Consider the following 120,843-nt stretch of genomic DNA (forward strand, 5'->3'; position numbering starts at 1 on the left):
GCTTGTTGTCAACGATAAATGTAAACGCACGGAAAAATAATTGGAATAAAAATGACAAGTAGAAAATACTAAATACTGACAAGAAAAGGAAATATAATTTATGTCAAAGTTAAAAGCATCAGTCCATAGCCTATTTAAATGGTTCCACTTTATATATTTTTCTTTATATTAAAATCTCTTAGCCGTGAGAAGACAAATTTATTTATCACTTTGTTTTTTATCCTGTAATGAGTGAGAATATTGTAGTTAATTTTTGCATACTACCGGCACAAAATCTTTGACCATACCGGATGGTGTTAACTATAATCCGGTATGGTCTGTTGATTTTAATCGTACATGGTTTTAAAATTTGGTCAATAGAGAAGCTCTATTGAGCAGATAGTTTTTTGACAGGTGAAATATGGTAAAGTGTATATTCTGGATAAAAAGGGTTCATAATTATTATAAAAAGCTTTTTCTTAAAAAGGTGTTTTTATAGTGTGACTGATTAAAAATGTATGCATTGTACGTATTAGGAAAACATGTAAACAAACAGAAATTTAATCTTGAGAGAGAGAAAGAGAGAGTTGGCCACAAAACTCCCTACTTAGTGAAGTGTCACTTGAATATGATCACATGACATAACATTGACGACATTAATAGTAGGATATTTTTACTACACTTGACATCCTGTGTACATAAAACTTCTTATGACGCACGTTTTACTGTTAGAGTTTTAGTTACTATAAAAATACAAACACAGGAGTGAAGGCTTTTATGAATTTTGTTGTAAATGTTTTTATGCTGCAGGATAGATGTATGTGAATATTTATGGTGTGCAAACTCTCTGGCTTGTCTTCCATATTTTCTGCAATAAGTTGAGTTTATTCAGCAATGAGTTCTTCGGTATATTCGCAACTAAAAAAGAGAATACGAGCCTGCATGAATTAGAAAAGTTCAAGGCCCCTATTGAATTTACCACTTCTATCACTTTCGTCTATTGGTTTTTCTTTTCCTTATATTAAAAGGTAAAAGACCTAGGGACGAAGGTGCTATTCCTATGTTTAATAAATTTTTTAAAATATATTTTGTCTCCCTGTAAAAGTATGAGCATATATCTGAACATGTGCATGAAGGTGTGCATAATTTGACAAATCAGGTGTTGTAATATATTGTATTCTTTAACAGAAATCTTTTCTTATTCTCGCTAAGCTGGTTAGAGAAATTGCCAAATGTTTCTTTATTCCTAAAGAAAGAATTAAAATCCTAACTAATATTTTAAATATGTTTTACAAAAAAGGGTTGGCCATATGTCTTTTCTTTCTTTTATGACACGTTTATCAAATCTTTTATTTTTTATTGATAGAAATATTTAATAAAGAATTCAGTGAATTCATGTTGCCGTTGGAGAAAGAAAAATTGGATTTAAATCTCACGTAATCAGTAATCCCCTAGTCACTATCAAATCAAAGATCTAGGTTCACGACAAAACGTATTGTATCCGTCACATGTTTATACTGACGACGAGTGTTGACATTAGAATGACGACACGTGCACCATGCCATCAATAACAACAAGAAGCTTTCCTTATATCGACTATCACAACAAAAAATCACAATCTAAGTTTAACGTCTTTGAATAAACAGAAGAAGTTACTTATTACTTGCGTGGTTAAAGTTTTAACAGTTATAAGAATAAAACTCTTAGATTGGTGTGTCTGTCACACAAAGTAAATATGGCTGTGGTGTCAGCTAATCATGATAAAGAATCTTTCTTGGACGAGTACACTCCATTATGTGAAGAAAAGAAAAAATCAAAAATGGAACAGATCAGACTGCGTTGTTTCTCAGGTAAATTTTGTTTTTAACATGACAGAAGTTGAGCTTCTAAGTGTATTGGAGAGCGGAGTTTTGCAACTTTCATGTACATTCACTAGAAATTACTGAGAATAAAAAAAGTCACTCTATATCGTTCTACAGTTTGTAAGAAAAACGCTTTTTGTCTTTAGCCTAGATCCGTATTTTTAACTTCAAAATACTTTAAACCAAGATTCTTGCGAATTAATAAATTATTTTTTTTTTAATTGGCTTGGTATTTTGCGAGTTAGCAATGGATGTACTTACCCATATTCTGTCTCAGCGTCATGTTTCTTATAATCTTGTTTCTTATATAAAAATGAAAAAAATGTATCTTCTTTGTTTGGGAGAGTATACATTTCTAAAAAATAAGTCTTGTTTTATACTACCACACAACGTGTTTTTAAGAAGATCGTTTATATAACATATTGATCACGACGCCAGATTTACTTTAAGGCGTCGCTTAATAGCCTACTTACAGCATGTCTTGTCATGAAAACCAATGTTTGTCGGAATAATTAGCGGTCTACTGATTTTCCATTAACAAAATCCAGAAAGAGTTTGGTTCATTGGTAGTTTGTTATGTTGTAGTAATTTGATACTATGTTGAAAATCAATGAATCAATGAATATGTAAATTGTAATTCTTATATTGTTTATTTTTATTTGATCGTGTATTTTATATTTATCTCTTTTTGTTTCAGAGTTAACAAATAATCCTGTTTCCAAATTTCGTCGTCGCAATCACGCTGGCACGAAAAAAGAAAAACGAAAAAGTATGCTACATGAGGCCAAAAATGTATCCGATAGTTCATTAGAGTATGATAACCACACCGAGAGACGCGATAGTGGGTACTTTTCAATTGAGCCAGAGGGAGAAAAAATATTTTTCATTTCTGAAGACGGAAACTGCATCAGGTACTCATTGGTTAATTACTATGTACTAGACCTCTTTATGCCTTGTCCAGTTTAAATTCATTATTATACTAATGTCATCCAACGCTGGTAGGAGGACTTAATCTAGTCCAATCAAAATCGCAAGAACAGAAAATTTATATTTTCTTCAGGAGCTGATACCAATCAGCTGAAAACGTGTTACAAAATTTTTGTGATAAAGTGTAAAATTGATGTTACATTTAAAACACAGCCTCTATTAAAGTAAATATGTCAAGTAAAAGTGACAAAATTTTTGTCAAATAACGATAAACATTCCCTAATGAAAATTTACCCCGATGGATAATTACTCCCACGAATGTGCTGATGAACTCTGAAAGCTCTGTGAAATTGTTTCAACCTCGTTCCCAGGTCTATATCATAACATCAGTGTTGAAAAATTGTTTACCTTTTTTTCCCGTGTTTTTTTCTGACAGAAAGTAAATTTTATAAGTGAAAGTGAAAACAGCGCGAGGAAAACCATCAATAGACAAAATTTTGTTTCTATTCTCAAAAGAACGAAAAATTAAAAAGAAAAATTGTAATCTTCGTTCAGGGAAAAGTGACGAAATAGCTTACTAGTGGCAAAAATACTTTCCCCAACGATTTTTGCCCTGATATAAAAGGCGACATGTATTATATTTTTTGTCTTTTATATTGTAGTACCAGCACAACTGATATGGAACCAATCATTGCCGATGAGAAAGATAGTTTAAATCAGACACCGAACAAAAAAGCATCGAGTTTTGTTAAACAGCGTACGAAATTTCTTTTATATAAACACAATATGAAATTTACGGTACCGAAATCTAAAGAAAGTAAAAAGACACCTCAAAAAGAGAAAGAAAAATGTCCAGAAAACGAAGACATGAAAACACGATCGAAAAAGTTGTCTTGGAAAAAAGCGAAAAAACAAGCGACAAATATCGTTCGATTTATTCGTCGCGATGGCAAGAAAGACGATGAAGTGTCTCTTATTAACTCCGAAGAAAACAACAATTCTAAATCGTCACTTATTACATCAACTATAAGAGACCAAAGTTCTATTAAAAATAGAAAAAATTTGAACGATTCAACTATAGAAAATAATTTAGAAGATACCGAGGATGACGATGACTATATTATACCTATCAGGAGGCAGGAATTCAAAAGAAGTAGACCAGTTTCACGGCGCCGACCAAGATCGTTATTTAGTCATTCTTACCTCCCAAAAATGACAGCAGAAACGAGTTTGGAAGACGGCAATGTCGACTTTGTTGAGAAGTATTTAAACAGAAGCAAATCCTTAGATGATATTTTAGACTCGAATCATTTACACAATACTGAGAACCAGTCTATATTTTATGACTTGGATCATTCAACGTCTATGTATGATATTACGGATGATTTGTTTGAACAGTCGAGCAAAGAACGTGTAATTGAAGAAGAGAATGAGGAATTTACGGGTAAGAGACTTGAACGCATTATTGAAGAAGAAGTTGATAATTATATTTTGACTGGTCAATCAAGTAAAAATGAGACAAATAGCCTCGCTAACATCAGACGTTCAGGCACCTTGTCTTACAGTGTGAATAACTTATACGATTTAATCAATAGTGAAAGTTTGTTTAGTGTAGATAGTACTTACGATACATTGGTTGTGTAATGTTAGCAGTTCTGTTTATTTATTAATCTACATTTCCACAAGGCCAAAGATATGTTGCGTACGATATCGGTACAACACAATATTCTGCCATCATTGAAAATGCAAGTCTGTGGTTTGTTGTATTTATGTTACATACAAAAATAGAATTTATTATGAAAATAAATAAATAATAAAGTATATCTTTATAGCAATCCTGATCCCCGGGCTTTGATGCCTGATGTCAGAGCCGTTATCACCTGACGGTTTCTGGCACATAGCAGAGAAGCAAAAAACCCTGGGAGTGAGGTTGTTTTAACTACCGTAAAACAAGTTACGTTTGTTGTGCTTTAATTCTGCAGCGATTTTTTTTTGAAAAACCTTTGACCCAGTATAATTTTTCTTACACCGAGAAATCAGAATTATGCTGAGTCTCAAACGATTTTTTTGCGGTTCGAATACTGACCGCGCTTTTTGATTGGTTAGTTTTATTCTTCTTTGCTCACGTGGTCAATATCGAGAATTTTTTGCTAATGACCTAACTGACTTGAACATATATAGTTTACATTATGGATCAACTTCGTCCCCAACATATCTTATACCTTCCTAAACGAGGTTAGCTGTGAATAGCAATTAATTTTGTGACAAATCTTAAAAATTGACAAAGAAACACTTAATAAAATCAAGCACCTTTTTCACCGAAGATACAATAAACGTGTTAGCTGACATCGTGGCGGATAAATTTTCGTTTAGAAAACATGGTTACTGACGTATATCGCAAATGCTGAGTCCAAAATCACTTTTAAGTGGTTGAATGATCTCCTCCCTCGGTGTCACGTGCATGGCATCAACAATAGCAGGGTTGTCATTATTTTAAATCCAAACAGGAGGAGAATTGGAGGCTTTTACACAGCTTTCTCCTTTTTTTCAGGGACATGGAAACATGTTTTTTTGGTATATTAATACAGAATTTTTTTCTGATTAATAGACACCTTCAAAAACATGTTGCAACTTCTCTTAAATATTCTTTTTAGGTTGAGAAATAGCAAACAGACTGTGTTGTCGTTCGAAATAGTAGCTACAATATAGCTGTTCAGTTTTTTACTAACAAGTTTATGGCTACTGAACTAAATTTTAAATCCAAATCCCCCTTCGCGGTTCACCCTTCTTTGCCGAAATTTTCTATTTCAATTCATTTTATATCGAGGGTCAATAGATAGCAATGAACATCAACAAAGCTTTTGATATAGGTATAGGTACGCATGATCTCTTTTTGTCTGGAACAATCCACAAAAAGACAAAATATGCTCGATTTATCCATGGATAGTATATCTATGATTTATCGAATTTATGGTGTCCAAGTAGAGAAATTACTGTTGTATCCAAAAAATTATGTAGAAAATATTTAAGAATTTTCAGAATGGGACAACCTGTTTTTTATTTATGTATTTGAAAGAAGTGAAAAGACAAACAGGTGAAAATCAGGTTATAACACCAGTGAATATCTTCCACATTTTGTATGAAGATGAATAACCACGGGAAAACGCAGAAGTTCTAAAGTCTAAAAAGTTGATTAAAAGTTTTTAAGTTTACATATATGCTGCCGAAATTATGTTATGTTTAGGAAATAACAAATTTTGCATTGTCTGTCATATGTAACCAAATTACTCCAAGCTTTATCAAGCTAGCTTAAATTCCGTTGCAAACGGTCCTAAAATAATTGAGTCATCATAAAAACGTGAGGTCTGGAACGACTTAACAAATGTCTTTTTGACATTATATTTTATGCTAACAACTTACCTTTATATTGTCGACACTTTGTCTACAGTTTTTTTTATAAACAATGCCCAGTTTAAACTATCTCCCAAAAAATTTGCGAAAATTTCAAACAATTGCCAGACAATTTTTTTGGAGGAGAATAAGTGATAAATAATAATATAAATATAATAAATACTTTAAAAATAAACAATTTATTTAATAAACTTCCCTACTTAAACAATGGCTAAGCAATTTTTTAGGGCGTTGTTACCTAAGTAACTAAACAATGTTAAGGCTGGAGTTCAAAAAATCAATTGTTTATAAAAAAGTGTAGTAATTGATTAAGTTTTAAATGCACATTCCAGATGCACATAACAAGATCTAAAATGACAGATGACAGAAAACGCGATTACGTTTCCTTAAATATGACATCATAATTAATTTCGGAAGCGTTTTATTATTTATTTATTATTATTATTTGCAATTGTTTACCCAGGATAGCCTCTTTAGTTTCTATTGGTACTGCTATCAACTAGGACCCTGCAAAGGGGTCCTAGTGCATTTAAAGCTCTCAATTAAGCTAGAAAAGTCGTGTAGGTACAGCAACCGCTCAACTAGACAACCACCTAGGATATTAATCCTATTCTCATGGTGAACGCCAAGCAGAAAGGATAGATTCATACTTTTATAGTCTCTAGTATGACTCAGCCGGGGTTTGAACCCGAGACCTCCCGCACAGGAAGCGAACGTTCTACCATAGTATAAGGCTACCAAAAAATTAAAGTTAAAAGGCTTGTTAAAACCCGCGTTGTAGCAAGTTTAATATCATTATTTACCTCAGGATTTTTTCAACAACACAACTAACAAATGAACAGTTGATTTTTTGTATTTTTACATGAAAAAAGTTATGTGCAGTATTATAATTAAAATAATTTTACTAAATTACTATCTGCAAGTAAGTATGAAAAACTAGAAACCAATTTGTAAATTTAATGTAGGCTCACACCTCGATCCCAACACCTTATTTTGTGTGCTCATGAAAAAGGTGGAACACCGGAATCAATGTTGAAGCTTACGTTAATGCGTTGATGTTCAAGTCAATTTTTACCATATATGCCAGCGTCGATCCCAGTATTTTTCGTTTTCTGCACAAAAATAGGGCATTGGGATGGAAGTTGCAGCTTACACGATTGCCTTGATGTCTCAGCTAATTTTCACCACATGAAAGACAATTAAAAAAGCCGAGGAGAAAATTCGAGGCAAAAAAAGTAAACATCTATTTCTAATGATTTTTAAAGTGAATTCTCTCCCCACTACTTAATTTTGTTCTACAAATATTAACATTTCAGAAAAAGCTGTTAAATCTTGTATTAAGAGATTTTTAGGTATAAACAATACTTTTTCTCACATAAGTGAATTTTTTTTAAAAAAAATGGTCGTCATTATATTTCAGTGAATTTTTGGCTGTACAAAAATACTTGGCTTAATTTATAATCTTAAATCTTTTGAACTGTATACGGATAGACGGTTTTTAATCGGAAAATCGGATTTGTTTTAGCAACCCTCTTGTTATTTCCCACAACACTTATCAAACATTAAATTTACACATTTGAATTTTTCGGGATTTTTTGTTTATCCTCGTGTGAAAATTTTATTTTCATTCCAAAAATGGATGAATGGGGACATCAGGGTCAAAAATGATATACCTATTAAAAATCGAGTCTACATAATTAAAAAAAGTTCGCGTCTGCGCATTAATCGCAGCTCTTCCAGTTTTTACGAATTTTCTCAATCTTCTTAAAAATATATCCCAAAATCGTGTGTAAAACGCTATCATTCTCGTCAATGAAATATTTCCGTGGAGACCACTCAATACAGTGACGCAGGGTTCGATGAGGACGACATGTTGGAAGGCGTTGGCGAGACCGGTACTGACTTCGAAGCAGGAGATCTTGGGGAGACGTCATGAGCGGAGGTGTGACAATAAAATTCTCTTTGTTCTTCTTCCTGCCGATAGAATTCTGCTTCGAGTGCCTGTAAGAAAAAATGATAGTTAAAACATTACACTGGGATTAGATGTGATGTAAAAATCCAACGAGCTTGTCCAGCTTAGTGCGGTACAAAAAACGCATCTATTTATAAACTCTTTTTAAGAAGATATGTGTTATTAACTTTGTGCGGAACAGCTATTCATCATTTTTGTTCGTGGTACTTCATAACGGCCGTGTGCCGCTATTATTCCAGGTTACCTGCAGTGTAAGTAATTTTCTAACGGGCAAACCTGTGGTATTTTCCACGGGATAACGACTAGTCTATTTATAAACCCTATTTAAAGAAGATATTTTATTAACTTCCACATTGTATGGACAAATTATTCACCTTTTTTCTTGGTGCTAGGCTTTCCTTCCATTCTGTGAGTTCCGAGTTATGTTTGATTTCTCTCTCTTTTAGCTTCTCACTTTCACTTTGCACCAACATATGTCTCTTCTCGTTCTGAAAGACAAAATAAAATCGATGTCAGAAATAAAAATCTAGCGCAAATTTTCATAACCAAATTTATTTACAATAAGCACATACTTGTAACTGCTTGACTTCTGTAGCCTCATTTTCCGCACTTTGTTTTAAATCGGCTTCTTCTTGTTGATGTCGAGCAAGCAACCTGTTCATATCATCTGCGTGTTGTTTTCGCACACCATCTTCAAACTATACAGTAAAAAATTTAAGGCACAGAGAACGAAAGATGAAGCAAACGATGTATAAACAGAATTATATATAAATTTCACTAAGCCTCTCTAAGTTTTGAATTAAATAGGTGCTGTTTTTCTTCAGTGTGGTTTTGAATGCATATTTAAATTTATGATATATTCTTCAAATGTAAAATCTAAGAAACTGAAAAAACTACAAGTCGGAGAGAAACAACATGCAAAATACAGCTAAAATTTAATGATACAACTTTTTACACCATATCGGTATAGATTTACTGCAGTGAATTCTATGAAATGTTGTTAAAAAAAAGTTTTAGAAAAAAAAAGAATTTTTTTCTGTTTCGTGAGTTTCTTATTTTTATCTTCAGAGTTTTCACAGTTTTCCAGGTTTTCTTTTTGTAGCAATTTCTGGTCTGTAAAATGTATTTTATAACGTAAACACATAAAAATTTTGAAATGTGGTGGAAAGCAACTTTTACCTCCTTCAGTTTTTCTTTTTCAATCGCAGACAGTCCTCCGATACTTATCGATTCTCTTTTGTTTCTCTCCGTGCGTAACTGTTTTCGTTTCGCTTGAACTTTTTGTCGTAAATCGTTTCTTTGTATTTTCGGCAGTCGCTTGCGCTCTAAATCTTGTCGATGTTTCATATCATCATCTTTCATTTTGTACAAACGAGAATGTTGTTCCAACTCCTGCAAATAAATTGTTACAGGCAAAATAAAAAAGAAGAACATATACTGATTTGTTGATGATATGATCAAGGTATCAGAGCTGAGCTAACCTTAGGGGTCAATATTTTCGAATCCAGTTTGCGAATTCATCAAGTTTAATTCTATAGTACACTTATTTGATTTAATTTGTCGAATTCGAGATTTTAAAAATTAGACATGTTCAACTTTTTAGATTGTTAAAAGAAATGTCGACCAATCAGTTTTAAAATTGTATAAAAAATCAAACAATAACTTCTTTGAAATAAAATTCAAATTCGACAAGTTGAATCAAAAAGGGCGAATCCTTATTAATTTAGAAACTGAATTTGACAAAATTGATCCGGTTTTAGACACTTTTTATCAATCCAGATTAGATTTTAATCTAATGTCTTATCAACCTTGGATATCTATCCCACCCGTTATACATTGTCGCAACACAGTTCAACATCTACCTTAGTATGACGATTAGACATTTGAGTTCTTTGAAGAAAAAAGGTTTCTTTAAGCTGGCTTTTCGTCAACTGATGTTTCTTAAAAATACGACGTTGTTCCATTTCCCACTCATCTGATTTCCATGCTACAAGAAAAAAAAAGTAAGATCTCAGGATATATTATATCAGAAATTCACCAAAAGTGGCTAGTATTTAAGATATACACGTGCTTTCTTTCCTTTTATAAAAGCACTGGAAAATGATCACACAAAAGTTGCAACGTTTTACCTCGAATTAAGTCATGTTTCATATTCAGGAAATTCATCTCTTTCTCAAAAATATTCGCTCCATGTTGCTCGAGTTTCTTCTTATGAAAGTCTTCACACTCGCAGGCTTGTTTGGAAAGAAACTCGCGTTCCTAAAAAAAAGAATACATGAAGATTCTACCTTTAGGACAAAACACGCAAAAACTGGTGAATATTCCTTAACAAGAGAAGGGCTTATAGAAGCTTACGACTAGTTCATAAACTCCATGTGCATGTACTATGAATTTATTTAAGTTGAAAAGAGACAGGTTGAGACAACTTTATTGAAGTTTCAAACGATCATCAGAACATGTAGAACACACACCATTGTGCTTATAAGAGGGAACGCAAGAGGAAGGCATACCTGATTCTGCTGACGTACATCAAGCAACTCTTTCCTTCGTCTCATTTCATCCTTTCTATTTGCTTTAGGTAATTTATCCACTTCTTTCTTCATCTGTTTTTGGTCATCTTTTAGCATCTCTCGGAATTTCTTTAGAGTTTTTTCCTGCAAAGGTAAACTTTAATACACTATCTCCATTCACAAACATTGTCTAACAAATTTCCAAAAAGTACTAGTTGTTTTAAAAAAAAATATCTTGTTATAAATATCTTATTATAACAGCCCACCTGATCAACTTTCAATCTCTTCATTTCTTGTTTCAAGTCATTCGTCTGACTCAGCTCAAGTTTTTCGAGTTCACGTTTCTGCTGCCTACTCATGGTTTCAATATCTGTTTCATACTTCCGTTTTATCTCTTCTTCTTCCTGGCGGAACTTCTCATCGATTTGATCCCATTGTAGGCGTATTCGAGCCATGAGCTCAGCGCCTTGCTTTTGCTCTTCACGACGAAGAGCCTTCATTTCTTGTAAAGCAAGTTTGCTATAATGTTTCAAATAATAAGAAAACATTGAAAAATCACAATAATGTACAATGTATATGACATGTAGTCTTTCGGATCTTTCTTTTCCGAAAAGCAGGTTCTTGACGGACACTTTGCAGTCGATTTCACTATACCCTGGTACTCAAAAAACAGGTTTTGTACGCAATATGAACCACTTTAAGAGAACCTCTACATAACGAGTACGTCTTTACAATTGAAAGTTATTTTGAGGTCTCGATAATGTCCGCTAGAGAGGTTTCACTATATTGTTTCATCTTGCATTGCATAAAAAAGAAAAAGAATCTAACCGAAGTTGTTGTTCTTTCTTAGCTGCAGCGCGGAAATCCTCACTGGTCACCTCAACTATTCTTTGGACCGTTTCAGTCACCATTTCACCATCTTTCTCATATTTCCTTACACGTGTCAACGTTTTGTATTGACGTTTCTCAGTACCCTGAAAGTAAAATTACTCCATATAAATAATAAGAATGGCATCTGATTGAAGCATTGCACGCAGTGTTTACTCAAAGTTATGCACGAACAGAAGCAGTGTTAACAGTAAAACAACAGTTTCAAATTACACAACTAAAAAAAATGCATACATCATTCTTTGACATCTCTTCTTTAACTTCATCTTCCACAGCTTTCAAATCATCTGTGAGAGATGCAAGCTGTCCACCTGTTTTTTTATTATCAATAGATTTTCTGGAAGAGGTTCCACTTGATGCAGACATACTGTCGGCAGATTCTCCAAAAGCACTCTGATCCTGCAGATCATGAACTTCACCTTTTCTTTCCTTTTCTTCATATGCTTTCTTCACTTTTTCAAGTTCGCGATTTTTGATTTCTTCCTTCGTGAGAATAGGATCACCATCAATTTCGCGCTTTTCACCAGTTGATTTGTAACCAACAAGTTCTGGCTTAACCTCACTCGTCTCTTTATGTTCACCACTATTTTGAAATTTTAATTTTTCATCAGGAATTGGATCGGTCAAATCTTTCATCTTCCTGATAGGCATAGGTGGTATTCCACTTCCTCCCTCTGCTGTGGAGGAGTCTTTATTACTAGATGAACTGTCTTCTGTTGCCGTACTATCAAGGGTGTCACTCGATGTAGACTTCTTAATGCTCGGAGTATTAGGTAAGTTGTCAATCTGGAAAAAAATCCACATATATTTTCTGCACTCAATACAAACAGTGCTATAAACTCGAATAAAAAATGAAAGCAAATGAAAGTGAAAGAAAATAAACTTTTGTAATTAAACGTGGGATTGACATTATAGTAACTTGTTAGGATAGTAAACGAATCACAAAAGCTGTAGCTGAAAAAAGATAAGATAGCGAAAAAATAATTTTATGTGTAGTATGAAAAAAAATTGTAAAATCTGTTCACCTCTCTATCTTCTGGCAAATCTTCAAGAGTTTCAACCACTTCAGCTTTCACTTCACGGTACAAATCTATACACGGCTGGATATCTTTTACTTCGCGAATAAAAGGATGCTAAAATAATGGTATGCTAACTTTGATTGACAACATATTTCTTTTACAACAAAATAATTGATACAACAACAACAACAACAACAACAACGACAAGAGACACAATAAAAACAACAACAACAACAACAACAACAACAACAACAACAACAACAACTACAAGCTAATAAATAGAAACATTAAACTTACATCCAAGAGATCAGTCATTGTTGGTCTTGCATTGGGATCTTTGTTTAAACAGATGTTCACAAAGTCATGAAAATCTTTTGACCTTTGGAACAAAATTTAAATTAAACTTTTCGATACAGGAAAAAGCTATATTTGTAAACGAAAAATACAAAATAAAATACCATTTTCTTTTGTTAGCCAAAGCTGGTGGATCTGCTTTTGTTATCTTAAAAAGAACTCTCATGGGGTGCATCTCATGGTTTGGAGGTTGCATCTCTGCAAGTTCTATTAATGTTATACCTAAGCTCCAAACATCAGACTAAAAATAAAGAAGTTTGGATGTGGTTAGAATCAGAGTGAAATGTGTTTCAACTGACGTAAATGTAACAATAAAGTCTAACCTTGCTGTCGTAATACTCGTCTCGCATTGTTTCTGTTATAACAACTTCTGGTGCCATCCTGGATAAAAATTATAAGAAAAAATCAAATAAGCTAGCAAAAATTTATGACATTTGTAATATTAGTTTTAATCAAAAATAATATAAAATGACCAACCAATATGGTGTTCCAATAAATGTATTGCGTTTGATGTTGGGACCTTTGTTTTTGGCAGAAACACCAAAATCAGCTGCAAAAAACAACACAGTGTCACATTATATAATTTTCTAAACACCTTACAAAATAGTGGGAAAATTAGTAAGTTATCACCAAAATAATTTAAAACTTGGTAATGTTTTGTAATATCTTTGATACCTTTGTTGTACCAAGTTTTAATGAGATGAATATAAATACAGTTGATGCTCACTATCTTGTTATCGCTATCTTAAACACTAACTATTTCAAACCAATTAATTGGTCCCTTAAATTGTTTTTTGCTTGTTATCTCGAACTTTCATTCAAAGTTTCATAAGTTGGAAATGTTAAACTCTATTTTTTTGTTATCTTTGTTCTTTCAACATGGCAGCCAAAAGAAAGCTAGGTGTGAAAACCATAGCTGAAAAATGTCAGGATTTTGTGAAAGCCAAATTAGATGCTAAAAAGCAGATTAGTATTTTAGATTTGTTTTTGAAAAAAATTATGTAAACAAGGATTTATAAAAAATAACCATGTATCTAATTTACTATGACTTCGATAAATGTGAATGCTTCAAATAAACTTCGTTTTCCTTGTTTGATGCAAAATGATCTCTCTGGGCTATGAATAAAGTAACCTTATAAATGGGTTTTAATTGTTTTACCCAATGTCAAAACTTCCACTATCTTAAACACTTGCTTCTGTTATCTTGAACACTCACTATCTCGAACATTAGCTTTCTCAAACTGACAGTTCCTTGAGAGTTTAAGATAATGAGCATCAACTGTACATTATAAATTACTAATTAAGTTTAGAAAAATTTAGTTAACAATGTATGGTGAAAATATTAATTCCCAATATTGTAAGAAAAAGGAAAATATATGTCGAAGTCGGGTATTAAGGATTGTGTGAAAGAATTATGTGACAAGGTTTTCATTTTTTTTTGAATGTTTAAATGAACAATTTGTAACAAAGGAAAATATATAATGGATACAAAAACAATCTGTGAATATATAAAATAGATAGCAATATAACGAAATAATAAAGTCTACCCAATTTCATTTCTCCTTTTTCAGTCAACAAAACATTTCCAGCTTTTAAATCTCGATGTATCACACCGCAAGCATGCAAAAATGCAAGTCCCTAAAATAAGAAAGAATATATTAGACACAGATATAGGTTTGAAAGCATAAACAACAATCAGCTTTAAATACTCCAATCACCTCAGTCATTTGGCGTGTAATTGCCTTTATAGTTGTTTCATCTAATCCACGTTCAAGGTCTGAAATTAAAAACACCAACTTTTTTATTTACTTTTATTTTTACTACCATAAACTTTCTAGAAGCTATGTCAAAAGATGATTCATAACATATAACGCAACAACAACAAAAAGAAGTAAATACGTATTTTTTAGAGCACTTATTAGCTAGTGTGGGTAAATCAATGTTAAGGCATGTGCGAAGTCAATGTTGGTGTAAAACTGTGTAAAATAATGTATACCTAACATGACATCATCCATAGCTCCACCACCACAAAATTCCAACATCATCTAAAAAACATTTTAAAATGTATAAGGGGTTTTAAAACTAGTATGTCCTTCTTGCGTACCCCTTACAGTAATGATGCATACAACATGTCTTTAGAAGAGAGGGACAAAAAAGGTAATGAAATTACTTTAAAGGCAAAAAATTCATTTTTGTGAATCATTCAAATTTATAATTTTTTGTATTCCTTTTTGCAAATATGGCTTTTCCATAGCCATATCTGCATTTTTTAATTTTTAATTTTTTTAATTTTCTGGAAAAACCTTGCACCAAGAGGCGCAAAATTAAAATGAAAATGAGTAATGCATTGGCACCAAAGTTCACCTTACACAAATTTAAAGGAAGATATAAATTAACAAAACGTGACTATAATTTTAAATGCAATTATTAAATTTAGATTTTATTTGAATGTGATTTTTTTGCCCAATTGCTGCTGATTTTTTGCAATCATATAAAAATCATATATATACTTAGTGAAACTTAAAATGGTCACACTGATAAGGATCATTTCTCAAAATTAACAAAAATAATATGCTATTTTAATAACATTTATTAACAAATTTATTTACAAACATTAACAAATAACAATTATTATTTTACCCATAATTGGCTTTCATGATAGTAAGTTTCGTAAAGATTGACAACATATTTGTGTTTACAATCTGACAAAATGTCAATTTCAACCATGAAATCATCAAGCTCACTTTCCTCTTTGATCTCAACAATCTTAGCTGCAGCAAGCAATCCAGTGGTTTTGTTTTTCGCCTAAAAACAATCCACAACAACTAATGAATCAGTGACTACTGCAAACACGTAGTTACTATTCAACATTACTTTTAGACAACCAACAACTAAGTTTCTGTTACTATGTAATCGCCATAAGACTTAGAAATATACACACCTTGTAAACCTTTCCAAAGGTACCATCTCCTAGTTCGCCACAGATTTCCCATATTTCATTAGGGTCAACTCCCTTGGTTAAGTTTTTATATTCACGTTTCTTTTGAGCAGGTTTAAAGATCTTACTCCAAAAAGAGGACATATTGTGCTGAACTAGTGATTTTCATACTATGTACTAAATGTTATAATATTTATATGCAGTAAAGTAATGGTACTATACACTATCTACTCACCAAACCTGAAAAAAAAAACGCAAGCAAAAACTAATGTGCAACGGAAATATGACAGTTATATGCATGAGAAAAGAAAAATACTATGCTAGACACACAACACATCATCAATCACAGAACATCAAATCTTTTTATTATAACCTTATTACAATACACTTCAATTCTCTAGTGTTACTGAAGCTACAACCTTGATTTTTAATCAACTAATGGTTTCACACAAGAGAGACTTAATATATCATTGAGATCAATAATAACAACATATCTCAGCCCCGTAAATCTACCTCCGCATTAGTTAAGAACCACATGGCTGGATTTCTTGTGGAAGACCTGGTTATCAAAAACAAAGGGGCCAGGCAATAGAGATTTATGTCTACGTAAGTTCATTTAACTAAGTCAGGAGTCGGTGAATTAGGTAGGATGGTCAAAATATATGCGTATACCCAGTCCAGTGAAGTCAAGACCGGGAAGAAACCTAAGAGATAAGTACAGTTTTAAACTGCTTCATGTGCAAAGAAAGACCCAAAGTCAAAAATTTACCAAACAACTGAACGACTCAAGTTAATTAGAGAAAAACTTAGTGAAGTACTATCAGCAGAACATAGTGAATATTGTAGATAATGTTACAAACAAACCTGCAGATAAGACTTTTGAAAGTTGGAAAACACAAATAAAAGCGAAATTTGAAAAAGTTGCGGAAAATGTTCAACATCAAACACAAAACCTCCGACCTATAACTTTAGAACCTGAACGCTTAACCTTTCGCCGACCAAGACACCAAGACATCTTAAAGAACTGCTAAATCTTGGTTCAAAATTTGTTGCAATAAAGCCAATGATTCTGTACATGGACATCATTTTAAGAACGGAATTTGCAGCCTTGAAGTTAACGCATGAAAAGAAAGACGAGACTCAAGCTATGAAACTCAGACAGAACGTTTTGAGAGATCTAAAAATGGCAAAACCATCATTAAGAAACCTCAGCTCAGACCAAAGGAAGGCGTTAAAAAAATTGCGATTGGACGAAAATATTTATATTCACCCGTACAATAAAGGAGCTGGAATGGCGAGAATTGAGAAAAAAGAAGTGATCAAGAAAATAGAAGGGCAAATCAGCGTAACCAAAATCATAACAGATGATCTGACGCCATCCCTTGCTTGAAAATTTCGTTCTATTCTCTTAAAACTTAAAAAAAAAACAAGTTGACCAAAAAAGAGTAAGAATATCTCTACCCGAGCGACCCCATTCCGCCAAGGATGTATGGTGCAGTAAAGCCTCACAAGCCAGAAAAAAACTACCCAATGAGAGTTGTGGTATCAACGATCAGTACACCAAGCTATAGGACACAGGCCATTTCTTGAATAAAACTATGTTGGAGCTACAAAAAGCACCCGCTAAAAAAATTACGAGTGTTATGGTGTGCGTAAAATCGCACTCATTAGCAAAATTTACAAGTGCGATGTGAATATTTACAAGTGTTTTCTCTTTCCCCTTTTAAAAAGATTTTTTAAACTTTATTCAACAAGTTTTTTCTTTGGTATTATACATCGCGAAAACACTCGTCCAAAAGGTATAAAATGATGTTGGACTTTTATTATAGATCTTAGAAAGTTAGCTAACAAGTCTTTTTAAATTTTTAAAAAGCTTCTTTCGTTCTCAAGATATTCACATTTAAAGAATTTCAGATTTAATTATGCTGCAAGAATTATGATGTCATAATTCAGTAATACCAAATTTGGACATTTTCTTTCATCAATAAATTTAGACCTGTTAAGGGGTATGCATTCAAACTTTACCAATGCGTAGATATTATAAAGGTTAATTGATTAACATAATATTTTTTTGCCAAAATGACACTCGCTTGCTCGTTCGAGTCTCAGTGTATTGCACCACCCAAGCATAAAAGTGTCAGCATGAAGGAACTTTAATGTTCTTTATACTTTTTTAAACAAATCAATTACAAAGAAATGAATGTTAATCAGCGTAATAGCATTTCATCAGTCTGTAATATTTTAGAAAATAAATAAATTTACGAGTGCGATAAAAAGCACCTGTAAATTTTTTTACGAGTGTGCGGGCGAGTGCGATCGCACTCGTCTCAAGGAATGGCCTGAGGACATCAGAATATCTTGTCAATATCATACAACTAACTCTGAATAAAAATGAAACAAGGTTGAAGAATTCAAGAATGTTTGTGGAAACTTTAAAATGTTGGACAATCATGCCATACGAAGTTCAAGTTTCGTATGATTTTGTAAACCTATATCCATTTGTACCAGTGAAAGAAGCAATATATGTAATTATCGAAATTTTAGCCACTGATGATGAAATATACGTACAAGAACGAACTTGACTCTGAAAGATATATGCTCACTAATTGAACTATGCCTGTCCAAATGTTACTTTCTATGGGAGGATAAGATCTACCTTCTTAAAAACTCGGGTCCGATCGGCCTAGCTCTTATGGTTGTTGAGGCATTTCTTCAATATCACAAAAGAAATGCGATTAACTCTCCAATGTAACCCACCTGTTGCGCCAAAATTGTTTGAAAGATATGTCGACGACAGCGATGCCAGGTTTGGAAAACTTGAAAAGGCCAAATCGTTCCAAAACATTTTGAACATAAGAAGATGTTCAAAATGTTTTGGAACATCTTCTTATGAATAAGAACATTAGATACATGATGGAAGTTGAAGACCCAACAAAATCACTACAGTTCGTAGACCCAAACATTCAAAATTGTGATGGATGCTACAAATTCAAGATCCACAGAAAAAACGCTATTATACCAATGTGCGGGTGAAACCGCACTCTGGGCATGACCCTAAAATCTTGGGTCTGAACCCGAACTAACACCACTAAGTCAATCCAGCATATACATTATTCATACAAATGCATTAAAAAATATGTCTGGGAAACAAAGTTGAAAATCACCACTTGCTTTGAACAACACAAAGACACCATCATTAAAGAAAAGTGGAACGCATCAGAAGTTTCATTTCACTCCAGTTCCTGTAATGCTGGTTATGATTGGGACACTGCAAAAATGCTAAAACAAGAGTGTATTAAATTTGATTGTAAGGTACGTGAAGCACTGTAAATCCAGTTCCAGGATACATCGCTGCATAGTGAACATGGTCTTAATCTAGACGATGGTCGGTATGTGACGAAGAAATTCTGGAGACCAACATTTGCGTACCTTGGACAGAAGTCGTTGCTGTGATGTCAATTTGATCTCAATGTAATGATAACCTTTAGTAACAACAAATTTTTATATAGTCTGATGAAGACCTCCAATAAGGAGGTCGAAATATTACTAACAGAAAAACAAAAATGCTGAACGACCATGTATAATGTGTAATTATTAACATAAGTTTACATAAATATGTCATTTAAAGAAATGAAATGATGGCATGTGTCAGCCACCATGTGGTCAGTTTTGTGCTGTGATTACAATAGTGTGAATCATACCATGGATTTTCAGGATGTTTTCTAATGTGTATCTTTTATTTTTTTACAATAAAATAGGGACCTCAAAATTTTTTACTCAATGCTCAAGTGTTTTTAATTCAAATTTATTTGATGTCAATAAATTTTGTTGATATAAAATGCTAGTTGCCTGCTTCACTTTGACAAACTCACTTTTTAGTTTGCACAGAGTTCTCTAAAAGGCTATTATTTGATATAATTTCTGTGATAAATGTATAGCTAGTTAGCAAAGTCACAGTACTGTATTTTCATCAAGGCTTGCCTTTTTTGTGGTCAGGTCAACAGAAAAATCAGAAAAGCTGTTTTGCATTTAGGAAATCATTAGGGCAACCAAAAAACCCTTTTTGAATTTCTTGTGTCAATTCCAGCATATATAGCTATATATATATACTAGATTATGATAACTGTTTGTGGGCAATTTTGCAGCTTCTGCACCACTCTCCTTCCTTATAGCTAGCTAGGTAATTTTAGTTAGGGAAATAGAGTTATAAGCAAACTTTTAAAGTTGGAACTCACTGGACTTATCTTTATATATGCTGCATTTTTGGCATATCAGGCCCATGCATGTGCTGCTAGCTAAGAAACTCTGTTTCATTTTAAACTTTCTTGGCGTAGCTAGCAGAATTGAGTAGAAGCGCCATACTTACTGACCCAGAGATTGTAGCTTTGTAGAGCTATAAACAATATATATCTTATCCTTATCCAGACTGGTAAGTTAATTTATAACTAGTTATTACTCACGCCCTGAGAAAACAGTAGTAGCTTTTTACCTCAAGGTAGAGAGAGGCTAGGTAGCTAGCTAGCTAGCTATACACGTTTTCGTGTTTATCATTAAAATCGTATAGTACGTTTTAAGATAGAAAAAGTGGTAATACAAAGGAAGATACAAAAAGAAGAAATATTCCGGAAAAAGCCAAGCAACAATTCAATAATTGTTTCCTTCCATTTAACTGATCATTTTCCCACATTTTGTTTACTCCCCTGGAACTTTTCTGTTCTGCAATTTTAAGGCACGAAACTACGTGTAAAACAACACTGGAATGTTCTCCATCTCAGTGGCTTTCCGGGGTATATTTTCCCACGTTTTTAGCACGACCCCCCCAGACACACGGATTCAACATCCAGCGTATGTTTTTAAATTTTCAGGTAGCAATTTGACCTCCCCGTTCCTATCACGTCATGATTTTTGGCGACATTTATGAATGCAAGGCTGTTTTGAGAAGCAAATAGACCAGGTGATGAAGTTGTGTTATGCAGGAGAATCCTCTAAAACCTTGATTCCCATCAATGGAAATGAGCTCGCTTTCCTTTTTCGTCCCGGCTTATAGTTTAGCAGCCCCCCCCCCCCCTTTTTGAAAAGTACACTGTATTTTTGAAAATACAGTATACTCTCGATAAGTGGGACACTCAAGGGACCGAACAAAAGTGTACTACTTAGTGGGCGTCCTACTTATCCGAATTTGCTTGTAAGTAGGGTTTTCATACAAAGGCTTAATTTGTCCTAGTTATCGAGAGATTTTTTGTAAAACTTAGCGAACTTTGAGGCTAAATTCGTAAATAAGAAATGGTGATAATTGCATTTACTTTTCTATTCCATTCAATATAACATAAGATTACACTACATTAAACGGAAAAAAATTATGTCAATTTGCTTTGCCTGGAACCAGCTATTACTTCATTTTCGACAATTCTAGAAACTTTGATCGTAAGTGCTTTCAGTTCGGTCGTGTCAATCATCATGAAGTAGTTCATCAAGGTATCAATGGCATCGTGTAATTGAGACGTGGTTGGTTTCTCCATCTTGACCATTATCCTCCTCGTCTTGCATTTGCCCAGTTTGAAACAGTTTGTTTGGACATTCCATGTTTAAGAGCAGCAGATGTAAGACTTTTGCCTTTATCAATTTCCTTGAGTATAACATACTTTTTGGTTATCGGTGTAGAATTCAGCTTCGTTTTTTGACCTAGCTGAGGCATGACTGCACACGTGAAGAAACAACCAATGTGTAGAATAGATTTGTTGACAAGTTTTTGATTAAAATCAATGCGATGTCTTCTGTTTCAAGAAAAAAATATGAAGTCATTCCATTGCATGTTCCACTTATCCGAAGTTTTTGCCTCAAGGGACCGATAAAAAGTGTACTACATAGCGGGCGTGCTAGTTATCCGGTGTATCACTTATCGAGAGTATACTGTAGAATCAATTTTAACAACTTAGAACAGAGCGCAACTTGTAACTTTATATTACAAAGTAAAATGCGAAATTGATAAAACTGATGATATAGGAAAATATAACAAAGAAATTGTCTTTAGCATATTTTGGATGTTTCTTCGTAACAAGAAATTGGTTCGACGATGATGGTAGTAGTAGTGTGTATTTTTTTCGTCAAAGGATACAAGTTCATTTATATATACAAGTTCGTATCGTTTAAAAGTAAATAGAAAATATATACATACATCAGCTAGTATAATAAAGATCTTAAACCATACGAAAAAGTTTAAAAGAGTGACTGAAGCAATTTTGCCTTATCACCAAGGCTCATCATAAGTTTCGTTGGAGTAGAGAGTTATTATTCCTAATTAATAATTTTCGTATTCTTTTAAGTATAATTTTGCTTCGATACAACCTTGTCCCCAGTCCTCTTCTACACCTCGTCCAGTCTAAATATCTAGGCGTATAGGAGAAGAGGTTGGATTTAATTTAAATATTTATCTTTCCTCCTGCAATAGAGCTCTTTCACTTCCTTGGAGATATGTAAACTTTCGGTTTGGCGAATCGTGCATCTTGATCAAATACACTTTTAAATTTTTAAAAGGAACAAAAATAATTTAATGTTTCATTCACTTCCAAAGTGTTGTTTTAAAGTAAAAATATCAAAAGAAATTGGGCAATGGTCGCGACAAGTTAAAAATATTATAGTCTTTCTACTTTCGCTCAAACGACGAACCCGTCATTGCGCGACGAGGAAACTAGGAATCAGTGAAAAGCAGGCTTAAAGAAGAGATCCCCTAAACACGAAACCTCTAACTCGTCACTAGGGTTTTTTCTCTTTCTGTCAAAAGGTGAGAAAAACATTTGAAACTAAAAAAACTAAGAACGATGTTGTAGGACACCATTATGTAAGACGGACGATTTTTAATTGTCCCTGAAGAAACTCTAATTCTTACAGCGCGACAATTTCAAAGCAAACATTTTCCCGCGTAAATACCAAGCCTCCATATAGTACACATTATCAACCAATTTTTGTTTATTTTAGCAAGTTTTCGCGTTAGGAAGGTTCCACTCACAAATTTCTTATCTTCGCCATTCTTTTGTTTCCACCACGTAATTAAATCTTTTAGGTTACAATCAAAAATAGTTCTTACAGTGGTCCAGATACGATGTGTATGTCTAATATCACGACATATCCCGTGGAAAGATCCACTTATGCAGTGGAACAATGAAAAGAATTCCTTTATTTAGATTTTGATGACGTCAGCAATGATAAAAAATTAAAAAAATTACTTGATGCTTGTATTGTATAGAGCCCTGGAATGCTAATCAAAATAATGTGATTTCAAAGAACGGTTGAGGAGATAGGGGTTTAAAAATTTTAACATACAAAAAAATTATTTTTAGAAATTTGTATGCCTTCAACGTAATCATGAAACACTGATTTTTCGTCAGACCTGTCAATAAGCGCAGCGCTGGTTAGAGACAAAAGGACCTGGAAACGAGGTTGAATGTGAGCAGTCTACGCTTTTGTTCTTTCAAAATACAGCAGCAGTCCTCTCATTTTGACAACAAGGGACAGGTTCTAACCCCAGCTATGATCGCTTCACTATGATTATCGTTGTTAAAAATTGTAACTAAGTTGTATTTGCTAGAAGTAAACCAATTTTCAGCAAGCACAAATAATAACCAGCAATCATAAATCGAAAGTCGGTTATTATGTCATATTCATTCAGCACATCTTTATCCTGAGATTAGGCAAGAACTGATCATTACCGGAGGTAAATAAGTCATGAAATTTCATTGGAATTAAAAACTCTACGATGGAGAGGAGGACAGGATAAAAGTACAGCCAACTAATATTATTAATGTATTGAACTAATTAATATACAGACTATAAAAAATCTTGGATCACTGCAGGATGCTTGGAGCTGAAATGAAAATAAAACACGAATTTATAAAGATGACGTGTTGTTGATACGGTATAAACACTTTACAATCTAATGTGTTTCAATATACAAAAATTTTCTTTATAAAATCCTTAAAGAATCCTTGTAAATTCTTTATCGGATTTTTTATATTCAGTTACTTAATTTTTAATTTTTTCCAGCAACACACACTGGACATAAGTTTGTAGTGAATTACATGTAGTCTATTCAGTTTTTAAGACCGGTAACAAAAATAACATTTTGCTTTATAATAAAAAATCGTAAAATATTGAGTTTCACAAGAACTGACAAAATTTTTAAGATCATGTTAAAAAACGTCGTCGCAAAGCAACAACACCAACGTTTAAAATGCAAGGCTTTTTTCACGAACATTAATAGTTGTGATAAAATGTAAATATTTAAGATGTAAACAAAAGAAATCAATCGTATTCATCGCTGATTTGCAATAAAAACGTTTGAAACATAGAGTCATTGATATTCCTTAGCCAAGCCGGTGTTACGCAAGTTAGCTCTGATAAGGGGGCGGAATCTATGATAAAAGGTTTCAATGCAGAAGAAACGCCCAGCATTTCATGGTACATCAAAGTTAAATCCTAGCAACAGTTTAGTGGTACCTTCGCAACTTCACAGCTTTTAAACTTAAAATGCTCTGTCACGAAATACTTCTCTGTAACACTTTAAAGGCTTTCAAGGTTTTTCCCCTTCTTTGGCTGTATCTGTTTTTTGTCATATTTCAGAGTCTTTTTTTACACAGGCATGAGAAAAATTCCCAGGACAATTAAGACAAACGGACTTTGGTCACCCATCCGTCCCGCAAAATGGTTAAGCCGCATGTAACACTTCCATTTTTCTTCTGTATAACGATTCATATTTTCTTTTCTATTTTGTTATTTCGATATACAATTTCCAATATATCATGTGTCACTCAAAAAACCCAAATTTGACCTTAAAAGCTGATGGGTTGTTCAGTTTATCATCAATTGTTCTAACTTTTATAATCAAATACTATACGCAACACAATTTAAATGATACACAAGTGACGGTGTAGCATTCAAAAGTAATAGGGTATATAGGGTGGTGGTGCGAACGAAAAATTTGACCAAGGGGATATGTATGGCTTCACAGAAGATGATTATTGTGATATTACGTACAGTTTACCATTTTTCAGGACAGATTGGTGACCGATGTCCATAAATAACGAGACAATGTATACAATAATTATAAAAAATATTTTTGAATATCCAAAGAAATTGATAAACATTTCAAATAAACCCAAACACCTACCAGCTTCTTCAGCTGCTTTTTGAGCAGCCTTTAGCTGTGCTATTTCCTCAGCTTTCTTTTCATTAATAGCAACTTCTTTTCTGCGTCGTTTACCAATGGTTCCTGCACAAAGTTTAATATATAGATAACAAAGGAAAATGTAAAAATCTTATTGGAATAAAACATCAGTACATAACCTTGAATATTGCCTTTTAAGAACTATTAAACGGGCTTTTCGGTACAGTAGAATAACACAGACAGAATTAATAGCCACGTTAAATTATTACCACTTGTATGTGATTCGTATCTTTTATGAAATTTTAACATGTTAAGTCATCCATGTACAAAAAAAATCACATCGATCATTACTCGCCTTAAAAAACAGACTTTTTCAGATTATCAGTCATTTGATTTAATTATTCTACAGCATTCTTTGTATGGCATTACCAACATTGTATTGAAAAATAAACTCACATCAAGGTTGATTATTGGTTTGCTTAACAGGCGTTTATAAATGAAATGAAGAAAACTACTTACTGTTATGTACCGCTCCGTAAGTAACACCTACAAACAATGCTGACCATCTGGCACCCTTAAAAACACAATTATATACCTGTTACACACTAATATTAATTTCATTTGATTATCAAATTTATGACAAAAATGCGCAAGTCGCAGTCATAGAATATAATTAAACTATGAGTGTCGGTAAGACATAAACAACAATTTTTAAAAAGATTTTGCAGATTTCCTTCAATAACTACACCATTGAATGTACAGCGAGACCTGTCTAAGAACTTAATTCAGTTGAGTAATTTAGTTCACAGCTAAAACAATGAACATGTCCATGCATGCATAAAGGGAGCATCTATAAACAACAACAAAAATTGAAAATTACAAAAACAGGGTTCCCACAAGATTTAAATTCTCAAAATTGAGGAGATTTGAGTAGAATTGAGGGGAAATTTTCACTTTTTGAGGAGATTGAGGAATCAAAATTGAGGAGTTTTTCACAAATTTTCAGGAAATTTGAGGAGATTTTTTTAGATAAAGTTATGACTAACGTAAAAAATCTATTGGGTAAAGTCTCTAATATAAATATAATTTCCAACATGGACGGGTACGAACAAAATAAAATGTCTTTTTTCATATCTAGATAAAATATAAAAATATAAAACATAAACAAAATTTAGAAACAGTGCATGATAAAACATGACTAAGTAAATAACTGAAGATAGTAATCTATACAAAAGATCCTTTTTAGAAATATTAGTATTTTTAAAACATAGGCATATGAGCATTATTTACATGTAAATAAATATGTAGATGGCGGAACTTTTTCCCTGGACAAAAACAAAACAAAGGGATAAATACTAAAAATACTAAATAACGTTTTCTTTCTCCTTCATTAGCTTTTGGAGAAGTTCTGAATACTCCATAATTTCCTTTTCCTTCTCGCTTACTGTTTTTCTCAGTGAGTTGGACTTTGTTATCAAAGTTTTCATTTCCAAGACAGCCGTTTTCTCCTCAGCATCTTTAGAGCATTTGTCGGCATCTTTTGATAACAAAACTACAGTTTTCTCAAGCATTTTTTTCTTGGATCGGATAACATCTATTTCTTCTTGGATTGATTTCCTTTTTGAAATTTTTGCTGATTCAGCTTTCTCTTTTCGTTGATTAACCAAATATTCATTGTATTTGCCTCTTGCAGCTCGTACACTCTTACGCAATTTTCCACATACTTCATATTCCTCAGAACTAAGATTGTTTGATGTCAAATGATCGTGAACTATTCGTTGCGAAATCAAGCTCACAGTGGAGAGGTTTTCGACAAGCAATGAGCTATTGATACTGAATCCTCTCTATCTTCTAAAAAACAGCCTTTAATTTGCTGTCCATAGAACAAGTTTCACGAAACAAATGTATGAGAAAAATAAATATACAATTAATATTGGCGATATAAAATTCTGCTACATGAGATTCTTGACATAATTCAAAAAAAAATTTTATCAACTAAAATAAATCCATTTGAGGAGATTTGAGGGGAAAATTGGACAAATTGAAGAACAATAAGGAGATTTAAGGATATTTGAGGAGCAAAACCAAAATTGAGGAGATTTGAGGATATTTGAGGAGGCGTGGGAACCCTGAAAAAGCAGCATTACACTGAAATATCTAAAACCTGCTCGAAAAAAGAAAAGATGACAGTCAGGAGACAAATTGTTTCTTAAACTTGGTACACTTATGTCATATGATGCTCAAGTGAATATTGCCAACCTTGTTCTCAACAATCCTTGGGGACGATGTTGCCTAAGTTACTCAGTAGATGCATATATTTTTTATTAAAAAACATTAAACAATTAATAGAAAAGAATACTACTTTAATTCATCCCCCGATATAGAAGGAGCCAGAAATTACTGTCCAATTAAAGTTTGTTTTCATGATATTCTTCCAGTATGTATAGCCCAAACATCAACGTAATCTAGTAAACTAAACTCATCATTTTTCTCGAAGCGCGAGAGCAGAAAAGAGAGACAGCTATCCTGTCTAACATCAGCGCTGCTCTGCACCTCCATGATTAGACCTTTTAAAAGCACACATCATATATTAATGTCCAACAAAACCCTCATAATTCGCCATTTTAAGTGTCAACAAATAACTGTTGTGGCTATATTCGCACTTATTAAAATACTGTTGCAGCTTCTAAATTTTCAAACTTAACAAAACACAAAAAAATGTTTTAGCTACCTCCTACATAAAAAATATTATTTTACTGGAGAAAATGAAAGAAAAATAAGAAATAAAATAATAGTTAATTGCCTGAATATTAAAGTTCAACGCAGAAAAAATGGCATTTTATTAAATATATTCAAGCGTTTTCTGCAATGATTTAATCAAACTACATGGTGACAAACTGTTTTAAATGGTGCAGTTGAAGCGCAAAACTAACTGTTTTTGCAAAAAATTGCTGACTGTATGGAAGAAAACCTCTTTGTAATTGTGGTCTAGAAGCATTGTGGGCCATTTGCATTGAGTCCTGGATAATGGTTACTTTGTTGCTGCAACCATTATGAAATAGGTGAAAGAAACAGATGATGAAGATATGTGATTCGCAATTTTACCATTTCCTTTGTAAAATGATTTTACCTTTGTAGAATGACAGCAATTCAATTTGGAAATTGCATCTGCAATTGCAACAACCCTTTGGCTGTTCCAGCACATAACTTAGACAAATATCATAACATTAGATTTACTATGAATAGTACCACAAACAAACTTTGTCAAAAGTTTGTTGGAAGAGAGTTGTCCAAAAAGCTGCATTCATATTCGAATTCAATACATTTTCTATAAAACCTACTTCTCATAATAAAAAAATAGAAAATATAGAAGAACAAATAAACTTTAAGCTAATCTCATGATGAGTAAATATTGGAATGCTTTGTGTGAAATAATTTTTTCAGGTTTAATTTTGAGGAAATGAGTACAAAAAGATTGAAAAAGAGAACATTCTCCCCTTTAATTTCCTTTTTTCAGTTGATATCCTTAGCCTTATGTCTATGGTGAGCATATGAGCATTTTCAGCAGCACATCTATAAACTGGTGTATTTTACAGAACAGACAGCCTAAATAACGCAGGGGTAAGATCACAGATGTCAAAATTTTTGTGTGGTGGGGGTATGACATTTAATCTATTGTTATCTTTGTAATCATTGATTAAATACCAAACAAACCTTTATTAATATGAAACTAGACAGGCTGGAGAATATTTTTCAGAAAAAAATTATTACCACATGTGCTCTCCCCCACAGATCCACTTTTGTAATTTGTTTTTACCAAGTTTTCCCAATGTCATGTCTGTTTTTTGAGCTTTAAAAAAAGGTATATGACAATGCCTGAAGCAGCAACAGTACCGCTTGAATGTAACTTTACATGTACGCAAGTTTTAAGGCCTCGTGTAACGATCTCATGTCTACATAAAGAACGTTCCCATATCTTATGTTTATACACGAACTTAATTGCTTTCTATTGTTATCGTTGTGCGCGAGTCAGAACAAAAAGATTTGATGAATCCTTTTGTTGTCACATGTAACATGCATGTTATTGTTTGAAAGTGTTAAAGATCATGAAGGCTATTGAAATATATTTTTTTAGAAAAATACACGAACATAAGACGTTAAAAGGATTTTTATCGCCGACATTGTTATTACATATTTAAAACACGATCTAATGCAGCGATTTTTATCGCCGTTTTTCGTTTTAAAACTTTTAAAATGCGATCTAAAAAAACATTTTATTTTGAAACTCATATACGAATTTAATACAATGTCAAACGATTTTCTTTTTTTTAAAACCATACACATCTAATTAAAATCTCATACAAATTTTTTGTTAAACTCGTACGAATTTAACTCATACGAATTTAATTTAAAACTTATACAAATTTAATTTAAAACTTATACGAATTTTTTTAAACTCATACGAATTTAATTTAAAACTCATACGAATTTAATTAAAAACTCATACGAATTTTATACGATTTTAGAAAAATTTCATACGAATTTAATTAGTGTATGGCAAAAGAAAATTCGTATAGCATATACGAATTTTTTTGATACGAATTTTGTAGATGACCCCTAACTAATTAAATTTATTGGGAAGACTGGATCGCAGCTCGTTTCGAACTTTCGTTGGACAAACTGTCTGATAGATTTCCGTCTTGGTCGGACACCCCTTTGAGATCTTAGAATTATTGAATAGTCCTGGTCCTTTTAATCCACAAGCAAGCTAATTAACCGACTCCTGAATTAGTTAAAAGAACTACGTAGACATGAATCACTTTTGCCTGGCCCCTTCGCCGTTGGTAACCAGGTCTTACACAAGAATTCTAGCCATGCGGTTCTTAACTAATGCGGAGGTGAACGGCGATGGAGCACGGATGAAGCAAGTCCGTAAAACTGCACTTGCAGGTGCAACAGACATTTTATCATGGATTTAATTGTAGGTAATTTTTTCATTTGACAAAACAATTGGAAACAATAGCAGGTACAAATTTAATGGATTTTTTTTCTTTATGCCACAAGTGTTATTCAAACAATTAAAAAAAAGGCAGTATAGTCATGCATACTATTTCGGACATGTCAAAAAGGAAGTTAAGATTGAGAGAGTCACTATATGTAGACGCTCGATCATCGTGTTCAGGGTTCACGATTCAAAACGTCCCCTACTTGTCTACTGCAAAATGAAAATGCAACATCGCACGTGTAACATCCTTTGTATGTGCGTTTTATATCGCACGTGTTACTTGATTCAAATATTTCTGAAAAAGACTGATGCGTGGTATGATCTAACAAAGACTTGTTTGACGAAATAAATAAGTAGCTAGCTAGATTAGTAAGTTGGAAAGAGTACTTTTATCCATATAGGTGAATATTTATTTATCAATAGTACTTTTTTTTTTGTGCAATCTATAAATCACAACGAAAAAATTTTGCCATTGTAAAGGTCGACTAGGACGGCAAAAGCTGAATGCTGTTGTGGATTCAGAAGGCTGATTTGAGACAAGTCGTCAAGTATAATGGATTGTATCAAAATGTTCGTATGTTTTTTTCGTATAATTTTATGAACGCTACGAAGTGCTTCGTTTCAAATAAAAAAAGTAAACGAAGTTTATACGAACTTTTTTAATATATGATACAAACTTAAACAAAGTTTTTTATCGTACAAAATGAAATGATACAAACTTTGAACAAAGTAAATTGCTATACGATCTTGAAAGGAACTTCAAAAGTACTGGCACAATTGCGTATAATTATTTCAATACGAAACCAGAAACAAAAGAATTAAACGATTTTTTTAAAAGACGAAGAGAAATGATACACACTTTAAACGAAACCAGAAATAAAAAAAGTAAAATATACGAGTTGACTAGTAAAATTGCATATTCATAGGTTTGATCTACACAATCTACGGCGATCTTTTCGCTTTATACGATCCCGTTTTCATGATTTTTAAATGATCTACGACGATCTTTTGGTTTTATATTATCCTGTTTTCATGGATTTTAAACGTTCCACAGCGATCTTTTCGCTTTCTACGATCCTGTTTTCATGATTTTTAAACGATCTACGCAGATGTTTTTGCTTTCTACGATGCCGTTGAGATGATCCCTAAAGACCTTAGATAATAAATCCAATTAAAATAAACGAAGTTCGTATAACAAAACGAACTTTATAATTGTTGAAATAATTTCAATATAAAACTATAGATAATAGTCCAATTATAATAAACGAACTTCGTATAAGCAAATTTTTATACGAACTTCTTTAAAAATGATACGAACTAGGGAAGAACTTTATTTTAGATGAAACGAACTTTATACGAACTTGTAATTTTGATAATACGAAAAAGTTTTTAATAAAAATAAAATGATACGAAAGATTTAATAAATCGATACGAAGTTTTTTATACGAATTATACGAACTACGTACAAACATTTTGAGACGGTCCGTAACCATAAAATAGACTTCAGAAATAATTCCAGTGGATCTCACATTGCAGAAACACCTCACAGGATTAGAACGTAAATCACGAAAATAAGACATTTAAGTCAATTTCTTTTTCACTTGGCCTGCCACAAACAGCCACCTTTGTTCACTACCATTTTTGCAAAGTTGTTTCTAGGGATGGGTTATAGTTAAAACTATGAAGTTATGTGGCAAGCAGAGTTGCTAGATTATTGCTAGATCTGTTTGTTTACATAATCACGTAATTAGGCCGGTATACGCTAGGTAACAAAAAAATGTTTGCAAACCCTTTTCTGACAAAAAAAGAAGAAAAAAGTTCTTTTCCCTAGCTTTTCAGCCAGAGTAATTAAATAGGATATGCTTTGTTTAACAAGGCTATGAAAAATTTGCTAACTAAGCTACTATCCTACTTTGACATGATAGGCTAATTTGTAGTTACCCCTTTGACAACAAGGGGAGTGCATGCTTAACCAATAGGTTTTTTTGTTCAGAAACTGTTTAAAACTAGCATATTTAGCTACTTAGCTAAGCATATATTAGCAGACTATAAAAAAACAATACTTACTCTGATTAACGGTGATACTTGGACTGGCATAGTGGCTTTGGCTGGCTAAGTACCTTGTTGTCCAATCCAACTTAGCTAAACAAAAAATTTCCAAAACCTTGCAAGAGAGCTTTACTTCATGTGAATTTAGCAATGAGTCTTACTGCTAAAAGGGATACTGTGAAACGGTGCACTCCATCGTGCATCCATTTATTGTATTAACACGGCCTTAACAACAACAATAACTAATAATAAGAAATACATTAATTAAAAAGTTAATAACTTTCATACTGACTTTTATGTCTCTTTCTGGTTATCAAAGGTTCAACGGAGAAGAAAGTATTTTGCTAAATTCATTTTTTTCAAGTCCTAATCAAGATGGCGGAGAAAGTAGTGTTAAACTTTCGCTATACTTCTAAAATTTGCTAAAAAGTAATGAAAGAAGCTGTGCATGTAGTTTTCAAGTTATATAGTTTACGCAGGCTAAGCTAGACTCTTAAAAAAACCTCATGTACCTATTATTACAAAACTACAGTAACATACATGCAGTAATACCCTAACTCTCTTTCTATTTTTGCACGCAAATAATGACAGAATTATTACTTTTGTTTCTTATTTTATTTTTTATTATTATTTTTTGTACGGTGTGCTGGGCTTTTTTTCTTCTATTCTTTGTTTCTTTTTTATATGTCTCTCTTGACATATCCTTCTAACTTAGGTAGCCACATTTTTTAACCTATCTATTATTAATAGATAGGTTAAAAAAATGTGGCTATATTAATGGTTAACCTCCTGTTACCTCGTGTATTTATTGTACATTTTATGATGTTTTTTTTGTAAGAGTTATTAGCATGAGATATACTTAATTGATTGATTAATTGATTGATTGACTAAAACACAAGTATATCCTTAATAATAATGTCTTAAAATTTCTCCCTGTACTCATTCCAGAAATGTCACATGTCATCACACTTTTTGGGTTGAAAGAAAGCATGGATATTCCGCTGTCAAACTCAGAAGAAGCCTTTATTAAAAAGAACATAAGTAGTATATTAAAGCTTACTGTCCTGTGACAAAAAGAAAGAGTTCAGAGTAGAGTAGATAAGAGTAGATAATAATATATTTTTACCAACAATCTACAGTTACGAGTATCCAGTAAATATAAAAAACCTAGAACTATAAATTTATTTTTATTTATTCTATTATATCTTAACTATATCCGAATATGTTGGAGGAAGGCTATCAAAATAGCTAGAAGATAGGGTTATGATAGTCACCGTGGACAAGAACAAACAGGAACAGGCTTAGGGAAACGCTTGGTTACACAAGACAAACAAAGACAAAAAAACAAAAAATCTAGAACCATTTAATGGCTTTGGGTTCCAGAATAATAACACAAATTGATAGAAACAATGTATTTCTGTTGGAATGAGTAGATACAACACATTCTGTATGCGTAGACTATTTATGGAAATTTTTGGGGAATGGGTAGGAATGAAGGTGCCTCCTTCGTGCTCCTTCATATGCACAAATATATAATGCATAACCTGAGCGTCAGGTTATGCGTTATAGGCGTTTTCATGCCCTGAGCGTCAGGTGCATGAGACAGATGAGATGCACTGAGCGTCCATCGACATGTCCTGAGCGTCCATCGACATGTCCTGAGCGTCAGGCACATGCTAATTATGGTGTTCTCTTCCATACCCTGAGCGTCAGGTGTATGAGAGATGCCCTGAGCGTCAGGGGCTTCAACATGCCCTGAGCGTAAGGCGCATGTTTCCTATACACATAATGACTACACTAGAGATGCCCTGAGCGTCAGGCGCATCGACATGTCCTGAGCGCCAGGCACATGCTAATTACTGGTGTTTTTATTCATACCCTGAGCGTCAGGTGTATGAGAGATGCCCTAAGTGTCAGGGGCTTCATCATGCCCTGAGCATCAGGCGCATGTTTCTTATTCACATGATGACTACACTAGAGATGCCCTGAGCGTCAGGCGCATCGACATGTCCTGAGTGTCAGGCACATGCTAATTACTTGTGTTCTTATTCTACAATGACTTTTATCAACACATTACTTGCCTAAACAGCTGATGAAGGAGGCCCAACACACCCACCAATTAAATTAGAGGCTCCCTACAGACTTGTTGTTTCTACCTCTGGACTAAAACCCTGACATAACATGAGCCAAAAGAAATGTCAGGGAAACCTTGAGGCAGAAGCAATTTGTCTGGTTATGTTGTGCTGCGTGCTCACATAACAGTTGTGATGTGGTTGTCTTTAGTTGCATTGGAGACGTTCATGATATTTCCATTTCGACTCAAGTCCATTGCACCACAATGATTGAATTGGTATCTCATCCACCATTAGTAGGCGTGTTGATGACATAAAATAAAAAAACAAATAGGTGAAGAAAATCAATCTATAAAAGGGTGGGAGGGTGGGTAACTGTAAGCTGTAAGGTACATCTGAAGAACTTGTGCAGTGTGGGATGTTGGGTTCTTATATGCAACCATTAATAATCAAGACCTGGGTAGGGTCCGGTTCCTTTACAGGCAAGTGAGACTAATAACCCTGGCAATTTTAAGATTAGGTCTATAGGTAGAAACCACCCCCACTGTGTCAGGCTCTACATGACATGTTCAATGACTAAGGTAAACCTAATGTATATTAACCACAATACTAAAGAACTGTAATTCTGTCACCACAATTAACATGAGCAAAACTTGCAGTTTAGCTCCATTTAATTGCTTTGGGTTCCAGAATAATAACACAAATTGATAGAAACAATGTATTTCTGTTGGAATGAGTAGATACAACACATTCAGTATGCGTAGACTATTTATGGAAATTTTTGGGGAATGGGTAGGAATGAAGGTGCCTCCTTCGTGCTCCTTCATATGCACAAATATATAATGCATAACCTGAGCGTCAGGTTATGCGTTATAGGCGTTTTCATGCCCTGAGCATCAGGTGCATGAGACAGATGAGATGCACTGAGCGTCAGATGCATCGACATGTCCTGAGCGTCAGGCACATGCTAATTATGGTGTTCTCTTCCATACCCTGAGCGTCAGGTGTATGAGAGATGCCCTGAGCGTCAGGGGCTTCATCATGCCCTGAGCGTCAGGCGCATGTTTCTTATTCACATGATGACTACACTAGAGATGCCCTGAGCGTCAGGCGCATCGACATGTCCTGAGCGTCAGGCACATGCTAATTACTGGTGTTTTTATTCTACAATGACTTTTATCAACACATTACTTGCCTAAACGGCTGACGAAGGAGGCCCAACACACCCAAATTCCCCCATATTGTAAAATGGAACAATCAGAAGAAACACACTATTGCATAATTCTCCAATATGACGTGATGCAATGTAATAACACAATAATAAATTCACATATGTAATTGACTGACACTGCCACACTTTATTGCACCAGCACTCACAGCTGATATTACACAATGCAGTCATAAAAAAAATTAATTTTGAATAAAGAAACTGTTAACGTTAAATAATATTAAGACAATTTAAATATGTCAACAAATTACACTGAACACACTAAAGAAGCCTCACATTCCATAGCCTAGTGATCTTATTAATCATTGGCAATATTATTACACCAGTTTTCTAAAACATTGTAATTAAGTGAATATATCTGCGATAACAGTCACATCCTGGTTAACCAGATCTTACAGACTCCAAATGAAATTTTTTAACTTGATATGAATGTTAAGAATGTTATTGTCCTATGAACTAAAATCATGTGGTGATAAGTGTGTGAGAGGATTCCATTTGTGTTTGGTAGGAGAGATGTACTCTGATACTGAAAATGGCTGAAAATGTCACTGATACTAAGTAATGCAACATAGTTTTATCGTAGTTAGGAAATTGGCTATCCCTCTAAAACAACAAAATCTCAGATAGATGAGCTGGAGTAATTGGTAGGCAAAGTACATGTATGTTACGCAAGCCTCCTGCTAAGCCTGGAGTTTAAAATTTCAATAACTAGTTTGTGATAAATAGATAACACAGTAATAACTGGTTTCTCATTCATACCCTGAGCGTCAGGTGTATGAGAGATGCCCTGATCTTCAGATGCTTCATCATGCCCTGAGCGTCAGGCACATGTTTCTTATTCACATGATAACTGCACTAGAGATGCCTTGAGCGTCAGGCGCATCAACATGTTCTGAGCGTCAGGTACATGCTAGCTAGTTTTTTCTGTTATATGAAAATAAGTTTCAATAAGTTTCATCCTGCTCAAATTTTTAAAAGTTTCTTGAAATTTTTGACTTTCCAAGCCTAAGGTTTCTTATAGACTGGTTTATTCATGTTTGGCATTGTGTGATAACCATAATAACGCTCTCATATTGGACTCCAACAAGACAAACTCTCATGGTTTTTATTTGACCATTGACACAAGGGAGGTTCTTAAAGATTTTAAACCTAATTCCTGAAGTGGAAATAAAGGTGTTGACAATCGACAGCAGAACCCTTTGTATGCACGAAAACCAATACTTTATAAAATTGTTTATAAATTTAGCTTCTGTTAATCCTTGCACTTATATACAGTACAAGCCTTATGTAAATATTTAGACTGAAGATGACATAAGAGTAGCTCAGAACATGTATATGAATTAAAAAAATGTGAGATTTAATTAAATTAGTAGTTATTATTTTTATAATGCAATAAACGTCACAGTCAAAGCACAAGAGTGACCTAATCTAACAATTTTTGTAACAGCAAAGGTGGAATGCCAACATGATAAAATGTTTAATATACATTTCCTTTTCTTTTAAAGAACCCTCTTGTCACTATGGGTGTTCCCAAAATAGAATTCCTGTAAATGGAAAGCCTGACCATATTTATACCTTCACTTACTTTGCATCTAGAATCGTTTTTAACAATTTATTTCCTGATTTCCAAACACTCAGTGATCTAATTTATATGATTGTAACAAAATTGTGTGATGATTGCAAAACAGAATTTGTATTTATTATAAATGTGTAGTCGTTCTGACACTGTTGTTCTAGGAATTTCGAACAGGTTTTAGGATGTTAACAACGGTATGTAAACAGGGAAGCTAGGCAACTTAAAGGAGGGAATGTATATATATGTGTGTGAATCTAGAAATAAAGCAAAATGAGCCACAACAACAGATAGGTTTTCCTGTTAAGTAAGGATCTGTTAGATAATCCTACCTACCACGACTCACAATGTTGGCCTTTGTAGCCCCTAACTACTATTACTTAGTATTAACAAATGTAAAAGGATGATGAATTAAAACCACAGGGTTCAAATTGAACTTGCATAAAATCCATAATGGCTACTAGAAGTGCATAACTAATTTGGATAACTAAGCTTTCTATTCCATAATACCTTCTCTGCTAACCAGATTTCTCAGAAAGAAGTGTGCTATTAACCCTATGCTGGGGCCCACAGTTGCAAGAGACATGCCCTTTGCCTTCTATAGTTTAAAAGTGACATTGCCTTAACTCTCTTAACATTAATAGATAGTAAATAATATGAAAAGAACTGACCTGGCTACATGCAATGTCTCTTCTGATGAAATATCCAAAGCTTTTTATCTAATGCCTCCTTGTGCAATATATAATCCAGTATATACATGTCAGGCTCTACATGACATGTTCAATGACTAAGGTAAACCTAATGTATATTAACCACAATACTAAAGAACTGTAATTCTGTCACCACAATTAACATGAGCAAAACTTGCAGTTTAGCTCCATGTAGAGTGTGGTACAAACCATGTGACTACATATAGTAGGTTGCAAGAAGTTTTTGGAGGCACTCTTTGAGCATAATAAATAAGGCATCAAAGAATTTAGTATGAGGCATATAAGTTTGGAGGGTTATCCATGAAATAAGCTTCATGGCGAATTGATTTAGTACCAAATTGATTGGTACGTGAGTAGGTAACTTTCAAAAGACCATTGTATTGTGCTCGTGTGGTGCAGGGGTGGGTGAAGTCAATAGCATATGTTGAACAGATAGAATCAGGAAGTGTTTTCTGATACATTTGATGTAGGAGGAGAACATTATTCATATGTACAGTATCAGAAAATTTAAGTATACCAAGATTTGCATAGAGAATGGTAGCAGATGTGTATCTATTGTTGAAAGACATTAGACGAATAGCCCAGTTTTGGAGTGTATAAATCCTTTTAACAGAAGCACTTGGGAACAATATAGCATATGACAATGAAAAATATCATGATAGACTAAGACAAGGACATCACGTGGTACAAAGAGTCTAATTTTGGCTATTGCTCCATTGGCACATTTAAGCTTGAGTGCAACTTTATTAATTTGAGAGTTGCAGCTAAGATTGGAGTCTAACAATACACCGAGATACTTAATGTGTTCACTGTGAAAAATTCTTTTCCCATCAATTTTAAGTTTTACTGGATGATTTAGAGACTTGTTCGCATGTTTGAAGATGATGTATTCAGTTTTACTAGCATTCAGAGATATCATATTGGCATTAAGCCATTGCCAAAGGAATTTTAGGTCAAAATTTACCTTTTTTGTTAGACTTCTAGCAGAACTATTTATGTGAAGAAGATTTGTATAATCTGCAAAACGATTCACTTCTGAGAACTTAATAGAAGAGTGAAGGTGATTAATATATATAAAAAAGAGAAGGGGACCTAGTACTGAGCTCTGAGGCACTCCATGATTCACAGGTAATTTTTCTAATGTGGTGTTGTTAACAAAAACAAATTGTTGACGCTTAGAAAGATAAGACTTGAAAAGAGAGAGAGCTTTGCCACGAATACCATAATGAGATAGCTTTTTGGGTAAAATATTGTGGTCAACAGTATCAAAGGCCTTCTGCAGGTCAATAAAGCACCACAAGCATAATTTCCTTTATCAAGTGCATCAAGAATTCTTTGGGGGATGTTCATAAGGGTGCAAGAAGTAGAGTAATTTTTTCGAAAACCAAATTGATGACTACACAAAACCTAAAATGCCATTTAAAAAAACATTTCTATCGCCGCTTTTTGATTTTAAACTTCTAAAATGTGATTAAAAAAACATTTCTATCGCCGCTTTTCAATTTTAAACTTTTAAAATGCGATCTAAAAAAACTCTTAATTACTGCAATTAAAAATTTCAAAAGAGTTCGCGCAAAATAGATTGCTAAAATTCATCTTGCAACATATTGTGATTAAACAATCGATCGCGTGGGGTCATTGTTTATCAACGAGGCAATTATTTTCTTATAAACACAAAAGCTCTTGCAATGTTATTATTCTGTGTAACTGTTCATGCGAGTTTCGCGTCCGCGGTAGATTACATTCAGACTGTACTGTAAGTGTGTGTTATTCAGGATATGTATGGCTCATTGGCATTTCATACCCTCATTTTTCACAGTAATAATTAGGCTTAATAGCTTGATTCTCATCTTAATGTGTTTGACAAAATATTACAGTTAAATTTGTAAAAAAATTATCATTTAGCTGCTTTAAATTATGAAAACTTATATTTTCTTGAAAGACATATTTTTATGTAAACTTTTGGCTTTTCAGCCCATTTTAATAGTTCAAAGTGCAAAAGTGTTTATATGGTACATAACTTTCCATAGTTAAATGCAACGTATCATGAGAAACAATTTCTGCAGAAACAAACTTTCACAAAGACGTTTTTTCCTTAGTTGCCACTTTAAATTTAATTTAACTTAATGACTGATTAGATACTCAATGAACATTTTAGTTTTTTATTAATCTTAAAAACTAAATTTTTAAGTAACATTTTTTTCCAGCAACATTTACATACAGCTTTTCATTATCTTTTTAGAATATAAAAATTTCTGATAAAATGGTGATGAAGTGGTTAGAAGTAGTGTTGCGGTTGCCAATGATATTTATGCTTGACATCAGCTTGAGTTTTGTTCCTGGCTATTTGCAAGAATTTTGTTCATGGCCTGTTTTTACCACTGTTCAAAGTATTTGTAAGTATCCACAGAATTTAATTCAGTTTTAGATTTTCTTCTTTACGCGTTTTTTGACACAATGGCTGCATGAAAATTTCAAAAGTCGTGAAATAGTTGTAAAATTTGGTTTGTTCTTGAGAAAGCAATAGAAACCACCTTTTTTAGAAACTCAAAAATTGTGAAAAAGTTGCGGAATTTTTTTACATCAGGGTTTTACGATCGCTAGGTTACCAAAAGAACAGTTGTTTCAATTAATTCAGTGTTTTGTTTTTTCAATCTTATCTGTTTTATTGATGTGGATAGTATTACAATTACAGGAATTTTGATTCTATTCATAACCTTGGGGTTTTTTTTAAAGCTTACCTCTCATCCCATATAAGTTAAACTTAAATTGTTCATAACATTAGTATTAAACAAAATCATTCATCTCACAAACACTACAAAAATCCAGAATTTAATGGTTTTTGCAATATGTATTTAAAATGGTTTTTATAACTTATTTCGGATTTAATTTGATTTTGATGTCATTAAGTTGCTCAGGGGTGTGCTAGTTATAAAAAGGGCCAATCAATTTTCCTATTACTATTGTTTATGCTTTCATAGACTTTTTTGGATGGAGCAACAAATCCAACAAAGTCCAAATTTTATCGACTTTGTTGGTATATTAAAAAAAGCGTTCCCCTATAAGTCCCTATTAAAACTGTGATTGTTCTGCCAACAAGCAACATAATAACATCAGAATTACTTTGATTTTATTATGGAGTAGCTTTTATTCTAGATGGCGATTGGATTTGCATGCAAGTAGCTTGCTTGTTTTTATCTTAGTACTCTCTTCTAAATGAAATCAGGCAAAAAGAGATATTTTTCTAAAATGTTGTATGAGTGTTTTGAGATTAAGTTGTTTTAAGTGGGAGGTAAGCTTTGAAAATAAAAAAGTGTGTCGCTAATGAAGCAAAATATAATACATATTCAGACCTAAATTCATTAAAAATGTTATATTGTATATATACTTCTTATATTTTCTGCTCTTTTTAGGTGTGGTTGCTAGTTTATGCGTTCTTGTTGCATCAAATGAACAATTGTTTTCTGTATACTACTTTGGGATTTTCTTCTTGCATCTTACAGCTATTTTGTACCTAAATGTTTGGAACACACCTGTTTTGTTAGATCGTCATCGTTCGTTTACCGAGATATTTGACTTAGATACATTTATTTTGTTACAACCAATCGCAATTTCATGGATCGTTTACTTTATATCAATAGTTATTTACGCATTAGCTTTTCGATCTATCAAACCTGTTATTCTTGCAGTATCACTTATTATGTTGATATCAAACAATTTAACAGGCAAGGATGAAACTACATTTGAGGAGAGTGTTGCATTTGGTATTGTTTTGTTCATTGTGTTACAGACTCTCCACCATCTCATTATTCATTTTGTGGAGCTTGTAAAGTATCAAATCAGAGTACTCTTGTTTAGATTTCGAATGTATGGAATATTAGTTTTACTGGTTTTACATTGGAGACGGTTAAATATAAATGAAGTGTTATGTTTATATTGGATTTTAATGTGGAATTATCAGATGATTATTTTTACTATATTTGTAGACGAACGATTTCATCCATCATTTATATTAGCATGCATGTCCTATGCATGCAACTCCTTTCTAAAAGTGTGTGCATTATGTTATGTTATACTGCATGTAGTAAAGGTTTTGTTAAAGACTGTTCACAATGTTGTTAGGGACCAACACACATTTGTTGAAGAAACTCAGCATCGTCCATCTGGACTACGAGAAAGTATTGGTTTTTTATTTTTAAGTTTATATACAAACTTGACAAGCTTAGACCCTTCTAAACGTATTGTTCTTCTTGAACTTATTTTACTGTTATTGATATCAGCCATGATTAGGTCAGTGTTTGAAGTGATCGAGCCATATCTGCTGGCATTAAATAGCACTGTAACTCACAGTCGTAAAAGACACGCACAGCTTGTTGCCTTTTGTATTTGCTTAATGGTTTTATCAATTTATATGGGTGTTCACTTGTACAAGCTAAGAGACCGTTTACCGTTTAGTATACCAAATATAATCACAGTAGCGCAAATATTTTGTGCACTAATACTATACTTTTTATACACATACGATTCTCATAGAGGAGAATTATGGGAGGAGTTAGATGATTATGTGTATTACATTAAAGGTGCATGTCGTACCTTTGAATTCTTTTTAATAGTTTTGGTACTGGGTTATCGTGTTCTTGACACTTCATCCAAATGGACCATATTTCAGATCATCATGGTTATTTTACATCTTTATGTTAATGTTTACCTCTCTTTAAAAGATGGATGGAGGAGTGTCCAATTAAGAAGATTGGTGAATCAAAAACTTAATGTATTACCCCAGGCTAGCCATGAAAGACTTGCTGATACAGAAGATGTATGTCCGATTTGTTTGGATGAACTTAAATCAGCCCGGGTTACTCCATGTAATCATTTGTTTCATACATACTGTTTAAAGAAATGGTTGAATGTTCAAAACAAATGCCCGATGTGCCATGCTACGATCTTGGAAAGAGAATAAATTATGAATAAAATGATAAAAGTGTAAAAGAAAACGAAATTAAGATAAATTATATTTAGTAACTTTTGTGTTGATAATAGAATATTTTTTCAAATTGTCTTTTTAATTTTTAACTTAATTTATTTAACTTAATTTAACTTAATTCTCATCAACGATTATCAAAGATTCGTTCTATTATTTAAAAGTTGCTTTAATTTTTACAATAAATTTACTGCTATGCTATAAAACGTTTTCATTTACCATAACTTTTATAATAGTAGTTTTTGTGTTAATGATTTCTTTAAAAGACTCAGTGGCAGTATTTCACAGTATATTTTATCTTCCTAAATATTACATAAAACATGATATATTCAGTTGGCTGACGTGTTTGGTAAAGTTAGCTTCTGAAAAATGCTTCAAAAAAGTTATTCCCTTGTCTTCTTCTCTGTTTGTTTGGCATATAATTGATTTGCAAACTGTTTCCAAGTTGTTTTACTTCTAGCAGAACAAAAAGTACGGAAATAACATTTTTTTTTCTGAATGTTTAATGTTTAGTATTTATATAATGGCTGAAATCAGTGTTTGCAAGTCTGAAGAAACTTTTAAAGCTCTTTTAAAGAGAGCTGCAAGGTACACATGTATTTTTTCATTTTTATTTTTTGCCCTATCTAGACACCACCTGTCCAGAGAGCCCTTGTCCAGTTTACAAGAATATTTGGCCAAATTTGCGAAAGTTTATCTGGCAAAATCTTCTAAGAGCATTGATTCGTGAACTTTAAGTCACCCTTCCACCACAAAAAACCCCTTTAATTTGCTTTTTCTGGCCAGGGAAGGTCTATTTTTGTTTCAATTTTATGCTTTCTAAAAATTTCATGGCTTTTAACTCATGCAATGATCACTGCATACAAAAGACCTGAAAATAGCTGGAAATTATGAGATTTTAAATTAGGGTGGAGCAATGGAATATGTTTTATGATTTAATCATCAAATATTTTGTATTTTTACGCCATTATCCTTATGAAATGTACAGCTTTTGATTTCTCTTTTCATTTAGCCAGCTTCTTGTTTTGCACTTTGAAGCTGAGTGGGCTGAAGAATGCAAACAAATGAATGAAGTATTTACTGAATTGTCAAAAGAATTTACACGTTCTATATTTGCTCGAGTAAGTATACACTGTACCAGTCAATATGTAATATTGGCTTTTTGCGTTAATTTCATATTTACAGGATAATGTACAATGTATGGTTACGAAAGTAAAGAAAGTAATTTTTCATGCAGGTTGAAGCAGAAGACGTTCCTGAGATTTCACAACATTATGAAATCGAATGTGTTCCCACTTTTATTATTTTGAAGGTAATGTTTTTGTTTTTCTGCAACTTCCATTACTGTTTTATGGTTACCTTGACCAGTAAAGGGTTAATCAGCGAATAATTTAGGCATTGTACTTATATTTGCTCAGGCATATGCTTCTTTTTATTTCTAGCATTGATTTTCTTAGTCCTTTTTCCCTCGCCCAGTAAAGGGTTATAAGCTGCAATGGTCCTGTTAGTATTAGGGTTAGATTAGATCTCTATTGGCACCGATATTTATTTTTTTTATTTCTTGTTATAACTCATTTGGTTTGTTTGAAACAACAGTGTTTTAATTGTTTTGTTTTTGTAGGAATTGAAAGTTATTGATAAAATTGAAGGTGCAGATGCAGGAAATCTCTCAAAGCGAGTGAAACATCACGCAACTTCGTTTGTAGCTCCTGTTGTGTGTCATGCAGAAATGGTGGGGATTATTATAATGTGAAATTTTAAACTTAATTGTGAACCGCCTGAGTCATTGAGTTTTCGTCAAAGCGCTTGTCATTTATTCGTAGAGTTTAGAAGATCGTTTGAAGAAGTTGATTAACGCACAGCCTTGCATATTGTTCATGAAAGGGTCACCTTCATCTCCAAAATGTGGTACGTAATATTTATGTATGGCAAAATTCTACTCTACGCACTCAGTCACACCAATACTATTGTTAGAGAAACTGTGGGAGATTTTTGTTATTTGCTGTATTAGTTTTTTTTGTCGTAAAAATTTCACTAATTATTATGTGAAGCTTCTTTTTTTTAATAGTCAAATTGTTACATCCTTACACTCTCTTTGTTCAATGAACTCTCAATTTTATTTTAGGGATCACATATCATCACCGTATTTAAGTCTTAAGAATGCCAAGTCTCAAAAATCAATACAGTGTGATAAAAACACCACACTGTATGATAATTTCTTCAGAGATATAAACTGTGTGTTTTTGTTCTAGAAATCTCTTCAGAATGTTTGAAATATCGTGTTCGAATGTCCTTAAAAGTATTCAATCTAGACCTTTTTTACATAATTATAGGGAACTTGAGTTTATGAGAGAAAGGTTCGAATCGGGGTATTTTTCAACCTGCGTGAGTGCTTGAAGGGTTAAGGGACTGACAAAAAGTTTTCAAGAAGCTCGAGAAATCGATTGTACCGCTTTCTGTGGTTCGACTGTATCAACTTTTGAAAATTGATATTTTGTGAAAAAAGATTCCTTCAATTTTGCTAACTAGATTTTACACCTATTTCGAACATTCAATATATAATTACCAGTTTGTAACGAACATGCTTGCAAATGGGCTCCTTGTTGTCGGAATACTGAAACTTACATTTTAGGTTTCAGTCGACAGATAATTGAAATTTTACAAAAACATTCAATAAAGTTTGGTCATTTCGACATACTAACAGATAACGAAGTAAGACAAGGTATTACTGTTTTTGTTTGTGTTTGTGTTTTGTTTGTTTATTTATTTGGTTGGTTATTTGCTTGTTTGTTTCTTTGTTTAACTTAAACAACTTTTCCTGTGCTTAAGGATTAAAGAAATTTTCTGAATGGCCAACGTATCCACAATTATATTCAAATGGAGAACTAATCGGAGGACTAGACATAGTAAAGGTATATTCCTAACAACAGTTAAACTCCCAAATTGTAAAAAAAAATATTTTGATGCTGATGCTAATAATTATGTTTTTTGCTGCAAAACGTTAGAGATTTGAATCAGCACCCCCATGTAAAATGGGGTGTTTATAAGAAACAGTGCTAAGAGTAGGTACTTATTACAAACGGCAAGTTTAAGGAGGGTATTCAAAATGTGAGCGTGTATTATGTAGGCTTATGGTTGTTTCAGGAACTTGAAGAAAATGATGAATTAGAGGAGATGTTACCAAAGGCGGAAGATATTAATACAAGGTAATTATTTTTAATTTTAAACCTATGTAAATATTTGATTTAATGTAGCAAGATATATAGATTTTACAACGATAAAATTCTGTTTATAGACTTTCAAAAATTATAAATCGTTCACCTGTTATGATTTTTATGAAAGGAGATCCACAGGTACTGAATTTTTTTATTATTTACCTCAGTGTCTCTAATTTTCCGCGTATTTTACTGAAATCCGCGAAATTTACTACCTGTGAAATATTGCTCAAGATACTATTCGCGAAAATGAATACCAGCGAAAAATTAAATCAAAAAAAGTTGATAATATGAAATTTTCACCCGAAAGTTAAAAAACGCGTTTCATTCGCACAAAAGAAAATAAATAAATAAAAACTGTCGATAGAATCAGAACAAGGTGTAATTGGATAATTGCTTTATTGATATATTTTTTTAATAACATCGTGGAAAACTGCTACCAGCAAAGTTTTTTTGCAAATGATCGTCCGCAAAAATAATAGCCGCCAAATGAAACATCCACAGGAAATTAGCACCATTAAAGTTAATTTTTAACTTTTGCTAGCTATTATTCATAATTCGTATTTCGTTGTTTCTGTTTAGCAACCTCGATGTAAATTTAGTCGTGCTTTGATGGAAATGTTAAATAAAACAAGGTAAGAAAATAGTCAGGGCGTTTGCGTAATGAGTGGGCGGTGTGGTGCTTGTCATTAGAAGAAGACATTTTAACAAAATTAATGACGGTTTCTTATATGTTATATCTTTGTTGTTTTAGCATAAAATTTGATTCGTTTGATATATTTGAAGATGAAGAGGTGAAATATTTTTATATAAATTTATAAAAATATTTGTATTTTTCGCAGTTGTAAAAGTCCGTTGAGTTAGATTTGTTGATAATTTTTTTTATCTTTAGGTTCGACAAGGCTTAAAAACATATTCCAATTGGCCGACCTATCCACAAATATATGTAAAAGGAGAATTAATAGGCGGTCTTGATATTTTGAAGGTCAGTACATTTATGATTCTTTTATCTTGACACATCCGTGTGTTTATTCCCAATAGAAAATGTTTCAACCAATCGGAGCTCCGATCATGGCGGGTGAGTATAATCGCTTAAATGAAATTGGAGAAGGACTACTTTGTGCATTGCTACCATATTGGCTGGTAGTGAGCGGGATTCGATCCGCACTCCCGAGAATTAGGAGCGATGTACTGATGCGCAAAGTATTCCTAATTCAATTTAATCAATAAGTTTACTTGTTCATTTACTAATCAGATAAAAGGATGTGTGACCACTGTGCTTCCTGTAGTTATGTGAATTATCCTGATCTTTAAAAAAATCGGATTTTGCGTAAAATTGTTAAATTTCTGTGTCACTACATTTTAGTAAAAATGCTTGGTATAGCGCCTTTTCTGTTTTAGGAACTAAATGAATCTGGTGAATTGGAAAGCACGTTAACCCCTTCTTGATGTCTTCATTCTTTTGATCTATTTTTATATATACAAACAACTATGCAGGAGAATGTTATGTCAGCATTATATTTGCAAAAAAAGAAACGGACTGAAGGATAACAAATAACCAGAGAATATATGCATTAGATTTTCACGTGTGCTTTTGCATTTTTACGAAAAAATACAAATGTGGAAAGATAAAGGCTTATTTTCCTTGCTGTTAATAAATTAATTGCAAAGGGTTGGGTTCCATATTTTCTTCTATCCTGAGAATTCGTATGTGCGAAATTCAGGACCAGATTTAATTTACTTTATCTTCCTGTTATTCAAGATGGCAGCGTTTTCCCAAATTTTACTTCATTGATAAAAAATATATATATCTGGTTTATTCATTCTTTTTCATATGAAAAGCTGTCAAACTACAGAAAAAAAAACTAAGGCACATTCCCAGACTGTATCCTCCAGTTTAAAATATAAATAACTTTATTGTTATCACGTTTTATGTGACAACAAAATTGGGCGTATATTTATTTTGCAAAAGGATTAATGAATTATATTTTACATGTTTACTTCAATTCCAAATGAATAGTTTCTATGGCATGGAAACAAGAAAAGGCTTGATTATTAATAACTGCATTTTGGGTTAATTTAATCAATGAACCAAAAGTGTACCAAAATCTCCCAAAATTAAAAAGCTAAATTAGTTTTTCAAAACTGGGTGGTTGCGATTAGTGGCTAAAGAAAAGACCTGGGTGGTTGCTAAAAAACTAAATTCATCCTCTGTAAATTGAAACAGTCATGGAGGTCAAACAGTGGGACTTTAGAACTAGTGAGGGTCCAGGAATCTTCTTTTCTTCCTTCGGTTGTTGTGAATATTGTAGTGATGATTCACTGCTGTGTTTTCACTTCTGTAAAAGAACAAGAAGAAGATGCTGAACGTACTCAAATCTGTTATTTACAAATAAAATAATTGGGTTTTACAAAAACTGCAAAGTGATATGAATATCCTAAGTTAGAAGATTGTATAGCGTTTTGGTTAGAACATCATTCGAACCAACATACAAGTTTCGTATTTTCAAAGATGCTCATTCGAACCAACATGTTTTCTATGTTCGAACATACTGTACCTGTTGTACATTTCGTTCGATCTTCAAAATTAGCTGTGCAACCATGCGGAAACACTCGGGCATTGGTGCGTATTACTGCGAAAAACAACGAATGCTGAGATTTTAACACCGTAAAATAAATAAGAGGTATTAAATAAAAAATAAATAAAAAACACTGCAATTTGAAAAATGTTATTGTAGTTTGTTGGATGTTTTTAGAAGAAATGGACATATATGGTGATTAGAGTGTTTTAAAATGAAGCGGACTTTTCTGTTCTTGTTAATTGGTTTCACAGGTACTTTGTCGCCATCTTCGTTTTTTCAATTTTTTTTATGAACAACTATGTTACTCTTGAATGATAGGCTGGCATTAAATTCCACAAAAACTTGCCCATTGTCTGTCAGTTTTTTTTTTAAAAAAAATTCTTTAAATGGCAGTATTTCTTAATTGTTTCTGAAATATGTCTTCAGTCATTTCTTATTGCAGCAACGCGCAATTCGCTAATTTCCCGTGCGTTCTGGAGTTGTAACAAAATGCACGAAACATCCATTCCTTCGGCTGAATTTTGTGTGGAAAACAATGCTGTTTAAGCACTTTCTTGTCATTTCCATTTGACTGCAGTTTTCCTAGCTTATGATTTTTTTGCGCTACATGGGAAAATGCAGTCCAATAAAAACAAGCAAATTTGACATTTAACACGATTTTTCCATCCCGGCTGCAAGCAATACAGTCAGCTTTCGGTAACTCAAACACCGGCTAACTAAAATTTTTATTATCTTGAACCATTTTCTTTGGTCCCTTGCACTTTCAAAACTTTCTTATAAAACAACTCCGGACCTTGAATAACCCGAACATTCGTTAACTTGACCCATATTTCGTCCCCCCTGAGGCTTATTTCTTCAGATAACTCGAACTTTTTACTCGAGAAAAGAAAACAGTAGATAAATGTCAGATTTTCACTTTGTTTTCGTTTTTATTAACTCCTGCTGTAATATAGATAGATAATGTTGTTTGTCAAAGAAAGCTCAATTTGCAAGGGACTTGCATGCCTTTGTTATCGCCAAGATTGCACCTTTTCCCGGTAACTGTTGCCATACCTCTTGCAAAAATTGCTTTAACTCGAACTACAATATCATTTTGGACTAAATTCGACTTAACGGGAGATTCGTTTATATCGAACATATGTTAAGTCAAAGTATTTTTTTCGGTCCTTTGGAGGTTCGAGTTACCAGGAGTTAGCTAACTGTTGTACCACACTGTCACCTAGTAAAGTGGTTGGGGTCTAATGTAAATTATTTATACCTTTGGTTAGGTTCGTTATGTCGCCCGTTGGAACATGAACCAAAAATAACAGAACGAGAAAGAAAGGAACCGAATGAAAAGAAAGGGACAATCCGAATTGCAGGTTGGGCGAAACCTTTTTTTTATGAAACTGACACTATTGTTACGTATGTTATAGAAAACTGCTTTATTTCGTCACTATGCACCAGACCTTTTCCAAACCAGCATCTGTGATGTTTCAATAAAAACTTTGTTTAATATTATTTTAAGGACCATGGCACTCCGAAAGCGCGTTAGATCGAAATGTTGATCCAGGTGAAGATACATACGTGAAAAAGATCATCTCTAGTAATGAAGGAATTAACTTCAACAAAGACATGGCTGAAGCTGGAGGTGCGTATGCTCTATTTTTTTATACATGGCAGAAAATGACTACTTGAAAATATCACAAGTATGAAGAAAAAAGTTTTTGTTACTTCTCCCGCCAAAAATTACTTCTGCTTTTTAAACATTTTAATTGTTTGCAATTTTATCAGACGAAAAAATAATGAGAATAAGCACCATTGTTAGGGATTATATCATTCGTTGGGAAAAAATTTCTGTTATCATTAAAAAGGCTTCCACAATTAAAAAATTAACTTTTTTTTAAAGAGCCATACTTTCGGCCAACAGTTAGAAATTATTTCTCCCGCGAAAATTTCTTACCTGTAGGTAAAAATGATAGGCAGTAAAAAGCATCCTAGTTCCCAGGGTTTGTTGCCTTATGTCAAAGCCGCTAGCGCTTACTTGATGGTCTCGATGTTAAAAAGGCAAGAACCCCTGGGGACGAGGTTGCAGTAAAATGTGAAATTATTTTTTTTAAACAAAATTTGGGCTGTTATAAAACGTTTTCTTGTGTTCAAATAATTCCTACAAAGTAAAAGCATTATTTTTTCCTACAATTTTATCTTTTGTTTCGTGTAGAGGTTTTTGACGTAAATGGAATCGAAGATTTCTACGATAAGAATGCTATGATAACATACGAGGTGAATGGTCATGAAATACCAGTACATTTGAAACCAAAATATACTCCGCAATCTAAAGGTATGTTTCCTGAGTACATGAGAGAAAATCCTGCAGCCATGGGGTTAACGAGACAAACGAAACAACACGATAAATCGCAGCTAGCCAATCAGCATTATTCAAATCGCATGACGTCATTTTCTGGTTTTACCGACAAAGACATGCCAGAATATAAAGTCCACGATTCTCCTAGCGTGAAAGGTAGTGACGGATATAATGAAGAAAAGTCGGTCCAGAAATTTATAACTACACATGGCCTACCAAATGCTAAGTTTATAGAAAACGGTGGCAAATTACCTTGGCAAACTGTAGAATCGTCTGGTCATTTAAATATCGAACATGCCAAAGATGCCTACAATGATGGTGGAGTTAAACTAATCGATCAAACACACCGAGTATCTGAAGATGATTTGGCAAAACCGAAATCTTTTCACAGTCATTTAAATAACGGAAATGAATATTTGGCCGACCACCATTATAACGAGGCAAACTTAAAAGGCTATAGCAATAACCATGAAAATTTTGCAAGTAACAATATAGACAATGCAAAACCAGATACCAGTAAGCATTTTTTTAAAAGTTCCCCCCACAATGAAGATATACATGACGACGTGTCAGATGTAAATAAAAATGCGCATATTCTGCAGTACCACCGTAAACATTCCGATCGCACGGAAGACGAACACAGCCAACACATTGAAAGTGAGGACCAGAAAAGCGCATCCGAATCAGAGCATTCAGATGCTCTATTTTCCAAACTTGAGCAATTACATAAAAGTTTGGATAAAAGCACAGACATATTAGCTCATCAATCAGATAGTTCGCATGAGCAAGCTGGTTCAAACGAAGAGAGCAAATCAACGGAAGCCGAGCCTGAAAAGGTTAAAGCAAAAGCAAGAATTCTCTCTTTACTGGGTGAGTTATCCGATAAGTTGAAAGGTATGGAAGCTGTTGTTACTGGTAAACATCATGATAAGAATATTGAAAGTTTTCAGCAGGATCCCTCATCAAGTGAATCAGCAAATTTTCATAAGGATTCCTCATCTAGTGAATCAGATTTTTTTAAAGCTCATCATGAAATCGACAATGCAAAAGAGGATGCTGAAGAGGTCAAGCCTTTGCGTATGGAGCAGTTTACGAAGTTCAAAGAAACCTTTCACGACCAAAGGGCTGCTGAGGTGTCCCACCCACACGTGTCTTCATCCATTGCAGAATCGTCTGAATCCGAGAGTCCAAAGCATTATACACAAAACGCCATAAATGTGGTACATGACGACGAGTCTCGATTACTTGAACAACACGCTAACGACGAGTCTCGATTACTTGAACAACATGCTGACGACGAGTCTCGATTACTCAAACAGCGAAAGCCTTCTCATTTTGAAAGAAATGATGAAAAGGGTTACGACGTACAAAGTCAATTTTTTGCAAATAATAAACCATTTCACGAAAACGAAAACAAAATTTATGAAGATAGATACAGCGAGGATGAACATAGCGCGGTCAAGTCCAACTATGACCATGCACCGTCCAACAAATTGCCCGACACTATAGAAAAATATCAGGAAGAAAACAAACCATTCATAATGAACACTGCGTCTATAGATTATAATCCAGAAAATAATGAGGTGAGCGAGGATAAGAACGTGGATGGGCGAGGTCAAAAAACATTGTATCGTGGCATGTGGAAGTCACGTGACGATGAGAAGAAAGATGAAGAAAAAGAAGAAGAAAGCAAAGACGTGGCAGAAACTTACCATCGTCATCACCACCATCATGAAGAGAGACAGGAAAGCATGAAACATAAGAATAAATTCTTTCATCCTCCTGAAGAGAGAAAAACAGAGGAGAAAGAGGAGGACAGTGAAAGCAAAACAAAAACCGATGAAGAGACGCCGGATACTAAAACAGCTGACGAAAGCAAAACGGAGGAGGTTGCGGAAAGTCTAGCGGATGCAGATGACGCGGGTATTCTAAGAGAGCGAACGTTCAGACCGAAGAGCAATGTAAAAACAGGTTCTTTTTCTTTCTATTTATTACTTTATAAATTCTTTTACAAAAACTGACGTTAGAACGTGTTAAGAAATGGTGGCAGTACGTAACAAACTTCTCAGGTTGACACACGATATTGTCAGGAATAAATAAAAAAAATTAATATATAAACCACTTTAAGGATATCATTTTTAGTGCAGAAATTCTCTTTAAGTAAAATGCTGAAAAAATAGAAATAAAAGAAGAAATACAACACCAACTACGAGTGCCATAATAAGTTTTTCTGTGTGGTTAGGTTTATTGACTAACAAGGTCGGCTTACTCAGAATTTTTTTAAAATTTTAACATTCTACATGACTAAAACAAGCTGTCAGATTCTCTCCCTATCTCCCTAGAAACAATTCTTAAAAACATTAGTGCAACTATCTTACACCAGCAACCACACAACTCTCGCACTGGAAAGTAATTAAGGGGAAGACTATATCAAAATCACCAAATAAAATATTTGACTAATTTAAGAAAGTATTTTTTTTTTTAAGTTTGCAGTGACTCACCATCGTTCACTTATTTTTTTAGAAGACATCGAATACCCAGACTACAATGAAGTGAAAGATGCAGCTGTCTTTGAAACAAATTTGTTACGTAAAAAATATCATGCAGATAAAATAAACTGGTCAGATAAACTTTCTGACAAAGCGCAACAGAACGCAGAGAAACTTGCACGAAGAGCTGACTTGGATGTTACTAATCTGGATTCATTTAAACAGCCTGGTGAAAACATAGCCTTAGTAAAATTTAATTCACCCAATGTTGGGAAGGAAGCCACAGACGTTTGGGCGAGAGAGGGTAAAAACTATGACTTCAGAAGTCCCTTAGTGACTAAGAAAAACACTGATTTCGTGCAACTTATGTGGAAAACTAACAAAGAGTTTGGAATGGGTGTTGCTAAATCCAAGACTGGGAAAGGATGGATTGTGACATCATTTTTTGATACTCCATATATTGATAGATTTCAGGATTTAAGGTTAAACTTGCAATCAGATATTCCAATTAAAGATCCATACGGCGACATTGTGGGTCGATAGTCGGTAACAATATTCCTGACATAGTCGGTTGGCAGTCGGCGATACTGCTGCTTTTAGTAGGCGACAGCCGGTAATTTAAGCTCTTTTCTCAAAAGCAAAAGAGTAGTATGTCTTGATATTTCTTCTTCAACAGAAACAATATGACAAGAAGCAATAAAAACTAACACATGCCGAAGAACAAACGCTATCCTGATATCGTAAAATTATTAACAAAAATTCCATTATAAAACCGCGTTTTTAAATAATCTAGCGAGTTTAAATATCTGTAAATTTTTAACAAACTTTATCATTTCTTGGTAATGTTTTTATTATAATACATTGTCGAGAATCTATCGTTTTATTCGATACAACTAACATGAAATATTAAAAGTATTAGCAACACGTCGTCATTAACTGTTGTGACATGCACATCAACTGATGTCTTGTTTGTTTTAGTTATTTGAATGCATAATTAAAGTGGGTTACTAAGATCCGCTTCCACGAAATCGATCACAGGCGTCTTTTTTTCTTCTCTTGGTGCTACGTCTTCGGTCTCTGCTTTGCTCAATCCACTCCATAACTCATCTGCAGACACATACGCGGGGTTAGAGACCGCTCGAGCTTCATCTTTGTCGCTCGTTGGAGGGACGGTTGCTTTCTCTTCGGGATGCAAATCGTCGTACATGTGATTTTCAAATCTCACAGAAGGTATGTTTTGACTTTTTTCATTTCTCCTAAAACAAAAATGCAAATTTTCTTTCATACGAACATAATTTTTTTCTTCGCGCGATAAAAGCGGAAGAAATAAATTTACATTTGCGCGCGTATTTATTTTATGACAGTGTATAAGTATGCTCGGATACATTTTTGTAACTGACTTACTTTTTTCTCACATACAAAATGGTAATGACTAACATTACTAACACTAATATGATAGCTAGTGTGACCACTGCTATCATGGTAGTGTTGGAAGAATCATCGGTTGACGGTTGAGAAGGACTCGTCTTTAAAGGTTGAAATTGAAGATCTTCACTTATATTGCCCGCATATTTATTTAAACCCTCCTCCAGCGAGGCTTTGCTTAATATTTTTAAATCTCCACCGCTGTTTGATGGTTGACGGACAGCGAGGTCAAAACTGACGCTACCATTATTACTTTCAAAGTCGTTAATGAGAATATCATCTTCTGAAAATGTAATGTTAGAAGGCGTTGAGCGTCTCCGTCTAAAATAAATTTAAATTATTTTTAAAAACAATAAAAACAATACAAAAAACGCCCACTCATTGCAGTGTCTATAAAGGATGGTATAATGCGAGCTCAATAATCCTAAAAGGGAATGGAACTATAACTTTCGCGAGTTTGTGAAAATTAAATAATTCTCCGCGAAAGCTGGTTATTGAAGTATTTAAAGATCAAGGTCAAATTTTCCTAAAACAGAAAGAATAGGGATGGGAAGAACATTATAAAAAGTCGCATGAACGCAAAACATCAATTTAACTTAAAGAAAACTGAAATCTTCTCAATTCGCGCAAAAAATTTGTGAAGATAGAATTTGTGAAAATGTTTTCTTTAATATTTTCTCTAAAAGAGGAAAAAGAAATCTGAATAAAATCCGCGAAAAATTTCATCCCTGAATTAAATTTGTACAGCTATTGTGAGTTTTATTGACTCAGATAACAGTAGAAAACTCCACTGGGTGCATCTTACCAAGGCCGCCCTGGACTGTGATTGCTTCGTACCCTTAGGTGTCTGTCACACACACAAAATGAGAAATCAGTACCTTTGTGGAGACAGTATCGCAATAAATATGCAAGAATTGGATTGTGTGCAAAACAGGGAGAAAATGGCTGCAAATTTCTTCTTAAACAGCTCCAATGTTATCTGAAATGACAATGTTAAAAACAGAGTTTTCACAGCTGAATTATAGAAGAGGAATTATTCTCACACAACAATAACAACCGTAAAAATAGAATGATCGCAACAGCATCATTTATATAGCGAAAATTGATATTTAAAGCTGCGTAACTGACATTCTTAACTTGATGACACTCTTGCTCTCATGTGTTCACATTTTTTGCGCTTTTCTCACTTTTACATTGACCATGGAGGTACCTCCATGCATTGACATATAACAACCACGAATAAAACTAAGGCGAGTTTCCACTCAAAAACTAAATGGAACGAAACTTTCTGGAATCTGACTGGCTGATATACTTTCCGTTTCGTTGAAATCGTTTCAACTTTTCTTTCCAACAAAAACAAATTTTTTTTATAAAAAACTAAATTAGCTATAGCCAATCAAATTTTTTTTTTTTTTTGCTCCGTTCCACAAATGACATATTTTTCTCGTTTTTATATTTTGGTTTTATTTTAAAATTCATTTGATTTTTGTTTAATGATCGTGTTGCTTAAAAAATCACAAAGCGCAATTTTTTTTTATTTCCTTTTTTGAATTAAAGACATTTTTTGAATCATTGTTATCTCGTAATTACATAAAGCAGGGTTCTCGCTTTTTTAAAAACACTTATCAATATTTAATCGCAAATAAGACTTTGCAACATTTAATTACTACTACAAATTAAATCCGCAAAATTGCGTTTCTATATTAAAAATACCCCCTTTTCTTTGTCTGTACCTCTCTTTGTCCGTCTGTTTAAAATTGTTGCTTATGTTCGTGTGCTCTCATAATAGAAACTAGGGCGCTATTAAATCAAAAACCGCGTTATAATCACACCTATATTGTAGTACCAACCCCCGTCCAAGCCGATTTCATTACTTTATACTAACAGGCGGGCAGGATACATGAAATAGCGATCAGGGGAATATGTACGACGGTTTAAAATCTGAGGACCGGCGGACCCGTGAATTCTTTCACGCGTTAACGAACGACTTTATGTTTAATTTTTTCAAATACTTACTTGTATTGAGCCCATTTTACGAAAGGCAGTTTTCACATGATTTCCTCCTAAAAACAGTAGTAGAGAAAATAACATAACGAGTTGTTTCAACTGCCAATTACAAGCAATCAATCAAAGCCTTTTAGTTCGACGTAATATTTTGATTCTGGTCGAAAATAATGGAGCAACACTACGATAATCAAAGATTTTTTAAAAAAAGAATAGAAATAATAGAAATATAGTTTAAAATAAGTTCTAGTCCTATTCGGATCACGTGTAAAAAAACCTGTAAGTTTCTTTAATAGCCATTTCACCCCATATAATCCTGTTTTTCTTTTACCTAACCAAACATTGGTAAACTTTTGTAAGCAGCTTATAAATATGCATTTTGTATTACTTCACTTGTTTAAAATACTTGAATACCGCAGAATACAAAATAGCATATATTGATAACAAACCTGGATTAATCTGACATTTTGGTCCATACCACGGCGTCACGCATGTACACAGTGGTATGAAGAAAGAATAGTCACATGTACCGCCATTGAGACAACCACAACCTGGATTAAACAAATAAGATAAAGTGGTTGGTGGTGCAACTTTGAAGGCTTTACGGCGTGTTTTTATGCTTAGTAAAAAAAAATTCAGTTTTAAATTGTTAGGCTATTTTTTCTTACCGACATTATGTCTATCTAAATTTATTCTACAAACTGAAAGTTCCAGGTTTTTATTTAGTTTAAGCCTTATCTAGTAGTCATGTGTTCATAAGTTTAGCCAGTAAGTACATTAAGTATATATCTTGTTACAACGTACATACCTGGTTTTGTTGTTTGTGCTGTACTGTTTGTCGTCGATATGGCATTGACGTCGGTTGTGGTAAAAACTGTCGTCGATGTAGTCGCGATTGGCCCCCAAGGTGTAGTAATAGGCGCGTCGGTTGTGGTAAAAACTGTCGTCGACATAGTTGTGTTTTGTCCTCTAGGCGTAGTATTAGGCGAGCTGGTTGTTGATGCGGGATTAACTATGAGAATTAAGAAAAACATTTTAAATATAGTAAATTAATTTTCAATTTATAATGTGTGTATGGACAAAATAAAGGAAAGAAAAGTTTCTATATGTAGTAGCATGTGATTGATAGTAAACCAGGTTAGGCAATGTTTTTACGAACCTTCGCATATTCTTTTACATTGAGTCTTCGTGTTAAAGTTATTTTTACTCGTACTCTCTTCACAAGTAAAACGCATAAATTCGCAACGCTTACTACCCGAATTATCAAAATACCACCTTTTCTTCGCACTTGAGCACCAATGTTGTGGTCTTTTAGTCCGACACACACTGTTCTCTAAAAGTAAATAATTATTTAATTAAAGTAGAACTACTTTGCACATGACTAACACACTAACTGGCAGTAAGCAGGATTCGCTTCCACTTGAGAATAGACACACAGATGCGCCATGCTACAAATTCATCTGTACAAATAATTCTTCTTAAGGATTAATAAATTTAAAAAGTAGTGTTCTCGTGTTTAAACAGCGTTCTTTAACCTTTTAGAGCGTTAAACACACTTACAATCTCTGTGTTTTTATAGGCATTACATTTACACATTTATAACGAGAACTTACGCCCAACAATGCATGTTCGGTTATCTTGTCCCAATGTCATACCATCTGGACACATGCATTTATGATGTAAAAGATCACCAACACAAAAATGACTGCATCCACCGTTATTCACAGTGCAAGGTGTGTCTGGAGATGAAAATAAATAAAAAGTACAAGATAAATAGAACCTTTGGCATTTGATTGAATCCCAGGAGGCTTAATAATTCTACAGATGTTAACTATGAATTTTCATTTAACAACCGTATCGAGTTACCTTTCATAAATACGAAATACTAAATACCTGGTTTGGTGGACAGTTTGGTGCACTTCATTCCGCACTTGGTTTGACAACATTTATGATGGAAAGCGCAATCACTGTCTGCAGTACAATTTCGTGTAGGACATGCACTTGAGGCGTTTCTCATGCAGTAGCCTGGTCGAACAACTTAATGGAAAAATATTACAAATAAAAAGAGAACAATAAACATTAGTACGAAATGATTTATTAACGATCATTGGAACAGTAGTTATTATTGCTAGTTTCGCTTCACGATTTCTACCTGTTCTAAAATTGTCTACTACATGTTGTCGTTTTTATAAGCAATTGATATTAAAAAACGAGGCTTAAAAATGCTTTTGAAAAAGTACTTTTTTAGGTTATGCTTAATGGCAAAAAGATGTATTGGAATATGCTTATGAAAAACACACGATCAGCCACAAAATATGCTTATTTGAAAGAAAAAATATTGCATTTGAACTTTGAACATCAGTAATTACAACTTAAATCCCATTACATACTGGTTAATTCAGACAGAAAGAATAAAAAGAAAAACTGCTCACGAAATATAAAATATCACAACTTTTTCTTAGGCTTCACATAATGACCAAGTTTAAGCCTACAGATGCTTATAAATGTCATGCTCATAAAAAAAACATTTGGAATCCTTTGGAACGTATGTCTAAAAAGTATTTGTTGATAAACGCCTAACTTCGGCTCGCAAAATGAAATTTGCGACAAAAAATAAAAACAAAAGAGATTGATAGTATTAAACGGATACTGACCCGGTTTGGATGTTGTACTGTGAAATACAAAGCCAGAGGTCAAAAGTACAGACCAGGCTTCTGCCCTGATTAATTACCTGACTGCATCTTATCTCAAAATAAACATTCCTTTGTGAACAAAAAACAACGAAGCTTTTTTTTTTTAAGTAGCTAGCTATTCCAAAGTACCAATGAAAAACGCATGTTTGATTTTATACTTTTTGGAATGTAACATCATTCGATTTTAAACCTTTGTAAGTTCAAAAAACAAATTCGAATCGTTGTTTATATAAATTATAATGAAAAGATGGTTTTAGGTGAGATACTTTTTAGGTAAGATATTTTCTTGATGTGTACTACAGAAATCTTTTTATTTGTTTACGTTTTTATGTTACCATTTTAATGGCTTTTTAAACCGGTTAGTATGGCTCCATACAAAGCCCTATTTTATTAAGCCGTAAACCAATCAAATCATCAGATGTTTTCATACTAACCGGTTTTTTGTATCAGTCAGGTAATAAGAAGTAATAATATCTTCATAGACTGAATGGTATTGATGATTGAAAATTTGGTTGAACTTACCTTGAGTGCATTCTCGAACTTTAAAATACATGAAGGGATGTATCGTGTCACAATTTTGATCCTCTCCGTAATTTCTTTGAGCACATGTCATCCAGTTGTCACAAGGACAATGTCTGACTCCATTTTGGTTAAATGTACACATCGCACACGTGGAAAAAACTTGATCATTGTCAGCATAACCAGACGGACAAGGTGGAGGATCGCTGATATTATGATATGCCATGTATTCATAACAAGAGGTGTTTGTGGAGAAACATTTTGGGGTATACGATACTACTGAGTTAGGGTTTTCCTTCACGTACGAGAATAGGTAGATGCGACGATGATCGACGGAATCTAAATGAATAATAAAATGGAAAATAAATTTCCACCTATTGTTGAAGTTTCACTGAAACATTTTTTTCGTAGGTTAATGCTTATTTAAACTTATATTTAAAAAAAAAAAATTAAATCTATTTACAATTCTTTTTAAATTACATCGAGATAAAGTGGCAGTTGACAAAGTTTGCATCCACAAGCAAGAATATTCACAGCGAACATAGAACTTAACAATCTTAGATTGTGTTAATTCTTCCTTGATGTCTTAATCCTATTTGAGCAAAGCGTACATATCAGAAAATACATGCACAAATTAAAGGTTCTCTACTTGGTCTACACGGTTCCGGATTATTTGGCTTTTTATCTCTATAAAAGTATGAAAAAGACCGAAAACCGGTAGTTGTATTACGAATTTTGACTTGCTACAAGTCAAAGTTGCAATGCGAAACATAACATACCATTTTCTCTTTTGATATTTTAGGGAAGAAACTTAAAACAGTTTGTTGACAATACCCTACACAAATATTTCAAGTTGAACACTTTTAAAATACATTTCCAAGCCAAGCAAGTTTTTTACTTTTCTATTTTAATCCTTTTTGTGAATTTAGTTCTACCCTTATAAAAGTGGCTTTGATCTAAAAAATCTGAATTCTTACCAATTCTGACTTTATCACTATAAACATGCAAATCTTGCGGATGATGTAAACCACCAGCTATATATCTCGTATTGATACCAGTTCTTTTATCGGATGAAAAAATGGCATTTTTCTTGACATCTGACCAAAACACTTCTTCGCCCATGATAGCTATACCAAATGGATGTTCCACATGTCCAATTACACTTTCTGCATGATCAACTGACTGGATAATAACGCGATGATTTGTAAAATCCAATTCAGCAAAATTAATAGTGAAATCAAATTTATCACACCAGTACAGTTTATCTTCCAGTTTGTCTACTGCCATTCCTGTTGTCACTGTAGTGACGCTGGACTGCAGATATCCACTACCATCAGTATTTAGACGAATCATATAGTTATTGTTGGAAAAGTAAATTAATCCCTTCTCCTCGTATAGTGTAATGTCACGTGGGTTTGTCAAGTAATCGTAATACAAACTTTTTGAATGTTTTCCATCTGTTGTTGACATCATCAAAGTTTGTCGAGAATCTTCATCAAACCAATACATGATCTTGGTAAGTTTGTCAACGGCAATACCAACGGATCCTGATGACGGCAACACAACAGAAAAGCTTTCTCCATTGTTTTTCATGCGATATGTCTATTAGAAATAAAATAATTTAGAAAAACTACAAGGCACATTTAATAGTCTTTGTAAAGCACCATTGGTTTGGACTAAATAAGCTCAAAAACATCATTATTTATACTTTAATTCTTTCTTTAAATATAATTTCTCAAATGTCACGATTCAAAAATAGGAACATCACCTTTTTATTTTCAATATCAGTCCAATATATGAATTTCTGATAGGGATCATAATCAAGAGCACTTGGTGATTGCAGAGTCGCATTGGATGGTATTGGTAAAGGTGATAACGTAATTCCATTTTGGTCAACATACTTTATTAGATGACTAATAGTTCTCTCTTCCTTGTCAGCAAAGTATATTTCAAAGTCTTTTTCAGCTTTCACACACGTCTCAGATTGATTGGAGGATATTTTCATTCCAGTTGGACATGCACACTCAAATTCATTGTTTGGTTTCGTTAAGCATAAGTGTGAACAATTGTTTTTAGAAGATAAGCATGGAGTTGAAGCTAAAACAAGGAGCTGAAGTTAAAGTTAGGGAAAACAATAGAACTAACGCAGAACAGTTACAATTCATTTGAAAAAGAATTGTGATTTTTTTGTTCTATTTCTGATAGATCTTCTTACACAGAATGGAACAAGTAAACTACTGCAAAAAACATACCATTTGAAGTGGAATTAAGCAATATTTTCACGTTAAAAGGTGTGCCAAAACGTCCAAAAACAATTGACTTCTCCAATGTTTTAGAGCTAGTATTTTGAATACTAAACAATACGTCATAATCAGTAACAAAAGCCATCTTTGTTGTGGGGTTATAAGCTAAGCTGTGTACTGTCTCGTAACTCTGTCGTTTCTTTATTTCAAACATTGAACGTTGATTGGTTCCATTAAAGTCCACAGATTCTACACGATATGTAGTAGAATCAATCCATAACAAACGTCCATCTTCGTCATCAATGGTGATGCCGGTTGGTTTCCCTAAACTAGTTTTAGCGATGGTTTTTCTGCTCTTGCCAGAAAGCGTCGAACGTTCAATTTTTGAAGCTTTCCCAATATTAGACCAGAAAATATAACTAAAGAAAAAAATTGAAATGTTCTGTACAAAAAGTCCACTTGAACAACATATTTGTTTTCTTCTCATTTTCTCAATAACTATATCAATTTACCAGCGAATACGAAGGAATTAATTGTTGATAAAACATTAAGAAACGTTAAGATCTTACAAAAACAAGGTACACTTAAACAGATATCTGTTTATTTTTTTGAGTGCTTAAATATTTACGGGAATAAAGAATTTTACAAGGAGATACCACAGCTTCACCAAAATCACCCTCAATAATAGATACATAAAAACAAAAAAAATTGGCGCTTCTTTATTAGCCTCTTGTTGCGTAAAACAAAGCCTACTTAACCTAATTAATTATAAACACAGACTTCAACACCTAAAAGGTAGGAATTTTTTTATAAATGATTGGAAATGTTCCGACAAGCAATAATTGATCAGTCGCATTGAAACAAAATATTAGCAACCACACACATCATATGAAATACATTGTATTTTTGTGTTCTTTTCGTATGTTTAGCAGATCGTGATTACTTTAATTAAAAAAAATTCTGATTTCTAAAAAGAGATGACATTTTTTTTATTTTGTTTCTCTGGAATTCAACTATAATAGCATCTTTTTTCTTATACTTTATCCATATTGAGAGCCAAAAAGTATAGCTTTTATAATTTTAACTTTATACTGTTTTTTTATGTTTTATGCTCAATTTAAAAAATATGTACACATTTATCTTCTTATGACAGGAATAAAAGAAATCCATTTATATAAATTTACTGAAAAACCTACCCTTCTTGTGGAGAAACACTGAGAGACTGTGGCATTTCATCTTTATCGAACTTAAATAAAACTTTTCGATAACTATTCTTTACATTGAAGACTTCAATTGTGTTTTTCAAATTGTTAATCCAATACAAGTTGTTCGATGACGAATCAAATGCTAGTTGAATTGGATAACCAACTGCAATGCTAAGTAACACTGTGCTGTTCTTTCCTTCTAGCGATGTCTTGTTAATCCCGCTGTTGGAAATACCGCCAATATACAATTCCTTGTTAACAGTGTCGATATCAAACGAAGCTATATAGCTTCCAGGCGTTATAAGTTTTTCCCTTTTTTCATAGATGAAATTTCCACCTGATGAAGGAATTCTGTATATAGATACACCATCCGTATAGTATAAATATGCTTTGCGTTCATTAGTTTGTTTAGAGACTAAAACATAAAACAATTTTCAATCCAATAGTAGTAGTAGTAGTAGTAGTAGTAGTAGTAGTAGTAGTAGTAGCAGTAGTAGTATTTATTTCGTGTTAGATAACTGTATATTTTACATTAAATAAATACCTACGGGGAGACCATCAGATAGTATAAATACTAATGTAGGTGATGGCCACCTATATAAGATCAAACGATTGCAATAAGCAGTATGACACTACAAAAAAAAATTTTTTAGTAAAATCTTTTTTATGCAGTGGAGAGATTAGTGTTATAGCAATCCAGAAGATAAGTTTTGCAGATTTTTTTTAGTTTTTTTAGAGTGAGAGAGGCTAGGTCGTATTGGTGAAAGTGTTGTTGGATATTGTTCCAATTAATAATAGATTGGTAACGTATAGATTTGAGACCAAATGAGGTAGTCCTAACAGAAGGTCTAGCTAGAAGTTTAATGGATTTACTTCTTGTTGAATGATTAGATGAATGGCAGACCAATTTAAAAATATCACAAATATTACCTGGAGAATGCAGATTTATAATATTAAAAGTTAAAATAATGTTGAGAAATTTTATAAGATCTGAAAGAGTAAGAATATTAAGATTAAGAAAAATAGGATTTGATGGTGAGTTAAATTTAGAAAAAGTAATGATTCGGAGAGCAGCTTTTTGTAAGCGAAAAATTCTACACGACTTTGAAGTGAGACCCCACACTTGCGGACTATAAGAAATATGAGAAGAAAATAATGCATGGTAAATTGAAAGTAGGATATCCTTAGGCACATAATATCTTAGTTTGCAAAGAGCTCCATTTGTTTTTCTTAATTTATTGCCAATATAAGATATGTGGAAATCCCAATCTAGAAATTCATCTATTAATATACCTAGATATCTTACATGAGATGAGAATTCAAGTTTTTTTCCATTTAATTTCAGCCTTATATCATAGTTGACTGCTTTATTTCTTTGCCTAAATAGGATGACTTCAGTCTTTGCTACATTTAGTGCTATTTTATTTGCAGTTAGCCATTTATATATACATTTTAAATCTATATTTAAATGCTTCTGCATTTTTTTCAGATTATGGTTAGCATATAACATGCAAGTGTCATCTGCAAAATGAAAAATTTCTGAAAAAATTATTGAGTTAATTAAATCATTAATATAAAGTAAAAATAAAATAGGACCAAGAACGGAACCTTGGGGAACTCCATGTTTAATAAAAAGTTTTTTAGATTTGGTGTTAGTTAGGGAGACATATTGTACCCTATCGCTGAGATAGGAGCGAAACCAGGAGTTTGTTACACCTCTAATTCCATAATGTTCAAGCTTTGAAAGGAGAATTTCGTGTGATACAGTATCAAAGGCCTTTTGAAGGTCTATGAAGATTCCACATGCAAACTTACAATTATCTAAATTTTGTCGAATAGTTTCAGTGAGACTAATTAGTGCATGGGTGGTTGAATGTTTGGTCCTAAATCCAAATTGTTTATTGGTTATAATTTTATTAGAATCTAGGAAAGAAATTAATCGGTTTTTAATTATTTTTTCAAAGATCTTATCCAAATTGCTTAATAATGATATGGGTCTATAATTATTTGGATCAAGAGGAGACCCTTTATTCTTGTAGATTGGTATGACACTAACCATCTTTAATATGTTTGGGAATACACCTTGTTGTAGGGAAAGATTAAAAAGTTTGGTTAATATTGCAGAAATTGCTATGTTGGCTTGTTTTAAGATAAGATTAGGGACACTGTTTGGGCCCGATGCTTTGGTTAAATCAAGGTTATTTATGATCTTTAAAACTTCTTCTATTGTTACAGGGTTAAAGAATAATGAGTTACTATTATTATTTTTTAGGTAAGATGAAAAGTGTGTATTGTTATGTGGAATTTGGTTTCTAATTTTATCTGCAACAGAAGTAAAATGTTCATTAAAAGCATTAGCTACAGTTAATTTTTCAGAGATTATTTTATCATTTATTTTTAAGGAAGAAGTGCTAGATCTACTGTTGTTATCTTTATTATTTAAAATATCCTTTATACCTTTCCAAATTTTTCTACTGTTATTTTTGTTGATTAAGAAAAATTCTTTATAATAGTTTGATTTTGAGTTCCTGATAAGATTAACTATACGATTTCTATAAAATTTATATTGGTTTTGATAATATAATTTTTTTTCTTGGTTTTTAGCTCTGATTAACTTTTTATAGTAATTATTGCGGATGTTAATGGATTTTAGAATAGCTCTAGTGACCCAAGGTTTATTTCTATTACTTAATTGTTTTTTTGATAGTTTTTTATTAGGGGTATGTCTACTTACAATTTGGTCTAATTGATTAAAAAAAAGGTTAAAAGAGTTATTTACATTATTTTCATTTAAAAGCAAAGTAGAATCCCAATCTATAGATTCTATGTCATTTATTACGGCATTAATGTTTAAATTTTTCCAATCCTTGTAATAGGTGTCTAAATTATCCTTGACTTTAAGTCTATTGTCAAAATAAATTAAAAATTGAGGAAGGTGGTCTGAAATTGAGGTGATGATGTTACCTGAGAAATATTTTGTAAATGGATTAGATGTAAATATATTATCAATTAAAGTTTTAGATGTATTAGATATTCTGGTTGGAATTGTTATAGATGGTTGTAAAAAATTAGAATAAAGTTCATCCAGGAAATCATCAACTAGATGGTTACTTTCACATTTTAGAAGATCAATATTAAAATCTCCCATTAAAATAAGTTTTTGTTTTTGCTTAATAGCTACTTCAAAGAAGGGTTTAAGATACAAATTAATAAATTCAGGAATTGGCATATTAGGGTGTTTATAAATGCACCCAACAATGGTATTTTTACGATTGTTATCTAAGATTTCTACAAAAGTTGATTCTAATTTACTTTCAAGAAAGAGCAAGTTTGAAAGGTCTGAGCGTACCACTACTGTTAGCGAATTAGAAATATACAAGGAAGTACCTCCTGCATTGCTGCTTGAAAGGTTATGAAATCCTCTATAACCTTTTAAAATTGGTGTTATTGAGTACTTACTAAGTCTAGTTTCACTGAAGCCTAACACATCAAAGTCAATATTGAGAGAGTTCAGAAGAATGTTGATATTATCAATATTCTTGGGAAGAGAACAAGTATTAAGATGAAAATAAGAAAAATTAGGTGTAAGGTCCGAAGAAGAAAGTTGTTCAAGAGTAGAGTTAAAGCTGTTATATTCATAATATTTACAATTAGTAAACCGTTCATCTTCATCATCAACATTATTTGAAAAAGAGGTTTCAATATGAGAGTTAACGTCAGAAAAAATCTGACTTTTTTGTGCCTCAAACAGAGGTGTATTGTCACTCTGGAATGGAAAAATTTCAGAATTACACTTTAAACACGACCATGCCTCATCTGAGTTATCCTTGGTGAGTTTTTTGAAGTCATTAGAATTAAGCAAGTTACAACTTGGGTGAACCCAAAGTTTACAAAAATCACAAAAGATACAGTTAGAATTTGCCCTAATCAATTCACTGCATATACCACAAAAAAACTTACTAATTCTTAGTTTGCGCGTTTGAGAGGGAAGCCAAAGAACTCACATAAATTACTGCATGAGCATCAGACTAATTTTAGCACATCTTCGCCGCCATATTAGAAATCAATTATAGATCGTACTAACAAAAGATTTTCCTAGTTGGTAATTATACTAAAAATATTAGTAAGCGTGGAGAATCGAAAAAATTTATTCGGCATCAGCGTTAAAGTTGAAAGTTGGAAATAGGCCAGAAAGTTTATCAAAGTGATCTATCTTAATTTTCTGATCATTTTCTTCAACAACGATGAAGAGATTTCCATTAAAAACCCAAAAACGATTGATCATCTTCTTTGAATGAAGTCTCTTACATTTGCCCCACAGGAACTTCATGTACGGGGATAGGTTAAAATTAATAAAAATATTTCCTTTCAGACCAATTTCTCGCAATTTCTTTTTAGTTTTCGAGTTCGAATCTTTTAACTTGAATTTATTTGCATGTAAAAGGTCGCAGTTTTTTTTATTAACGAAGCGTACAATCGTCTTCTTAGTTTCGTTTTCTCTAGCGTAAAGGCGGTGGCATGCTTCAACATCGCTTTCAGAAATTTCAACACCTATAGCCTTAGCAATCTCAATGACTTTATCTTGAAGCTCAATAATGTTACCTAGCATTCATCAATATGTAAAAACTTCTTTTTACCTGTTGTTGTTGGAGTCATTGTCGGAGGAATATTAACTGAAGATAAAATAGTATAGTATTATCATTTTATACTAAAATAAATACAGTGTGTTATATTCTAATAAAATCATGTATCAATATCAATATAAACTTCACCAATCAAAAATTCAATAAAATTAACTTAACTACATCAATAACAACTACATCAATATCAACTACATCAATATCAACTACACCAATATCAACTACACCAATCTCAACTATATCAATATCAACTACATCAATATCAACTACATCAATAACAACTACATCAATATCAACTACATCAATATCAACTACATCAATATCAACTACATCAATATCAACTACATCAATAACAACTACATCAATATCAACTACATCAATAACAACTACATCAATAACAACTACATCAATATCAACTACATCAATAACAACTACATCAATATCAACTACATCAATAACAACTATATCAATATCAACTACATCAATATCAACTACATCAATATCAACTACATCAATAACAACTACATCAATATCAACTACATCAATAACAACTACATCAATAACAACTACATCAATATCAACTACATCAATAACAACTACATCAATATCAACTACATCAATAACAACTACATCAATATCAACTACATCAATATCAACTACATCAATATCAACTACATCAATAACAACTACATCAATATCAACTATATCAATATCAACTATATCAATATCAACTACATCAATATCAACTACATCAATAACAACTACATCAATAACAACTACATCAATATCAACTATATCAATAACAACTACATCAATATCAACTACATCAATAACAACTACATCAATAACAACTACATCAATATCAACTACATCAATAACAACTACATCAATATCAACTACATCAATAACAACTACATCAATATCAACTACATCAATAACAACTATATCAATATCAACTACATCAATAACAACTACATCAATAACAACTACATCAATATCAACTATATCAATATCAACTACATCAATATCAACTACATCAATAACAACTACATCAATATCAACTACATCAATAACAACTACATCAATATCAACTACATCAATAACAACTACATCAATATCAACTACATCAATAACAACTATATCAATATCAACTACATCAATATCAACTACATCAATATCAACTACATCAATAACAACTACATCAATATCAACTACATCAATAACAACTACATCAATAACAACTACATCAATATTAACTACATCAATAACAACTATATCAATATCAACTACATCAATATCAACTACATCAATATCAACTACATCAATAACAACTACATCAATATCAACTACATCAATAACAACTACATCAATATCAACTATATCAATATCAACTACACCAATATCAACTAATCAATATCAACTACATCAATAACAACTACATCAATATCAACTACATCAATAACAACTACATCAATAACAACTACATCAATAACAACTATATCAATATCAACTACATCAATATCAACTACATCAATATCAACTACATCAATAACAACTACATCAATATCAACTACATCAATAACAACTACATCAATATCAACTATATCAATATCAACTATATCAATATCAACTACATCAATATCAACTACATCAATAACAACTACATCAATAACAACTACATCAATATCAACTATATCAATATCAACTACATCAATATCAACTACATCAATATCAACTATATCAATATCAACTATATCAATATCAACTACATCAATATCAACTACATCAATATCAACTACATCAATATCAACTACATCAATATCAACTACATCAATATCAACTACATCAATAACAACTACATCAATAACAACTACATCAATATCAACTACATCAATATTAACTACATCAATAACAACTATATCAATATCAACTACATCAATAACAACTATATCAATATCAACTACATCAATAACAACTATATCAATATCAACTACATCAATAACAACTATATCAATATCAACTACATCAATATCAACTACATCAATATCAACTACATCAATAAGAATTAAACATATAACAACTTTATTAATATTATCTGTATGCAGACAGGTAAACGTATAGCTACAGTTAGTATAGAAAAAATTAGGACTTACGTTTTGTTTCCATACTAACTGTAGCAAATATTGCAGGAAAATACATGTGTTAATAAGAAAAAGGATTTTTTACCCTTTATGTCAGAGGTTTTTTACAAATTATAGGCAATTGTTTATTTAGCTTAAATGTTTACTTAGTGTTAGTAGTGTTAGTTTTATATTATGAATTTATATATATAAATATGTTTTAAGGGGTACAGAATATTCATCCTCGTATTAACGTCTGTTTTCAATGTTAGTGTTTATCTGTCTACCTCTGGGCCTCTCTAAGAGTTTAAACCTCAACCTTCTACACAACATCTCTATTGCTATGAACACCTGCTCTGCCTCTAAGCTCGTCTAAACTGTTTCTGTCTTTTAGACTGTTGGTATACTACCAATCTGTCTCTTCTCGTTCAGTCTTTTCCAGAATATCTTTTTGCTTCGTTGCCTGCGTCTTAATTCCAAACAAAATAATAATTATTACACATTACTGCACATGAATGATAGTAAAATGCAAGTTTCTTACAACTATGGGAATTTTTGTGATTTAAAAGAAATTTCTGTTTGCGCCTACACTACAAAAATTATAATGTGGAGTCATCAAAAATATTTGAAAACTAAATTATTTTACTATGTACCTTCGCATTCATCTTTGCATGATTTTTTGTCTGGAAAAAAATTGGCATTTCTTCCCTGTTCACACCCATACTTTTCCATACATTTCTTCTCTTCTCTGTCATAGTGCCAAAATGTATTGCGCCACCACGTCCACCAAGAACAAGATCCTCTGTTCATCGGTAATAGGCATATTTTATTTTCTAAATTAAAACACATTTTTAGGGTCTGAATTTAATCTCAATACAATATATAATACACCCAAAATTTTAAACATATTTGATTTAAAAAGTGCTTTTTCAAATGACAGTGTAAGAGAATCCTATAACAGATATCATTTTCAACGTAGAACATAATCTAAACATGCTTAACGTCTCATTATTATTACTTAAGAATATGCGGAGCGGTATGTTGGCAGTTTATTCTCTGTGTGTGTGTGTGCGACTGAGCGAAAGGTTATTATAGGCTCTACAATTTTCAACACCTATATGATATATATTTCTAGTGGGAGCTTTGACTTGTATTACAAACAATAATCATAATTATTCACATTATAAATATTTGCGTTCTTTGTCAATTCAACTTACGTTTTTTGATGCACGTTTTGTTTGTTTGATCCAATATAGTACCATCTGGACACATACATTTATACTTTAAAAAATCTCCAACACAAAAATGACTGCAACCACCGTTTCTTACTGTGCAGGGTATATCTATAATATCAAAAGATGGTATTTAAAGTTCATAGTGTGTATCTAAACCTTTTATTCTCTGGCAAAGTCAAATTCTAAAGAGGTTGTAAGACTTTATAAAGTAAACTTACTTGGCTTCTCTGTTGCACCATAACATTTCCTTCCACAATTCGTTTTGCAGCATTTATCATTCTCAGGACAGTCACTGTCTGATGAACAATCTGTACTGTTGACAGGACAAATATTACCAGAAATAAACTTGCAATATCCTGGCTTTACAGCTAAAGTAAAAAAAATGTTAAAGAACAACTGCTGGGTTATGGGGTGTTGAAGGTTTTTTACAATATAATGCTGATAGAAAAGTTGATCTTGTTGGTATTTAACTGAAATTTATAGCTACTGTTATTACTAATGTACGAAAAATCCGGAAAATTACATATTAAACAACAATTATAGTCGATAACACACGTTATTTAATGCATCGAGGCCACTATCCTCTTTTTATCTGGCATGAACATTACTCTTGAATAAACCTTATAAGCTTCCGTTCGGAGGCTTATCACTTCAAACAAAGTAGAATTTTCATTAATGAGTTATGGCCTACATATAAAATTTGCTATAGCACTTAAATGGGAAAATATAAAACAACACTCGAATGTTCATATATGCTACAGCACTCAAATGGGCAAATATGCTACAGCACTCACATGGGCAGATGTGCTACACTACTCAAATGGGCAGGTATGGACTTCCGAACTCATAAATCACAGAGCATTATTATAAATACAAGTCTCTGAATTCTACACCTTTCACTGCCAAAAACCTGCAGACCCTACAGACTTCTTCTACGTACATGGTTTTATAAGCATAACGCCTATAAGCATACTTATGCTCAGATTGGAGAATTTTTTAAACATAATGTTAAGCATATTGTCCAGCCTTGATAAATATTTCTGACGTGTGAGCTTTCTTGTGTTATGGGTATTTTTATTAGACAGTGCGGTTTTTAAGTCGCATCCCAGTTGGTTCCATATCTGATAGGAAAGCTACAAATGAACTTCAAGCAAAATTATCTTTAGGAATTTAAACTACAAATAAGTCAGAGCAAAAGTATGCTAAAGCTGTGGATATTATAACACTCTCTAATCCCACCTATTCCATGGCTTTGCTCATTTACGTGGTCTTAATATCTTGCCCCAGCACTACTTCATATGAAAGTGGCTTCATCTTCATTATTTCACCAGTAGTTTACATTTATATGCGTCATTTTAACCCTGTCTGTTACCTACAAAAGCCCTAACTTGCATATTAAAATCATCTAATATTAGTTAACAGGATTCGAAAGACCCACTGGTTCTGCAGGCTAACCAACATTAAAGGTAATTAATTGGAGTTTGTTGAGTGCAGTTCAAAAGGCTAAAGCTGAAATAAATTTAGATCAATAATGGATTTATAATAATATTAAAAATCAAGAGATTATACTTTTTCAGGAAATTGGTAACAAAAACTGCGAAAACAAAAACGGTAGAGCTATGCAGTTAGAAGTTCAGGGGGTATTGGATCAGATTGAAGAACTACATTAGTAACAATATCTCTTGCTCTACTTAAGATGTTCTTATATCACCAATTAATTTGAAGCTGTGGCGTTTGGCACTGAATGGTTTTACTTTTTATGTCGCAAGTAAATGTGCATGAAATCCCATGTCTTAAGTCCCTGTAAAACTGCCCTTAAAACTTCCCTAGGGCCAGTTTACATCTCGCCATAATTCTGTTTTGCATCAAATATTAAGGATACTTACTAAATTTATTAATTCACCTGTAAAGAAACTTAATAACATCAAACTTGTGTAATCAAGCGTTGGCCTGCTAGGACAATGTCTAACTGACAAAGATTAGGGTTAAGCAACTATCCTCGCAAAAAGGGAGATCTCGAACCGCATGTAGATCTCTTGAGGGTACAACCTCAATACATTCAACCAAATCAGTGAGTGGACTAGTTCCATCATTAATGCCTGTTGTTTTGTTCTCTCAAAGTCAATCATACTATACGCTTTTATATTACACGTTAAACATGACTGTATAAAACCTCTTAATATACAAAACTGTAATTTCTTAAAAAGTTTGTAGAGACACTTACCTTGAGAACATTCTCGAACTGTAAAGAAAGTAAAAGGATGTTGTGTACAGCCATGTCTGTAGCCATAAAAGCGTTGTGCACAAGTCATCCAGTTTGTGCAAGGGCATCTTTCCGGCTCACCATGACTATATTTGCAATATGAACATGATTGAGTAAAGTTGCTTTGGTTATATCCAATTGGACAAGCTGCTGGCTTTGAAATTTTGTTCTTGTTTTTCGAAACAAATGAATTACATTTAGATTTCGAACCAAAACATTTTGGCCTTTTGCCTCTATTTAAACTTTTGAATAGGTAGATCCTTCGATATTCTAAACAAAGAAATGAATTAGTGTTGTTGATTCTTACAATAAAAATAAACAAAGGAATTAACATTTAGTTTTACAATGTTTTATTTTGCTAATCTCGTCACCACCGTAGCACGCAACATATGATGCAAGTAATTTAGTCAGAATACCTTTAAAAATTATTACCACAAATAAAAACATTGTAACCTATGATGTATACATAAATTGATACTATTACAAACGTAGCTACCTATTGCTGGTTTGCTTGTATAGACATGTAGATCTTGTGGTTGGTTTAATCCTTCTGCAATATGTTCTAAATCTTTTCCAGTTCGTTTATTAATAGCAAATATACCATTTGCTTTTATGTCAGACCATATTACCTTTTCACCAAACATTGATATGCTATATGGGTTACTTAAAAAATATCTAGATTTCCTTAATACATGCACTGTTGTTAGCTCTAAGTCTGAAAACTTGATGCCTTGTTCTGATTTATCACACCAATAAATACGCTTGTCGATTTTATCAATGGCAATCCCAGTAGCATACACTTTAAAGACAGAATGTATGCTTTCTGTTCCATCGTTTTTAATACGATAAATTAGATCGGAATTGAGTTCAGAGTAGTAGATCCATCCCATTTCTTCATAGAGCTCTAAATCTCCAGGTTTAATAACTTTAGCATCTAAAAATGACTTTTTATGCCGTCCATCCAATGTTGACATCATTAACGTATGTTCTCCAAACCAGTAAAGAATTTTCCGAACTTTGTCCACAGCAATACCTGCTGTATTTTGTGATAACAAAATTGTAGAAAAATTTAAACCATTTTCTTTCATACGATAAACCTAAGGTTAAAAATATAAACTCTGTGTTCACCTTCCGTTTGCAATTTGCTACTTAATTTAATGTATCTACACTGATTCTGTGAACTTGCAGCTCTTAAGTAATTTTAAATCCAAATTGGATAATTATTGCCTAAAACTAGCGCAGCGTTAGAAAAGCAATGTTAATGAACCGCCAATAAAATATGGCATAGCAAGGAGTCGAACAAGTAGAGTTGTGTCTTAATACATCTGTGCACAAAGAATGTGTTTCGAGGAGCATTGCACTGAGTGTACAGGAGAATATATTTTTTTTATAGTGTTTAAAAAATCGCATGCAGATATACGGATTAACTTTCTTTGGTAAGAATTTTTTGCAAAACTTATCTCTATAGAATTCACTTTCATGATATCAAGTCCAAAAATTAAGTTCTTAGGTATAAGTCAGGAGGAAACAATTGCATTTAAAGCTTTCCAAAAAAAATTATGCTTCCTGTCCAATGGTGGCGAGTAAAATCAAACTTTTCCAAAAGATCTGGAAATAATCATAGTTCATTACAAAACAATTAAAGAAATTTCACACCCAACCTAAACATCACACATTCCACTTTAAAACAGTTTAAAAAAACCCACATCTTGTCATAAACTTTTACCATTAAAAGATTCTAATGTATGATGCTTGATTTTCCAGTTGCATAAAGACAACACATTTTTAAAGGACAGTCTAATCCCTGTCACATATTGGACCAAATATAGAACTGGGTGTGGAAATATAACAATGCCATTATGTTTAGCATACTTCACTAGTTCTATTTTTTGTCACAAAAACAATACCCGGCAGTTTCTTTTGGCCATTGAGGTTAAGTAGTCTTGTCTTGTAAATACGCTTGATGTCTAAACCACTACATAGTAAGCATGTATGGAATTCAATCCTTGGTGCTAAGTATTTCTTCCTACTCATACCAACAACCATATCAAAATTCAAAGAAGATACTTTACTTAGAATCTTTACAATGTCCTCAACCTTCTACACACGCAACAATAAAGTCATACAATAACAGTTTTTTAAATCTAATAAAAGACTACTCATTGTCAGATACAACTTACATTTTTAGTCTTTTTGTCGCTCCAATATATGAACCTCTCATATGGATCAAAATCAAGAGCACTTGGTGATTGCAGAGTTGCAATGGATGGTGTTGTTAAAGCTGACACCTTAGTTCCATGATGTCCAATATATTTTATCAAGTGATCAATTGTTCTATTGCCTTTGTTAGCAAAGTATATTTCAAAGTCTCTTTCAGCTTCCACACACGTCTCAGATTGATTGGAGGATATTTTCATTCCAGTTGGACATGCACACTCAAATTCATTGTTTGGTTTCGTTAAGCATAAGTGTGAACAATTATTTTTAGAAGATAAGCATGGAGTTGAAGCTATGTGTAGGAAAAACAATAAAAATAAACAAATACGTAACAGAAATACAAAAATTTTTTAAAGCAATAAAACTCACCACCACTGTAGTTGTAATTAGTTATCATTCGAATTTCCTCTATCCTTGTTGAACGGTCCTTTGTGAAAACCATTTTTCGTCCTGAAGTGCGAGGTGTATTTTTGACGTTATAAAGTGAATACCAATCAGAAACATATGCTATTTTTTTCTTTGCATAATATGCTAAACTAAAGCCAAAACTAACTGTATGTTTTATTCTATAAACAAATCTTTTGTTAGATCCATCGAAATTTGATGATCGAATCTCATTCTTGACTGTGTCAATCCACAATAATCGTTTATTTTCATAGTCAATACTTAAGTCTTCTGGATGACCCAGCCCAATTTTCACAATTGTCGAACGGTTCTGACCAGCGAGGCTGGCTCGTTCAATTTGTGCCGTATTTTCCCTGGAAGATGACCAAAAAAGCAACCTAAAGGAGAAATATTATATATCATAGTTAAAAAGAGATAAGGTGATCACTTTGATTCTTGGATTAAAAACAGCAACGACTGCATGAATATTTACAGATTTACATTTTTATTAGTAACCATAACTTTGTTCTGTTTTATAAATACATTTTCATAACTTGAAAAAAGCTCAAACTTCATATATCCTACCAATCTCAAGGAAAAAGTTGTTTGCAATATTCTATTTTCACGAGGGTAAATAAATCTTTAATAGCAAATTGAAAATTTGTTTGTGTTTTTTAGCATCAAAAAAAAACTGGATATTGTTATTTTTACAAACAAAAATTTTCACCAGAATTTACAAGATTACCATTTTTTTATATTTACAAATTTAAATATAAAATCATAGGTATATGCCAAATAAGGTTATTTTAAAGAAAAATTGAAGTCAAAAACCAACTTTATCTCAAAATAAGCATTTTCCTTCCCTTATAAACTAGCACATAAAATAACGATTTTAACCCCATGTGTGAACATTTATGTCAGCACTATCAAAGAATTTGAAAAGTTTCTCAAGTTCTTACCCATATTAGGCGTTTAAATAATAATGGAGAATTTACAAGGTGTAACAGAGAATAGGTCAATCAGAGATGTAAACTAAATTTAAAATAAACATTGCTGCAAACAGCAATGAAGTTCAGTCTGCTGTAAAGCTTTGATTTTTAAAAAGCTCACGTCATTTTTTGTTAGAAAAACACATATCTTCATCTAAGTTAATAAAATTCTGTAACTATTTTGGAGAAATTCTATTTTTAAGGTAAAAATTTAATCATAACAAAAAAAAAATCAAAAAGTCAATTTTGATTACAATTCTTTTTTAAGTAAAATTTTGAATTGTAAGGTCATCTGTTTTATATAAAGCATAAAAATTTAATTTTAAAGCTAATTTTAGCTAAATATTTTGGCAACAACGTGCACAATGTAATTAAAAATATTTACCCAGCAATAGGGTTGACGCAAATTGACAATACATCTGCATCCAGCTGAAACAATACTTTCTTAAACTGGTTTTTAACATTGTAAACTTGAACTGTCTTTTCATTTGAATCAAGAAAATAAATATTATTTGATGTCCAATCAAATGCCAGCTTGTGAATTGAACCAATAAATGGTAGCTTTTTGTTATCTGTTCCATTTAAGTTAGATTTGTAAATAGTACCAGATACAGAAACTGTATACAGTTTCTTGTTGACAGGGTCAATCGCAAACCTCCAAATATCAGCACCAATATCCAATACCTTTTCTATGGCACCTTGCTTATTACCAGTGTTAGTATTTATTTTAAAACGTGATATTGAACTGTCTGCAACAAAGTATAAACATGGTGGTCGACATGACAGTTCTCCTAAACAAAAATACAATTCGATACAATGTGTAAAGTAAAAAAAACACACAAAAGCTTTGTTTTGAAAAAGGGTATTTAAATAATTTTCCTGTATGAGATTTACCTCATGGGGAAGGGTGTCTTCTCTCTTTCCTTAGAAAAAATTTCCAGAAAATATTAGAATTTAATCTTTATGCAACTATTTTGGAGTGTTTTTTTTAATTAAGCTATTTTTATATCAAATACATTTTTACATCAAACACAATTATGATGACTTATCATCTCAGCCAATTGTCCAAACATTTAAAGTCTCATTAGAGGGTATTTAATCTCCTTGGAGTTGCGAATCACATGATATTAATTACAAAACATGGAATCACATAAACAACAGTAACTAAATTCTTTATGAAAGAACAGATACAAAAAAGAGATCATATTTCTTCAATACCTGGTTATGGCATCTTTTCTCAAGTTGTGTCTTACAGAATAATACAGAATAAAATATTTTCACTTGTAGTTTAGAGCAATTAACTATAAGATGATATGTAAACAAAATGTGAAGAATGAATATATTTTTTGCCTTAAAAAAACTGTGTGCAAACATTAAACTTAATTTGGCATGTTTAAGAAAATGTGAAGTAATGATGGCAGAGTGAAGATCAGAAAAATACAACAATGACATGGATAATACCAAACAACAAGTAATATGAAAATCTAATACTATATAATACAAAAAAATCAACAACACAAAAAAGTAAAAAGTTGAACATACCCTGAACACTTGCAAGCAATGTTATTACTATCAAGCTGTATACACATACCATAGCCATTACTTGTGCTCACTGCAAGAACACGTTCTAATGACTAAGAGATGAATATTATGACAATAACTCGTAACTGTTTCCTTTTTGTTACCTTGACGAAAAGTGATAAGCATGATAGCAATCAACGTCACAAGTAATTTCGTCCATCACAATTTAATTTGAATACAATTGCTAAACTTTTATTGTATCATTAGAGATGTATAAAAATTCTTACCGAATTCATCAAAAATTGTAATTGCAACCAAATTGCCAAATTTGGGGGGCTGGATACTACTCCAAATTTACGACTTCCTCATTACGACTTTTGACTTGGATAAAGAGTTGGTTTTAAAAAAACCTAAAAACCATATGCTCCAAAAATCTTTTGACATACAATACCAACTGCATTAATTAAATGTGTTCACAAAAACACTGTTAATATTTTTTTTTCAAACAGACACTTTTGGTTACCTCTTTTATTGTTTCACCACATTAGCACAAATTCCTTACAATGCTCTTAGCATAAGTAAAGTTGGTATTTTGACATTATTTTCATTAAGAATTGAACAGTACATCCAGGATAAATTTCTGATCATGCAGCTTATTTGTAACGTTATAATGACTTCTCTGCTGAACAAATTAGGCCATAACTGAAATATTTATGAAAAATGTATGTAAACAAATGATATTCTATATATCATAAAAAACACGGCAAAGAAATGACAGGTTTTTGATGAGCTGACATTTGTAGTGGTATCTTGCTTTTTACCTTAAAATAAATACTACTTAAAAATTCCTCCAATAAAAGGTCTTCTAAACAAAAGCATTTATTTGAATCCATAACTTTCTTTAGTCAATAATAAACTCAAATAAGTTCCAGCAGAATTCATATTGACATTGTTTGCAATTTAAGACTAAACTTTATAAACGTTTCTTCACACAAACAGGGCTCACTTTCACAAAATTTTCCATACTAAATAGTCATAGTAGTAAAAGTTTATTTTGAAATAAAAACCTGCAGCCACAAATTACACACCTTATACTTTTTATTTTTATTCTTGCAACCTTATGAGAAAAAGGATTAAACAGTGGCAATGACCATGATCATATGCTCTAGGTGAAATAGTGTGATATACGAGTTGAAACCCTTTTTAGTGGCAAGTTTTGTTAAAATTACCAAATAGCCACTTCTTAAAGCTTAGAATTTTTTTAAAAATTTCCACCTCTTACAATTTAAAATTTTTTACAAAAAACTTTGGGTGAGAGTGAGGCTTGTTTAGGCCTCTCCTTTCCCTGGCCAAATTGGATTAAGGTGATTTGAAAAACAAAATTGTGAAATTATTTAAACATATTACATCCCAATATTTTTATTCTATAATGCAGCTACAAAACTACAAAAATTGAAATTGATCAACTTTACAAATTTTTTATTAAAAATAGAAAAGATTAAGTTCAAAAAAAGTAAATGCTTCATTGAATAACTTTTTTTAAATTGTCAACTGTTAAGACTCACAACAAACTGAGATTAAACCAGATAGCTTTAAGTTGCGTCATGAAGAAGTATTAAGAATACATATTGATATCCAAAACGTAGAACCAAATTCATTGACATTAAGTAATTCCTCTATAGTTTTAACTACTAAAATGAAATAACAGAAACGAACAAGCTCGTTAGAACGTGATCATTTTGAGAAGTTTGTTTTGTTGAAATACCAGCTTTCAGATTCTTTCTTACAAAATAAAAATAACCATACACAAAAAATTATTTAATAATATAAAAATGCTGGATATTAATTTACAACGTAAGTGCAACTCTATGTGCATATACCGACATCAGTTTAAAAATTTTGTCCTGGTAATAATTTTTTTTAGCAATCAGTATTCTCTGATACAGTTATTGTCTTCGCTTGAACGTTATTTTGATTTCCAGGTTTGTTATTTTCGTTGTGGATACTTGCCACTTCAGGTGTGCCAATACTACTGTAGCGTGGTGGAAGACCAAGACTAGTTGTAGAAATTGCTCGTGCTGGTATATCAGTGTGTTGTGGCATGGGTGTACCAACACGAGACGAATACTCTGGTGGTTCAATGTTGAAAGGATCACCAAGCTCAAGTTCAGCAGCGACAAAATCTGTAATGGGTAACTTCTTTTCATCAGCATCATCAAATTCTACCCAAGAATCAGGCTTGTTCTTTTCATCACCAAATTGTACCCATTTATCATTTGATGGCTTTATCACAGAGCTATTTACGGGATTGTCTGCAGCAGCTGCTCCCATTTCAGCATCATTCTCCGGAATTTCATAAATAGGGTTGCTAAAACTAGTATTTTTCTCTGCTGCTTGCACCGGGTGCTCCTGATTTAGATCATTGTATAACTCATTGTTGAATGTGTTAACACCATATGAGACAGCTGGTTCTTTTTGCTTTTTTCTAAAATATATCAGTTTATTTCATTATAAAAAGGTACACAAAGAATGTTACATTCAATTACTTAAATTAAACTTTATAGAAATAAATCAAAATTATGTTTTTAAACTTAAAAAAGAGTACATTTACCTAGTGCATTTATAATACGTGAATAATAAAACAGCAATGATTATAATTATAAAAACCAAAACCACAATTAGAACAGCTGTCTTTGTTTTCTTTCCATTGTCCTCATTTTGTTTATCATTTGCTGGAAGCTTGCCATATGCCAATCCGAGATCATTCGCTATCTGATTTCCATAGGTATCCAACATAAGCTGTGTTGATTTCTTTTTCACATAACCAGTAACTACTGCTTTTCCCATAGTTGGTTTTAGAACTAAAAGTTTAACATCCAGTTCTTTGTCATCTTCAAATGTAATATCAACCACCATGTCAGTACTTTGAAATGTATTCGGAACGGGAGATTCTCTGCGTCTATAAAATAAAAAATGTTGGTGTACCATACAATTAAGAAGACGAAGAAAAGAAGAATTTGTTTTAGAAAAGTTGAAGCAGCACTCGAAGTGTTTACAGCAGCAGCCTTGTTGATTTGACTTTCTACAAGACGATATAGTTCTATTTTGAGCATTGCTAACATACTGGCTAGCATTGAGCAGTATTTGATCAACGGACATGATGCATTATACAAGCAGCAGTATTAAAATGCAAAAAAAGGTAGTTAACTTTTCTGGAAGGGATTGAGTTTACAGTGATTATGGAGAATGCTTCCAGGGTTACCACTATATTTCAAAATTAATTATGAGAACATTGAGGAGATCTTAAGAACTTTTTTACAGTTCTTTAAGGTATTTTGATACATAAACATGTGGATATTTTCTATACTTTCGCATGAAGACGAATATAAATATAAAATAGAACAAATAAAAAACAATAAGTTTAAAAGTATCACAAACATCTTAAGAAATTTTAGAATTCTAATTTGTCGTAAATTAAAGAATATTTTATATGTAAAAAAAGATATAAGAATGAGAATAATTTTGGTGTTAAAGTTTGGATATCCAATGTTGGTAAGAGAATATGTTTAACCCTTTTTGTCTTTCCTATTCACTTTTTATGTGTTTATATTTACACCTTGATACTTTGTTACTATTCCAAATTTTCAATTACTTTTAATTTTCCTGAAAAAATTCTTTGGAAAATATGTTCATTTTTTGAGTTCAGTGAAATGGGTAAAATCTTTTTAAAAAACTTACATTTAAAATTTTTTGAAAATCTCATTTATAAGCGTTGTTAGTACATATTGTTACGTTATTATTTGTTTGTCACATTTTACAAACCTGACTTTTAGCTATTTTTTGTCCATTTTTATACATTATAAATTGATGATGTGATGCAAAACAACACATTAACCCTATATGTCTTGGTAGTACCCTTTTTTAAAAGACAAAAAATTTTGGCCTTTATCCCAAAAAGCAAATTATTAAAACTTTACAAACCTCTGACACAAATTAGTTAAAAGGAAGGTGGAATTTTTAAAGATCATGACCAGAAGCAATTGACAAAACCGTCTATATCTATCTTTAAACCTGTCAGTTTTCACTTGTCAATTGTCACAGCAAACTTAGGGTGTAGGCTCTTAGTTGGATTAAAAATCTTCTAAAACTTTTCAGATCGTGGAGCTGTTGTTGTTTTATACCACAAGCTTTATGGAAAGTGCATGTAAAGAATTTTTTACATTGTTTACCTGTCAAAGTTAAAGCTTTGCAGGTGCAAGGTACTGCCCAAGCTATGCTGCTTGAGAATTTTATGCCTATGATTGTAGCTTGGCCACCTTGAATTTTCTTACATTCAGAAATAAGGATTGCTAGATGTTAGAAAAAGGTAAACAAGAATTTATCGAAATCTTGACATAAATACATACTTTCTTTGTGTCGATGATTCATACACACAGGTGTTGTTAAAGCAAAACAGAGCCATGTATTTTGCGAAAGTTTTTCGCAGATCATTGGATGACACCTAAGAAGTAAAAAAAGTTAAATAGAGACAAATAACTTAACAATACGCTAATACGCTATAGGAGATGAAAACAGTATTGAAGGGAAAAACATTTATGGCCTGTACTTACGGCATGGTGTGTTTTTTTTCCAAATTTCACTGAAACAACATCATTTCCTAGAAAAGACCCAACAGTGACAAATTTGAAATAAAAAAGTCCGAGGACAAAAAAAGATTGTTTTTTAACAAATTACATTATCGTCACCACTATAATCACTGGAAATCACTCAGCCTACTAGCTATACTCTACAGCTTTTTCTACCCCTTAGAATTAAATAGTCAATACCAAAAATTGACTAACTAAATGCCCTAAGCGTTTATTAATATTATTGAGCTTATTTCCATCTAAAATAATCATGACTATCATCATTCACTGCCTGCCTGTCTTCTTTGTTACCCAATGTCTAATTCAATACTTTTTCCCTGTAACACATAACACTGACATGAAGCACCATTTCTTCTACTAACCAGCACAGACAACTTCCTGGGTTTACACTATAGCACTAACCCTAGTAAACATTTTCATTGAATATTCCTCTGTTTACTTGATATAACTTATAGGTAACAAAACATTTAGATACTATCGAAAGGCCTCTATAGATACTAATGCTTCCTATCTATACAGGCCTTTCGTTTTCAGAATATTTCGAAAAACAAATATACAAGAAGGTGAGAGCCCTTTAATTGCTACTATATTAAACTATGCTGCAGAGTTAACTTTAAAACCAAACCTGCATAAAGTTGACATCGTTGACCATAATAATTCTCCTTGCATCGACAGCTAAATTTTGTTGTTGGGCAACTTGGGCACTTAATACAAGTTCCATTATTCTCACAATGATTCTGTTCACATGCTGAAACAAATTTGAATTTTTTTATTGTCGGTGAAACTCAGAAAATACATTATTACATCATACTATATATTAGGATTAATTTAATAGGTGCATCCATTATAATTATAACAACCATATTTTCTCTATTTGTGCATCAAAACCAATTTGTGCTTCAAAGTGCATGAAATAAGTAAAGATACATGAAATATCAATGCAGAAAATATGTAACCCCTGTAGATTTTTCCACAGACTGGTGAAAAATATATTTTGAAATGTAGATAAAATAATAAAACATAAGAGTCGTGCCAGAAGAAGTCAACCAAACCAACCACTGTGCAAAAAAAAAAAGGTTTTCCCTAAGTTACTTAAAAAGTTACATGATTTCTTCTGCAGACAGAAACTAAAGCAAAATGTAGCTTTACTTATCCTGTCCCTGTTAGTTTCTACAGAATCTCAGAGGAAAGAAAATAAACAGGAGAAACAATTTTTTTTTATTTATTGAAACAAGTTGTGATGTGCAATCTGGTGGTCACATTAAACTTAATTTTAAATTTTAGTGGCTGTGTGCATAATATATTCTAAAATTGAAATTTATAACTATAATTGGAGCAAATTTAAGGTCTTCTTTTATTGATTAGGACACTTTCCTGTTAGTTTTTTTAGAATTTTATCTTAGAGTTTTATTGTTTTTACTTTAAAATTGTATTCAGCATCATTAAGTTAATGTGTGCATAAATTTTTAACTTAATCCGACATGTGAAAATCCAGTGTCCAAGCCTTCTTTATTTTCAAATTGTACTAATTAGCCTTATTTTTAAATTTAGATGGATTAGTAAAAGATTCAAAACTGTAACATCAGGTTGTTTTGTTTGCAGAACGAATTCAAAAATTTCACACCTATATTAAAATACCCGTATACGTCTGTCTGTCTGTTACACAAAATGGTACCGCAAGAAGTGACACGCACGCAATGTGATATAAAAAGAAAGGATGAACCTGTGCATATTTCCACGGGCCACCGACTAGTTTTATTAAGTTTCAGGTGAGAAGTTCTAAAATCACATTTATGTTCTTTAAAAAAATTAAGACGAAGCAGTGGCAAACTCCAAAAAACTAATTTGGGAAAGTTGTATCTTTAACTGAAAAGTTTGTTCTAAAAACAAATACTTTTCAAGAAAAAACAAACAAACAAAAATTTATTATAAAGAATTTACATTTACATTATTTTTTGTCTCAAAATCATATTTTGAAAAAACTACACTTTTCAGTGAAATTACTGTGTTACTTTTTTCCTAAACCTTTTCCTCCTTTTTTGAGTTTTGATTTTTTGTGATAAAACAATGTGCAGAATACTGCAGCAAAATATCACCTTATTTTTATTCAGAAGTTTATTATGTGTACATTTCTTCTTTAAACAATAGAAAATGCAGCGCATTAAAAGCATACAGAAAAAAAGTTGCTTCTCCTTTTTTCTTCTTTCTTTAAAGACAGAACAAACCATTGGGAAAGTTGCAAAATGATGAAAACAGTGTAATCTGGTATGTTGGTTTATTGTAACCTAGCAGGTAAAAAAAAACCTTCATATTGTTAAAAAAAACTAAAAGAAGTCTAATTTGTGAATTAGACTTTTTGTAGTTTTTTAGTGCTTTACATAATTATTTAATAATTATTATGTGCCAAGTGCTAAATTAGTTTACTAGAATTTACAGCTATTTATTTATTTATATTACTATTATAAATGACAGTTATTCTACTTTATACCTGGCAAGGTTGTACTTGATGTTAAATCTATTGTTGTTTTTAGAACTGTTGTAGGTTCCTGTGTTGTTTTTAGAAATGTTGTAGATTGATCTGTTGTTTTTAGATCTGTTGTTTTTAGAACTGTTGTGGTTGAAGTTGATTCAGTTAGCAATTTGGTGGTATACTGAGCTGTACTTGTTGTTGATTTCCATGTTGTTTGGGCTGTAGATTGAGTTGTTGGTATGTGTGCAGTTGTGCTTAATTCTTTTTTAGTAGATGGAACTGTGCTTGCAACAACTGTAGTGGCTACGGCTTAAAATAAATATTTCTCGATAACACTATTAACAAGCATGTTTTAATTAGTGGCAATTTTTTAACACTGTAATATCAAGCGTTAAAAATAATTAGGTGAATTTTTAATGAATTTACAATTATGTCACACAAAATTATATATACATACAAGGCTTCTGCTGGCAATGACGAATGCTTAGAAGTCACTTTTCTCACCAAAACGTGTTATCAGAGATAGTTAAAAATGCACAAGCATACCTGGTTGAGAGCAGTTTCTCTCACACTTTTCTTTAGTAAGAAACCTATTAGCATTTCCACCACATCCACCATAAGCAAATGTTTCACATCTTTTTGTTTTTTCATTGTAATACCATCTTAAAAAATATGCCATACAATGGCCAGAATCCTTTGGATATGAACAGGCATTATCTAAACATTAATCGTTATAACATAAAAATCTAATTATACATTAAAAGATAATTAGAAGTATGTTAGTATTTATCATGTTGTATATATTATTATGTATAGACATCTATTCTTTTCTTTTTAGCCTTTCATCATCATCATCATCATCATCATCATCATCATCATCATCATCATCATCATTCTCGGCCTAACGTTCGTTTTCCGTGCTAGCATGGGTTGGACGGGGTATATTAATGACCTTCTTCCAATCTGATCTAGACTGTGTTAGAGCTAAACTCACCTTCCTCCGTGTCAAGTCTGCCCTTATAACCTCCTGTCAAGTCTTTCTCGGTCTGCCTCTGGGTTTTGCCCCAGGAACTATCAAGTCTCTACACTTTTTTACCCAATTATCGCCCTCCATCCTTTCCAAGTGCCCCACCCAATTCAATCTTCTTATCTGGATAACATTTTTAATTCTACGGCTACTTAACCTTCTTAGCTCATCTGAACTCTTTCTTTCTCTCAGAATGGCGTTACCATCCATCCATCCATCCATCCATCCATCCATCCATCCATCCATCCATCCATCCATCCATCCATCCATCCATCCATCCATCCATCCATCCATCCATCCATCCATCCATCCATCCATCCATCCATCCATCCATCCATCCATCCATCCATCTAACCATTCTCATATCATTCCTTTCTAAACGGTCAAGATCTTCCTGCTTCACTGCCCATGTCACACTACCGTCCAACATAACACTTCTTACACAGGCCTCATACAACCTTTTAACTCAATTGACAAGACTCTGCTAGTCAACAAAGGAAGTAACTCTCTAAACTTTTTCCAAGCAGAACCTATCCTGCAAGTAACACTTCTTCCAACAACCCCTTCACTGCCCAACATATCACCTAAGTAACAGAAGCTCTCAACTATCTCTAACGAGCCATTGTTGTACATCATTGAAGCTGGAAATACTTCATTCCCTATAATCTCACCTTTGCAACGCTTGCTTATAAACTGAATGTCAGCTCTTAACCTTCCACCAATACTACTGCACTTCTTATGTACCCAATGCTTGCAAGTCTGACAAAAAATTCAGTTACTACCAACCCCTTTCCTGCAAACTTCACAAGGCCACTTTCCAACTACAAGGTTACACTTGGCTGCAATGCTACTAATCATGACTTTAGACTTTGCTGTGTTCACCCTTAGCCCTTTTTCTTCTAGTCCTTTCTTCCACTTCTCAAACTTTTCAACTAATTTTTCCATCAACTCTGCTATGAGAACCAAATCATCTGCATACAATAACTGCCATGGACAACCTGTTCTCAACTCCATTGACAGCGCTTCTAAGACTAGAACAAACAACAAAGGACTAAGTACAGAACCCTGATGTACACCAAAATTTACACTAAATTCATCACTAAGTGAATCGTTAATCCTGACACGACTTCTAGCATTGCTGTACATAGACTGTACCATCGTCACTAGCCACTCATCCACACCTAATTTTCTCTATCAAAAGCTTTCTCTAAATCTACAAAGGCAAAATAGAGATTCTTTCTCTTTCCTAAATACTTTTCCTGAATCTGCCTGAGTAAAAATATTGCATCTGTAATGCCACGCCCTGGAACAAAACTAAATTGCATCTTATCTATATCAATTCTTTCTCTAAGTAACTTATCAATCACTCTTTCAATAACTTTCATTACTTGATCAACCAACTTCAAACCTCTATAGTTACCTCTTTCTAATGCATCACCCTTGCCCTTGAAACAATTCACTTTGGGCAGCAAAATAAACTAGTTTCCTGGATTAGTAAAATTAAAAATGTTTTAAAGAATACAATCAGAAAGATTGCGTTGATAGAAATGAGAAATTAGAAAGCTATTAGACCCCCATTTCATGCATAGTAAAAATATCTTTTTGCGTGTCTATGTATTAAGATAGAAGTTGTATTTGTTGGCAGTTTAAACATTTGGATAGGCAACTTAGGTTCACTTAGAAACAAAAATTGGTACTACCAGAATTATAAACAGAATGTGTGAAAATTCTATAGAACACAACATAACAAGTCAGAAATTTGTTTCTTTAAACAGAAATTATATCATTATGATAAACAAACAAAAAATAATCTATATATTATTGCATTAGACAAAAATATACTATGCTGATGCTTATGAAAGGATGTATGATAACATACATCCTTTTCATAAGCATCGTGTGTTTACACATCGCATTTCCGAATTTGACCTTCAAAATATGCTTAACACGCTTACTTTTAGACAGTTGTTCTACCTTATTCATACGTAAATTAGCACGAAAAAAGTTTGTTGTGTGTAAATTTTAGTACAGAATACATTTTGCACAAACATTGTAATGCAAAATTCTTTTTTAAGAAACAAAAATGATTGCCCAAAGAAGTTTTAAACATATTTATATTTTGTCTAAAACATTAAAATTTCCTATTTTCTCACAATATTTAGTGAAATTTTAACACGAACAAATATTAATATGCACAAAAAAAATTAATATGTGCAAATATTAATATCCATAAAAAGGTTTTCTTTTATGCTGTGCATAAATTAATACACGTAAAAAACAGCATAATTGAAGTAAGTCATAGTCAAGGCCTAACTTTCTAAACTTATTTAAACCGAAAGGATAAACTGTTGTTAAAAGAAGGTGCAAACATTAGTATGCGTAAAGTATATAGAATATTGTTATACACAGTTTTTGGTCTGTTGGACTGAACCTATTTGCATTGCTTTTACCTATTCATTCACGCTTACTGACTAACCAGGTCGAGTCTGAAGTATATGCATGTATTCTTCCAGCCTTGGCATTTGCATGGCATTTTTTAAGCAATTGGAACCTTGTCACACTTACAGTCTTTATGGATATAAAGAAATAGTCTGGTATTAAAAAAAAATTACCTGAGCAACGAAGTTGGCATTGATATTTTGTTGCAAAATTATTTCTGTTTCCACCACAACCTCCATAAACAAACTTCTCGCATTTTCCAGTTGCATTATTAAAATACCATCTGTATATCTTTGATAGTGAATGGCAGGGTCCATAATGTTTTGGTAAAACACAGACATCTGTCTCATTCACAGCTGCACAAAAAAATAAAGTTAAAAAACTGTCAATATAAACTCATAAAAAAAAAGGAAAAATGAATGCTTTAATCACATTTTTTATTTCCTTTAGACTATTCAGACAGTTGTAAGTTAAGTGTAGAAAAACAATTTAATGTTCTTTTGCAGGATGAGACAGTTAAACATTCTAAATTAAGGAATAACAAGCACCTGTTTTTAATATACAGTTCTTTCCTGTCCTATCAATAATCATATTGTCAGGACAACTACAACGATAAGATGATGTTTTCAGAGTACAAAAGTGACTGCATCCACCATTATTTATTGTGCATGGGTGGTCTAAAAAAAAATAATGCTGTTGACAATTTTACAAAACAAGAATATAAATCTTTTGTTAGTTAAAGGTTAACAAGTTTTGTACATGATTTTGTCATAGGGTTGCTTATAGTTTCAATAAACTCAGTAACTATCATTATTCTAAAAAAATATGTACACCTAGTCTTTATATAAATATTCTTTCTTGTTATTTTCCTTTATGTCTTGTTAATCTCTGTAATAATAGCCATGATTTGTCTGTCTTTTATGGACCTACTGGATTTAAAACATCAGAAAAAACTAATAATTCAATTCTCAGAAAAGTTTGAAAATCTGTATTTTTGAACCGTTTTGACTCATTTCTCCCCCAAAATTCGCTATTATCAGGCCAGAAAAAAAATTATTAAAAAAACATTGGAGGGTCAATTGTTCTCAAACTTTCCACACAAAATCAAAATAAACTAATGATCCAATCCTGAGAAATGTCGTAAAACATAATTTAGGATCATTTTTGCTCATTTTCCACGTAAATCTGCTATTTTTGAGTCGAAAAGATTCCTTCTAAAAAAACTATCTTTGCCAAATGCGAAATTCTATTGCTTTCTATCTTTATGCAAAAAATAATCAGAAGGAGCTAATGATGTAATTCTGAAGAAGGTTGGTAATGGGCTGACCGATGAACAGACAGAAGGGCAGACGCACAGTCAGGCACAGGTCATTTTATAGGAGATGTACCAGATAGGTCCAATAAAATATAATTATAGTTGATTCTAAACAAAATCACAATATGAAATCCTTACTTAACAAAAATAAATAACTAGTAACTGCTTATATTACTAAAATTCATTTTCCGAAACTTTTCGAAAGTGTAAGGATCCAAAAAGAGCTGAAATCATGATTCGAAACTCACCACAATGATAGAAATACTTAACACAAACATGTCAAAAAGCTAAAAATTCTGGTTCTAACAATACAAAAATTCTGGTCTATATTATATACACTGACTGATATATTTCCTAGGTAACAACACAACGTCATTTTTTAACATTAATAGAGCAACTATAGAAACGTAACATTGTATGACTTTCCAAGTAAATTTTTACAAAAATATCCATTGAAATTTCCAATTTTTACCAAAATATACTCTAGTGCATTTAAAAGATCTTTAGGTCAGCTGAAACATACTAAGTTCTCTTCCAAAAAAACCTAGGTAATCTCAAGACTAAACAGTTTTTATTCCTTAAAATTTTTCATTCTACTAAAACTAACTCAACTGGAATTAGTCTGGATCTCACCCTTAGGCACAGATGAGAGCTACAAAACTGATAATTGATGAATGAAAATAAAAATGTAAATAAAAAAAAACCTGTTGTTGCAATTGAAGTTACGCATTTTAATCCACAGGGACTTTTGCAACATTTTTCATTAGTTGTACAATCTCCATCAGTTATACACGCCTTTGTGTTATTTTGCTGACAAATACTGGATGTGTTGTATTTACATACACCAAGGTGTACATCTAAAAATAAAGAAGCAAACAATTTATGCCAAGTAAAACATAACAGAGAAATAATGTGCAACTTTTCATTTATTTATTACAAACAATACCTTGAATGCACTCTCTAACTATAAAAAACATAAAAGGACTTGCAGGACTACAACCAACGACGGAAGAATAGCCTCGTTGAGCACAGGTCATCCAATTGGTACACTGGCAACGAAAGTTTGCACCAACAGGATCTGAGCAGGAAGAGCATGTGGATGACAATCTGCTCTCACGGTAGCCTCTAGGACATTTAGCAGGATTACTTGTATAAAATAAAAGACTAGAGGGACAACTTCTTCGAAAGCAAATTGCAATACCACGCAGTGAGTAGAATGAGTAGAATGAGAAGAGATATAGTTTTTTCTTGAGATCTAAAAAAATAAATTCTAATTAATTTTTCATGTTCAACTCAACTCAAAATAAAAATTGGCTCAGTGACACTGAAATGGCTAATATTCAAGGACTGTCAGAAAAAAAAGCAGACAATACACACATAATCCTATTAAGGTATACTTTTGTCTCTTCTGAACCTCCCAATGCTGCTAAACTTTTTTTAAAAATCATTGCTTTTGTCATTTTAAAAGTTATGACCTATTTTGTTAAAGTCAAAAAACTTGGCATGCTTGTACAAAGTTTTAATATACCAGATTTCAGGTCATTAGGATCAGAAATGACGTCACATATGCCTAAAATAAGTCATTTTCCTAATTTTACAATAAACTTAAATTTCACAAGCATTACTCACGATACAGTCTTAATTGTCGATAGATTTATTCACTAAATAGAAAAAAATGATTTTATATAAAAAAATGAACTTTAAGGTGGCAGTAACCCTTTTAAAAAGCGGAATTTTTTTTTACATAATTAGTTACAAAAGATTGTTTACAGACTATATATTAATTTTTTTCTGATATAACACACTTGTCACAATTTTATGGCTAAAATACTATTATCTTTCACCAAAAATATTCAGCCTCAACAATTCCTCTTTACAACAAAATTCATGAGTAATTAATTAGTTCTGCCAAATATAGTTTAAGTCTACGGGCTTGCGAAATTGTACAAAAAAAAATGACGTAATTATTAAAGAGAAACGTTAATAACAACAAAGATGGCACATTATGTAGAAATTTAAGACGATCTTCATTATACTACACTGCATGAGCTTTAACTTTCGATAGCATTTTCGTTTTACTTTAAAATTTTTAGACATGCTTGGTGAACCATGCAGCCATGATACGGTGTGCAGAAATCTTTTTATTCGTAATATTTTTCTTTCAAAAGTGTTCGATGCAGCAGGGGATGCTAACAAAGAATCTTTTGAAAAAAACAAAAGGCTATTGTTAAAAAAAATAAGAATGAACAAAAAAAATCCGCACACCATTTTAACAGGGTCAACCAAAGGTTCATTTAAAATCAGAAGCCGGTCTAAAATAACGAGATTGTAAAAAGTTGGAGCTTGTAGAAGTTGATTTTTTTCTTGTTTATGATACCTTTTTAAATAGAAATTTCTGCTGACTCAGCAATTTTAGTGCTAAGGTAAAATCATTTTATTATGTATTAAGGCCTACATTTTTAGGAAATAGTAAAAAAATGGTATAAATAAAACACTGAGTAAATAATTTAGCTATTTGGACAGCTAAAAAAGGGTTACTGTCACCTTAATGATGTTATTAGGTTCAAAAAGTTTCTTATTATTACAATAAAATAATTATTCCAACAAAAACCAGAGTTTACCAGAAATATTGATGTTGTCATTAACTTTATACATATTTAAAAAAAAATTTGGTATAGCTTATTGGGAATAACTCTCGCACTTTGTGCAGGAGACCGGGGGTTCGATTCCTCTAGGCAGAGATTCAATATGGGCCAGAGAATGTTACCATAGCCCCAGGTTAACTCAAGCCATGTCAGGAAGATTGGGTAAATGGCATACTGTGCGGGCCGTTGGATGTTGCACATACTTGTCTACTAGAGTGAGGACCTTAATTACAAGCTCATGAGCTTGTATTAAAACACAAATGTGTCCTGCAAGAATGGAAATTCTTGCCTCTCTGAGCACCGACCAGGGAGTAGTTGTGTGTTCAGATCTCATCTTGGTAACTATTTTTACTTTTTTTTTGTATTTTTGAGAAGATAAGATAAGTGTTCCAAACCTTTATTTAACTAACTGGTAAAGTAAAGGTGCTTCTACCAAAGTTTTCAAAAATGAATGTAGGCAGAATTTAGGTCTCCCCAAATGCCTGGAAAGTAGTTTGCGAAAAATAAAATTTCCACAACAATACGTAAAAGAAAAACGAAGACGCTCCACCACATAAAAATAAAGGCATGAACGAAATTCTTTTCACTATGCTAATAACACGCCAACATAGAGAAATATGATTTCGGAAACACTCCGAAAGAACGTAAATTTTCTCCTGGTAATAAATTTTTTTAACTGCAGCTATTTCTTTTTTTGGACAATTAAGATTTACTCTTATTATTTTTATTTTTATTTTTTTTATTTCGCTTTTTCTCACTTAGTGACTTTCTTAACTCCGTTTTTTTTTTTTTTTTTTTTGTTTTCGTTTTTTTTTTTTTTTTTTGGGGGGGGGGGGGTACTGAATTACTGAATTTCGCAAACTTTACGTGGGGCTTGTGGTCTTTCTTCGTCCTGTCAGTCATATTGCCGCACGTAGTGTAGTGGGTTCGTCTGCGGCTCCCAGTTAAAAGTAGTTCTTCTACAATATGACTTACACGCATTACACTCGCCCGTCATGATCAGAGGTCTGATCGGGGTGAGGCATTCTCTGTTAAGAATGAAATACGGATGTGCTATGATAAATATTCACCTATGTATACACAGCATCCGGATAAACTATGTAATGTGTTCGTCTGCGGCTCCCAGTTCTGGGGACCGCAGATCTAATTCCGCTCACTGACAGGCAGTGTGTTAGTAATGAACAAAGTAGTTCTTCTACAATATAAAAAGTAACAAATTTCAGAACTCAATTACATGCCCAGTCAAAGAGGTTGCAGGTACTTTATGCCAGTGCTAAGGTGCTAATAGGATAAAGGCAGGCATATGACACAGTATCTCATTTATGGAGATTGGGGATTAGGTGACTGACAGACTGTATTGACACCTATAGTAGATTCTTGAGGATGTGTATGCAGAGCATAGTATTTTTCAAAAGGCTTTCTTTGCCTTTGTTGTTTTTAATATATCTGAACCAAAATACTTGTTGACCATTGTAGGTAATAGGTGGGGAAATGGGTTACTTAAATGTTTTGGCACATTTTACAGACAATCTTTACCCTATCTTTTTTCCAAGTTCATATCTGTAATAATAGCCATCATTTGTATGTCTCTGTGCAAAATGGTACCACAGTAGCAAAACACACAAAATAAGGTTTATAAAGGATGAGTAAACCTATGAATTTATCTAGGGACCACCACCTAATTTCATAATAACATAAAATATGCTGACAGATGATTCTAAACAAAATTGTATTGTCACATAAAAATTAAAAAAAAAATGTAAAGAGACCTAACCTGTCATAGGCATGTCATTATAAACATGTATTCTTCTTGGATGATCAAGTCCACCAGTCACATAGGTAACATTATCTCCACTGTGTTTATCAGCAGCAAAGATAGCTCTTCTGTATGTGTCTGTCCAAAATACCTGGTCTTGTTGAACAGCTAAACCAAAAGGCTCAATTACATTGCCAGTATTTCTAACAATATAAAATTTACCAAATATGTTTACACTCTTTTGAATAAGTAATCTATGATCTCTGAAGTTTAGATCTGTAGATCTAATACTATAAGAGCCTTGATCGCAAAAATACAGTCTATCTTCAAATTTATCAATAGCAAGTCCTGTTACATGCTGAAGTTTTGAAGTATATGTTTTTCGATTTTCACCATTTGTATTGATACGCACAATTATTTCTGCAGCAGAAAAAAATAGCAAGCCCTTTTCTTCATACAATATTAAATCAGTTGGATTATTTATTGCATAGTCCACAAGTGTTCTGACAAACCTGCCATCTGAAGATGACACTTTAAGGGTTCTACCATAATTGTCAAACCAGTATAAAAGTTTTGATATTTTATCAAATGCTAAACCATGCAATGTTCCATTAACAGACTGAACAGATTCAAATTGAGTTCCATTAGTTAACATGCGATAAATCTAAGAAATCAAAACAAAAAGAAGTTACACAATGTTGTTTAGTAATTTTTAAAATACAAATTTACTTTACATTTTTATATAAGTTTACTAATAAAAAGTTGTAATTTTCAAAACAAAAAGCAATTTTTTAAATATTAATAAAAAAAATAATCAAGGTTATACTAGATGTAAAAAACAAGAAATTCTATACCATTTTAGTGTGATGATCTGACCAGTAGATGTATTTACTCCAAGCATCATAATCTATTCCAACTGGATATTGAAGTTCTTTTTCTGGAGCAGGAATAGGTTTCGTTGTAAAGCCTTCTTGAGACTGGTACTTTATTAAATGATTAACAGTTTTTGCACGACTGTCAGCAAAATATATTTCATACAATCTGTTCTCTTCAACACAAGTTGTGGATGAATTTAGCTTCATTCCAGTTGGACAAGCGCACATATGACTGTCTCTGGATGCTTTCAAACAGAGATGAGAGCACTCATTTGTTGAACATGGCTTTGTAACTAAAAAAAGGGTAGCTGGTAAGATAGCGTAAAAGCACGTGAAAGCATGTTTTATCTTTAATGAACAAGAATTTAATGTATGCTCTTTTAATTTCAAGTTATAATACAATTTTAAATTGAAACTGAGGATCAAAGTTAAGCAACATACCGTTGTATTGAGAAATATTTAATGCCATTCTCAGTTGATGAAAACTTCCTATGTAGTTTGGGTTTTTTATTACTGGTATAGAACTGCTATCAGAATTTTTTACACTGTACATTGTTTTCTGATTGACTATGTAAGCCCGTCCAAGATGAGGCAAGTATGATAAACTGTTCAATTCAATGCCTGTTTTAATATTTTTATTAATATTAACTTGTCTAGAATTTCCATGAAAATCTGAAGACTCTATGATACCACGATGAGAGTCAATCCAAAATAAACGTTTGTTTACATTGTCAATGTAAAGATCATCTGGCCATCTTAAACGTGATGATACTACTACCATACGTTGACCACCATGCAATGTTGAGCGTTCAATCTTTGGTGATAAATAACGAGGCCCATAACTAATCCAGAATAGATACCTAAGAGATAAAAAATAACAATATTTAGCTTAATATTTAAGAAAAAAAATGATTGAATCTTCTTAAAACAACAATGTTTAAATTGAAAAATTCATCTCTATGTATTGTATTTAAAAAATAACACATTTTAATTGCCATTTTTTTCAATGATTTTAGAAAATTACATGTTTTTATAAAGAATGTGGAAATTCAGAATCAAGCTGGGATACTCAAACTTCTAAATGACAATGGACTTTAATTATACTAATAAACACCTTTGACAAACTTTCAACAAAACGTCAAAAAAATTAGAGTAGGGTATTGATATTTATGATGACAGCAACATTCTGGTTCAAGGAATTCATTATGCTTTGTTGGTATTTTAACCTGCTTTCAAGTCCTCAAAGTTGTGAGTGCAATGTAATAATTGCATTATTGACATGAAACTAATGTTTTAATGCTTAAAAAGCTGCAAACAAAGAAGACAAAGTTATACCCATTTGCTCTACAGACAAACAGATACAAAACATTATTATATTAGATATTTACCCATCTATAGAATTCACACATAACGCATGTGGAGTTCTACCATTGGTGAATTTAAATAAAACTTTTCGATGTTTGCCACTTGTAGTAGAAACTTCTATTGTCTCTGTCAATTTATCAGCCCAATAGAGATTATTAGAAGTCCAATCAACTGCAATTGCAGATGGTGAACCAATAGCATAGTCAAGCAAAGTTGTTTTATTCATTCCATCATATGTACTTCTATAGATTCCAACACGATCTTTATCACTCCAAAAAATATAAGAGTTTATTGGATCTAAGGCCAGTGCAGTTCCATGCCCATCAAAAGACAATACCTGTTGTACATCTGCTTTTCCTAATCCTGTTGAATCATTTAATGGTATACGTAGAATTGAATTTTTGCGGAGGACATACAAACAGGGAGACTCACATCGCATGTTAAGGTTTTCTAAAGTAAATATTATGATGCACTTTTTCACATTTTCTCTATGATATACTTAAAAATTCTCAGATTTTTATACATAGCAACAAAAATTCATATAACAGAATTGGTGTGCCAAGCTTTATGGTTAAAAACATAAAAACTCATCAAAATATTTTGGCAAATCAAGACAATTACAAATATGATTTAATTCAGTGATTTATTGCATTAAGTGATAAAAAATCAGTCTTTTCTATATGAGAAATATTTTTTTCATAATGCAAAGGCAATTTAATTGATCTATAACCCAAACGATTTTTTTAAGAAACTAGAAGATAATAATACAGGTTTTTTCAAGCTATATAAAAAAGGAAAATCAATAAAAAAACCCGGAAATAGCATGAATAAATAATTTTTTTTATTTGTGTGCTGACCCTTTATTTTTTTATAACTGTTTGTTATTTTGCTGACTAATCGGCCCAAAAATATTAACTTTGCTGCCCATAGAATAACCAAGGAGGTTTAAAAAGAGAAGGAGATACATCCATTTAAATTCAGTTCAAATTTCTTTTGTTAAAGTGCCCCTTTAATACCCATTGTGCCGCTTTTGCTGTATTTTTACATGCTGAGAGTGAGACGACAAAGCAGAACTTTCAAAAAACACATTAAGAACTACTCCTAACATAAATAAAGCACATGGTTCTGTAGAACTATAAAAATAAATGCTGGTAAAATTTATTTTCTCTACTTGCAAAACGATTCAGCTGGTATTTGGAGCTTGTATTGTGTAAATTGTTGCCCTGGGATATGATATAATTTTATATCTTGTAGATATTTCTGTATGTTCCCTGCTAGCACAGTGTCAGTTAAAAGATTGTAACTTTTAAAAAATATTAGTGCAAGAGGGGTTGCATATTGGTACATATTTTTTTTTTCAAAGTTAATGAATTTTCAGTATAGAATCAGTGTTTGATGACTATTGTTTCTTTTTTAAAACAAAAGTTAATATTAATCATTTCTTACTATATCTCTAATTATGCATTTTTCGTTGGGTGATGATTTACTTTTACTTCTTTGCGTTTTTATTTTCTGAGACTGTTTTTTTTTTTTATTTTTATTTTAGAATAACTTCACAAAAATAACCCTCGTATTTGGCTGATTTTACTTATTATATGCATGCCACCAGTAATGTTTACGCTTACTTTTATATGCGCAAGATGTTAAAAAATTTTGTCTACACAACTGGATTTGAAAACAATGCATCAACCTGCAAATCGGCAACGGATGGTTTCAATAGAAGCTATTGAGATGTATCTCCTTCTTTCTCTAAACCTCCTTGGAATAACTAATTAAATGCATTTACCTAAAAGTCTTGAATGGCTGTCGAAAAATAAATTTGCGTCATATGTATATATTTATCTTTATTAAGACAAAAATAAAACAGATATTGCATTGTCAATTAAAAGAAAAACTTCCTGGCATTTCAAAGAGAATGTATGAAAGAGGAAAAAATAATACAAATAACACAACATTATTACTTGTACTGTTCACACAATTTTTTCCAGTAGAATTGATGACCATATTATTTGGACAGCCACAAGTAAAATATGGTGCAGACTCAATGATCATGCAGAAATGGCTGCAACCTCCATTGTTTATTCTGCAAGGATGATCTAAAATGAATGATTTTTATGCCAAAAAATTATTTTAATGTATGTTTTGTAAATAATTTACAATAAATATAAACACACACCTGTTTGATAAATAGACTGCATGCATTTAAAACCACAACTTGAGTTGCAGCATTTTTGATCTGTTTCACAATCTCCATCTGACATGCAATTCGTTTTATTACTTGGGCATGTTTCCGATGAGTTATATCTACATGTTCCAAAATGAACAGCTAAGAGAATAAAGTGCACAATATTATGTACTACATCAAAGGCAGACATCAATTAACTTATTGTCAAAAACTGGTTTAACACAAAGACTCAATACTCTCAATCTTTTTGAAAAAGTACCCTCTCCTTTCCTATAAAAAGGGGTGCTTATTCAAATTTAGATTAATAACTAAATGTAATTCGGATATTAAGCAACAATAAATAAAGTTTTCTTTTATATTAGTTTAATTATATTAGTTGTTTTGTGTACATGTCTATATCACTAATTCTACATTCAAACAATAATAATTGGCCCTTTTGGAAACCAAAATAACATCCTTAAAAACCCAATTGAATATGCAGCAGTAACATATTATCAAAGTAACATAAACACCTGTGTTCACTATACTGTCCGCATAAACCTACCTTGAGTGCATTCTCTGACTTTAAAAAGCATGAAAGGATTCGACTTGTGACAACCAAAGACAAATGAATAACCTCTTTGAGCACATGTCTTCCAGTCAGTGCAGAAACATCGAAGTCTACCACTTACTGCATCTGAGCAATTTGCACATGAAGAACCATAATTCGTTTCCTTATACCCCACAGGACAAAGAGCAGGTTCTCTGATTTGACTAAGCATGCTTGGTGAACATTTGGAAGTATTATGACAGTATGCATTGTTTGATCTGTTATTTATCATCATCACAGAAACTTGATATGTTTTTCGATATTCTAAATACACCCACAATAGCACATAGGTAACTGATTTTTAAAATGATTTTTGAAATGATTTAACAAGAGAATTAAATACCAAAAAATATATTAACAAGGACTGACAGCTATATTTTGCCTGGAAGGTGAATATTATGTGTTACGTTTAATTTTTCTCCTCTTTTAGTAAATAGAAAAGGTTAATTCAGGGTTAAAGTTAGCAGGTCGCAAGTCGTAATTTGCAATTCAAAATGCCATCATTGTGAAACAATCATTTGTATCACCCATTTCTAGGAAGTTTGTTGCAATAAAATAACTATTAACAAGGGATCAATGGTAAGTGACTTATAGTTGTCCAAGACCACTGTAAATAGGTTTTTTTCTACAGTCAGCAAATTTTTTATAATTGACTTTACACTTTTAATTCAAACCCAGTAATTGTTTCGTAGAAATGTTTTATTTTCTGTGTATATTTTATATTACGAGTAAGTGCACAATGGATGTGTGAAATAATTGTTTACAGCATATAGTCAGGAAATGCACTTAACATTAAGACAGCACTTGTTTTAACAAACGAAGAATCAACTACAGCAGTTGCATTTAGAATTTTTACCTATGACAGGTTTGTCGTTGTAAACATGTATTCTTCTTGGATGATCAAGTCCACCAGTCACATACCTGACGTTACCTCCACTGTGTTTATCAGCAGCAAAAATGGCTCTTCTGTACGTGTCTGTCCAAAATATTTTATCACCGAAAATGGCGATCCCATATGGATCAATCACATTTCCAACATTTCTTTGAATGTAAAATACTCCATTTAAAAGTATAGTTTTCTGTATAACAACTTTAAAGTTATTAAAATTCAAATCTGTTGATGCAATGCTATATTGGTCATTTTCGCACCAATAAACACGATTTTCAATTTTGTCAATGGCAATAGCAGTTATATTCCGTTTTCGACCTCTCAAGCGAATGTATCCTGATCCATCTGTATTAATACGCATGAGGTACCCAAATTCATCATCTGAATAAAATATGTAGCCCTTCTCTTCATAAAGAACTATATCAGTTGGATTCTGCAAGCCATTAAAAAATAATGTTTTGTTATATGTGCCATTTAGCGAAGATGCTATCAGAGATCTTCCATCATCGCCAAAAAAATATAAAGTTTTTGTTATTTTATCAACAGCTACTCCACTGGGTTTTCGCACATTTGAAATAATCTCTGTGAAGTTTGAACCATCTTCATACATGCGATATATCTAAAAATACAAAGGGTTAATACAAGTTAAATAACTTAAGGTGACAGTAACCCTTTTACATTATTGGTCATATATGCTAAGGGTTATTTTCATACAATTTATATATCTATATTACACTCTTGTCACGATTTTTGAGCCAGGATGCCATTTGAAAAAATATTCAGTTTTAACAATTCTTGTTTAACCCTATTCGGTCCGGGGGGGGGGGGCAGTTTTTTTTAATAACTCCTGATTGCTTTCTTATATGGCTATGATACTTACTGAGTTTCAACATTTATCTATTAGACACCTGCACGCTAAATGTTTAGGTCCCATTCCTTTCAGAAGCTTTGATATTGGCCATTACTCGAAACTACCCCTAAAATCTCTATGAAATCCTTATAATGGGGAAAATATAATAACTCCTGTTAGGATTATCCTTAGAACTTGAAACTTGCAACACAACTTTGTTTCATCAAGAAGAATCATTTTGAATAATTTTGACACGTGACTAAACCGATTTCCCAATTTTGTCGGATTTTACCCGAAAATAAAAAAAACCGGATTTTCGGGCAATTTTTGGCAATTTTTTAGCCGATCCATGTAAAAACCGGAAGATATGTTAAAAAAAATTTATTTAGCTTTCAGAAACTTCAAACAGAATGTAAAAATTCGCTCTAGAACAAAAGTAATTATATTTTAAGCAGACAGTGGCATTTTTAACAATGTTCAAGCTTCTGATGACGTCACAGAAAATGTGCTGACGCAAGCAAAAATTTATTGCCGCCATTTTGTTCCTTTTATGACGTACTATAAGTGTGCCAAGTTTGATTCAATTTGAGCAATCCTATGAAAAGTTATTGAGGGGGGGCGGAATCCCCCCCCCCCCCCCCGGTCATAGTATGTTCGAAAAACCCCGGACCGAATAGGGTTAAATTAAAACAGCATGAATTTATCATTAAATCAGCCAAATATGGTTTTAGTGGTACGCGCTTGTAAAATTATACAAAAAAGATTCACATAATTATTTAAGAGAAACGTTTATAACAAGAAAAACAGCACATTTTACAAGGGTGTTTATAGTACTGCAGTGCACAAACTGGAATTTCCTACAAGATTTTTGCTTTTCTTTAAAATTGTAGACATACTTGGAAAATCATACAGCTAGATATGGTGTGTAGAGATTTTTTTTCTCTGTATATTCTACTTTCAACATTTTGTTACACAGCAGAGGATGAGCAAGAATTTTTCAGAATATAAAAACCTCTTTATTAAAAAACATAAATCAGAAAACAGCCTTAATTTTTATTTTGTTTAGTTCATTTTGAAACAGAAGCAAAAACAAAATCATGAGGTTATAAAAAGTTGAAGCTTGTAAAATACAATTTTTTTAGTAAAAATTTTAACTGGAAATTTCTGCTAAATCGAAATTAAGATAATAAGTCAAAATCATTTTCAAAAGCCTATCACTCAAAACCATTACGATAACAGTTATGTTTCAAAAAGAATGCCAACAATTAATTGATTTATTATAACAAAATGTTTCCACATCAGGTTTAAAATTTACAATAAATTAAAATCGTGTAACAAAATTAGTCCTTTAACACATTTCATGTCAGCCATACTATAGAACGTATAAAAGCATAAACTGGAAGGACTGATACAAACTACATATACAAGTTTTTATATCCTTAAGGAACAAATGTCGATCCTTTTTTTACTCTAAACTTTTGTTTTGGCAAAATATACTTTATTGGTTGATTTTTTGTTGATTAAAAGAAACTTGATTTTTTCCTTCCAACTGACACGGGGCCAGCTCACAGAGACACATTTTTTTGAGATGTGTCCCAAATTTCAATAAGCAGAGAGTATATCTTGCAAATAGTTATGTGCATAAAACATGATATAGCTAGAATATAAATATGGTAAAACTACTTTGTTACCCATTCTATAGACAAAGAAAGGAGAAGACAGAGCCAGCTACATCTCTTGAAACTGAAGAGTATGGGAACTTTTATAGTCAAGAAGTTATAAGTAGTTAAAGAGTTGGTAGTCAGTGAGTTAGCAAGTTGCTACTATTGCTGGTAAGCAATTGAAAAGGTTCTTCTCCATCTCTAGGCCTGTGCATATTTAAAAAAATTATGAACAGATCACATATATATTCTTTTTTTTATTTATCTTGAATACAAAGCGTCATTTTTTCTTGTTTGATAATTCTTGCATGTGTTTTTATGTCGATGATTATGGTATTATAATGATGTATATAAAGTGGATAACTTTAATTTTTGTATATACCTATATATATAAAAGTGAGATGTTACTATGTAACGAAAAGTTTCGTTAAGAATAAAATATTTTTATCATCTATGTGTTTTATCTTATTATTTTCTTATGACTTTTGAGAAATGAAAAATTATACATTGTTGAAAGTCTTTTTTAATGACAATTTTATGAACACACAACACTATTTAATGTTACTTTAGATGTAAAAGAAGCAGCTGGCTCTGGGGATAATTCCACGATTGTGTGCATACTTCATATCTGCATCAAATTTACTAAGTTGCGCATAATATCCATATTCCCGATAAGCACAAACAAGAAACCATACCTTTCAATATCAAAAAGGTTTTTCAAAGTGAGAAACAAAACATCCCCAAGGTAATGTCACATGCATCACATGTTAAAAGTAAAGTAAAGTAAAAAATAGCTATGTGGGAGAGTAAATAAGAATTTTAACTTTGTTTCCGTGAAATTTAGCAACTCTTCAACTCACGCCTCAGCAACCTCAGCAACCACCCAACTCTGCAATTCGAAGGCTTTATGGCACCGTCTGTAGATTAGCAGTTGTAATTCTCACACTTTGAGCAGGAGAGCAGGGTTTGATTACCCTTGTTAACAATACAATGTTGGTGAGTAATTGTTACCATAGCCCAGGGTTTACCCCAGTCATATGACAGAACACACTGTGTGGGTCATTGGATGTTGCAGGAAGTTGTCTGGCAGAGCGTGAACCGTAATGGATGAATTCCACCCAGCCGGCACAAAGAGCTATGTCTTTTAGACATCTTCCGCATTTTTAAACGACGTCTTTTTTAGCGCTGATTTGTCTGTCATAAAGCACCTTTTTAAGCGTCTAAAAGAGGTCTTTTTAAAGATGCACTTTAAAAGATCTCTTTTAGACATCTTTTAAAAGACATCTTTTAGACGTTTTTAAGAAATTCTTTTACGACGCGTCTTTTTAAAGACGTCTTTTAGACCTTTTACAGATGTAGAAGCGACTAAAATGCACCTTTAATGCAACTTATTAAATGCATCTTTAGAAAGACATCTTTTATTTATCTATAAGACGTCTTCCTTGGTTTTTATTCTTTTTATTGTTTTTTTTATTCAACTTTTAGAAAAAATAGGCATTTTATAAAATAAATTTAAGACGTTTACGTACATTAACGATAATGATAAATAACGATATCAAAGATGAAAAATATTTTGCGATAAAAATATTTTGAACTTTTTATATCAAACTCGTAAATATATTTTACAATTACAGTAAGCAAATATAACCGAAAATAAATAAATAAAATATTATTTATAATAAACACTATACAATTAAATCATTCATATTAATACTTACAAATTGTAATTATTAAAATATTCTGTATTACGAATTCTACCTATAAACTTATCCATGCGTAGAGATGTACACTAATTTCTACTTCAGTTTTTAAATAAAACATGCTATGTAAAGCATAAATTGGAACTCTAATCGAAATCTAAAGCATATTAAGCTTAGGCCATAGGAAAGAATCACCTTAAAAATTCTGTGAAAATTGCTAGTAGTTGAAATTCGTCGTAACGCTTGCAAGGCCGAAATAAACAAAATAAATATTCGAAATAATAAAGAAGTCAGTTCAGAAGAAACAAAAGAGATATATTAAATGTATTTAAATGACATTCATAAATGAGTAGTCAAAAGGGCTTTCCTTTGTTTTTTGAAAATTTATACGTTTAAGGTACGTAATGTCCCTGATCCTCTGACTGGGAGCGTTCACAGCTTGGTCCCAATTATGTGTCGCATTTCTTGCTCATTCTTTGAAACACTCGTTAAGAGAATCTAGAGAGAAAAAATAGCCTATTTCCAAATAAATAATGAACTTTCATAGAAACGTAGTCAGAAAACACACCATACATAGAAGGGTAACAACGTAATACATCAGCTAATACACTTACCTACTATAATTTTATAAATTAATTTGCCTTCCAGTGGAACTTTGTCTTTGTTGCTTTTTAAATTGGCTTGCGCCATGAATGTAGTAGTGAAGATCCTGACGAAAATTAAAATCTCTCTGATGCTTTCATTAAAATACCGCCAATTTTCATCGAAGAATATCCGCCAGGAGGTGCAGAAAGCAAAATTACGACGTAATGAAATAAAAACGTATTATTAAGGGTCGTTAAAATACATTAGTGTTTAAAAATAATTAAAAGTGACGATTACCACTTTCATCAATTTCGTGAAAAATTGATTTCCGAAAAAAATAAACATGCTAAACTAAGTTTGCAAACACCCCCGTTTTTTTAAATCGAATTTTTCATGTACAAAAACGAACGTCTTTTGAAAGACGCATTTTAGACCACTTTTAGAAATAGGACAAGACATCTTTTAAAAGACGCGTTTTAGATGTATTATAGCAAGAAGAGAAAGACATCTTTTAAAAGACATATTTTAGATGACTTTTAGGTGTCTTTTAAAAGACGTCTTTTGAAGATCTTCTAAAAGACATCTAAAATGCGTATATATACTACAATATTCAAATTTAGTTACATTCAAAAGACGTATAAAAGATGTCTTTTGAAAGACGTTCTTAAGAAGATGCATTAAAGACATCTTAATAGCTTTTTCTAACAGAAGATTTAAAAAAGACATCTTAAGACGTCTTAAAGATGTCTTGTACCGGCTGGGCACTGTTTACATTTTCAGTGGATACGCTCTTTCGGCTCTGGCATCTGCATCACAGAAAAGAAGATGGAGGCGCTAGGTGAAGCAATGTAATTGTCAGTCCATTTCGTCACACGCAGGCATTCTTTAGGACTTTACATAAATTCAAATAAATCTGAAGGCATTAAATGTAAACTCAATAATAGTTTTAATCCTCAAACAATGTTTCAGTGAGAAAAAAAAACACAGGAAAAGACCTCTCTTCACCAAATCCTATCCTCTTTTTTTCTGTCACGCTGATGCAAGAGCCAAAGGGCTTACAGCTAAAAAGAAAACAAATAACGTCACACTGAAATTCATCTATTGGTTCTGTGTAGTTCATAATGAACATTGAATACTCTCTCATTTGAACCATGACTCCTTTCAGAAATCCCTTGATATTTGTGAGGCAAGCTAGCCATGTAAAATATGTCTATAGCTATATCTCTCTAGCTAGCTATCCCTTTTTTACCACATACTACATTACACATTTCAGGCTACGAGAATAAGCATTACCTAGAAGAAACTTAGGTGGTGTGCTAAGTAAACTAATGTTTATGCGCAAATTAAATTCTGCAGTTCGATTTCGAAAACATCTTACTGAAAAAAGCATATGAGAATTTACACACCACCACGTGCCACATTGTTCAGCCATATTTGTTTACATGTTTACAAGTTCTGAAGGGCGCGCTTCTTTGGCTAAAATTCAACGCCTGTACCAAAATTATTGCACGTCAAAGCTTCTAAGAGCCAGATGTATAAACAACCCTGTACCAAGGGCTCTTTTCGCTTGTCTGAAAATCCCGGACAAGGTTGGTATAGCAGTTATTAAACCTCTCGGCTGCGAAATATTGAGAGTTTCTGGTTTGAAAACTGCCAAAAAAAACTTGTAAATATATGTATTAGGTCTTCACAAGTAAATAGTCAACGAATAATATTTAATTAACACTTTGCAACATTAAGACAAAATTTCGCGATGCTTTTTAAAAATAGCATGTATTCTTTAGTAGGTGAGCCGAGAAAAAGCTCTTATTTTGAGGTCTAAGAGGTCTGCAAAGCTGACCAGTAAACATTATCAAGTTCGCTTAACTACTTGAATTCTTCATATTTCTGAGCATAGAATCTGATGCATCCCGTTTGTTTTCATATCAAAAATGCAAGAATTCCTGGGTAAGAGGAAAAAGCCATGTAGGAAAAGCTAATAAAATACGATGAAAATTGCTGTTATGGACGTTGCCGTGACGGTCTTTTCCATAATATAATCTGATATATTTTTGTTCAATAAAGGTTTTTTCTTTTTTGAAGTTAACCATTTATACAGCATACGAATGGGGTAGTTTAGCCGTTAGTTTGGAGTATTGACCAAATTAGGGAAGTATCGGGGAAAAAATTGGCATACAATATATCAAGATTATGCAGTTTCGCAAAATGTTGTTATTTAAAAAGATAATCGAAAACAAAGTTAAAAAGTACTAGTCACAAATTAGGAAATTTGTGACGTAATGCTGGTGAATATTAAATGGAATAACAACATTTGGAGTTATGTGTATTAAAGCCCTGCTCTCCTATTTTTCATCAGTCATGTTTATGTTATAGCTTACATACGAACTAAGAAGGTGTCAATTTAGAAATATCGTTACTAAACTGTTACAACATGCATTAATAACTTTGGCCATACATCAGAAATTAATTTTAGGCATGGGAAAGTTGACCAAGAAGCAAAATAAAATGCTATAAGGGTTGACAGTAAACTGGTACCCAAACTAAAGGGCTGTACGTATTAAGGATACGGTAACCCCCTGAGACACATACTCAGTATATTTAAAATATCTCCTCTGTTCGCTATATTAACCCTAGGAAATATATATATTCTGAAAGCCGAATAAATTATCTCTAGAATGATGATAAAATATTTTCATAAAAAAATCCAAAAAGTAGAAAATATTATATATTGTAAATATTATATCCAAAAATTCACCGTTCCAGTTCATTTTGTCGAACACTCCCCTCAGTAAAATTTTTGTTCGTCAAAAAAAATATCATTGCGAACTCTTATTCAGCTCTAAAAAACTTTGCTTTTTTAACTCAAAACAACACGTGGTTCCAAAAATATAGCATATTTTGTGTTACAATAGCTGTTTTATGTCAGATTTATCTATTTTTAAGCATGATAGATCAATAACTTGACATTTCCTCACTTTCTGCGTTAGAAAAAGCAAAGTTTTGTAGCCAAAGATATAATTGTCGCAACAAACTTGTTTTCGTCCAATTTCGGCAAGATGGAGGGGAGTGTTCGACAAAAATATATACCGTTACGACTGAAAATATTATTTCGAGAAAAAGCAAATCAAAGATCTTTGCTTTTACCTGCGAGAATCATGGTTACACCCACTTAAATGCTATGAATAATTAATAACTCATGAATATTTTGTTTAAAACTAAAGATAAAGTATTTTCGCAGAACTTTGGGTCTAGTTATTGTTAAACAGACAACACGATAACATAACATAACAGAATAAAAACGAAAAAAATAAAGAAATAAATTAAAAAGGAATAGATGATAAATAACAATATATTTGTATAGATTATTAAAATGTAAATGTTTCCTATGCTATATGTAGAGATACAATATCTTATTCGTTCTGCATAACTCTCTTTAATTCATATACAGATTAAATATATTTAAGGAATTTTAAACTTTGAGCACACTATTAAAAACACTAAAAGATAAAGAAGATTTTTCTTCATTTTATCTCTCATAACAATAAATATTTTTAATTCTTTTTTAAAAAATATCAGGAAATTATGCCGAAGAATCAATATTTAAAAAAATATTTTTTTTAAAAAAAATGACCCTGAAGGGGGTTACCGTATCCTTAACGTTGAAAACATATACACTGTACCAACATAATAATTTGATGCGAGCATTTTCCCCTGTACTTTTTTCAAAATTTTATATAAGTCAATTACTTATTTAGAATTCTTAGATAAATAAATTTTTTCATAGTTGCTTAGAGGTACGAAAACAAACATTCAAATTAATCGAAATAAGAAGCCTAAATGGGACGCATTCTGATGAGAGATTATTATTAGCAGAGAAAGTATGAGGTTGGTGAAATTAATCAGGGACAAGAAGCCCTGCGGCTTAAAGGTTTCCGCCATTAGCAATAATTTGAAAAAGTACTGAACTTTGAAGAGGACTGATTAATATGGGGAAACAAAATCATTGAATACTCTAAAATTTAAAACTCCATTTTTGATTATTATTGTAACTGTAAATCATAGCTAACTTAACTTACATAAACTTCATTTCTCTATAAGAACAATTTTAAAAGAAAAATAATAAACCTGAAAATTGATGAACAATAAAAACAAAATAAGAACAACGGCAAGGCTGAAAATTTATCTATTTTCTCCTTTTCTCTGAAAACAACTTGGAAAATATCTTTAAAGGTGGCCACAAATTCTTTTTCACATAATCAGTTACGAAAGGTTATTTTCAGACTACATATTCTTATTTTTTCTTTTATAACACACTTGTCATGATTTTATAGCTATAATACATTTTCTTTCACCTAAACTCATTTTAGCCTCGTTCTCAGAAAAAAATCTGTCAAAACAGGATATAGGCTTTAGCCTGGATAGGTTTTAGGCGTCCAGCTTAGCTGCGCTTTCTCTATCTATCTCTCTCTCTCCTTAGGCGACTTTAAAGATTGTGTTTTCGCTGGCAGAAATAAAAAAAAAACAAGAAGAACGATACAAAAGGTTTCAACTTAGATAAGGAGAACATTTCTCCACGATGCATTCCTTCACTGCTTACTTTAACAAGCTTTGTATCTAGAAAAAGCGCGAAATGCAAAAATTGTATTAACATAAACTCACCTTATTAGTTTGATGATCTGACCAATAGATGAATTTACTCCAAGCATCATAATCAAGTCCGACTGGATATTGAAGATCTTTTGTTGGAGCGGGAATAGGTTTCGTTGTAAAGCCATCTTGAGAATCGTACTTTATCAAGTGGTTGACAGTTTTTGCGCGACTGTCAGCAAAATATATTTCATACATTCTTTCCTCGTCAACACAAGTTGTGGATGAATTTGGTGCTAGCTTCATTCCAGTTGGACATGCACACATGTGAGTATTTCTCGATGCTTTCAAACAGAGATGAGAGCACTGATTTGTTGAACATGGCATTGTAGCTGTCAAAGGTAAGAAAGAACACGTTCATAACATAAGAGGTGTATCATACATTTTTACAGAAAATAAGTATGCTATTCGCAAGGGAGCATTAGATAGTATAAACATTCACTAAGGTTTGTGACGTGGTTCTATGCAAAATAAAACGCATTTCAAGATCTACTTTCATTTCGAAGGGTTTTTTTTAAATGTGATTTGAACTTAAAATATGATTTACAGAAATAAAGCTTTTACACATGTGTACAAAGCTCTAGTCTACTTGCAGTTCGTAGAACACTGATATTAATTACATTCATGCAACCTAACGCTGTTTCATTGCAGTGAATCTCATTTTAGGTCCATGCACATGTTACCTGAACATACACATCTGCGTAGATAATGTGCTATAAAATATTTGGCTAATATCTAACGATCCCTGGCAAAACACATTCTTCATTCAATGTCAAGTTCAAAATAAATTTGTTTAGAAAACACAAACGTACCATTATAGGTAAAATTTTGTAAAATTCTTATCTGGCGAATATCTGCCTTCTGCAGCAGTCTTATGTATGTACGATTGCTTGTTGGTGTTGCCATACGATAAACTGAATACAAATCTGTTACATATGCCACATTGGGTCCCATGAAAAATGATATGCTGATGGGACGTCTAACAGAACGGGATATGGTGTTGAATATCAAGCGTCTATTCCCGCCATTAAAATCGACAGATTCAATTGTTTGCTTGATAGAATCCGACCAGTAGAGACGTTTGGTGTTATAGTCGATTGCTAGATCGTTCGGCCAGCGCATGTTTCCAATTACTATTGTTTTGCGATCTTTCCCAGCAAGTGTTGACCTTTCAATTTTTGGATTGTTGCCAACATCTGACCAGAATAAGTATCTTTAAAAGAATAATCAAAGTGAAATAGCTGGAGCTTAGGTTTGTCCTGATCTCTACGGGAGTAAGTATTATCACTTCACATGGAATCTAAGTAGAGTAAATGCAGAAATGTCCCCGTATATATTTTAACTTAAAAATAAGAAAGCAAACTTTACCCTGCAACTGAATTGACGCATAAGCCCATAGGTGACGACCCATTTGTAAAGGTAAAGATTACTTTTCGATGTTTTCCATCTGTGTCAGAAAGTTCGATTGTTTTCATTAATCTATCAACCCAATATAAGATGTTGGAAGACCAATCAACAGCTAGTCCTGATGGGTAACCTATTGTATAATTGAACAATGTCGTGATATTTTTTCCATCCAAGGTACTTCTGTGAATTGATTTGTATATATAATCGGCCCAGTAGATATGCTGATGAATAGGATCTATCTCCAATGCGGTTGTTAAGCCTCGCGAAGATACAACTCGTTTTGGAAGAGCGTTCTTCCTTGGCATGCCAGTAGATCCACTTAAAGGCAATTGAATGATGGATGAAAAAAGATCCGTCATGAATAAACATGGCGCTTCACATCCTGAAAGAAAAAGAGACAATAATTAAAACAAAAAAAAGATTTGGTATATTCTAATAAAGGTAGCTAAAATTATACTAGACATAATTTCTTTGTTATCTTATTCTGCCTAGCGTGTGTTTTTGCGCAATTTGTCATGAACAAAAAACACTATTTTTATCAATTTGTTATTTGGTTCCTGCGAGTCTCATTTTGTTAGGTAAAGGCAAACAGGTCGTAAACATATCAAAAAATAACTCCACAAATTAAGAAATAGTAATATCTCTTTAGGCGTGAAAAGCACATCTACATTATTTTAATCAACGTTTTAATCTCTACACATACACGCAACAGGTCAACAAATTTCAAAAACAATGTGTATTGACGGGTCCTTGCAGACGTCATCAAAATTTAAATTATGGCTCTCTTTTCCATTCCAATCCTGATTAAGTGGATTTCTTAACGGTCCTTATCGACTAGTTAAAACAAAGTCTCACGAAATCATGTTATTTTAATACATTTAAAGTTTTATCGTTTGTTTATTTTGTCTGTAAAAATTAAAAAACTTCATTCTGTATTTTATAAAACTTGTGTTCACATTTTTAATTGGCTAGGATAAATCATGTAAAAAACAAAAACTTTCTTTACCTGGGAGTTGTAATGAATGTTAATCAAAACTTACTCGATGAAAATTTTTTGTTATAAAATAGCATAGAGTAAAGCAGAAGCAATTAATGTTGTTATTAATTGTAAATAAAATTTTTGTTTGTTAAATGAATTAACAATCTGAAAAGCTAAATTTTCTAAGATAAACAAATACAAACTGTCCTAAAACACTGTTACAAAATAACATATTTTCACATTTGGAATGAAAAAGATTATGTTAATATAATTTATTAAACGGGTAAAAAATTAAAAAAATATGGAAGTTTGTTCTTCATAATTCATCATTGTTCATTGTAAAAGTAAGTATACCGCAATAAAGAAATAGAATCATCAAGAATCCATTTAAATCACACACAGAATAAATTATAATGCTATAAAATAAACTTAATACCTTGAGTTGATACATTTTGGACAGCCAACAACAACACAAACACAAATAAATTCTTCATCATGTTTCCAACAACAAAACAGTTTTTAAGTTTTAGTACCCATGTGTCCAAGTTATACTGTTGCTTGTATCGAGAATATTACTCAATTAATTAAACCACAATTTTTTTTACTGCTCTGAAATCTCAAATCATTTAAAGACTATTAATCAGCATTTTATTGTCACCCTCCTTCGTATTGCTTCAAAGTTTACACTCGATATGCGTTTGGATTGGCAGCCAAATTTATAAAGTTGGTTAAGAACTGAACTATGCTAATAACTAGCGTTGTTAGTTATTACCTGAAAATAAAGGCCACAATTTTCTGTTTAGCAAATAATTTGATAACCGCAGCGATGGAGAACAATGAGTTTGCATTCCGTAAAGTTAGGAAATGGCACGCATTTCATTTAATATTATTAATCTTTCGCACATATAACGAAAAATTTCGTGCGTGAAATTATAAAATGTCACCCATGGTTAAGTTCTGATGGGCGAAGTGTTAATCATGACTGACCTCAAAATTGTCAGTTCCCAAAAGTTCCCAAAACTGTCGCCAATGTTTATTTATACGACAGACTTGTAGACTATTATAAATCAGTTTTTTTGCCAACCTAAATTAATGTTATCCCGTTTAAATTTTGTACAACCGCCCCAACGTTGGGAAATGATCAACTAGCCCACATGGATTCTTTAGCCTCGTTTACTTTAAAAATTGCGTCGTAGCGACTGCGCAAACTAGAAGTAACTTGTCCTACCAGTTAATTAAACATACCATCAGATTAAACAGTTTCTGGCGATTATTAGCTTTCAGTTTTTTTAAAATGCTTTTCATAAGTTTGAGCATTAAATCTAAATTGTTCTTTTCAAAAAAGTCCAAAGAGTTATTAAATATTAAATTAATTAGCTAACACTTGGACACATTCCAAATGAAAACCATTGTTGGCCGGTAATTTCTCAACAACACTGTGACGTTTTCATTCAAGGTCATTCTATTCATTAACTTTCTCAAATTACCTTCCTGTACATTTAACAGTACAAAAGTGTTTACCTCTGCTTCCGTTTATTTCGTTCGTAACTTATAATATTACGATTATTTTTCTTTAAAGCATTCTGGAAGGAAATTTATTAATAAAATTATATTTTGCAATTTACAATTGTGTCCTGGGAATACATTTTAAGTTGCATAATATCAGTTTTATATTTCACGTTTATAGTGTTGGCCACCAAACTAAACTGGGGTGATTGTTTACCCAGTACGAAACTACTAAGAGATGTTAGTTTTCGAGGCTTAAAGGGATTCTTGTCTCAAAAATGATTTTTTTCAAATCTTTTTTCGTTCTCAAATTATTCAAGATTTTAAATATTCAAAATCCGGGATCTCATGATGTCATAAGTAGGTTTTAAAAAATGCTGACATCACATTTCTACATATATTTAAAGACGAGGCCATACAAAACTTTGCACATGAAGATATCATCAAGAGAAGTCTACACTCCTTAAAAGTTTTGAGGTTAAGTGAATTCGAAGATATCTCAAGTTATAATTTATGCTTACTAACTTATGACATCATCAATGATGATGTCACAAGGTAGTAAGGAAATCTTTGGAGCTTAATATAGTGAGAACGAAAAAAAATTTTAAAAAAATTCCAAAAAACTTGATAAATAACTTTTTATTCTCCACAACATTTAAAAAAAATATTTTTGAGGCAGGAATCTCTTTAAACTGGTCATATTCTGTCTGTGCTACGAATGTAGTCGTATTTTGTTTAAAATGGTAGCCGAGTCGGTGCTAAGGAAATAAATATACCTGAAATATGTCAGACGGGCGAAAATCTAAAGACCGGAGTATGTGCGACGAGGAAACCCATGGGTTATCCTGCTCGACAAAGGAAATTAATTTTTACTTGTTAAACCAGATAGGTAAACAACGTTGGCATTTGTACATGTATTTCCAACTTTTTTTATCTTTTTCAACTCCGTGCAGACAAATATTCCAAACGTATTTTATATTTTTGAAATAAATTTCGAATTCCTACGAGTTTGAGATGATTATATACACTGTATGTAACCTGAACTGAAGCTTAGTTTAAAGGGTACTAATCATGTGATAACGTAGCCATGACAACATGTAACAAATTATAGATGTTCAAAAATCTTCATTAATTGCAACTGTAGGAGTAATTCTGTGATTAGTAGACTCAGTCTCTAGGCTGCTAACACTTTGTTTACTCAACCCACTTACTGATTGAGTAATTGTTCCGGAAAGGACTCATTCCTCACGATAGTGATTCTTCTCCAATGAATTACGTCTTAATTATATTATGATGGAACTTACATAACGTGACACCAAAAATCGCGCCACAAATTTATGCTTCTTTATTTTTTCCCTCCTTTTTTTTCCTAGCTTTTGCAAAGCAATACAAAAGAGCTAATACCTTTTTAACTGAAAGAGGCCTGAAAAAGTTCTGTTTTTTTTATACATTGCTAATAACTGCAATTTGATGTGTAGTTGTTACAAAAACGTACGAATATGTAAGTAAGTTTTGCGATATAAACTTTACTTCTTTTTTCATCGCAATAATAAGATTGAAATCATGTCTTTTAACCTAACATATAATTAAGTATTAGACAAAATTGATTCTTTGAAGCTATTTTTTGTGCAGATAAAAAATGACCCAACCTGCCATTTCCAGTTTCGCGGCTACGCGATAGGAAAACTTTAAATTATACGTTTATTTTAAGACATATAACTTCACAATAACTACATGCTATAAAATTTTTAGATCAAACGGAACAGGAAATTTTAACCTGTTAAATGAAATAAGTTCATATTGTGTATACTACGCATCACAACTCTAATTATTGTGGATAACTGATTGAACCACAACACTGGTAATGTTAGTATTTATAGGCATTCGATGTTCTTCATTCCACAAAAACCTTTACCACAAAATATTCAACAAATTGAGAAATAGTTTTTGCTTTTTTGCTTTCAACGTATCAAGGTTAAACCTGTTTGTCCTTACATTTTCATATTACCGGTTATTATACAAAGTAAAAATAACCCTAACCAGGGCTCACTTATATACATAGAAACTGCAGAATATGCATAATTTCCCCAATTTTTCCCCAATAGTTAATAGTAACAAATAACACACTGAAATGTCTATACTACTTTTAGTCTAGCATAGAAATTAAAACTCTCTTATCTTGATTTTTAACCACATTATAAATTGTAACTAGCTACTTAACCATTTTATGAAAAAAATCGACTACATCAAAGTTTGTTATAGCTTTTTAAAAGTAGTAATTCTTAAAAGTATGTTAGTCATTGGTACTTAAACATCATAAATAAATATATGCAAAATTTTACTACTATTTTTATTACTTCTTGTGTTTCTTTTCAATACCTTGTTTATACTTCTTTTACACCTCCATGCTTATACAAATCTAATAAACGCCAGAAACTGCAGCTAGCTGTATGTACTACCTTGCCTCAGTTAATAGCCACATTATGATTATTTTGTGCCCGCCAAGTCCTTTACTCGTTACCATATCCCTACGAATATTAGTGACATGTTTCGCAAATAAACCTCAAATCTGCAGATTATATTTACAGAGTGACGTCAATCCAAATATTTAAACCTTCACTTGGAACGACCAAAAATGCCACAAATTAGAAATAAAATAACCCTAACGCTTTAAATTAATTTGCATATTTGAGGTCTGTTTACGCAACATGTCACTGTCATGAAGAAATGTTGTTTTAATTGGTTTAGTATGATTGTCAGAAAACGGTACGATAAAATATTTGCAAAATTCAAATAAAATTTTTTTGTCTTAAATCTCAAATGATGTCAAATGTATGGGAAGAAAGTAACATGTAGCCAATACACCTTTCCCGAATTTATTTTCTTTGATGTGCCGCAGGTCTTTTTTAAAGAAAATGAATGTAATTTTCGAAATTCTCACATGAAAATTGATAAATCGTGAAATTTTCATATTCATACATCAAACAAACAACCTGCTACAACAGGTTTTTTATTTTTGTACTAATTAACCTTTGCTTGAATATGAGGCTTATTAGTACAAGTCGAAAATTAAGAAGGCTTTGACCGTAACAATGATGCCACCAAAACAGCACTTTCCAATGTCGGATTAAGTTTAAAATTTATACACACACCAATTTACTGATGCTGAAAATGATGTTAAGGTCAAAACATCAAAATCCCAAAATTTTAAAAAGCATGTAATTCGGGAAACGTATATTATCTTATTGCGTTGAAGCAGTCTTGTCATTGAAATAAAAATCTCTTTTTTTAAAGCGTTTCTACCTGCTGCTCCCAGCGTCCAGTGTCTAAGCATGCCTTTATACAAATTTGGAAGCGGATACAGTATATTGTTAAATAGCTTGCAGCAGATAGCTTTTTCAAGAACCAATCACAAGTCCTAACACGCTGCCATTTAGTACAAACAAAAGATAAGATATATTTAGCATACATATATTTAAAAAAAGTAATCCAAGAATTGCACGTATGGCAGTCGAGATATGGTGACGCACAGTGTGGATATTTTTGTCGCCTATAATCTTCAGATCCTGCTGCTTTCAAAAGAATGCAGCATAGTTGTATATGCGTTTTATTGGAGCTTCACTGTGTCATAAACCTAACACACCTGCGACGCGCATGCAATACAAATGTATTAAATCTTTATCTTTGTGTTTATTTCGATCGTCATGCAGTTAAAAAACAAAAGATAAGATATATCAGGCATACATATATAAAAAAAAGTTGTCGAAGGGAAAAATACTCATCCATTTTCCCCCAATTTCCCAACTTTTATATTCGTTAAAATTTATTAGTTTCTGTAGAAATATCAATACTTCTTCTCTGTCTTATTTTATCGTGAACTGTTATACATGCATTTATCCATCTATTTATCTTCCATCTATAATCATTTTTTGAAATCTAAATGAAGTTTTTTATTAAATATTTATATCTGCTTAATATAATTTCACCACCAATTTTGGAGTTTAGTATGAAAAGAATTGCTAATTGATCGCTTTTTGCTGATTCATGATGAATTTTTGCTAACAAATGTTTAAAGTAACATAAAAGATTGCCATGAGGCGGCAACCTCGTTCCCTGTTGTCTTATTTTAACTGGGAACGAAGTTGGAAAGAAGAGAGAACTATATTAATCACAGTTAATTAGTGTTTCATTACTGAACAATTTAAGTATTTTTTTTTAATTGAGATAATTATTTCTGTTGTTATTCTTTCACTACTATCTCTACTTTCTACTTCTTATCGCCAACCATCCTTGTCCTAGGATTTTTATTTGACGTTTCTTAACCTCCACCTCCACAACAAGTATACGTTGGAATTCCACAGCAGATAGAGAAAGGAAAATTATAATTTCTCTGAATTGGTTAATGTTAATTTTTCTTTAAAATGTAATGATTTTGAATTAGCACCACAATGCAGTACTATACTGACCTTCAGAAATCGATGTTGTCTGAACTCTTTATTTCTCACTAAACTCATCTAACAAATCAACTTTGTCCTTAGTGCTCTTCTACAGTTGTATAATGACGGCACCAGGCTATAACAATTATGTTCCTGACGGTCTCTCCTTATTTTGTCAGTTGAACTTTGCCAACTAACAAAAAAACGGGGATGCGGTTCCAGCAGCCTGTCAGCATATCTGTAAGCGTGTTGAAACAAGACAGCTAATTGCAAAGTTCGCCACAACAAGTAATTGCGTAGACTGTTTCTATATTAGATTCACACAGTTTGAACTTGTCAATGTTTGGAGTGAACTTATCACTTTGGATCTCAGGTTATTTGGTAAAGTCCAAATTCTTAAAATGTGCTGATTGTTGCTGACGTCAGCAAGGCCATTATTCACGAATTTTGGGGCCTTCGTGGTACCCGACGTGAATTAATTCGGTGTGCGGGCATGCTAAAGAATGTGACTAGCAATTTTTCAACGCTGTGTGCCAGGCCTACGTGTGTGCAAAAGTAGTGACTCTGCAGTCTGCCATTTGCATTTGTTTAACAATTTTGTCCATATTTAAATAATTAGGAAAAAATGTCGGCTGCAGAGCATTGACTGTTTCACAGTTTTGTTCATATCTAGATAATGAGGAAAACTGCCTTCGTCTCAAATTTTTTCCACAATTGTAGTCCTAAAACATCCTCTTTGCGTCTCGCAATTTTAAACCCGAGGCCTGGAGCGTTTTTGATATGAAAATGAAACTTCGTATATGTAATATTCGTTTCCTGGACAGTGCGCCATTTTTATTAGTTGCGTACCAGTGAAAACTATTAGCCGTTGCATGCTAAAACCTAGGGGGAAAACATCCTTTGGACGAGGATAAGTTTCACCCTTTTATCACAAACACTACAGGTCTTCGGTTTGAGGTTACACGTCTAGTTTAAAGTCTAAATTTTTAGTCATTTTTGGTCTTAAATAAGAAGGTGATTACAATCGGCTGTCATCTTTCAGGATCTTTTGCAGATTCTTCATAAAATAAAATTCCTAAGAAAACTGGATCAGCTCTCTAAAATTCCCGCAGTTTTATAATTTTATGTTAGGTGTTATTCAGGATGATAATATGTCTTATTATTTACTGTACTAGTCGATAAGGCCCGTGGAGAAATCCACTTAGGCAGATGAGCAATAGAAAAATAGGTTGTTTTAGATGTTTTGCTGACGTCAGCAGTGAAGATCCCAAAAAAGTTAGAGAAATTTATTTTATTATTTTATTGTAATGTGTAGAGGTTAAATCACGCTGATCAAAATAATGTGTAGGATGATATGTTTTCGAGGAACGCAAAAAGAGATATAAGTGTTTAAAAATTGTGCTGACGTCAGCAAAGGCCCGTGAAAACACAAAAAAATTTTTTTCAGAAATTTATGTACCTGTTGCCTCCCTCGTATAGATCTTGAAACGCTGATCAAGAAAATGTATAGGATTATGTACTTTTGACAAACGGTTGCAGAGATATTAGGGTTTAAAGGTTTTTTGATGACGTCATCAACCCACCCATTCCGAAACGGATTTGGGGACCCAGGTTTGGGAAACTTACCCAAATTGGTCCCAGGTGGCCCCTAGTTACCCACGCAGTGAAAAATCATTGACGTCACCACCTCGTTTCCAAGTTATTTGGCCTCAAAGTTTTAAGTGCACTGTAACGGCTTCATTAATTTAATATAGGATATTGACGTTAAAGTGGTGTTATTGACGTCGCGCCGTAGCGTCAGAAAATTTAACATATTAGACATGCATTTTTCGGTTACTTCAAAGAAAATTTCGGTAAGATTAAAGGAAAATGAACATATCCACTTTGCCTGTTACAGACACACGGAACTGGCGTATTATTATATAGACTAGTCGATAAGGCCCGTGGAGTAATCCACTTAGGCAGAAGGACAATGGAAAAACAGGTTGTTTTAGTTTTTTTGCTGACGTCAGCAGTGCAAATACAAAATAAATATATCTTTTTAGAATTTTGTATACCTGTTGCCTTCATCGTATAGATCTTGAAATGCTGATCAAGAAAATGTATATGATCATGTATCTTTGACAAACGGTTGCAGAGATATCA

General features: G+C 32.4%; 7 protein-coding genes and 1 long non-coding RNA gene across 12 annotated transcripts; 3 read left to right on the plus strand and 5 right to left on the minus strand.

Moving 5' to 3' along the window:
- Window positions 1-759: 759 nt before the first annotated feature.
- On the minus strand, window positions 760-2,473 carry LOC130645727 (uncharacterized). The gene is made up of 3 exons (XR_008982731.1): window positions 2,315-2,473; window positions 2,103-2,196; window positions 760-897 (listed from the first exon to the last, which is right to left on the minus strand). It is a non-coding gene; the product is annotated as an uncharacterized LOC130645727 (long non-coding RNA).
- Window positions 1,346-4,591, plus strand: LOC130645726 (uncharacterized). Its single transcript, XM_057451809.1, has 3 exons — window positions 1,346-1,829; window positions 2,539-2,752; window positions 3,431-4,591. The coding sequence occupies exons 1-3, from the start codon at window positions 1,715-1,717 to the stop codon at window positions 4,410-4,412; spliced, it is 1,311 nt and encodes a 436-aa protein (XP_057307792.1). The 5' UTR covers window positions 1,346-1,714; the 3' UTR covers window positions 4,413-4,591.
- A 2,423-nt stretch (window positions 4,592-7,014) lies between these two features.
- Window positions 7,015-16,220, minus strand: LOC130645730 (serine/threonine-protein kinase 10-like). The gene is made up of 20 exons (XM_057451816.1): window positions 15,864-16,220; window positions 15,563-15,727; window positions 14,919-14,967; window positions 14,641-14,699; window positions 14,470-14,560; window positions 13,400-13,472; window positions 13,246-13,303; window positions 13,027-13,163; window positions 12,866-12,947; window positions 12,575-12,682; window positions 11,784-12,335; window positions 11,490-11,635; window positions 10,928-11,180; window positions 10,662-10,805; window positions 10,281-10,410; window positions 10,014-10,138; window positions 9,331-9,543; window positions 8,724-8,849; window positions 8,526-8,639; window positions 7,015-8,180 (listed from the first exon to the last, which is right to left on the minus strand). Exons 1-20 carry the CDS (start codon window positions 16,002-16,004, stop codon window positions 8,016-8,018), a joined length of 2,931 nt encoding a protein of 976 aa, XP_057307799.1. The 5' UTR covers window positions 16,005-16,220; the 3' UTR covers window positions 7,015-8,015.
- Window positions 16,221-23,647: 7,427 nt separating this feature from the next.
- Window positions 23,648-32,254, minus strand: LOC130645734 (ATP synthase subunit e, mitochondrial-like). The gene is made up of 4 exons (XM_057451819.1): window positions 32,093-32,254; window positions 25,540-25,594; window positions 25,024-25,125; window positions 23,648-24,268 (listed from the first exon to the last, which is right to left on the minus strand). The coding sequence occupies exons 1-4, from the start codon at window positions 32,120-32,122 to the stop codon at window positions 24,159-24,161; spliced, it is 297 nt and encodes a 98-aa protein (XP_057307802.1). The 5' UTR covers window positions 32,123-32,254; the 3' UTR covers window positions 23,648-24,158.
- A 7,566-nt stretch (window positions 32,255-39,820) lies between these two features.
- LOC130645733 (glutaredoxin-3-like) lies at window positions 39,821-47,486 on the plus strand. 2 transcript variants are annotated; one of them, XM_057451818.1, is made up of 13 exons: window positions 43,099-43,226; window positions 43,651-43,759; window positions 43,876-43,950; window positions 44,260-44,370; window positions 44,462-44,546; window positions 45,271-45,360; window positions 45,468-45,550; window positions 45,783-45,844; window positions 45,934-45,991; window positions 46,436-46,488; window positions 46,608-46,647; window positions 46,746-46,838; window positions 47,255-47,486. In XM_057451818.1, the coding sequence occupies exons 1-13, from the start codon at window positions 43,144-43,146 to the stop codon at window positions 47,300-47,302; spliced, it is 990 nt and encodes a 329-aa protein (XP_057307801.1). In that variant the 5' UTR covers window positions 43,099-43,143; the 3' UTR covers window positions 47,303-47,486. The 2 variants fall into 2 exon arrangements, 1 of the variants encoding a protein (XP_057307801.1); XR_008982732.1 differs by lacking the exons at window positions 43,876-43,950; window positions 44,260-44,370; window positions 44,462-44,546; ... (6 more) ...; window positions 46,746-46,838; window positions 47,255-47,486 and adding an exon at window positions 39,821-40,053 and having other exon boundaries at window positions 41,071-43,226.
- Window positions 47,487-47,634: 148 nt separating this feature from the next.
- Window positions 47,635-54,141, plus strand: LOC130645731 (protein phosphatase 1 regulatory subunit 12A-like). Its single transcript, XM_057451817.1, has 5 exons — window positions 47,635-48,686; window positions 49,704-49,796; window positions 49,943-50,065; window positions 50,636-52,750; window positions 53,303-54,141. The coding sequence occupies exons 1-5, from the start codon at window positions 48,647-48,649 to the stop codon at window positions 53,809-53,811; spliced, it is 2,880 nt and encodes a 959-aa protein (XP_057307800.1). The 5' UTR covers window positions 47,635-48,646; the 3' UTR covers window positions 53,812-54,141.
- On the minus strand, window positions 53,980-79,955 carry LOC130645729 (low-density lipoprotein receptor-related protein 4-like). The gene is made up of 25 exons (XM_057451815.1): window positions 79,014-79,955; window positions 78,748-78,839; window positions 77,591-77,996; window positions 76,202-76,614; window positions 75,796-76,124; window positions 74,112-74,712; window positions 73,577-73,885; window positions 71,571-71,720; window positions 71,335-71,460; window positions 70,771-70,950; window positions 67,995-68,030; window positions 63,349-63,772; window positions 62,162-62,571; window positions 61,678-62,006; window positions 60,887-61,511; window positions 59,913-60,248; window positions 58,591-58,734; window positions 58,311-58,436; window positions 57,857-58,030; window positions 57,506-57,709; window positions 57,147-57,248; window positions 56,710-56,756; window positions 55,572-55,672; window positions 54,673-55,014; window positions 53,980-54,524 (listed from the first exon to the last, which is right to left on the minus strand). Exons 2-25 carry the CDS (start codon window positions 78,803-78,805, stop codon window positions 54,263-54,265), a joined length of 6,234 nt encoding a protein of 2,077 aa, XP_057307798.1. The 5' UTR covers window positions 78,806-78,839; window positions 79,014-79,955; the 3' UTR covers window positions 53,980-54,262.
- A 153-nt stretch (window positions 79,956-80,108) lies between these two features.
- Window positions 80,109-113,581, minus strand: LOC130645728 (low-density lipoprotein receptor-related protein 4-like). 4 transcript variants are annotated; one of them, XM_057451812.1, is made up of 23 exons: window positions 113,193-113,581; window positions 111,739-112,159; window positions 111,183-111,583; window positions 110,383-110,702; window positions 100,895-101,546; window positions 99,994-100,302; window positions 99,441-99,590; window positions 99,226-99,360; window positions 97,288-97,714; window positions 96,341-96,759; window positions 95,879-96,192; window positions 95,043-95,688; window positions 91,570-91,878; window positions 91,328-91,480; window positions 89,857-89,985; window positions 89,482-89,664; window positions 86,389-86,559; window positions 85,861-86,145; window positions 83,998-84,120; window positions 83,337-83,383; window positions 83,133-83,227; window positions 81,338-81,685; window positions 80,109-81,211 (listed from the first exon to the last, which is right to left on the minus strand). In XM_057451812.1, exons 1-23 carry the CDS (start codon window positions 113,251-113,253, stop codon window positions 80,647-80,649), a joined length of 6,663 nt encoding a protein of 2,220 aa, XP_057307795.1. In that variant the 5' UTR covers window positions 113,254-113,581; the 3' UTR covers window positions 80,109-80,646. The 4 variants fall into 4 exon arrangements, with proteins under 4 accessions (XP_057307795.1, XP_057307794.1, XP_057307796.1 ...); XM_057451811.1 differs by having other exon boundaries at window positions 85,861-86,151; window positions 113,193-113,578; XM_057451813.1 differs by lacking the exon at window positions 85,861-86,145 and having other exon boundaries at window positions 113,193-113,580.
- Between the last annotated feature and the right edge of the window lie 7,262 nt (window positions 113,582-120,843).

The sequence above is a fragment of the Hydractinia symbiolongicarpus genome, chromosome 5 (genome assembly GCF_029227915.1).
Source record: "Hydractinia symbiolongicarpus strain clone_291-10 chromosome 5, HSymV2.1, whole genome shotgun sequence".
NCBI classification, from domain to species: Eukaryota; Metazoa; Cnidaria; class Hydrozoa; order Anthoathecata; family Hydractiniidae; genus Hydractinia; species Hydractinia symbiolongicarpus.

Excerpts from the sequence above, each read along its gene's own strand:
- LOC130645726 (XM_057451809.1), top strand. The coding sequence starts at position 1,715 with ATGGCTGTGGTGTCAGCTAATCATGATAAAGAATCTTTCTTGGACGAG. Across the intron at positions 1,830-2,538 it reads CAGACTGCGTTGTTTCTCAG|AGTTAACAAATAATCCTGTT; the intron begins GTAAATTTTGTT and ends TTTTTGTTTCAG. Across the intron at positions 2,753-3,430 it reads GAAGACGGAAACTGCATCAG|TACCAGCACAACTGATATGG; the intron begins GTACTCATTGGT and ends TTTATATTGTAG.
- LOC130645730 (XM_057451816.1), bottom strand. The coding sequence starts at position 16,004 with ATGTCCTCTTTTTGGAGTAAGATCTTTAAACCTGCTCAAAAGAAACGT. Across the intron at positions 12,948-13,026 it reads TTGGCTAACAAAAGAAAATG|GTCAAAAGATTTTCATGACT; the intron begins GTATTTTATTTT and ends TTTGTTCCAAAG. Across the intron at positions 10,411-10,661 it reads ATGTACGTCAGCAGAATCAG|GAACGCGAGTTTCTTTCCAA; the intron begins GTATGCCTTCCT and ends TCTTTTTTTTAG.
- LOC130645734 (XM_057451819.1), bottom strand. The coding sequence starts at position 32,122 with ATGCCAGTCCAAGTATCACCGTTAATCAGA. Across the intron at positions 25,595-32,092 it reads AAGTATCACCGTTAATCAGA|GGTGCCAGATGGTCAGCATT; the intron begins GTAAGTATTGTT and ends TGTGTTTTTAAG. Across the intron at positions 25,126-25,539 it reads TTACGGAGCGGTACATAACA|GAACCATTGGTAAACGACGC; the intron begins GTAAGTAGTTTT and ends AACTTTGTGCAG.
- LOC130645733 (XM_057451818.1), top strand. The coding sequence starts at position 43,144 with ATGTTTAGTATTTATATAATGGCTGAAATCAGTGTTTGCAAGTCTGAA. Across the intron at positions 45,361-45,467 it reads AGATAACGAAGTAAGACAAG|GATTAAAGAAATTTTCTGAA; the intron begins GTATTACTGTTT and ends CCTGTGCTTAAG. Across the intron at positions 45,551-45,782 it reads GAGGACTAGACATAGTAAAG|GAACTTGAAGAAAATGATGA; the intron begins GTATATTCCTAA and ends TGGTTGTTTCAG.
- LOC130645731 (XM_057451817.1), top strand. The coding sequence starts at position 48,647 with ATGAAGCGGACTTTTCTGTTCTTGTTAATTGGTTTCACAG. Across the intron at positions 49,797-49,942 it reads AGGGACAATCCGAATTGCAG|GACCATGGCACTCCGAAAGC; the intron begins GTTGGGCGAAAC and ends TATTATTTTAAG. Across the intron at positions 52,751-53,302 it reads GAAGAGCAATGTAAAAACAG|AAGACATCGAATACCCAGAC; the intron begins GTTCTTTTTCTT and ends TTATTTTTTTAG.
- LOC130645729 (XM_057451815.1), bottom strand. The coding sequence starts at position 78,805 with ATGGCTATGGTATGTGTATACAGCTTGATAGTAATAACATTGCTTGCA. Across the intron at positions 62,007-62,161 it reads GCTTAATTCCACTTCAAATG|CTTCAACTCCATGCTTATCT; the intron begins GTATGTTTTTTG and ends TCCTTGTTTTAG. Across the intron at positions 57,249-57,505 it reads AGCACAAACAACAAAACCAG|GTTGTGGTTGTCTCAATGGC; the intron begins GTATGTACGTTG and ends TGTTTAATCCAG.
- LOC130645728 (XM_057451811.1), bottom strand. The coding sequence starts at position 113,253 with ATGATGAAGAATTTATTTGTGTTTGTGTTGTTGTTGGCTGTCCAAAAT. Across the intron at positions 112,160-113,192 it reads CCAAAATGTATCAACTCAAG|GATGTGAAGCGCCATGTTTA; the intron begins GTATTAAGTTTA and ends TTTTTCTTTCAG. Across the intron at positions 86,152-86,388 it reads GAGAAACTGCTCTCAACCAG|CCGTAGCCACTACAGTTGTT; the intron begins GTATGCTTGTGC and ends ATTTATTTTAAG.